The 144,179-nt window shown below is 40.8% G+C and overlaps 4 protein-coding genes across 5 annotated transcripts in view; 1 reads left to right on the top strand and 3 right to left on the bottom strand.

The window, feature by feature from the left end:
• LOC120518440 (MAGUK p55 subfamily member 5-like) overlaps positions 1-22,875 on the bottom strand; it is a 165,155-nt gene extending 142,280 nt beyond the window's left edge. Inside the window, exon 1 of the mRNA XM_039741225.1 lies at positions 22,653-22,875. The gene's annotated coding sequence lies outside the window, so the exon portion shown is untranslated. The remainder of the gene's footprint in view (positions 1-22,652) is intronic.
• A 33,780-nt stretch (positions 22,876-56,655) lies between these two features.
• Positions 56,656-97,433, top strand: si:ch211-10a23.2 (uncharacterized protein LOC567812 homolog). Its single transcript, XM_039741682.1, has 4 exons — positions 56,656-56,824; positions 66,040-66,128; positions 90,665-90,839; positions 96,652-97,433. The coding sequence occupies exons 1-4, from the start codon at positions 56,798-56,800 to the stop codon at positions 96,793-96,795; spliced, it is 435 nt and encodes a 144-aa protein (XP_039597616.1). The 5' UTR covers positions 56,656-56,797; the 3' UTR covers positions 96,796-97,433.
• Positions 97,434-101,835: 4,402 nt separating this feature from the next.
• Positions 101,836-102,926, bottom strand: LOC120518745 (zinc finger BED domain-containing protein 4-like). The gene is made up of 2 exons (XM_039741689.1): positions 102,741-102,926; positions 101,836-102,221 (listed from the first exon to the last, which is right to left on the bottom strand). The coding sequence occupies exons 1-2, from the start codon at positions 102,914-102,916 to the stop codon at positions 102,068-102,070; spliced, it is 330 nt and encodes a 109-aa protein (XP_039597623.1). The 5' UTR covers positions 102,917-102,926; the 3' UTR covers positions 101,836-102,067.
• A 2,659-nt stretch (positions 102,927-105,585) lies between these two features.
• Positions 105,586-122,134, bottom strand: plek2 (pleckstrin 2). Of its 2 annotated transcripts, XM_039741674.1 has the most exons (9): positions 122,035-122,134; positions 121,374-121,538; positions 119,620-119,798; positions 116,976-117,067; positions 111,127-111,314; positions 109,643-109,744; positions 108,552-108,635; positions 106,750-106,828; positions 105,586-106,067 (listed from the first exon to the last, which is right to left on the bottom strand). In XM_039741674.1, the coding sequence occupies exons 1-9, from the start codon at positions 122,092-122,094 to the stop codon at positions 105,940-105,942; spliced, it is 1,077 nt and encodes a 358-aa protein (XP_039597608.1). In that variant the 5' UTR covers positions 122,095-122,134; the 3' UTR covers positions 105,586-105,939. The 2 variants fall into 2 exon arrangements, with proteins under 2 accessions (XP_039597608.1, XP_039597609.1); XM_039741675.1 differs by lacking the exon at positions 106,750-106,828 and having other exon boundaries at positions 105,932-106,067.
• Positions 122,135-144,179: the final 22,045 nt, after the last annotated feature.

Raw genomic sequence — 144,179 nt, 5'->3', positions numbered from 1 at the left:
ATTTAAAATAAGTTTGATATTAAATCTGTCTATTGGTACAGAGACTACAATTTCTATACAACTACAATTCGAAAACACAGCTCAAGGGAGGCAACTTGGATGGAATTTCACAATTTTTTCTATCACTCCTCAGTGACATAATGCAGCTGATTGGTGCCATCATCCAGGGCCTAAAGTGATAAGCAAAGAATGAAAAGTGAATGATAATAAGTGTCACTGAAACTACAGGAAATGGGCAAACTTCATTTAAATTTGGGGGATGACATACTTCACTGCTTTGAAAAACAGATGAATGTAACAGAGATAAAAAATACGTTTTAAAAAAACCCTGCAATGGAACAGCTGCAAGTTATCACACCTAAAAGCCTACAGAAAAACAGAAGGTGGAAGATAATGGAATCTCCTGCTTCTGCGTTAAGAGCTTTGTTTACCTAGACTGTCTCGTCTCACCTTTTGACATAAGCAAGATGTCAAGTCCAGCTTGTTTGTAGTTCTTCAACACATGTGTACACAGGGCTCAGATTCAGGGTGCATACTAATTTAAAAACAGACAGAAATTGTGTTTAAAGTTCCATAGTGTAACTCCATCCTTTGTTGACTTTAATAGCACAAAAAAACTGGGTAGGTATTTTTGACATAGCAGTAATGAAGGTGGTGACAAAGCATCTAATTCACTAACAAATGAAAAGATAATTTGATTAAAAACTACTTTGAATAGTAACGTGCAGTGACTGAAGCACAGAAGCAGGGTCTCCATCTCCTGGTCCAGATCATTCTCCTGTTTTGAACAAATACATCCTAAACTTTAATTTGCTGGAGAAAAATTTAATTTCCACTAACTGCTTCATTTTCTCCAAAAAAATAAAATGACAGGAGAATATTCCATTGAATAGAAAACTTTGGCTTGTAACAACAGGGAACATGGAAGCGCATTGATAACATTCTTTCATAATGGCTCATGTGAGAAGGTAAATGACAAACTTGAGTGATGAAATGTGTCGTCAAATTTTGATAATTTGATGAAGGCACCAATTTATTTGGGTAGAAAATAACTAGCAATGGCATAAATTGACAAAAACCCTTTTGTAAGCTCCAAGTTTACAGGCAGGTGCAGTTAGTCTCTCCGATACAACTGAAGACAAGCAACCACCACTTAGACTTCAGCTTTCTTTCCAAGATGCTTACTTTTGATTGTACGCTGCACTGCAGTGATCGAGGAGTCCTACAAAATCCACACTTCTGGGAAAAAGAGAACACCCACCAAACAGCAAATGGGCCTGTTCTGATTTGTTATAAGAAATGGGAAAAGCTGATAGTTAAACTTGCAGTGTCCATTTTCATTGACCGGAGCTGCAGAATATTAGCTTTTGTTGTGGAAACTTTATATTTTGGGCACTAAAGGAGATAACTAAATTCTCTCAAGAGACTCATGGGACCTGGCTTCAACGCACAACACATAATTTTAGTACTCCAGGGGGAGCAAGGAATAAGACCTAGAACTACAAGTATCTGAGTCTTTAAAAATGTTGATATATAAAACGGAGTATCTGTTTGTAAAGTACAACACAGGCATGTTAAACTACGTGTGTCAGCACATCAGCCAATGAGAACACAAACAGCAGGAGATGTTCCTGTCACACTGGAATCCATAACTACCTAAGGCCTTGTTCACACGGGCGTTAAGTTTTTGGATAAACGAACTTGCTCTGAACGTCCTAGACGTTAATGTTGCATTTTGTGGTGGCGATCGATTGACTTCTACACCGGCGTTCGTTTGTCTCTGTCTAACGCCAGCCTGCAGCCCAAATTGTAGTGTGTGTGTTAACCTGTGGAGGCAGTGTCGGGAACTGGATATGAAAGCCCTTGTCGTTTTATTTGAGGTGCCTCCTTTCAATATGGACCATTTTGCTATGTTAGATATTAATCTTCTTGTTTTAAAAATACTGTAATACGGCTGACGTAGGGAGAGGAAAAATCCGCCGCTACTGGGTTCATCCTCTGACTGCACAACGCCGGGTTAAAGGAAGTTTTTGTGCTTTATGAAGAAATGCGAAAATTTCCGCGCAAGTTTTTAATTACTGTCGGATGTCGGTTACCACTTTTGATTGTCTGCTGCAGCTGGTGCAATGCCACATTGCACGCCGATCAACCAATATGCGACTTGGTGTTAGCCCCGAAGAGAGACTACTTGTCACTTTGAGGTAAGGAAACAGTAGTCGAGTGTGCGCTTACACCGGTGTTATGCACTGAAATGCCCCACCCGCCATGGATTGCCCCCCCCTACATAATCGTTATCAAATATTATATTAGAACATAAATTAATAGGTTCATGGTTTACAAATTACATGAGACAATAAAATAAAATAAGCAATATGAAAATATATATGTTGTATATGAAAACATAAAAATATTAATATCATGGGATATATCCGGTCCTCCGAAGCGTAAAATAAACGCAAAAACGAACTAGAAGCGGTTTCCTTGCGCTCGCTGGGTTTTGAACGCCAAGAAAAAGCTGCATGCAACGCTTTTTGATGCCGTGATAAACGCGTGCCGGACAAACGCACGTCACCAAAGCCCGTGTGAACACTCTCATTGACTCCTACGTGTAGAAAACACTCAGCGCTTGATCTGCGCTCACCGGACGCTACGAACGCAAAAAAAACGCTCGATTTTAACGCCCGTGTGAACAAGGCCATAGTGTGGGCAGAAGCAGCTTAAAGAACACTGTCAACATGAAGTCTCTTGAAAATGGTGATTGCAGTCATTAAAATAACAAAAGTAAAATTAGGCTTACAGCAACTCTCTTCCCTATTTTTTATAAAAAAGTAAACATGCTTCCCTTCACATGCTCTGATATGTTTAAAAGTCAGGCACCTGAGGGCTTAGGTATCACATGGCAAATGCTGTTAAACAACAAAGTAAATCACACACAATAAACACAAAAAAAACAACCAACAAATGTCTTAATTTGTTAGGATATTTGACCATATTGCATGGTCTCCCAGGGTGGACATGAATTCCCAGACAACCAAACTAAATTCTTTCACAATTTAGTTATGTGTGTCCTTCTGCACAGAAGATTCCACCAGAATTGTTTTGCAAGCTGTCATATCAAAAGCTAACGTTCCATTCTGCCATCAGGCTTTGACACAGTTGACCGCCTTATTTAAAGATTAAAATATTTGAACATATGAGAGCCAAGAAAGTTCATCACTTCAGGAATTTTCATTTTCCCCAAGAAAGAATCCCAAAAAGTCACCATTTTATATAAATAAAAATAACCATCTTCACAGGTCCTCTAACTGGTGTGTTTTAAAGGATATTTCAGGATATTCAGTGCTCACAGTGCTTAGTTTACCTACACATATACCTGCTTTGTACCTAACTTTGTTATATGGCTTCAGGTGGGAAAACTAGAATGTCACTGAATGTCCTACCCAAGGGTCATGGCCCAAATAAAGACACTGGGGGCTGGGTGGGCCTTTCAAGATTACTTATTCAAAGGAGAACAGTGTGAGACATATGCCTCAGGCCAGAAGAGGTGGTCACCGATAGTTGACCTGTGTGGCCACAGGGTCATGTTTAGGGGACAACTAATGGTCCAGGGATTCTGAACAGTCTCTGAACTGTAAATTGCAAACATTTTTGCAAAAAGTATGATTAGGATTCTTAAAAAAATTAAATATTTAGCCAAATAGCACTGACATTTGTGAATGAACTTACAAATGTTACATCTGAATATGTCTAAATCTCATTTGCCGCATAATATCTGTGGTGTAAGGAAAGTGCAATAACCCTCCAGGGCCAAGATGGAATAACTCTCGCTACTTTCAATGAGTTATATATTATACAAGAAGTAAACACAACAGAAACATTTAACAACTGCGGTTGTCAGAGAAAGCTACTGGAAAAAACAAAACAAGCATTTGTTCCAGTTCAATTTTAGTTATTCCTGAATGGTTTTCAAGAAGATAAAGACAAAGTGAGCATCCGCAGTGTGAAAGGCAGGGAAAAACAACTTCATGGAGTAAACTGAGAGTTTTAACAGAGGAACAACCTGTCAGCGACCCTAAACAGATAAGCAAAAATTAACACATCCCAACAGATAAAGCCAAACAAACAGGAGACTGGCAGAAGATGGCAATAAAGCATTTCATCACCATAGGATCACCTTATTAATTTATTTCAGTCCCTTTAAAAAAAAAAAAAACAGAAGAATAGCAGCAGTCCAATTTGTGTGAATATATTTAAAAGAAGTTTCCGCCAACTTACTTGTCTGATTGTCTGACCTGATGACCTTGCTTGAAAACACGTCATTCTTATTTTTTCTCTTCAGTTTTATAGAGATGTAAATATTTCAGCTATTGTTTGCTTGAACTTTACATAAACCAGGCTGTGTTACCTAAGAGCTGAAGGACTTGGTGTGGAAACCACAAGCTTAGTTTCCTGAATTCCTCACTGTGTGACTGATGTTGTGTGTTCCCAAATGCATGCTTTACTTCTTTAAGTTTACTTCAGTTGTATGGAATGTGGTTTGGTGAATCTCATACATTTAAACCTTTGATATAAACAAACATTATAAAATTAGGACAACAGTAATAACCTGCCCGGCAGCCTCCATACACCCTGTTTAACACATCCATCAAATTAGTGTAAAAGGTCAACATAATGCAGAATTGCCAACTATGAATTTATACTGATCACATAAAACACATGTAGATGGCAAATACCTTGAAACAAAAAATATAAAAAACAGTCTAAAATATTTAACCTATAAAAAATGCATTAAACTTTAGAATATCAAATATACATAGACAGCAAAGAAAGTGAAAAAGCAGTCAAACGCTTGGAACAACTATGCCAACACCTGCTGACAGAAAGACAGACAGACAGATGGCGGCAGGCTTGTCGCCGATGAATGTATTTAAAGAGCAGAAGTGTCATTCCAAAGAACCTTCCAACCTGCCCTATATGATTAATAAGCAAAGGAGATAAGATAATGACGAAACCATTCACTTTAAGTTTCTCACTCTCAAATGGTACACATCTACTTGGGATTTTGTTTTGCTTTAAAAATTGACCATCTATTTAAACTAACAAAAAGAACATATTAATTTATAATAAGAAAAAAGTCTTTGTTGAAGTAACTCTGAAATTATATTTTCTGGAACAAGAACTTGTGTTTTGCATGTTCCTTTTTATGGGGTAATTACAGCTTCTCAAACCTTAGGAAAACCAAAAAAAAAAAACAGAGGAACTACTCCTAGCACCATAGAAAGTAATAAAGAGGTGCTGCAACCACTACCTGTACAAAAGAATAAGGAAGAGGAAGTACTGAAAGCTTAATGGGAGAACATGCTATTCCTCCTGAACTACAAAAGAAAAAAGTGAACATTTTCACCACCTTTACTAATATAGTTCACCACAGTACACAGAGGCAATCTTTAGGAAACTAATAACAATAGCAAAGTCCTCCTCAAAAAAAAAATGAGAGGGTTACAAAGACAAGCCTAAAGTAAAAACTGTGCCATCACATGAACATTAAATCAAATAGTAGCTGACTGATCAAGTTTCAGTTCAAACAGGTCACATAGGCAAGGGTGAGCCATCCACTCATTTATTTTGGACCCTGCTTAATTAATTCAGTTCAGGGTGGTCTATCTCATCACAGCAGTTCTGGAGGTAAGCACTGGAAGAGGAAACCCAACAGAGAGGACAGAAACCATTTTTACATACCACAAAGAAATTGAAAAAATACATTTTGTAAAAATCAATGACCTTGCCTAGTTTGGCTGGCAATTACTACTTATTCAATGTGTAGATTCTACTAACACTTATTGCAGGTAAATTTGCCTAGAAAACCATGAAGTTTATTGTTCTTGTAAAAACCAAAAAATAGTAAATAACAACACTAAATAAATAAATACCAAACTGGTCCTATGCAAGCATCAATCTTAGAGGTATCTGAAACTGCAAAGAAAGCTACTGTAGGAAGTTGGTAATAATTACAATTGCAATCGTTCTCTGAACTTCCTCAGACATGATGGTTGTGTGTAAAGTTTGCAGACGGGGCTTCCTATAGCTGCAGATGGCTCAAGCAGAAACAAAAGCTTTTCAAGAACAGAGCTGCACAGACAAAGATGCCACCAAGGTAGGTCCGTATCAGTACACCGAACATTCCATAGTCTAAGCACTCACTTTTGCGCCACAAAAACCCTCAAGATTTAAGTCATAAAGTACTGTGGTTAGGTCATAAGGTCAGAAACTTCTCAAACATGTGTTTGCACCACTTGGTTTTTGCATGTAAAGCAATACGTAGTCAGTCTTCAGTAATGTTCTTTGTCCACTATTTCAAAAGCATGGTTTCCCATAATTGCTTACAACAAAGGCAGACTGGCGATTCTGAATTCTCTCAGCCACTACATGATAAAGTTTGGCTGCTCCCACATCAGTGCTTTCCCAGGATTTCAAAATACAATGATGTTTTAAGAACTGATTAGTCACCAGTGAATAATCACTCAATGGTTTCATTTTCCACAAAATCAACTCATTTTTATCATGCATATCACCTCTGAAATAATTTCAATCCTTAAAAACAGGAATCATTAATAATTATGAATAAAGGTTCTTGAAATAGCATCATATGATTGTCCAGTCTTTAAAGCTAGCTATTAGAAATTTGTTTAGATCTTTGTGGTCATAGTCAGCTTCCTGTCACTGCATACAATTACACTGCTTTAAGCAACAGGTTTTCTCTTTTTCTTAATCCACACAATATGGTTTTAAATGCAAGCAGCAATTATTTTTATCTGTGTATATCCTTGCATTGCTTTTTTGAAAACGTGGACCTGCAAAACAAAAATATGCTGCAGAGTTTAACAAAACTTATATCCAACAAATGAATCAAACAGAACTCACATGACCTGAGTTGGTTTCATTTGAATGAAATATGCCACTCATTCAATTTCAAGCACAATCATTCTTGCCATTCATCGACATGGACCAGCAGATTACAAACAAAAACTGTAGAGAAAAGCCAAGCAAAATGACACCTTTTATTGGCTAACTAAAAGATTACAATATGTAACTTCGAGGTACTGAGGCCCCTTCTTCAGGCAAGATCGACTGAAGAAGGGGCCTGAGTTGCCTCGAAAGCTTTTTGGCTTTTCTCTACATTCATAAACGGTACAACACCCTAGTACTACAAACAACAACTGAAAACAGTAATTGACACAAACAGACAAGTACCAATTAAATGTTCTCACAACCTGTAATAAGAACACAGGTGAATAACATATAAAGTTTAATAATGATACTAATAATAAAAATAATCATAATACTGTATATACTGTCAAAATGTATTTTTTGTGTGGTATATCTTGAAGCATGGGCGGCACGGTGGCGCAGTGGGTAGCGCTGCTGCCTCACAGTTAGGAGACCCAGGTTCGCTCCCTGCGTGGAGTTTGCTTGTTCTCATCACGTTTGCGTGGGTTTCCTCCGGGTGCTCCGGTTTCTACCCACAGTCCAAAGACATGCAGGTTAGGTGCATTGGCGATTCTAAATTGTCCCTAGTGTGTGCTTGGGGTGTGGGTGTGTATACCCTGCGGTGGGCTGGCACCCTGCCCGGGGTTTGTTTCCTGCCTTTCACCCTGTGTTGGCTGGGATTGACTCCAGCAGATCCCTGTGACTCTGTAGTTAGGATATAGAGAGTTGGATAATGGATGGATGGATGGATGGATCTTGAAGCATATTGAAATACACAATCCAGCATCACAGGTGGGACAATAGTAGTGTGATTCCCTGGGATTTTCTTTCCAGACTGTTCAGCTTTTGAACAGCACACTGCACATGTGTGATTGACATGAGTGTCTCTTTTGGCCGCTGAAGAACGTTTCTTACAAGATGCCATTATGAGGCTAGGAGAAGATGTGTCTGCACCGTTGGCTGGGTAACACTCGGCCCTGTTGCTTACACAAGACACACATATCATTTCCCGAGCAACACTCGTCACTAAAGCTGTTGGCACTTTTACATTCCGAGTAATCCTCGGGTCTAACACTTACGTGAGATGCATCTACAGTATACAGTTGCCCGACTGATGCGCAGGACTAACACTTTTAGCACTGTTTACTTAGTTTATTCCATTAAAAATACCTTTATTATTATTATTATTATACCAGCAACACTGGGTGTAGTATAAGAAGCACACATAACGGTATGCTGGTACTTTGGGAGGCTCAATCACACAACCAAGCAGAACAGAGTGTACTGCGAGCAATCCGGTACCAGAAGCATATTAATAAAGTGTCACTTTAGTTTTAATTCAGCTATTTGCTAAAGATATGTTGAAACAGTGTGATTAGGTGATGCAGCAGCCATACGTCAAATCTTCAGGGCCTCAGGTTAAAAATGTAAAAACTAAACACGTTTATAAAACACAAGAAAATGATCACAGGCTCCATGCATGTTTTAGATGCACAGTGGCCGATGATGATGTTTATTTTTTTTTTCTTTGCAGACAGCAAAGGCTGTGCTCTTTAAATATAGAGGCAGAGTGAAAACAGTCCACAGAATGAGGCAAGCATCTTCGGCTACAGCATCACACTATAAACAAATTCATATTTAGTCCAACTTACTGATTACAACTTTCAGTACAATAGTGTGTCTCCATTGCAAGTCCCACTGATAAGAGACACATGACAACTTTTCAGCACATGTTGTAATGAAGCAAGCATGGATTACAATGAAAAACAGCAACAAACACTAGTACACACACAAACAAATGGAAATAAATAAATAAATAATTATTTGACATAGACATGAAATAAGTACCAAACTTAACATAGCCCTTCTCAGATGGATTTATTCCAATTTAGGATTTCTGGGCCCAGATTAACAACATTAAGCGCATGGCTGGAAGCAACCTCACATGGTACACACCGGTCCAACTTAGAGTCACCAGTTAACCCAACATGCATGTCTTTGATTATATAAGAGGAAAAAAAGCCAGAAACACAAAAAAAACAAACAAACAAGCAAGCATTCTGGACTGTGAGGCAGCAGCTTTTACCACCAATGCACCAAACAGAACAAGTAATACCAAGACGCTCTACTGTAAGTCAGCTAGCTGCAAAATTACCATTATTGGTCACGTGGTGCTGGAAACTGAGGAGTACTATAGATGACATGATTACAAAGAGCGGTCTCGATCACGGATTTCCTGTGAGACAAAAGTAAAAAATTCATGGGGTAAAATTACTCATTTTTAATCCTCTGGCTTGGGGATGTTACAGGGTTGGCAAACTTTCATGCAGTGTTTGGTGTAACTGCTGCCAGGCCTGCTTTGATGCAAGTGGCCGAAATACTAAAAAGTGCTAGTAGTAACATATCAAGTGCCATCAGAGGTGTAATATATATATATATATGTACACATTTTTGTAATTTATAAAACTCATTTTCCTCAAAATATGGTTACCTTAAAACAAGGACCAGTCACTGATCAATCTCAGCCAACTGCAAAAGTTAATATTATATTTTAGCTCTGTTTGATTGTCAATTCCAATTTGAAAGAAAAAAATGTGCCATATGATGCATTTTCTGATAATCACAAACAATACTAGTGTTCTCTAAAAAATATTTAAAAATACAAGTATTAGTGATAGGAAATACAACTTTTCCTAAAAATAAAATAACAACTGTCATCCTGAAACACAATAAGGCAGAATATAAACATGAACAGACACTAAATAACAAAAATTCAATCTTGTAGAGTAATGAAAACATGAATCTAAATTCTGCCCACGTTAACAAAACCACCAGGGGTGTGGAAATCCAACGGCCAACTCGTCCGACATGGGTAAATTGACCGTCAGACAAGCGTGTTTTTTGGTTTCAGTTGTACGCGGACAAGTGCAATTTTCTGGAGAAAAAAGAATTATATGTGCTGTGCAGGGCACATTTTTATCACTACTTTCAAATTTTAAACATTTGGGTATGTACTTCGTGTGGAAACAGTCTACTTAGGCATGTTCTTCATGTCTCAAATTGGTCTTCAATATTGTTTACAAAATGACGGCTGATTTTTCAAAAGGGAAACACTCTTACGGCCTTACATAAGTATTTTACCCTACTATTTACACGCTTGGAGATGCAGTCATTTTTTTCATGCCAACATTACGATATAATCTGATGATTGTTCATTATAAACGATAACTTTTATATATTATTGATAAAATACAGTACATTGTTTCTACATACAAATACGGTCATTTTACTTACGATGCAAACGTTTTCACCAAATAACAAAGCTTGTTAGGCAGTTAATCTTTCTTGAAATTTGCGATTTCACGTAGGTTGTGATATATTGAGGAGTTAAGAAATTTATTGCGTGACAACATTAATTTTGATGAGCTGCCTATAGATCGTTTTTGATTAGAGAATTTTTCATATAAGACATGTTGGTTTCGCTCTGTCAGTTTATTAAAAATAAATAAGAAAATATTCTAAATGTTATGAGTTATCTATAAAAATCTTCACTTAGATGCAATTATTGTTTCCCGCCAACATCGGTAATATTTACTTCTTTGGAAATGAACCATCTTGCGGAATTTCAAATACGTCATTAGGAATTACTGTGCGTAACCCATAATGCACTGCGGTAAGCACGTTTTCCTCGCTATATGCGTGTTGCTGAAACTGAAGCAAGTAGCATCGCGGATGAGAAATGGATTGTTTCTTGATTAAGACTGGCACAACAGGCCAAGAAAAACCTGACAATGAGGGCAAGAAAAGAAAAACAAAAGCTGAAAGGGACCAAAAGATAAAAAAAGAAAACATTTTTTTCAATTGCAATGGCTCAAAGAGTTTCTGTGGGTAAATGCAGACGACACTGACTCCATTTTCTGCCAAATTTGCCGTCAGTATCCACTTATTGCCGACAAAACATCCAAATTGTTTACCGGCAAGAAAGTCAACAGAAAAAAACACACTACTGCGAAACACATTGCCTGCATGTCAAAGCATGAGTCTAAAAGTATGAAAAAGCGTTTTCTAAAGTTGAACGCTCAGAGGTTGAGTGTTATGCTAGGCTGTTCAATACTGCTTACGCAGTTGCTAAGCACAACAGGCCATTTACTGACTTTCAATTTCTGTGTTCTGTGCAGGAAAAGAAGGGTGTAAATTTAGGGATTGGCCATCGACGCAAGAACGCCTGTGTTGAGTTTGTGAAGTCAATATCATCTGTTTTGTTGAATGATGTCTCAAGCCACATGAAACATGTCAGATTCTTTTCAGTCATGAGTGACTCAAGCACCGACTCATATCAGTAATAGACCAAGAAACGTTCATCCAGAAACGTTTGATCCCTACACAGCCATGGCTAGCACTGAGAATTTAGAAAATGCCAAGGCAGATGGTGTTGTTGCTGCCATAAAAAATGGTTTGTCAAAATGTGGCACTGATATTGAAAACATTGGAGACAATGACCCAAAGCTTGTGTGCATTAATCTTGATGGTGCAGCAGTTAATCTTGGAGCTAAAAATGGTGTTGCAAGAAAGCTCAGTGATTGTGTAAGTAACAAAGTTCTTGTTACACACTGTGTGGCACATAAACTGAAGTTAGGTGTACTTGATGTTGTAAAAGACGTAGACTATCTAAAAAAGTCTGAAGATACCATTAAGCACATCTGCAAGTTTTATTCTTTTTCACCAAATAGACGAAGTGAGCTGCAAAATCTTGTGTCAATTTTGAATGAAACCTTGCTTAAGCATTCAGAAATAAAAGCCATCAGATGGGTATCATCAAAGCCCAGAGCACTGAAAGCTGTTAGCCAGGATTTACATGTAACTGTTACCCACATGGAATAGATATTTTCCACATCAAACAATGCAGATGAACTGGGGCGGGCTAAAGCCATCCTACATGACCTCAAGCAAGTAAAATTTATTAAGTATCTATATCTGATGATGGATGTATTTTCTGCTATTACAGCCACCTCAACTCTTTTCCAGAGAAAAGACTTGTTGATATTTGAAGTTAAGGAGGCCATTGACACATTGTACACCAGACTGCATGCCATGACAAAGGAGCCAGGAGAAAGCCTTGCTAAGCTTTATAACTTGTTTGACAAGGTGTCTAGTACATTTGATGGATACTTAAAGCTGTCTGGTGATTTCAGAGATTTTTTTGAAGACAGAGATGTTCATGATCTGCTGGAAAGCATGGTTCAGTATATACTTACCAGATACTCTGACCTTGATAAGCCTCCTGTGTCAGATATGAGGGTGCTTGATTTCAGAATCTGGCCAAACACTGTGTCTGAACTGAGCACTTATGGAAACTATGAAATCAAGAACTTGTGTCAGCAGTATAGTGATTTGTTGACTGATGAGGAAGTTAAACATGCACCATCTGAATGGCAAGCACTTAAAGTGCAGATATCAATGCAATGGCAGTACCATCCACTTGCTGTCTATACCTCAGTTCTGCAGAGGAAGGAAGAGTCTCTGAAGAATGTTAGTGTGCTGATCTCACTGTTTCTTACAGTTTCTCCTTCCACAGCTTTTTGTAAGAGGTTATTCTCCAAAATGAATTTAGTAAAGAGTTCTCTAAGAACTCGCCTGACTCAGGAAAACCTTCAAAACCAGATGCACATTGTTGTTGATGGTAAACCTTTAGAAGAGTTTGACCCACTACCAGCTGTGGAATTCTGGCTGTCATCTGGCAATAGGCACATCCCTCATAAAAAACCTGAAAAGTCAACAGCATCCATTTCTGCAGGACCATCAGTTCAGGAACCATGCAGTTCAGCTCAAGCAGAAATGAACAGCATTCAGCTCATGCTATCTGAGATGGTAAAGATTCTTGGGGGAGAAGATGTTGAAAGACAAAAGCTGAAGATCATGGCAGAAAATGAATCAGGACAGTGTTCTGTTATGTAACTAATATGTGAAATAGAACTAGTTTAGCTATAATGAAGGCATTGTTTATTAGTGAGTTAAAATGATAAGGGGATCTTTTATATAATGTTCTAGAACAAGGTGGCAAAATACTACTCCCTGATAGAACTTTTTCAGTTTTAAAATGGAAAGCAGTTTTGTTATCAATAAAAGAGATTAGAAAAAATAAACTATTTTTCACTTTTGTTATTTGTTTATGGTCAAGTGAATTTAACTGCCGAACAATTGGATTTTCTAAGTTTACTTGTCCGTGGACAAGTAGAAAAAAATTTGATTTCCACACCCTGACCACCTTTGTATATGTGAGAAACTAAAATGTTTAAGTTGTATAATAGTACCTGTGTATTTAGTCTTTGCCTCTTGTTTTTATTGTATCAGAAGAAAGGTCTCGGAAAGAAACATTTGCCTTTCCACTTTCCTGCCAGCACATCAGCTACTAGCTTCACATAAGCCATGAGGGGCTTCTCTAAATTCACTATCTGTGCTGCTAAAAGGGACATAAAGGCTTGCCGAAATAAGGCTCAAAGCAAATCAACTGCAACTAAACCCAATTTGTGGGACAGAGACAGGAAGACACACAAGGGAAAGTCCTAAAAACAGATCTTGGAGATAGACAGGAAAAAAAAGGGAGACAACAGTGCCGGCAAGGAGAGAGTAACTAGGCATGCCATTGACGGTCCCTGTCTTAGGAAGACACAGTCATGCTGCACATTCAAGATGGCCTGTAATCTGAAGTCTAAGGAAAAGCAGACACTTCCTGATTACAAATGTCGGCTGAACCAATAATTGGCATTCAAATAACAATTAATGACCTTTGTGGCTAACAACAGGTTATGGTACTTGAATGTGTCCTGTGACCTGCAGGGATACTGGGGCAGAAGGGACTGTTCTAGCCAGCCATGCTTGCAGGCGAAGTGGCCAACCTGCCTTTGAGCCAGGAAACAGACAGGGAGCAACAGAATGGTTTAAAAGTCACATCAGACTAATAGCCTACCAGCTCAAGAGTCAGGCCATCAAGTACAATGACAGATCACTGATCAGGAGAAGGAGAAAATGACACATTTTGTAGTAGCTTTGAGATGGGCAAGTGAAAAATACTGTATCTCCTCAAGTAGCAGATAAAAGCAAAAGAATCCTATAGCGTCAGCGCACCTCAGTCAGACCTGAAGAGCACGACTTTTCTCACTGCTTTCTTTGGTTGGCATTTTGTGTTTTCTCGCTTTTATTCTGCACTACCTTTGATACATCACTGATTCTGGAGGGATGGTTTACCCCCTCATATACAGTATTTATATAGAGTAAACAGTCATCTTACTGTACGTTTAAAGGACGACCTTCTTTAATGTTATGTGTTGTGTGTACCCAATACAAACACATACATATGGTAAAGAGCATCACTCTGTGGTTTTTATGCCAGCATCTGCAACATGCAACAAGACAATTCCACCAAAACATAATTGGCTGGCAGTACACTGCACAACAATACTTCAGACTGAATGACTGCAGTTGCTGGATCTCATTGCCTTGAGGAGCTCAGATTACACAACTCAACATAGAAAGAGATGACAACTTACTCGACTGCATTATGACACTTCAGCACAGTTTCATCTTTCCAGAATATTGTGTCCTTGCTTCATTCTGACAGCCAATTGATAGCATTGGTGCCTGTATGAATGCCTTCCAATTTTGGTTAGACTGGCTACAATCTCTACCTCTCCTTTTTCCTTTTTCCATTCTGTCATGGTACAATAAACACTGCAATTTAAACGAACATCAAATAAAAAGTAGTGATTTTTAGTCTTTAAAGGCCATCATGTTACACAGCCTATCCAGATACTTTCAGTTGCAGAGACACTTGGAGGGAGTCACAGCATGATCACCAGTTGAGTATTTTGGCATATTAGTTCAACCAGTATGTAACTCGCCACAACAAAATGTCATAAGTCACTGGGTCAGGCTCATGTGGGTGCGAGAGGATAAAAAAGCAGGAAGGACAATACATACAGCAAGCAGGAGTAAGAAACACAGGTGTTTTAGACGTCACAAACAGAAGAGAAGCCTGTCTGCTCAATGTCTCCTATTTTATGAACCAAGACGGAATAGAAAAAGAAAAACTCAATATATGTGGGAAGCATTCATTCAGCACAGGCCCTGTCAGGCAGCACAAATTATTGGGTGTTATAAAAAAAAAGGCAAACTCGGGAATACTTTGTAAATGTGAAACTGTGCTGAAACATCATCACACAGTCCGGTAAACTGTCATGCCCTGTGATTTCTAATGGTGTAATCTGACACACTCAGACAGCAAGATCAGCCAAGCAGTTGTTTCATATCCCCTTCAACTAGGAGTCGTGTAAAGTGCCACTGGCTCAACAGGACTCTTCTAAATCAACATGCCATCAGTATCTGCGGCACTTCAATGGGGTTACAATATTGTTTAAATGCATTTTGATTTCTGACTAAATATTTCTTCAAAAAACTGCACATGATAGCATCTGAGGTAGAGGTGATGATACGGTTTCAGAATGTGGCATATAGCATGATAAAACTAACATGTTAGATTAAACTTCATTTCTTCTTTGAACATTTATTTCTTTTACAAATGTTAAAAATAGCAAACCTAAATTCTTGAAACACTTCATCACACTGTGGTGTCTGCAGTCAAGCATAATTAGATGTTGGGATAGAACAACTGTGCACACCTTTCAACATTTACATAGCAGAAAGAGAGAAATGGAGCAGCCTGGTGCTTGGCTTCAAAAAGGAGGAACGTTCTTTTCCTTAATAACAACAATACTGCTAGATAACCAATATTTATAAACAGAAAGAGCACAATAACTAGAAAGAGTGCATTCATTCATTCATTCATTCAAGCAAGCTAATGAGTCCTGTGGCATGTAAGCTAAAAAAAGCAGCTTCTTACTAAACATCTTAAAAATAAAACATTCTGGTATTCTGTAGCTGGTACTTATGAAACAAATACAATCACAGCACCTGAATGTAACCACAGCACTGTTAGCTTCCAGGCAGATGTGCAAAATCAAGTATGTAAAAAGTGTGTAACTTTTAGGACCAGGATTCAAACTACAGGTGTAATATTGTGAAGGACAAGAATAAGAAAAGCCCAAAAGCAGAGGGCAAACACTGACAATGAAGAACCGACAGCTGCCAATACTGTTTCTTTTGATAAGGCCAATGACTCTGAACGAATGGCATGCTCTAAAGCCAGCAAAAGTAGCTTATATATATATATATATATATATATATATATATATATATATATATATATATATATATATATATATATATATATATATATATATATATATATACACTGCTCAAAAGAATTAAAGGAACACTTTTTAATCAGAGTATAGCATAAAGTCAATGAAACTTATGGGATATTAATCTGGTCAGTTAAGTAGCAGAGGGGTTGTTAATCAGTTTCAGCTGCTGTGGTGTTAATGAAATTAACAACAGATGCACTAGAGGGCAACAATGAGATGACCCCAAAACAGGAATGGTTTAACAGGTGGAGGCCACTGACATTTTTCCCTCCTCATCTTTTCTGACTGTTTCTTCACTAGTTTTGCATTTGGCTACAGTCAGTGTCACTACTGGTAGCATGAGGCGATACCTGGACCCTACAGAGGTTGCACAGGTAGTCCAACTTCTCCAGGATGGCACATCAATACGTGTCATTGCCAGAAGGTTTGCTGTGTCTCCCTGCACAGTCTCAAGGGCATGGAGGAGATTCTAGGAGACAAGCAGTTACTCTAGGAGAGCTGGAGAGGGCCATAGAAGGTCCATAACCCATCAGCAGGACCAGTATCTGCTCCTTTGGGCAAGGAGGAACAGGATGAGCACTGCCAGAGCCCTACAAAATGACCTCCAGCAGGCCACTGGTGTGAATGTCTCTGACCAAACAACCAGAAAGACTTCATGAGGGTGACCCAAGGGCCCCATGTCCTCTAATGGGCCCTGAGCTCACTGCCCAGCAGCATGCAGCTCGATTGGCATTCGCCATAGAATACCAGAATTGGCAGATGCACCACTTGTGCCCTGTGCTTTTTACAGATGAGAGCAGGTTCACCCTGAGCACGTGACAGAAGTGAAAGGGTCTGGAGAAGCCATGGAGAACATTATGCTGCCTGTAACATCATTCAGCATGAGCAGTTTGGTGGTGGGTTAATGATTGTCTGGGGAGGCATATCCATGGAGGGTCACACAGACCGCTACAGGCTTGACAAAGGCACCTTGGCTGCCATTAGGTATCAGGATGAAATCCTTGGACCCATTGTCAGACCCTATGCTGGTACAGTGGCTCCTGGTGCACGACAATTCCTGGCCTCATGTGGTGAGAGTATGCAGGCAGTTCCTGGAGGATGAAGGAATTGATACCATTGACTGGCCACCACACTTTCCTGACCTAAATCCAATAGAACACCTCTGGGACATTATGTTTTGGTCCATCCAATGCCACCAGGTTGCACCTCAGACTGTCCAGGAGCTCAGTGATGCCCTGGTCCAGATCTGGGAGGAGATCCTCCACAACACCATCTGTCATCTCATTAGAAGCATGCACCGATGTTGTCAGGCATGTATACAAGAACACAGGGGCCATACAAAGTGCTGCGTACAATTTTGAGTTGCTGCAATTCAATTTTGGCAAAATGGACTAGCCTGCCACATAATGTTTTCACTCTGATTTTTGGGGCGTCTTTGAATTCAGGGCTCTGTAGGTTGATCATTTCCATTTCCATCAAACGATGTGGCATCCTTTCGTTCCTAACACATTACCCAGTCTATATCAGTATAGATATCCAGGAGGATTTCTTTTTCCCATTGAGATCTGATGTGTTTTCAAAGTGTTCCTTTAATTTTTTTGAGCAGTTTATATATATCACATATACATGGAATAGTTACATTTTTTACTTTTACATCTAACCAACATGCAACACATGGCCACTCTCCAGCACTTTGAATAACAAAACCTTATTAAAAGTTACAACTTCATTGTACTGAGGTTGCTGCCCTAAGACCACAAGGCTAGGAAAGTCCTGGAAGTGCTGAACTCATACTGCTGAGGAACCTTTAGGAAATGCTGTATTACTGAGACAACAAACTGAAATTCTAACTTAATAAAGGAAAGCTAAATAGAAAACAATGTAGCAAATAAAAAGGAATGACAGTGAGAGTGCTAATATTATTTGAGTCTATTATACATCCTGGTGACCTGCCCTCATTTATACGGTGAAAATAAACAGAACAATTCGATTAACAGCTATAAACAGTCAGGGTGCACTTGCCTCCCAGGACCTGAGTTTCAGACCATCAGCTACTTCCCTCCGTGTGACAGTTAATGACCTCTAATGGAACGTGATCAGCCTTTTTTTTTTTTTTTATTTTCTATAATTTTCTCCTGTTTAAAATCTCTTTTATTAGGTTACAGAGTCTTGGAATTGTATTGGAATGAACAATGAAATGCAAATTATTAATATAAGCAACAAACATCTTGGAATGGGCATATGGACAACAATGTCCTTTTTTGTGCATGTTTAAGGGAAAAGAAAAAAGAGCTTGAAGCAGCCTGCCTGTTAACGCAGGACAACTGAGAGATCACACATAATGTTTAACTTTGTGCTTTGTTCTGTGATAAAACTTAACTTATAAGAAGTCTTATTTCTTATACTTTGGACTTTTAAAGTGTTTACCTAGTATGGGACTTACTCAGAGGTGTGTTTCTGGAGTTTATCTACAGTAAATACTAGATGATTATTTATCTAAAGCTGAGCGCTGATAGGTGAAAATTAAAATATATTCAAATGTGTTATGTAAATGAACCAAGCTGATAATAGGAAGCGATCTGTATGGTTTCTTCAAACTGCAATAAGGCTGCATTAACAAAAGCATAGGGGACTCCAGCAATGTATGCCAAAAGAAACGGATGGCCATGTTTGAAGTGCACAATGCAGCAACAGCTCAAGACTGCTTTATTAAGTTTCTGCAACAGTGTGTTATAAGTAATGTCATAATTCTTATGGACTGCATTCCACTATTGAATTCATATAAATTATATGAGGCTTTTACACTTAGACCAATAGCCCATTAAATTTAAATGACAGATCAAAACATATGCCATTTCAAAAGAGCCTTTTGAAAAGTGCTGCCTTTGGCATTAGGTATAATTTGGAAGCCACTGGCTAAGCAGTTTTTATAATTGCTCATTCACCATGAGGCAGACAGGCTCTTTTCATGATAAACAAACAATCCCACAAATTTCACTCAAAGACATTTAATGTATTGATTTTTGCGAACAGAGTCAGTTAAATATGCTGCTAAATACTAGTGCTAAACTAATCCTATACAAGACCATTAGTTGGTACAATTGACTAAATTTGTGAAAGGACTAGAAAATCAAGTAACCATATACCCATTTCATTTAAAAAAAAAAAAACTTAAATAATTATGGCCTAGTTACTAAAACAACATTTTTTCAAGTGAATAGCAGTGTAGATGTAAAACTGCAATTTTTTCTGCAAATGTAGAACTGCCCTAAAGATCTCAATCAACTCTAATTTGCCATATGGCCCAGATTCGTTCCCTTGGCCATATCAGTCAGAAGGGTGTTTACATGTCCCTCTCTGGCAGAAACGACACTGCAGCAGTGTGAGCAAATCTAACATTTTGGGGTTTGTCTGTTGATTAATTGTCCCACCTTGAAAAACAAACTTCAGCACTAGCATCAGGAACTTGTCGATACTGTGCAGCAGCAGGGCACCACAAAATCTCACCTTAAACTAATTAGTCCACAAAATAACATGCAGGGAGCAGAGAGCACAAAACGATTCAGACTTCCCTCCAAAGGCACCTCTGCTGTACATCTGCTCTGTGGCAAAGTCACTCTTTAAAGTCTCCTCATCAATGTTCGTGAAGATCTTGTAGGTCAAGCGTCACTCTTGCTACAGCTGCTATGTTACACTGCACAACATTTTGACTAAACAGATTTGATTTTGCACATGGTTCCAAACAAATGCCATGCTTTCATATTGTACATGTAGCCTCGAAAATATGGCTGAAGCGCAGAACAACGTTTAAGCTTCATGAAGTTAAGACCATATAAACACGACAAAGGCATAAGAATCATTTCTAAACTTCTCCCAAATACATAAGCTGAACACACAAAAGGAAATAAAGAAAGTTAAACAACCTGCACAACTTTAAGCTGAGCACCAAGTTACAATTTCAGAACTGTCACATAAAAATAACTGCAATCTAAGCAACAAAATCAAACTGCATTTTAAACATATATAATATTTGTTAAAAACTGGCCAAAAACAGTTGTTATGCATGTTGTACACTACCTGAGTAACATAAGCAACAACTTTCGCTTTCTCTCACGATGATGTGGCATCCATAAGACCAGGGCGATGTAGCCTGCGCTGGCAAAAATGAACCGACTCCAACTAAATGCAAACTGTAATATAATTTGATAAAATGTCAAATTTCACCTGCACTAACTCAATTAAACTATTTTTTTCTAACCTTTTTTTAAAAATATAGCCTCTTTTTCATTTGTTTTTCTCACGTATATATAATGCCAATCAACGCTTGAGGCATTGTTAGCCACAACAGCATTGCAGCCACCTTGAAACCCAAACTAAAGAGTAGGCTGATGATTCACGCTGGCAGTGATGAAGTGCTTTGCACCTTGTATGTTGTGTGCTTTCAATCATCATAGTAAAGTCTAATCGCAAACAGAGGAGTCAAAATCAAATGTTTTGAACACCAACTCCACAGCCCTGCATGTGACAAATATAAAGTGTACCCTCCAGCTGTGCAACAGCTCATAAACGGTGCACAATTTACAGAATTTCAGGTTATAATTGTTGGAGACACGATGCAAAGAAAAAGGACAAATATTTTACTACACAAGTGACATTACAGTCATACAACTAGTGCCCGAGATGTTACCTGCAGCCACATTAAAGAACACTATCAGGCAAACCAGCAGCAAATAGAATTCTTTGCAAGAATTTTGTGTTATGACTGATACAAAAAAAAAATGAAGAGAAGCCCAGGGGTTAGAGAGCTGGACTATAAAACAGAAATGCTGCAGGTTCAATTCCCAAAGCACCTGCTCCTGCTTATAATGCACACAGACACATAGCTCCTCCTGTGGTTTGTACTTTACTTCTAAAAGCTAATGCAAAAGCAGCAGCATACAGTAAATTAGGTTGGACATAAAAAACATCTGTTAAACATATTTAACATTTTTTAATGTTACTTTTAAATTGAATCAGATGCATAATGCATACTTAACAGCTGTCTTCACATCGCAAAACAAATTGACCATGTGTCTCATTAAGACTAATATTTTATTGCATACTGTACATCAGTTTTAACTTTGGTCCTTTTGATGGACATACAGTGAAAGCACAATCCATCCCTCAAATCTGCTGGTCAGAAAAAGTGGTCTTTACACAAGTTAAAAAATTACTACTGACACTTTCTACTTCAGTCAAATGGAAAGTCAGATTGCCCCTAGACGAGTTTGTGGGGGTGTGAGGAGGAGCATCCCATCCTGGTCTGGTTCCTACCTTACAAGACTCAAGATCTTTAATACCTTAAACAGCAACAATGGCTCAACAATGAACGGTTGGTTGGGGGATACAGGACAAACCACCTCAGGATCCCAAATTTGGACCAGAGCAGTCCAGCAACGGGTGACATAGGTTGGACTGATGCAAATTGGCATAACAAAGCTTTTTTTTTTCTTTTTAACTTTGCTAAAAATTTCTTTAGAAACTTGCACTGGCTTTCGCAAGCATTTGGTAGGTGTGTCTGTCATTAAAGCTGTCTGGAACTGGTTAACCTTTGTGTTTAATAAAAAAAACGATGTTATCGCTTAATATTTACTACAGTTAATTAGGACAATTTAAAAGGCTAGTAGATATTTTTCGTGACTCTTATCATACAGTGACAGAATAATTATTAATATCTGTAAATTAAAATATTGATGGACGTAGAAAGTTAGATTTCCTGTATATGGTGCCTTTCTCAACTTTTAAGAAGACAAACACGAAAACAACTAAAGCAGATCGCGAAAGGATGAGTCACCTGCCCAAGCTATAAAACTAAACTGAGGTGCAGAAGGAATGACGCGCGGTGTTCTTTGTATAGCAGACAATACCACATAAATCGGCCACTGACCTAATCCCACCGCATTACGAATACAGTAGCACTTACGGTACATCTGCGCCGGGACACGTACTCAAATATGTTAGTCAGCGACAAATCGGAGTATTTTTAGGAAAACAGCGATCATTTGGGGTGTCAAATTATCATCGGACAATTGTCTCACTCTGATCAAGACATCTGGAGGTCCCTAACATGAAGTCAACAACATCCCCTAGCCTAGATGACCCCCCACGCATTCCACCCAGAGTCCAGTAAGCGGTGAAGTTTCCTGCTCTGTTTTCTGGGATCGGCTTTACCCCCGCAGCCCCACTTTCTGAGATCTTAACAAGTTACTAGATGGATCCTGTCCCCTTTTTACTCGCACTACATTGAACAAGGCGACCTCGGCGATATCGTCTCTTTGGGCCTGAGAACGAAGCCTTCGTCCAAACTTCCACACGCTTTCTTTCGCTCTAAAACCTGTTGACACCGACCGCCGCGAAACTGCCTACCTTCACACGCTCTCTCGTCCCGGACCACTTGTCCTCTCTGTTTTCTTACAAGAGAAGTCGGCTGAAGCAGCCCAACTCGATAAATCCCGTGGGAATTAAGGAAAGATAATGGTCAGCGCACGTAGCGTCTAATCCCAAACCGAATGCTAGCTCGTTGTGACTCCTGCAGTAGACGCGCGGCTACAACAGCGACAGGCAAGCCGCCTTCTCCCAGCAACTCCACTCGAGCTGCGGTACTGAAACGCCTCTTCCAATTGGCCGAGCCCTCCGCCAGGGGCGTTGAGAGAGGGCATGCGATTGGCCAATCGCAAATGGGTTCTCATGGTACCTCGGCATATTTGCATTCCCTGGGACAAAGGTGAACAAGCACGATCGCTGAGGTTAGGCTTTTGAGCGCGTCCCATCTGCATGTTCTTTCACCAACTGCACGAAGAATTTCCTTTCGAATTAGTTCGAAGTCTGCCTGCTGGTGGCTTTCATACACCTTCGCTTTCGTTTTAGATTGTCGGTTCATTCTTTAGATCTGTGCGCACTGGTTTGCGGGGTGTTAAGATGAAAAGTCGTCTTGATTATCTCAAACTTAACGAGATTCTGAACCAGCGACTATTCGGGAGGTCAGATGAGAACAATAGCAACACGGTTTGCTTTTGTCATTTAGATATAGATGAGTTTATACCCAGACATGTAACAAGTGCAGCGAATCCAACAAGTACATAAACCCCACAGACAAAGACCCGTGATTGGGTGCCCGATTCAAGCAGTCTGTGCTTTGTAGTTGTCAGGCAGCGCCGTGGGCTGGCCTACAAAAACGGGCAGTCCAATATGGAGCCCGGGATTAACAACATGAAGAGTGCATCACATTCAGTATTAAAAGATCCACCTGCTAAACCATAGTAAATACTAATAAAGCGTACAGTATATTTGGGAAAATACCAGACCTGCTTAATCTTGAATAGGGTCACGGGGGACTGGAGTCTATCTCAGTAGGCATGAGTCGTAAGTTAAGAACAATCCTTGGACAGACCACCGGGCAAGAGCAATCTTGGGAGAAGCAGACAGCTCATCGCAGGGTGAACACAAAGACACGTACCTTAGGGCAAATTTAACATCGCCTGTGTACCCACACTACATGTCTTTGGACAGTGGAAGGAAACTCCTACAGACACAGGGAGCACCTAGGACACAAACCCTGGTCACCTTACTGCGAGGCAGTGGCACTTGCCATTCATAATTATCAGATATAGTAACTTTTCTATTGGCTTCTTCTTGTTTCGGCTGCTCCCGTTATAATACATTTACATGTATTTGTTTAGCAGATGCTTTTATCTAACGCAAAGGAGGAAAGAAGGTCAACATAATCGAGTAATCATCAGTCTGGGGGACTGTTTGAGACCAAGGATTACAGGACAAGGTGACATCACAAGTGAAGAGCTAAGAGCAGAAATGCATGTGAGTTACAATTCCTAGACAGATAGAAGTTTATTCCCTGGGGGAATTTGACTTTTTATATAATAAAAACTTATAAGCTAATATCAGTTAGACGAAAACTTACCAAACAAGAGGGTCTTCAAATGCTTCTTAAATGCATTGAGGGAGTCAGCATTTTGAATGAAGGTGGGCAGCTTATTCCACCAGCCAGGAGCTGCACAGGAAAAGAGTCTGGAATGAGATTTGATGACACGCAGAGGTGGTGTCACTAAACGGCATTTGTCAGACAAACCTGAGTGGCTGAGAAGGAGCATTGGATCTCACAAGTATCTCCATATGCAGCATGTAAAGGTGCAGTCTCCTTGACAACTCTGTAGAAAAATATTAAGGATTTAAACTTATTATGTGCTGCTACAGGAAGCTAATTTAGTGACCTCAAAAGAAGAGTGACATATGCCTGCCTCGGCTGGTTGAACATCAGATGTGCTGCTGCATTTTGTATCATCTGTACCGGCTTAGTGACAACAGAGAGTTGCTGTAGTCCAAATGTGACAAGACCAAAGCTGGACCAGAAGTTGTGTTGCATACTCTTTTAGATTTGGTCTGATCTTACTCTCAGACTATAGCAACATGGTTACTGAAGGGCAGCTGTCATCAGTTACCATCATGGGGTTGCATACTGACTTGGAGGAGGATGTTAGTGATAATGAACCAGGCTGAACAGAGATGTGGTGCTGAAGAGACGAGTCAATTCAGATGACTGTGTTTGCAAGTTGAGCTGGAGATAGTGCTCCTTAGTCCAGGTTGCAATATCAGTGTGGCATGCAGCGGTTCTAGTTGATGCTGTGTGGTCCTCTAGAGAAGACAGCAAATATAGCTGCATATCATCGGCATAGCACTGATACCAGAAACTATGGAACTGGATGACTGGGTCAAATGAGACGGAGTAAAAGACAATCTTTAGGGGGAACCCTCCATGCTTGCCTGGTGCACCCTTGACATCTCTTCATGCCAGGACCCACGGTAGGATCTGCACAAGAGGTAGGACCCAGAGCAACTGAGGGCAGTCCTGATGATGCCAAGGTTGGAGAGGGTTGCAAGGAGAACCTGGTGATTGACCATGTCAATGGGAGAGGAGAGATCTAGCAGTTTGAGAACAGAAGTAATGTTGGTAGCTCTAGCCTGATGTAATGCTAAGTAGAGCCTTGTTGGTAGAATGGCTAATCTTGAGTCAAACTGATTAGGATCGAGCAGTCTGTTCTGCAGAGAAAAGGAAGAGACCTGGTAAGAGACATTACAATGTTTTAGATAGAAATGGGAGAAGACAGACTGGTCTGTAAATACTTACTTGAGGTGGGACAAGAGCGGACTTCTGTAGCAGAGAAAGGACATCAGGCACATCTTTTGTTTCCAAAAGGGTAATTTGTTTCTTCTTTGTGTTACTTTTTTTTTCACTGTCCTTTGTTAAAACAGACTAAGGTGCTTTGGACACTTTGGGTGAAAGCCAGGATGACTGTGTGAAAAGTGTACCAATATGGAGGTGGTCAAGATGAGCCCAAAGAAGACGTTTGTGGAGATGGTGACAGATGACAAGAGAATATTGGATCTCACCAAAAAAAAAACACTCAGGACTGTGAGGAGTGGAGAATAAAGATTTGGAGGGCAATCAGCTAATATGAGCAACATGCACACTACTAATTTTCATTTAAAAAATACAGCTTTTTTAACCCAAAACAACTTCTGTACACACTGGTGTTTTCGCTAATGAAAGTATCTCCATCCACACGAACACAACCCAAAGAGCATATGGCGTAGACGTTCACCTACACTGCCCATGTGTGCATCAGTGGAAAATATCCTTGAAGGGAGGGTGAAGCCCCCACAAAACTATAGCGACTGGTAAATGATTTGCCTTCTGTGCGTATATGCAGCATTCAAACTACAAAACGCATACAGGTAAGCAATTCTGTTTCCACTAGAGTTGGATTGGTACTGAAATTTTGATTTCTGTTTCAATACCACTTTTGGACCGCAGTTCCGGTACCAAACGGATATCTGCAAACCCGTCTTTTGTTTAAATTTTTAGTTGTTGCATTTTGTGTAAATTTTTGTGTTTTTGAATATTTATATTTTGAATTTAATAATAAATTAATGAAATACCGCGTTGACCCCGTTCAAATCCTAAAGCAGCCCTGACATAGCATCCCTTGCTGCCTGCTGCACCACCACCATTTCCTCCATTTTTGCTTTGTGTTGATGCCTTGTTTCATTTCCTGTCGCACTGTGATGGCAGTTGCACTTTAGCACAGGTTGACAATGTCTCCGTGTGCCATTATAGAGTGACAATGACCGACATTCTCTACTGTGAAACTGGAACTGATAAGTACGGTATGTGCAATTCTAATCACATTTAGTAAATATCTACATTTTCACTAACTTACTTATTAAAATTCTTGTTATATGTTTGTTTGTGCTTCTTTATGTCTGCTGATGTAAACCTGCATAATCTCTTTAGGGATTCAAAAGTATCAATTATATAGTGCCTTTTACACTATCATATTGTGTGTTTCTTATGTTATCTATTTACAGTGCTTTCCACTCTGCGTCTATGTTTTCGGACTTCATGTCCACTGCCGTACCCAAAAGATGTGCTGGACTGTGTGATCGGCAGCTCTGAATCGGCACTGTGTGTGTCAGAATGTGCCATGATGGACTGGTGCTTTTCTGCAGGGCTGGTACCCTTCCACCTCATGTTCAGTGTGACCAGTTTCAATGTCCCTTTGACATTACAGAGTAATGAGCAGCTTTATAAAGTGAACGGATAGGTAGTTTGTGCACTCCTTTTTTCAGCAGGCTGCACTACGGTATTTTTAATACTTTGCAAGATTGATAACAGGGGCATGATGGTGTTGCCACCTCACAAAACCCTGCACCTGGATGTTTTCAGGCTGGAGTTTGCATGTTCTCCATGTCCACATCCCTGCAGGTGAAGCAGTGATTCCAAACTGGCACCTATGTAAGTCGTCTGTTGCCCCGTCCACAGCGTTGACACCACTGCGGCTGGGTGGGCTTGGCTGTGCCCTGGATGAGATGGATTTAAAAAGGTGATGGTAGGAGATCTATGGTGCCACCTTGTGGCTAGACATGTAATCAGTGTTACTGTGTTAAAACCCTGTTTTTCTAGTAAAAACTTCAAGGACATCCTTTATGAGTTTCTAAGTTATATTTGAAAACTTCTAACAGCTTTTAGTCCCACCAAAAAAAAAAAATCAAAGTATCCTTAAGCAGCTGTCAGTAGTCTCCCTGGTTTAGCCGCAAGCTGCAGAAGAGAGACTTTGAGAATAAATCTCTAAGCTCCCCAGCTTTGGGCAACTCCAATGTAAAGTAAAATAAATAAAAATAAAAAGATGATGATGAAGATGACAAAGCAGGACCAGGGCTATGCGGTTAAGGCAAAGCGTCATGTCTGCAAAATCCCTTATTAAAGTACAGCATGTGAGACAAAAGTGGAGCCGCTCAGGAGCACAATAAACAGCAATTAAAGAGGCTAACTGGAGAAACAGCGCTGTTCTGCCATAATGCACACCTTGGAGGCGCTAACCCCATGACAACCTGCATATTTTCAGAGTTTTAGATCTTCCCCATTTCACACCCAGCATGTTAATTTGTGGTTTTGTAATAAGGGATGTTCAGTGTCACAGGTAATTCTATACCGTAAGGCAGCATGGAGAGACTTCTGACCCACCACGCCAGGACACGATATACAGTGGGAGACAAAAGGAGAGCAGAATGTAGGGAGTACAGTCACCCAAGGGGTCGTGAAAGGCTGGCAATTAGTCACAAGGTGACACAGGACATAAAGAATTGGGAACAAGCAAGTGTATGGCCTAGAAAAATGGCTTTGGACCTCACAAACAAAAGAGGAGCTTGCCAGTCTGATGTCTCATGTTTAATATACCACCAGAGAATGAGTAAAAGACAACACAAAAAATCCCGGGATGAGATCGTGGCTGAACTCACTGCAGCTGTTAACCCTTCGTACAGTGTTGGCTTGGTCAGGCAGCACGCTATTGGCTATCAGAAAAAATGGACAAGCAGGGCTGCGCTGGAAGGTCAGACTTAGTCGATAAATGTGAACTGGGCTGCAATTTTCAGTCGTTTAAACTGACATGGTCTGGCGACAAGATCAACAATCTTCTGTGAAGCAGGACACATACACACCTGAGTCAAAACCAAAGAGACCAAGGATCTTTTACCTGAAACACAAGACAAGAATCAGAACTATAAACCAGTAAGTAAGTCAGAAAACTAAAAATAAAATGTCAAGCTTGTTGGACATCCCAAGCACCAAATGCCAAGTGTCGTCCATGCTGGCCACCACTGGACTCTGGAGTGATGAACCACACTTCACCATCTGGCAGTCTGATGGGGCATTCTGTGTTTGGCAGATGCCAGGAGAATGCCACCTTCTGCACTCCATAATGCCTACTGTTAACATTTTTTGATGAGAGATAGTAACAGGGGTTGGGCTCGGCCCCCTGGTTCCAGTGAAGGGGACTCTTAATGCTACAGCATACAAAGAAATTTTAGAGCCAATAATTTGGAGAACACAGAATGTTTGTGCCCCCTGTGCACAGACAGGTCCGTAAAGACAGGGAGTGACTCAAGTGACCTGCACAAACCTACTGAGCACATTTGGGATGAAATTGTAATTTACGTCTTCTCATCCGCCATCAGTACCTGACCTCACAAATGGGCACAAATTCTCACAATCCAAAAAATCATAGAAAGAACAGTGGATGTTGTTAAAGGGGGCAACTCCATATGAATGCCCTTGGTCTGGAATGGGATGGTCAGGTGTCCACAGACCTTTAGCCATACAGTGTTTATACTGTTATACATGAACAGGACTGTGCAAATGTCTTAGGCACTTGTGAAAAATGCTGTAAAGTGAGAATGCTTTTAAAAATAATGCCATGAATAGTTTTTAATAAACAATAAACTTCCTACAAAGTGCAGTAAACAGAAAAAAATAAACATGAATGAACTCAAGTCCACCCTTTGCCTTCTTTTAGGCCTACTGTCATGCAGTTTCTGAAGGTCCTTGTGTGGTCAGTTCCATTGCAGATGTTGGTTGTCTCACTTGTAATCCCAGTCTGGCTCCATGATGTGAAGATCAGGGAACTGCAGGGTTGTGTTGCAGGATTCTCTGTTCCCCCTTTTATAGTTTTGATTGTGTTTTTGGGATCATCATCACGCTGCTGCAGAATGAAGTTGGGATCAATCATTCAGACACCTCCCTGATGGTATCAGATGATGCATAAGAATCTGCCCATACTTCTCAAAAGTGAGGGGGCCGTCAATTTTGATCAGATCACCAACTGCGTTTGCAGAAATGTTTCCTCAGTCCTGCATAGAACCTCCACCGTTTATCCATTGTCACACACATGCGACTAGGAGCGAGCTGAAGGGACCAAGTGAAGGACAGGGGGTGGAGGGGTGCTCTAAACCTTTGTCTGTTATTTCTGCAGATCAAATACGGGAAAACCTGCCTGACCTGATGTCACTTCCTGTTCCGGCACCCAGACTGACGTCACTTCCGGGTTACAAGATATAAAATCCTCCATCTTGGCTAACTCAATCAGTTCAGTGTGGAACTTAACCAAGCAACATTACTGTACCAAATATAATCCTTTTGCAGCTAGGAACAATATACGGGTGGCCGCCCCATACCTTTGTAAGAGTGTTGAGACTTGTTCTTTTACACCATGTACCACTCTCCAGCCCTCTAGAGGGCCAACTGCCTTCTGTTAGAGCCAAAATTTTCAGATATTAACTCCTGAGTCCAGAGTACCTGCTACTACTTTTCTGCCCCTCAGTCCTTGTGTTTTCATGAGTAGTTGAGTCGTTTAGCTTTATTTCTAACTCAGAGGAATAGCTTTTTAGGCACAACTCTTCCAAAAAGGCCACTTCTGATAAGACTGTAGTTGTGTGTAAGAGAGTCACAGTTCCTAGCTGAAAGGTTTGCTAGACATCTTCTCATTTTGAAGGCAACTAAGCTCAATGCATTTCATGTTTGCAGCGCTCAGTTTCCAGGGCTGACCACTGTGTTTCTGGTACTCGGCCTTACCTGTTTGTTTGTGTTTTTGCAGAAGAGCTTGGACAGCTCATCTGGAAACACTTATTTGCTTGGGAGGGGCCTTGATGGTGTCATCGTGTGTCTTGTCACCATGCTCACTATTGCCATGGTGTAAGATTTGCAGGTTAAACCTCCATATCTACTGCGGCCCCCCATTTTTAGTATGCCTGTCCCTGGCCAGTTTTGCTCCCTCTACACGGCTATTTCTGTTTCAGCTCATCCCTTTGAATCAATCTGCACACATTGTCATTAATCAGCAGCATCTTAATCAAGCACTGGGGGGTATACCTGCAAAGATCTTGTGTTTTTTAACTGGAAAGTGTTCTATTAGTATGTTGGTAGATATCTTATTGCATGGATTCACATTTTGCAAAAGGAATGTCTGGAACTCTAAAACAGCACACTCTTTTATATTGACGTATGGAGCTGAGACATGGCCAGTAAACGGAGCACAGCAGGAGAACTTAGATGTGTCAGAAATGAGAATGTGGAGATGGATGTGCCGAGTTACAAAAAAAGGACAGAAAAAGAAATTAGATCAGCAGAGGTACATCAAAAGTAGGAGAGATGTGTAAAGTACAGGAAAGTAGGTTGAAGTGGTATGAAGTTGTCATGAGGAGAGACAACAAATATGTGGGCAAAGGAGTACAGGAGAAGAGAAAGCAAAGGAGGTCAAAGCAGAAGTGGATGGATAAAGTAAAAGAAGATCTGAAGGAAAAGGGCTTGACTGGCAAGGAGTGTGATGTACAGAGAAGGCTGGTCAAAAACGCGTTGACATCCTTTGACCCCAACAACCCTAGCACCTTCAGCAGACCAACCAGAGCCACTGCAGGGACTGCTGGGAGTTACAGTTTCAAATTATATTGGCTACTTTCACCATCCCAAGCCGCGTTTTCCACTACATTTGCTTCTTGTTCTCTCTACAGTGCAGTATTGCCACGATAAAAGCCATAAAAATTGTAGAGGATATTTGCGGTTTCTGCTAACAATTATTAGATAGGTTCTAAGGAAAAATCTGCGAATGACTGATGCGGCAAACTCTGAACCGCGACTGGGGGTCTACTGTAACCAACCCTGACAGCACTTAGCTTGCATACCAGTAAGGTACTCAGCTGTGCTGGGGACAGAGGAGGAGACGGAGAAAAAGTCTAATAGCTGAGGTGAAAAACATAAAGACACTCAAATTGTGACATCCACAAAAAAGTTATTTAAAATGTTTCTTCCTAATTCGTGTAAAAGCAAAATCTCACTGCAATTTAAAAAGAGGAACTGACTCTGCATTGACTGTTATATTCAAGAGGGTATCCTGAAGTTAAACTAAGCACACATGCCATTGGTTCACAAAAAACATCTGTAAAATCAGGCCACAGATTGTGCACCACAATCTGAAATGACAGATGAAGGGAAGCAATGCAGACAGTCTGCCATGAACTAGGAGTCCCAAGCACGGCAGAATTCTAAAGCACTTCCAATAATGCCCACAAGAGGTGGCTATCACTGGCAAACTCCAGCTAGCAATAAGGACAAGCACTGAATCTTTAAAAAATGTAAAAATGTATTGTTTACGAAGAAGTATTCTAATCATAATGAAACTCTGTGGACCACTTGCCTGACTCACAAAGGCAATCCAAGTCAAACAAGTCCCAAAAGTAAGATCAAAAACAGAGCAGAAAGTCAAAAAAATCACAGAAACCAAAATAAACCGAAGTTCATTCACCGACTCTGTAGCGTAGTCACAATGAGCCACCAAGAACTGTGGAAGACCCTCTGGATTTATCAGGTGGAGGGCAGTTCCTGGCAGTGATTGGCAGGTGGCCACGCATCTTGGGGGCCACCCACAAAACACATGGAATATAACACAGGCACCTTATACACATAGAGAGAAACACAAATAAGCACTGATGCACAAAAACAACACAAAAGAATCAAAAATGAGCAAAAGAGACACAAGGCATGAATTTGACGCATAGCCGCTGACCTCAAGCAATACTTGAAATGCAGGTACTTTTTTAAACAGAATAAAGTGTGTTGACATTGCAGCCTTTAAACCTGTGACAACAATGACGTCAGACATTGCGACCTCTGTGACCATGCCCCCAGCAACCAGGTGCCACATCTTAGCAAAGGAATTCACAAAATGGTGGTGCTCATAATAAAACCAAAATGGTGGCACAAATGGCAGTGAAGTGAAAAAAAAACACATACTTGGAATCTTCACTGTCTGAAAACTCTAATAGGCCTATAAAGATCAGGAAAAGTTTAAAGTGAAAGCTAAAAAATTTTGAAAACAAAATGGAATCATTCCACTAAACGTCTCTAGAATATCTCCTGCTAAGTAGTCTTTGCAGAAGTGTTTAGAATTCAGAATGATTAGGCCTTCTATTAACATGCCCTACTAACACAATTCCTCCCCTACTTGCTGTTACAACTGCTGGGCTCCACAAAACTCCAAAGAGATGGTTCACCTCCACAGATGGTCCCAAATATAAAAGGAGGCCTAGAAACAAAGTAAGCCAGGCTCAAGCTCCAGAAGCAGGCTTTGTGGCCTACACAGGACAAAAAAAGCCAAGCTTGGATTTCTTACTAAAAGGGAGACACAAACTGTTAAAAAAAACCTGAACAGAATGGTCCCTTGTAATTAAATATTTTATTAACAAAATACAGTAGTTTAAAGAAATATGAGTAAAAGTTTGCTTATAAGACCCACTGTCACACACACATGTTTAGGAGACAACTAAAGGGCTTGAATACATGTATTTCCACACCAGACCAGGAGGTGGCGAAGTGCACTAATTCTCTCTCTCTCTCTCAATCTCTTACAGACCATTTCAGGGAAATCCCGCCCGGCTCTGGGGCAGCCAACAACGTCACTTCTGGTTCCGGTCCTGATGACATCACTCCCCTTACTGGCCTTTAAAGCCGCCATCTTGTCTTTACTTGATCAGTTCTATTTTGGACTTTGTTGTGTGAACATGTCTGTGCTATTGCATCAGTTTTGCAGCCGGGAAAAATTATACAGGTGGCTGCCCCAAACCTTCGCAATGTCTATTGGTCATTCTTCAAAAAAAAGCTAACTAACTTAGTCCATGATCCGAGAATCTAAAGCCAGAAATCAGTTCAAAAACTTTAAAAAAAAAAGAGAGATCAAAACCAAGAGCACTTACAAAGACTGAAGCCCAAAGATGAGCAAATGCCAATGCCTCAGCGAGGGCCTGAAACCTCGTGGACACTGAAATAGGGCTGTGTCTGAAGGGTTAGGTGGCCCTGAACCCCTTGGTTCAACACTTTGCAGACTTTGAAAATAACAGACAGAATAAGGTGAACTGAAATGCTCACTCAAATACAGTACATACACTTAATGCTCAATAAAGAACAATAAAATGGAAAAAATGGAAACAAATTCCCAAAGGATACACAAAAAATAATATAATGAATACATAAAAAGAAGAGAGGTGAGATGAAAGCCCTGCCTACTGTGTCCTTTTTAGCCTGATGTGGTCATGTGACAGAAAGGCGTACTTACTTTGTAGTGGTACTACATAATTAATGTCGTCGAAAATATATTTTGTGCCAGGTCCCATCTTTCGTAACGCTGTCCTGTTTACATGGTCTGTGTGTCTATGTAAATATACTCCCCTGGAAACAATGGGAACAACAACAACAACATTTAATTATATAGCACATTTTCATACAAATAATGTAGCTCAAAGTGCTTTACATGATGAAGAAAAGAGAAATAAAAAACAAAGTAAAAATTAGAATAAGACAACACTGATTAACATAGAATAAGAGTAAGGTCCGATGGCCAGGGAGGACAGAAACAACAAATTAAAAAACTCCAGACGGCTGGAGAGAAAAAATAAAATCTGCAGGAGTTCCAGGCCACGAGACCGCCCAGCGCCTTCTGGAAAGGATAACACTGGAACTGTGGCCCCTCACGATGATTGGTCCTTTCAATTCCATCACCTGTATCTGATCACTTGTTATTTAAACTGAAGGACAGAAAGAAGAAGAAAAAACAAAACCTCTCATTCTACTAGACTGCCATTCCGCTACAGAGACAGGAGAAAGCACCGCTTTAAATCATTCACCCCTTTGTCTACCTGCCACTTTCACCGCTCAACAATAACAGCTTTGCACCGCAAAACCCCGGGGTTCTGGATCACGCCACGTACCGAGGATGAGCACGGTGAGACTGTTTCTTGTTGTTTGGGGAGAGGAGCGAGCCATCATTTTCATCCTTGTACTCGCCGTAGGACACTTTTAGAGCTGACCCAGGTTCACAAACATTATCCATTTTCTGTTAAATCTTCTGAACTTTTATGTGTGTTTCGTACTTTCTGTGTGTCGTATTGAGTTCATGTTCAGTCTGGGGTTGAGGGAGGGTTTGTGTTGTAAATTAAGTTTGTGCTGCACTTTTTCTTTCTATTATTACTTTCCGCCGGACACTTTTGGGGTTGAATGTTATGTAGGGGTTGGTTTGGGTAAGATATATACAATATATATACAACCCCAAATCAGAAAAAGTTGGGACAGTGTGGAAAATGTGAATAAAAAAATGAAGCAGTAATTAAAAAATTTCCCTTAACTTTTATTTCATTGCAGACAGTATGAACACAAGATAATTCATGTTTTTTTTGGTCAACATCATTTGATTTGTAAATAAACATCCATTCTTGCCATTCAGGCTTGCAACACATTCCAAAAAAAGTTGGGATGGGGGCAATTCAGGGGTAGTAATGAGGTATAATAACTAAATAATGATGGGATTTGAAACTGGTGATGTTAACAGGTGATTGCAATCATGATTCGGTACAAAAGCAGCATCTAAGAAAGGCCTACTCCTTTAGGAGCAAAGATGGGCAGAGGATCGCCAGTTTGCCACCAAGTGCGGGCAAAAATCTTTGAAATGATGAAGAAAAATGTTTCTCAAAGACAGATAGGAAGAGATTTGGGCATGTCTCCCTCTACAGTGCATAACATAGTGAAAAGAATCAGGGAATCTGGAGAAATTACCATGCGCAAAGGCCAAGGGCGCAAGCCTAAACTGAATGGCTGTGATCTTCGAGCCCTCAGATGGCACTGCATTAAAAATTGTCATTCATCAATAAATGATATAACTGCGTGGGCTCAGGACTACTTCAGGAAGTCACTCTCAAGCACTACAGTACGTAGTTACATTAGGAAATGCCAGCTAAAACTGTACTGTGCCAAAAGAAAGCCCTTCATAAATAGTGTCCAGAAGCGCCGTCGACTTCTCTGGGCTCAGAGGCATCTGGGATGGTCCATTGTGCAGTAGAAATGTGTATTGTGGTCAGTTTTTCACATCTTTTTTGGAAGAAATGGACGCCGTGTGCTGCGGACCAAAGAGGAAAAGGACCATCCAGACTGTTACCAGATACAAGTCCAAAAGCCAGGATCTGTCATGGTATGGGGTTGTGTCAGTGCCTTTGGCAAAGGTAACTTGCACTTCTGCGATGGCACCATCAATGCTGAGAAGTATATCTCAGTTTTGGAGGAACAAATGCTGCCTTCAAGACGATGTCTTTTCCAGGGGCGCCCATGCTTATTTCAGCAAGACAATGCCAAACCACATACTGTGCGCATAACGAAGGCATGGCTGCGTAAGAAGAGGGTGCGGATGCTTGACTGGCCTGCCTGCAGCCCTGATTTGTCTCCTATAGAGAATGTTTGGCGCATTTTGAAACAAAAAATGCGTCGACGAAGACACCGTACTGTTGTGCACCTAAAACGTTGTTTGCAGGAAGAATGGGACAAACTAACACCTGCAACACTTAGTCACTTGATTTCTTCAATGCCTAAACGTCTTTTAAGTGTTGTTAAAAGACAGGGGAACTGTACAAAGTGGTAAGTGCTGTACTGTCCCAACTTTTTTTGAAATGTGATGCAAGCCTGAATAGCAAGAATGGATATTTATTTACAAATCAAATGATGTTGACAAAAAAAAACATGAATTATTTTGTGTTCATACTGTCTGCAATGAAATAAAATTTGAGGAGAATTTATAACTTGCTTTTTTCTTTTTTTATTCACATTTTCCACACTGTCCCAACTTTTTCTGATTTGGGGTTGTATATATACATATATTGTTTGGAGTTTGTTCATTTCTTTCTTGATCAATATACAGTATACTCACTTTATTATGTTACATACTGTTTGTTTTTTGGTTTATCTTTGATCATCAATTGGGCAAGTTTATTTGGAAGAAGTACGGCTTGTCGGGTCTAACGGCCTCAGCTTGCCAGGCCACAGGCCTTGGTGGTGTAGCTGCCGGTTTCAGAGAGCGAGCCGGCCGCTACAACTTGAGGTTTGTCCTTCTTGAGGTGCTTGCAGTCCTCCCCTGAAAACAGAGAGCAACTCTCTTTATTTTTCTTGTACTTTTTCCTGATGGGGAGATAAAGACAAGCAGCACTTACAGTGGTGTGAAAAACTATTTGCCCCCTTCCTGATTTCCTATTCTTTTGCATGTTTGTCACACAAAATGTTTCTGATCATCAAACACATTTAACCATTAGTCAAATATAACACAAGTAAACACAAAATGCAGTTTTTAAATAATGGTTTTTATTATTTAGGGAGAAAAAAAACCCAAACCTACATGGCCCTGTGTGAAAAAGTAATTGCCCCTTGTTAAAAATAACCTAACTGTGGTGTATCACACCTGAGTTCAATTTCCGTAGCCACCCCCAGGCCTGATTACTGCCACACCTGTTTCAATCAAGAAATCACTTAAATAGGAGCTGCCTGACACAGAGAAGTAGACCAAAAGCACCTCAAAAGCTAGACATCATGCCAAGATCCAAAGAAATTCAGGAACAAATGAGAACAGAAGTAATTGAGATCTATCAGTCTGGTAAAGGTTATAAAGCCATTTCTAAAGCTTTGGGACTCCAGCGAACCACAGTGAGAGCCATTATCTACAAATGGCAAAAACATGGAACAGTGGTGAACCTTTTCAGGAGTGGCCGGCCGACCAAAATTACCCCAAAAGACCCCAGGACAACGTCTAAAGAACTGCAGGCCTCACTTGCCTCAATTAAGGTCAGTGTTCACGACTCCACCATAAGAAAGAGACTGGGCAAAAACGGCCTGCATGGCAGATTTCCAAGACGCAAACCACTGTTAAGCAAAAGAACTTTAGGACTCGTCTCAATTTTGCTAAGAAACATCTCAATGATTGCCAAGACTTTTGGGAAAATACCTTGTGGACTGATGAGACAAAAGTTGAACTTTTGGAAGGCAAATGTCCGTTACATCTGGCGTAAAAGAAACACAGCATTTCAGAAAAGAACATCATACCAACAGTAAAATATGGTGGCGGTAGTGTGATGGTCTGGGGTTGTTTTGCTGCTTCAGGACCTGGAAGGCTTGCTGTGATAGATGGAACCATGAATTCTACTGTCTACCAAAAAATCCTGAAGGAGAATGTCCGGCCATCTGTTCGTCAACTCAAACTGAAGTGATCTTAGGTGCTGCAACAAGACAATGACACATAACACACCAGCAAATCCACCTCTGAATGGCTGAAGAAAAACAAAATGAAGACTTTGGAGTGGCCTAGTCAAAGTCCTGACCTGAATCCAATTGAGATGCTATGGCATGACCTTAAAAAGGCGGTTCATGCTAGAAAACCCTCAAATAAAGCTTAATTACAACAATTCTGCAAAGATGAGTGGGCCAAAATTCCTCCAGAGCTGTAAAAGACTCATTGCAAGTTATCGCAAATGCTTGATTGCAGTTATTGCTGCTAAGGGTGGCCCGACCAGTTATTAGGTTCAGGGGGCAATTACTTTGTCACACAGGGCCATGTAGGTTTGGATTTTTTTTCTCCCTAAATAATAAAAACCATCATTTAAAACTGCATTTTGTGTTTAATTGTGTTATATTTGACTAATGGTTAAATGTGTTTGATGATCAGAAACATTTTGTGTGACAAACATGCAAAAGAATAAGAAATCAGGAAGGGGGCAAATAGTTTTTCACACCACTGTATGTGACCCAAGGTGACTTATAATGTTTGAGGTACAATTGGCTCCATTTCTTTTGGTTTTCCAATTGGAGCAGAGGCCATGAAGTGACTTGTTCAGAGTCAGGCAGTGTAAGTAGCAGGTTTGAACCCATGACCTCAGGGTTTGAAGTCCAAAGCCGTAACCAGTACACCACACCGTCTCCCGTAGGGTATTTTTAGATTAATGCCAATACAAGAGTGGATCTTTTATTCAGTCACTCATTTTCTGAACCTGCTTATTTCAAGAGACAGTTGTGGGGAGTTTTGGTTTTGGAATGAACTTCAGACTCTTATGGAGAGGGAGTTTTACAACTTTCTGTGCTTCAGTCCTCCACCCCTGTTGCTTCAGGGCAACCTTTTGTAAGCCACACACTCTCCTGTCCTGTGCGGTGTCTTCAGTTTCCTTAAAAGATGACTAACTGGGGAGTGAGTGGACCCTGGGGTGAGGCCCAGTCTGTCCACTGGGGACTGTAAGGAAGGCCGTCCACCAGTGCGTCTGGAAGCAGTAGGTCTGCCCGGCAGTAGGGGGCACTCTTGATTCTGAAGAATGGCTTCTGCTTCCTCCTTTCAAGGAAAACAAGTTTTAATTAATACTTTATTATCTTGTCACATAATGCTGGCACTCCATGACCCTCAAACAGATTAAGAGTGTTTGAGAATGTTATGTTATGTTAAACAGAGTAAAGATATATCTAATCAAGCTACTTCTGTGCAAACACCATTTGAAACATGACCCACTTCAAGGTGCCTAAATTTAAACGTCTCAGTGCTGGCATTGCATAATGGATTGTGACGTGAAAGTGAAGACACAGAGATAATACAGAGCGCCAGGAATAAGCACATTAAAGAAGAAAGCGGTGCTTTAAAACTCTTAGCCAAGACTGTGTGTGCAGTGCAGAGTGAAACAGATTTCTGTGGTCCTTTCAATCATACCAGTGCTACAGCAGCCCCAGTGGGTGAAGAATTATTGACAAACCTCAGCATTTAAATCACTCTCTTTAAGTACTCTTCTGCTTATAATCCCAGAGCATCATACAATAATAAAAATACAAAATAATGACTGCCACAGATGACTGCTACTACCCCAGCACACGCCCTCCCCCTACTCCGTACATAAATTCAGACAAATGGCCGATACGTGTTAGACATTTCACCATGAGTATCCCAGTACACGCCGCCTTTGTTTCTCACACTCCACACTCTCATGTCCTTCTCGTCTTATTCATTTGGGTCTTCCACTTCTTTTTTTCTCTTAGTCAGATCCAGTTTAATGGCAATGTGTCACTTGGGATAACCATCATTCTGAAAAAATAAATAAATAAATTAATTAATTAATAATTAAAAAATAAATAAAACAAAATGCTGACATGTTTCTGTTTCATTTTAGCCATTCTTGAACTCAGAACTGGACTTTAGGAATCCCAGTGCCTTGCAACACAAGTGAATGGAATAACAGGTTTCACGAGTGCCAATGCAATTGTAAAGGTTTCTCTAATAACCAATTAGCTTGTAAACATGACTGATTAAGGATTTGCTAAAAAAGTTTACCATTAGGACACGGAAAGAACTGCTGCTGAAAATGGGGCTTGGCAGTCCTATGTGAATAATAAATTTTTAAAAATTGGTAATTTCAAGTAGTGATAGCTACTTGAGCATGGGAAAGGTGCTATATAAATAAAATGTATTATTATTATTATTATTACTACTAGCAATACCAGTAATGCCTTGGCTGTACCAATTATCTTAATAAAAAATATTTATATGAATTTCTATTAAAAACATGAACATTTCTGTTTGTGTCCAGTTTTTTGACGGATAACGTATATGCACACACATTTACTTTATACTGTATGTTATATATACACCCATACACAATAATACACAGTGCAGACCATACAAGTATGTTGTTAGCTGTTGAAACACATCAATACACCAATAGTGAAGTAGGACTATATCAATACTAAACTAGTATTTTAGGGTTAATTATAAAAAAAAATAATAATTCTGGCCCCATAAAAGAATCAGATTGTTACACATTTCTAGCGAGTAAACGCCATTTTTTAACTCTTAGCTCATGCTTGCTTCCTCTTTTTGTGCCGAAATCTTCCTGCATTTGTTTAGCGCCCGGTATCAGAAATGCGACGCTTCCTAAATCGGCCAGCAGATGGCGCCCTCAGCCTGATAGTATGACCTGTGTGATGGCGCCTTTCTGCAAAGCGCCACAAATCTTTAATTTCTGAGTTCTTTAGTTTTATGAACCAATTTATTAAATTAATGTAAATATACAGTATATGTTTATATTTTGCCATTTAGAAAATTCATCTATTTTGGCTCTTTATTTTTCTTTATTGCTTTGCATTCTAAAAAAAGAGATGTTTTAATGCTTTTCACCTCCACTGTGTGTTTACCACAAGTACGCGCTGGCGTTCCACGTCATTAGCAGTGCCCTGCAGCAAAAAGCACAGCTTTATTTTGGGAATGTTGTGTCTTGATGGACACGTAATCATTTTTGGAATGTCAGGCAATAGTTTTTCATGGATTGTCTGATCATCTTTTGATTGTTTTGAAAAAAAAAATATTATTTCAATCGTAGTAATTATGTTTAAAGCTTTTATACCTATTTGTTTTTGGTCATCTCAACTAATTATTGCTTTGCATTTATAAAGATGTCAGGCCAGACTCCGTCTTCATTTAGATATTAGACAGGATAAGTAACCACAAACCATTTTACTTAATTATGTTGACATTATAATATAATATAATACCTCTCTATTACAAAAAAAATCTTGGAAGGAGATGAGACGTGATTTTCTCAGAGAGACACTTTCACGTCCCGCGAGACGAGATTTTGTGCCAAGAGATTTAACCACACCCGGGGCCGAAAATAAAAGACAAACAGTAGATGACAAAGTAGAACGTTGTAAAGAATTCAAAAATGTTGGTGCGGTACACATACAGAGCAGGTTAGAGATAATGGAAGTATGAAAATTTGAAAGTCTCAAAAAAAGGACAGTAAAGATTGCATTAGCGCAAACAAATGGAAATTATTACTTGGTGAAATAACGGAACAGCGAAAAGAGATGGAATATATTGTTTGGATTTAAACTTTAAGTCAGAGACTTGTAGATCATCTAATTTGTGTTGCCATCAGGGAAGAGTAGTGTTTCTTCCCAATGAAGCAGTGTATTTATGAGAATTAAAAGATTTGTTATTTGGTGAAAGTGAAATCCCTCAAGAGAAAATTTCAAACAACCGTGAGACAGGACTTTATGCAAAGAGATTTGGAAAAGTCCTGCCCACATCTAAAACATTCACAACCACACACACGGTTCAATCATTTCTCATTTGTGTGAATGCTATTGTCAGACACAGTTCGTGTAGACAGAAAGAAACGATATTCACTCATGGACAGTTATACATTGCATTGTCATGATGTAATTCCAAACATGGAATCAAAATTCAATGCGATATTGAGGAAAAGGTAAAAGCAAAAAGAGATGAATATATGGACATAGGTGATATGACAGAAGTGCGCTGTGCGAGATTCAGATCACACAGCACGGCAGCAGCAGCAAGCCAGCAGCTGATCGAGCAAAGAGGGGGTAAAAAAAAACTGTTATTTGTTTCCCATTGTATCACCATTTAAGAAGGGCTTTTGGAGGAGCAACGCCTTCTCCTTGGGGTGCGTTCAGGCCCCCTCTTCACAATGAGACGTGAAATGGCTGGTGCATAGCACAGGCCGGGGGCTGGGTTGGCGAGCAAAGCCCCCTAGAAATATAATATAATATAATATAATATAATATAATATAATATAATATAATATAATATAATATAATATAATATAATATAGGTTCGCTTCCCTGGTCCTCCCTGTGTGGAGTTTGCATGTTTTCCCCGTGACTGCGTGGTTTTCCTCCCGGTACTCCAGTTTCCTCCCACAGTCCAAAAACATGCAGGTTAGGTGCTTTGGCGATTCTAAATTGTCCCTAGTGTGTGCTTGGGGTGTGTGTGTGTGCCCTGTGGTGGGCTGGCGCCCTGCCCAGGTTTTCTTTCCTGCCTTGCGCCCTGTGTTGGCCGGGATTGACTCCAGCATACCCCCCGTGACCCTGTAGTTAGGATATAACGGGTTGGATAATGGATGGATAATATAATATAAGTGTCTGCCTGGTTGCTATAACTCAATCACAATCATTTATCGTATTGCATTTTGTTAATAAAAATGTTTGTGATGTTTGGGATAATAAGTACAATTTTATTACTACATGTATTACAAAATACATTCCAGTAGATGCTGCACTGCAAACATTAACCCTGAGGTCTGCATTGATTACTGAGACAGGTAGTGCAGTTAGTGTAAAATAATGCAAGAGCATGCAATGGACTGATGCCCTATGTGGGCTTCTCTTTTTCTTGTGCTCCATGTGCCAGGACTATTGGATTAAATGAATTTGGGAAGGTTACAATATAATATCACATAAAATAATTTTCTACTATATAATAAAATACTAAAGTCTATGTTTCCAGTCCCAACAATTTGATGGATTAATTTGTCTTTGGTGACAGAACAAAAGAGGAAGTGCAAGTGTGAGACGTACAAGGAGGAGTAAAGGCACCCACTGAGAGAGTCCCCTTCAAAGACAGAAGCTATAAAACTGGACAGGAGGTGAGAAAGGAGCCATGAAAATAGGCAGAGTGTCTGAGGAGCAGGCTTTACAGAAACACACATGAAGACAAATGAACAAGAGATAGCAAATATTTATTAATTATTTGATTATTTGTCTTGGACGGGTACTGTGGTTAGTCTAATATAATAATGAATTTTATTTGTAACACATTTACTTAAACTCATAGAACAACAAAGCATAAGAATAAAGAGAAAATGTATATATATATATATATATATATGAAACAACATAACAAACAGTATTAAATATGCGGCAAAGTAAAATAATATGAAAGAATTAAACATACAACATAAAATGATGCAGAATAAAGTCCAAATAAAAAATGCAAATCTCAAAAGACATTGGATTGGGACTTTTAAAAGCTGCTTTGAATAGGAGTTGGGATGGTTCTAATGGCTGCCAGCCAGCAACACTTCATTCCAAACCTTTCTCCCTCATGGATGCAAGTTGCAGGGAGATGGAGGCATCAGAATGGAGAGAAGGTGGTGGAACTTCACAAACTGACAAACAAAATGAGTGGCAGTTGAGCCATGGACCACTCTGTATGTAATGCAGAGGGGGCCTGATAGTGGCCTGATGAGGGCATGATGGCAGCACAGTTTCCAAATACTAGGACCGCTAAGGGGTTTTGCCAGAGAGAAGCACACTGCAGTAGTCTAATGGGGAAGTGATGAAGACGACAATAAGCCTCTCAGAAGTAGACCATAAGAGAAATGGCAAGAGTCTTATAATATCACAAGGGTGAAAAAATGACATTTTAGTAAATTGTTTTTAATGTGTGCCTCGCATGTCAGCTGACTGTCAATAAAAACTCTAAGGCTCTGGGTGCCACCTGAGCACCACCATCTGACAGAATACAAGAGTTAGCATTAAGCATAAAAGGAGTGCCAGTTACAATAACCCGAGTGTTGGGGCAGTTTAGTTTAAGGAGTTTGTGCTGCATCTCTGACTTTATCATATAATATTCATTGTAATTATTGTTGTAAATTGCGTGAGTGACAGTATTTCATTAGAAGGATGGCACAATGGTGCACACTGCTGCCTCGCAGCTCCTGGAGCTGAGGATGACTTCATGGCTTAGCCGCTGCCTGTGTGGAGTTTGCATTTTCTGGAGGCTTTTCAGTTTCCTCCCATGACGTAAAGACACAGGGTCCATATTGTCACACATACAGAACACTATGAACTATCTGCCTGAGTAAATCAACATGAAACACATCCCCACACTCCAGCATCGTATTCAGTGAGTGGAACTTCCTGACCCCAAACCTTCAGCTGTCCTCACCTGACAAATCCACAGACGATATGTGGCTGCATACTTGGACCCACTGGTTAGGTTGTGTTAGATGAACAGCTAGTGTCAGTTTGGTTCTCCACAAAGCCTGACTGGCACAATTGGAGTGCATGCAGTTGGCGTTTGCTAGACACTAGACCAAGTCACCTGCCAGTCATGGAGAACGTACGTCGCCCAAGGGACGTCAGACTAAACTTCTGGAGGTTTCCTCTTCTCTTCTTATCGCCTTAATTCTGCAGCTCTCCCCACTGATCCCATCTTTGTTAAGTAAATAGAAATGATGATTTACGGCTTACACCGGAGACAAGGGAGTCTTTGTTTCCTCTTCCTTAACACTGCACACCCGTGGTAAGACTTCTGTGACATGAATACATCTGAGGCCTTATTGTCAGATTAGTACTGGCGGGCAATGCCCGCTTCTGTGGGTTTACATCTGATGCCACCTACAATTACTATGATAAACCATAAGATACCCGGGCATGTTCGGGGAATGATATCAAAACCACTCAAAATGAAATTAGAGGAAAATAGACCTGTAAAGTCCAGAGGGTCTTCTGCTGCTCAGATTATTCTCATGAGTGCTTTTCGTTCACAGCCACCTCTCACACTTTGACGAAGCTGTAAATGGCGCAACTCTAAATGGATTATGAACTGATTTATGTATTCATATTCATGTATGTATTTAATGTGGACTGAAGCTACTGTATATATTTGTTAAAATGAATTTCAACATCCTTGATAAAAAATACTAAAGAACACTAACAATTTACTACAGATATGAGGTAAGTGAACGCTGACTTAGTACTTAGTACAGAGTGTATTTTATTTACAAAATGGGTAAACACAAACCTCTATAAATAAAACAGAAAGTCTGCCTGCCTGCCTGTCTGTCTGTCTGTCTGTCTGTTCCATATACTATCCCCCATTCTTTGACTGATTTGGGCCACGTTTTGTGTAGCTGCTCTCTAGGACCATATGAAAGGGACAGACTACTTTGGGACTCAAATTTTGGGGGTTCCAGTGGTTTCGATTTTTCCCCTTTGTGCTATGGCTTGCACACCAGTGCCACCTGCTGACTCAGAGCAAGTGAGACATTCAAACAGGTTGAAGCCAAACAAACAGACAAAATGGCCAGAGCTTAACATGACTCGCCCGGGCAGTGCTGCATGCTGCTTCAATCCACTGTAATATTAAAAGGAGTAAGGTGCGCTTTTGCAGGGGTGGTGTGTGAGGCTTGATCGAGAGTGGACGTGGAGTGGAACATGAAGGACAATCAGAGTGTTGTTGTTTAACTGCTGCTTTTCAGTGCTACAAACTGTCCACCTCAAACTATAAGGACGACTTACACATGGCAGTATGCACAGTTACAACCCAGCAAGGAGTTACCACAATTCTGGAATCCAAACAGACGCCAAAAAGAACAAGTTCTCCACTCAAGAGAGCAGATTCCTTGAAGATGTGGCAGTGTGGATGATGGATGGGACAGCTAGCAATAACAGGGTCACCATTTAAAGAAATTCACAAACTTTTGGTTTCTTTCCTTAGCCCATTCTACAAATGCAGGCAACGCCAGGCACTTTAACTACTATAATATATAAATATAACAATATGAAGGGGGTGGCACAGTGGGAGTGCTGCTGCCTAGCAGTTAGGAGATCCGGGTTTGCTTGCCGGTTCCTCCCTGCGTGGAGTTTGCATGTTCTCCCCGTGTCTGCGTGGGTTTCCTCCCACAGTCCAAAGACATGCAGGTTAGGTGCGTTGGCGATCCTAAATTGTCTCTAGTGTAGGTGTGTGCGCCCTGCGGTGGGCTGGTGCCCTGTCCGGGGTTTGTTTCCTGCCTTGCACCCTGTGTTGGCTGGAATTGGCTCCAGAAGACCCCATGACCCTGTAGTTAGGATATAGCAGGTTGGAAGATGAGTGACAATATGAAGGAATAATAAACAAGCTAATTCTTTGATGGTAGCTTTACTTTACAAAGAGAATACCTGTTTTTAAAAGTCAGTAATAACATTTATAATATCATTCAAAGTCCATGTTTTTCAGATAATTCACTCTCTGATAATGTTGCAGAAAACTACGTGCACCATATGGACACAGACATTAGTAGTACCAGGCACTTCAAATTTTCTAAAAGTACACTTTTTAGGAAGTAGTGGCTTCACATAAGGAAGCTCACTTAAGAGGGTGCCAGAGAGTGACGACATGTTCCACGTTGATTAGTAAATGTGAGTAAGAAGTTGTGTGTTCTCTCTGTGTCTCTGTGAGCTTCCTTCAGGTGCACTGGGTTTCATCCTACACTCCAAAGACATGCAGGTAAGGTGGACTGCTTTTGCTAAATTGGCCCTAGTGAGTGTGTGTGTCTGCCATATAGTACTTGTCAAATAATACAGAGTAGAAGTAAAGTTGCGTACACCTGATGAGCGCCAATTTGGGCGAAATGTGTCATGTACTCTTTGTATTATTTGACAGACACTGTATGGCATGTCTAGGATCTGTTTCACACAGCTGAGAGGGCGTGGAGGATGTTTGCCACCCAACTACAGGTGTTACCTGGTAGGGGACCACCCAAATAATCAGACTGCAACCCGACTTATTATATATCCGAAGGGGGACCCAAAAATATTTTTAAAACATGTTTAATTTAATTTTCTGTACAAACTACAATTAGTCTTCCTTAAAATACTCTCCATTGGCGGAAATACACTTATCTAACTGTTTGTTCTATTGTTCGAAACATTTTTTAAATTCGTCTGAAGTAATGCCCATTAATGCTCTGGTCGTTTCTTGTTTGACCTCTTCGACGTCAGCAAAACGCCTTCCTTTCAAGTCTTTTTTCATCCGAGGGAACAAAAAGAAATCCCACGGAGCTAAATCCGGTGAGTAGGGTGGGTGGTTCAGGGTTGTCATACCGTTTCAATAACAATAGTTTCTGCAACACTTTTTTCAAGAAGAAAACAAAATTTCACTGCCGCGCGTTGCTCACGATAATCAGCCATCGTAAAAAAAAACGACGCTTGCACAAAACTGCTTTTACAAAATTCACTGAACACAAGCACAACCTTCCAGACTGATGACCCTTGGCAGACTGACTTGTGAGGAGTGTAACTAGATCACCCTAGCGGCCCAACCAAACTACAAGTATGCTCAACTACTCTGTATGTTCATTTCATCACAATAACTATTCATGGTGGCTCCAAAATCCATACTGACCCCAACTCTCTCTTCTGTTTCTTTTTCCGGTTTCTTTGTGGTGGCGGCCTGCGCCACACCACCTACTCAAAGCATCATGAGGCACCAACATTGATGGACTGAAAGCCAGAAGTCTACGTGACCATCATCATCAGGTCCTTCCATGAAAACCCTAAATACAAAGAGGACTGTTTGACTTATGTTAGGTAGATTGCCCAGAGGGTACTGGGCGGTCTCGTGGTCTGGAACCCCTACAGATTTTATTTTTTTTCTCCAGCTTTGGAGTTTTTTTTTTGTTTTTTCTGTCCACCCTGGCCATCGGACCTTACTTATTCTATGTTAATTAATGTTGACTTATGTTTATTTTTTATTGTGTCTTCTATTTTTCTATTCATTTTGTAAAGCACTTTGAGCTGCATTTTTTTTGTATGAATATGTGCTATATAAATAAATGTTGATTGATTGATTGAAGTGGCTACAAGTACCAAGCTAACAACAACAAAATTGCGGTTAATTTTGGGTCCCCCCTCGTATGTATATATACTGTATATATATATATATATATATATATATATATATATATATATATATATATATATATATATATATACACACAGTATATATCTTACTCTATACAGTATAAAATGCTAAGGGCTGTGTTCATCTGTCACACAGTTACTCACATACCATGGGGGCTAGGACCAAGAGCTTATGACATGATATTGTGAAAGAAAAATGTACTGCTTGCAAGCTACTTAGGGTTAATAGCTGACAAACCATTTAGGTATAACGGCAGGTTATTCATACAGGCGTCTGTCAGAAGACAAGGTGCAGTAAGCTGACTGAGGAAAATCTCCAGTTTCTTAGGAACGCATCTATTTGACACAAGAAAGCTGGCCTTTCCTTCTTTAGGGTCTATCTGATAAGTGAAAAAAATAAGAACAGATGGCCCATTAGCGTACTAAAATGAAATGCTTAAGTAAACGATATTATGTTTATTTTTGAATAATAAGGGGAAGGGGAAGGAAGAAGAAATGATAAAAAAGCCAATAGAAAAAATGTAACTTTGCTCTTCTGCCTTGTAAAGTAGAATCCACATACTCCTCAGTGACTGAATAAAAATCTAATTGATTGAACTTGTCCTGTCTTCCTTCCTGTCCTGTGGTTTTGTTCTTCCACAATATTCACTGCATAAGCAAAAATGTGGCTGATGCCAACAACCATAAGGCTATTGTGGTCTTCATCTTTCCTACAGCAAACCGCAAAGGGAAACTGATTGAGAAGGTAACATGGCACAAAGAAAAAGAAGAGCAGCAACATCTGTTGAGTGTGAAACCAACTGCAGTATCCAATTACATGATAGGAAGAAGAATGGCAGCTCTGGAATCTGTTAAACGTCAAGCACATGCAGTGTGGTACTTGCAAACTAGTAGGGCTGGACTGTTGACAGTGTGTGTGTGTGTGTGTGTATTTATATATGTACATTGTCACACAAGTACGCCTTCCTGGCTCAGAAAGGTAAGCAGTTCCACCCACGGACAAGAGGGGGCGCTGATGCTAACAGTATCTTCTAACAGTATCACCCAAGGACCATGTTTAGCTCCGCCCACAAGGCTCAGAGAAGACTTCACTCCTCCCAGTGCCACCCAGAGAAGGTGGCATACGAAAAGGGCAGAGCTCGGACTGCCAGCACTACATTTTTGTGAGGCTGGAAGTATTTTTATTTGATTTTGCTGCCACCTGGCTGTACTTTTGTTATAATTAAAAGGGGTGACACAACTGGTGGTCCAATCTTTTTTCTGTCTACCCTATTCTACTCTCCTGGCCACCTTATAACACACATACACAATAAAACCACAAAAATGACCAGTTTGTTGTATGCTAAGAGTTTTTTTTTCCATACTTCTCTTAAATTCTTGACATTAGTACAAATATAGGAGGACTATACAAACTTCCCCTCTATTAGCGGCCATGGAGAACACCACCAAAACATTAAATATGCTTCCAAACACTGGGACAAGTCAATCCTCAGCTTGTGTTGTGCCCACTGTCTACACACTCAGGAAGATCACCAGACGTGGCACTCCAGACTTGTGGCAGCGCAGCCACTTTGTGATCCCTTCTCCTGTTCCTGGATCATCACCTTACCATCACCTCCCGTCACCAAAACCACTGGACCCCCTTGAGCCCCACAGCACTCTCCTTTAAATAACCTGGGCTATGAAGGCTGTGGCAGAGGCAGGATGCTTTGAAGGAGTTTGCTGTCGGCCAGGTGCTTCTCCATGAACTGACACTCTGCTTATAAAATAAAGGATGCAACTGGAAGAAAACTCTACATGAACCAAATGTGGATATACTGTAAGCAAGGCAAGTAAAATAAAGAAACAGAATCAATACCAAAAGAAAAGTAGGACTGCAAACTTGATGAACATGAAGAAAGTAAAGAAGCAAGGATGGTGAGTGAGCACCTCTACAAAACTAAGTGCGGTGCATCCTGGGATTTGGAAGACCACCCCTAAATGCCTCATGCGGGTCATAAGACAACATAAAGGGTTTAACGGGAGTGCGAGAGTTCATAAGGGTCCACTTGCACGTTTCCAGCATTTCTTTAGTTTTTTTCCAGCATCCTTCAGCCTTTTTTTTGACCATTTGTCAGCTGCTCTTCAGGTGTTTTCAAAGAAGCGTTTTACAGGGATGGTTATGTAGGTTGTGAGGTGTTGTTGTGTCTCCATATTGCTTTCTGTGACGTTAGTGCCTTTAATCCTGGCGATCGCAGTACTGAAGAGCAGGCGTCACCAGCGCCATGAGTGCACACATTGTGTTCCCCCTGTTCTGCAGCAAATGGAGTCGGGAAAACAATTTTTAGCATCTTAAAAATTTCCAAGGTTACACATGGGTGTTGATAAGCACATAAGTAGCCATACATGATAAAAAAAAAAAATCTTTGAATTATTTTGTAAAGAACAAAGAAATTGCCAGCTGCTGTTGGTGCAAAATGATGCAAGAGCGTGAACTGGCTGTCATCATGGGGTCCTCATGCACGGCAGGAATCGACTCAAAAGAACTGAACAGACGTGCAGTCACGGACATTTAATCCTGCATGTGCTGCCCAGCTTCGGGTTCCTGGGAGCCAGCGGTTATCAGAGCAGCATTGAAGAAAGGCAAAGAGCCAAATGTGATGGACGGTGCGGCGATCATTTTCAGGGCTTAGATGCACAGCCAAGAAGAAAAGAGTGGGCTGCATACAATCCAGAAGCAGAAAACTTTAAATAAAATATGTGATTAGTTTTATTTCAGCTATTTGCTAAAGATAATTTGAAACAGTGGGATCTGGAGAAGTCACCCAGGGACTCAGATTGGGGATGGATGTACTTTACTACACAAAGGACTAAAAGTATTGTCGTAATTGCTGACACATTTCTAGTATTCAGTGTTAAAACTGGGAATGAGACTCAGTTAACACACCCACTAACATCAATCAATCCAGAAATGCCCGGGCAGGACATGCAAATTCCACATAGCTGGCTCAGTGAGGCAGGAACGCCAGCTCTGCACTGCCACTCTGCCTGTGCTGAACGTTAGGCAGATTACAACTCAATGTACGTACATTGAACTTCTGTTGAATTTCGGTCACTTGACCTCAAGGTGTGTGTGCACATGAAGTGTCCCTCAGTAGCTGTCACTACTCAACCGGAGCACGCGGGTGCACAGCCACACTGACATTTATTTTCTGCTGCTGCTGGATCTGCTGGATTCAGGAAGGGGAGCTGATGTCCTGTAAAACACTTTCAGTACAATGAGCTTTACTGTTGATTTCAATGGTACATGTCTTTGGCTGAAGATGTTCACAAACTGCTGCAGACACGTATTTTACAAAATCCCTTGCTAAAACACTCATTGAAAGTAATGGCAAATAACTTTTCAAACACTTTAGGGGTGTTCTGGTCTAGCGCTAAAACATGTGAATGGGCTGTAAGTCCGGGGGTGTATTGTTTAAAAAGTGCCCCCCGCCCCGGGGCGACCTAGTTTGCCTAAATGGTAATGTATTGCTGCTTCAGGGATTCACTGATGACTATAAAAAATAACGTCAATTAACTGGAGAGCATGATGGGGCAGGGGTTTGCTTGCAGTTTCCTCACAGTTTCAAGGACCAAAGTTCAAATCCAAGCACCCCCTTTGTGAAGTTTGCACATTGTTCCTGTGTCTGTGTGATTGTTGGTTTCATCCCAAAGGCAAGTGGAACCAAATTAATGGTAGTAGCCTGTTTATGTCGATTCACAAGAATTCAATGACAGAACAGGGAAGAGGGGGTCCCCCTTGAGCACCATGATACACTGCTATTCTAAGAAAAGGTGACATTACTCCAGGTGGGTCCCCTGTGAAACAGTGCAGTGCAACACATTAACATTCACTCGAAAAGCGAGGGTCCTGCATGAAATGCCAACAACCACAATACAGCAAACGAAGGGCAGGGGGCAGTTTTGAGCACCGCTACACATTGGTGGTACTCTGTTGATGGTGATATTTACTGTATATATTTAATCTCATTGTATGTCACCCTCCCTACAGTATCTACAGAACTGGTTTTTATGTTGCACTGTGGTCCTGAGGAGTGCTATTTCCTATAGCGTTACTGCCCGTGTACAGATGATATGACAATAAACTCTTAATTTTAAACTTGAACTTGAGTGGCTTGGATTAGATATTAAGTGAGACGCCCAAAGAACCCTCAGGACTGTACTCTACTGCCATCTTGTGGATGAAATAACATTACACTGTAAGAGAATCATTACCCGTTTTTTGTTTTTTTTTATACTGTAGCAATCTGAAAAAGACCAAGCTAAGGTTCACACCGCCTGTTGAGGATGATTTATTTATTTATTTGGAGGGGACCCCAGGAACGCACCCAGCCTTGGCCCGAATCACGCACACTCTCTCACAGAGTCAAAGAAGCAAAAGACGATAAAACAGAAATTGACAAATGTATTAAACGATAATAAATGAAATCTAACTACGCAATCTTAAACGATCCCACCCCAGTTCCCTTTCTGGTGAATACAAAATAAACATGAACTCAGAAACATCAAACAACTAACAAAAACTACAGGCAATGAAGTCCATAACAAAATCTATAGGAGACGGCAACAAGTGCAGTGAAATGATGGAGACTAAATAATCCAGAGATCAGCTCGCTGTAAGTAAGTGTATATCCTGATGATGAAGAGTGATGGGATCGGGAGCGTTCCTTCTTCGATGGTCGATGAACAATCCAATTCAGTTCTCATGCAGCAGGCAGACACCAGACAGTCCATACACACGAACAAGAGATAATCCAGCACAAGAACAATAATCCAAAGGCAAGGAACAAGAAGACAAAACAGACGGGTAACTCCAGGCAGAACACAGCTTCCTCTCTCTATATAACCAGCTTCCTTTTAAAACTCGCACTGGCCTTCTTGTCCCCAGCAGCCCCTTAACCCTTGGCAGGCGTCCAATCAGAGCCATTGCAGGGACTGCTGGGAGATGATGTTTTTGCTCCCTGGTAGCACTGCTACAATACGTTCTGCCTCTCATCAATATTCATAAGTGGGGTGGAGCCTTCAGCCAAAACCCAATGACGAGAAGCTGTAAAGCCAGTTTTAGAAGCCACAGTGAGGACAATGTGAGTTATGTGAGACATGAGACGATGTGAGAATAGTGCAAAGACAACATTTACCTGAAAAGATATTTGCAGAATTTTTACTGCACCTTCAGTGTTCTGTCAGTTACAAATAAAGTCACAATACTCTGAAAACAGAAATTAACTTGTGAGCGTGACAGGCCTTTGTTGTAGCGCTGTGAACATTTCTCTCTAGTGTGTTGTATTCATCACCAGCGTTTGTCCATTTGACTTCTTGTGCATGTCAATATGACAGCAATGTTCAGGGCCAACTCCAGATTTTTTGTTGACCTTGGCGAAGCTGTAAATGGTGCCCACCACCATCCTCTGCTTTTTGTGGAATCATCGCTGCCAGGCCTTTACATAGAATCCTGCAGACATGAGAGAGGAGCCAGAACTGGAGAGAGCGACATATGGACAGTGAGGATACATAACAGTGAATTTACAAACTAAGAATGCTGGGGTATTCCATTACTTATAGCAGTGTCTGTTTACAAGACTGCCTTAGAAAAATACGAGCTTGAGGGGTGACACGTACAGTAGGAACTGAGCTACATTAGTAGGCTTCATTGGTTAGTGATTTTTGCATTTAACATTTCTCAAAAGAACAATCACATAGTCACTTAAACCAGTTAAAATCCCTATAGGTTTCTATTTAAACTACCAGCCAAATGTGGACCTTACAATGTCTGTGACAGTCTGGTTAGAATCTTACTGTTGTGGAATAGGAGTCCCAGTAAGCACAAGGTCCATAACACTTCAAATAATGCCCACTAGAGGGAGAAATACCATCAAACCCCAGCTAGAAATGAGGGCAAGCATTGAATCTTTACAAAACAAATGCTCTGAAACAAAAGTAAGCTCCCCAGAGCACAAAAGACAAAATGGGTTTGCCTAAAACAAAAGCAGTCCAGCCTAGCAAGGCCACCAATACAGAACAAAACAGAGAAAAAATCTGGTAATTCATAAAAGCATTGAACAGAGTAGGAGCAGAACACACCACTGATGAACCCCAAAATCAATTGGGAAAAACACAGAGGTTCTGCCGTCACTCTGCAGAGCACTCACAGTACCAGCGTACAGGTCGGCCATGTTATCCAGTGACCTTGTGGGGATCCCGTGAAGTCTCAGGATGTCCCACAGGGCAACTCGATCAACTGAGTCGAACACTTTACAAAAATCAACAAAGGTTGCAAAGAAACTCTGCTGATATTCGCATTTGCGCTCCATGAGAACCCTCAGTGTCAGGATGCGGTCGATGGTAGACTTTTTAGGTGTAAAACCAGACTGTCCAGGTCACTGGTAGGTGAGCAAGTGATCATGGATCCTATTGAGGATGACCCTAGTAAGGACCTTACCCAGCACCAATTCCAGATAGGGATGACAAGTCCCATTTTCCAGTCAGTTGGGATGACTCCCATCTCCTATATGGAAGCAAAGATAGCTTGCAATGCAAGGAGGACAGTTATACAACCAGCCTGGAGAAATTCACCCCAAATATGACAGATCCCTGCAGCCTTCTCTGCCCTCAGCTGGTTTACACCTGTGCAATTTCAGTGAGATTGGGTGGTTTACACCAAATTGGAGGATCGGCCTCAAGAACTGTGGACCCAGAGATGTCTAATGTCTTAGCTGGAGGATCAGCTTTAAGTATCTGCTCAAAGTAGCCAGCCCAGTGGGTCACAACTGCAGTGTCATCAGTAAGGACCATTCCATCACCTGCCCTGACTGTGACTTTTCAAAGAACAGATTTGGATGTGCCTAATGCTTTGATTCTCTGTCAGCAGGACGTGGGTCATTAGATCACAGATGGTGTGCCACTTGCTCACAGATTCCTCTAACAAATGCCTCTTTATCTGCCCTCCGTGCCCTCGCATCCATCTTCTCAGTTCCCAGTACAGACTTGAATTGCCATCAAGCCATGTGCTGTGACACCTCTTGATGATATCCAGGGTGCCCTGCAAGATAAAACGCCGGCAACACCAACACAACCCTTAGTAACTTTCAGGGTCTTGTCACGGAAGGTCTCCCACATCATATTAGTATCAGCAGGCATACACAAGTCTGCAAGTTCCTTACATAAATTGTGTGCAAACTCATTAGAAACTGCCTGATGTTGGAGTCTGGCCTGGTCCAGCCTCATTCTGCTAGTAGGTGGTAAGCCTACTAGACCTTAGCAAAAACAATTCTGTGGTCAGAATTCACAGACTGGGCACTTCTAAAGACCCAGCAGTTCTGTAGGAGCCTCCAGTGTCCACCCACGAAAATGTAATCAGTCTCCTCCACTGCATCACTAGTATTGGAGTACCAAGTCCAACCATGCAACTCACAGCGCTGGAACCAGGATCCAGCGATCCGCAGCTCCTGACATTTTGAAAAGTCAAGGAACATGAAGTCTTTTTCACCACAGATGCCAGACTCATGGGGACTGACACAATTCTTATAGCCAGCTCTGTCCGTTCGAGTGGTTGCATTGAAGTCACCCTTACAAAATATTATCTAATCAATGAGTGACTTTGGGGAGCTTTTTTTTTTCTTCTTCCAGTCAGAGATGTACTATAGATGAATGTCATCATAGATGACGGTGAACAATGGAGGACGATATTTGCCAACTTTAAATGTATATTTTAATGTAAGCTCGTTTGGGAGATTATTATAGTTTGAATTAAATCAGCCTTCAGTCAAGAGCTGCAGTCCTGTTGCAATTTAAATCAAGCACCTCTGTGTCTTCTATGCTACAGCTGAGGATTCGTATTAATTATTATTATCATTGTTGTTCTGTTTTTTATTGTGTACAGTACATCAAAAACGTTAATACCAAAAACTGAAAATAACATAAAACAATAAAATCAGACAGTCATACTGAGTCTGAGTGCTCCTACGTCTGAGTCTGTATTGTTTAAAAACACGTTGCCTCCCTAAGTGACCACCTAGTTGGCCTAAATGGTGGAGCCTTCCCTGACAGAGTTTGCCTTTGATGGAAAAGTGAATGTTTCCAGTGGTTTTATTTAATGTTGACATGGACATTTACGATTTGCACAGACGACTCGTGTGTGGTTTATGAAGTTGTGCCGAGAATTTTAGTCAAAGGGGGTTTCTTTCATGTAGCTCTTCAAAAACCTGTTAGACATGAAGACTATCGCCGTATTGTCAGTCCACTCAGCGACTTGAAACGACGAGCTCCTCTGTCACCCCTCTGAACCACTAAAATGGGCCGCTTAGTCAACGAAGCCGCAGAAAGGACGGACACAGTGGCTGCACGGCTCGCGTAACAAGTTGATTCCATCGCGCTTTTATAGCATTAAAAGCTCAATTCATAACTGTTTGATCGCTTTGTTTAGTAAGAGGCTCTCATTGAAAAAAGATATCAGTAAAACGCAGAGACTTTTAGCGACCTTTGTAAAATTGCACATTGCTAGTGCACGAAACAAAGGGATGAAAAGAAATCGGTTCAGTCAAGAACACAAAGCGGCTTCCGCGTGCAAACTGCCAGGGTGCCGTTTTCTCGGTGGGAGTGGCAGTGGGCGTGGCTCCCCGTCTCCTGTGTGTGTTTGACGTTTCCCTGGTTACACCCTGTCAGGCGGCGTCTACGCTCAGCTGCTATCTGCCACTGCAGCGACTGCCCGATGGAGATAAAGGAACAAGAGGATCGGCTCTTGTCACTGTCTCGCAGCTTCTCCGGTAAAGCGTCTCCTTTGTGGTGTGTCAACGACGACTAGCAGAGGATGGCGGAGATCGAGCAGCCCACTGAAGTAAGTGGTGCAGCGTAACCCCGTGGTTTTTAAGGGCGCCTTTTTTGGAGCCACTTTGGGGAGATTGGCAGACGTTGAGACTCGCGTTCCCGCGGCTACACGCGCCTCTCTAAGAGAGAACGACTAGCGGGTTGCAACTTTGGTGTCATTATTATAAAGTGAGCAGTACATGGATCTGGGATGTCAAAAATGTCTCTCGGCCAGTATTGTTGGCAGCATATCTGAAGTAGCAGGTTTTTCGTATTTTTAAAGAGTTTAGTGCAAAATGCAATGCGATTAACTGTCACCGCTTTTACACTTAAGCGAGGGTGGGCGCAATTCGGGCCAACTGGTCACCCTACCTGCTCATTCTCGAGGCAGCCTTTACGCACCGATTTGTGTTTCCCTCGCAAGAGCGATTCGGGTGACTTGGGTTCAAGACGTTTAGTGCTCAGTTTGGATGTGCACAGGAAGAGACGCGCCCACTCCGTAAAATCGACCGAAAGGACCCTCAAGTTTCTTTGTGGGCTGAAGCCCGTTAATCATCGGACGCGTGTGGAGAACAGTCGGCCATCGACTGTATTTTGAGGGCTACCCTGTAACTTTTTATAATAGTCTGTACTTTAAATTTACTTGATGGTAGGGTGCGTTGTTTATCTGTGTAACTGACTTTTGTTTGCGTTTTCAACGCATCGTCACTATGAAAAGTGTGGAGGACGCTAAATGGAACAACAGTTAATAACCCATACATTGTATGGTGTACACTTTATTTAGCAATTAATTTCAAGTTTTATAATAATAATTCATGCCAAGAAATTGTCCATGTGGAGTTTGCATGTTCTCCCCACGTGTTGGAGCTTTCCTCCTTCAGTCTCAAATATATGCAGTTTAGTTTAAGCTGCCTTTGTGCCTGTGCTTGTGTGAATAAATGGGTCCTGTGATGGCCACTTCTTCTTCTTCTTACCAAATTATTATTGTTCTTTTGTAAATTTTGTCAGGCTGTGTTCTGTATGTAGTGGTTGAGGACGTCAAACTCTGTGGTTGTAAGTTTAAATCCTGTTAATTACACTGTGTGACACTGAGCAAGTCACTTCACCTGTGGCCTACTCCAACTGGAAAAAACAAAAAACCCTAGCCCTAATTATTATTATTATTATTATTGAGGTTCATTGAGCATGGAACAATTGTTTGATTGCTCTGAATGACAATGGTGAAGTGCCCCCTGCAATTGACCAGCCTTCTTCACTTCTCTGGTGCCCACTAGGGGTGTGGCTTAGTCCCTGATGACTATGCCCCTAATAAACCCTGGATTTCCCCTTGGAAATTTTTAACTATTGATATCTGGGGTAAGAAGAGCCCCCCAATATTCGCATTGTCAGCGGCCATTAACAAGAACAACCAGGGCTGGCCTCTAGAAGATCTGGGGGTATATGTCAGATATCAGAAACTAAAGCCCAGAAGCCCACCCTAACAACATCACTGTTGCCAGCAGTGCTGTCATTACAGATGTTGTCCTGAATTATGAGACTATTCCACATACAAATCATGCAATAGTTCAATGGTGAGGTCATCCCCCAATAATAAAAGCTTCCCCTCTATTAAAATAACCCCCCACTGTCAGTCATTAACAGGTTAGCTGTACCCCTCCAAATCCCCTTCAAGGCGCTTTGCAAATTTATTTTGTTTTTTTAAGGTGAGATAAACCATTCTTGATTTTCTCTGTTCACGTGACAAATGTTTGGCTAGTGGGACAAGCAAAAATATTTTTGAGTAGGACCAGTAGATAAGACATACATTCAAAGTGAAAAAAGGGTCAAAACTGTGACCCAAAAGACTGAGAAATCAACACTCAAAATGGAAACGAGAGGCAAAAGTCAAAGTGAAAAAAATAGCATACAAAAATGATAATCGAGTAAACAGTTTAAAGAATAAATACATTCAACAAAAAGGGTTTTCTGTCTGCATGAGGAAGTGCTCATGAAGACAACGTTTTAATCTGTCATGTCACAATCTTTGAGGAAACACCCCTAACATTGAAGGTACCGACCTCACGGCAAAAGAAACAAGTGGGGGAGAAAAACAAAATGGCAGTGATGACAGTACAAAGCAATCACACCACACAAAGTACATGGTGATTCAATAAACTCACCTCTCAAGCTGATTCCTTGCCTTGAAAAACCCCTAAAAAGAGTGAAAGAACATACCATTTAATGCACTCGCAAAATGTTTCCAATGAGTCATGATAATAATAATGACCCTATAGCTGGGACTGTTCTGATCCTGGGCCTAATTGCTAACAAACCAAGGGGTCTGTCCATCACTCAAACTCACTCACTTGCTTGTCAGCAAACTCGCCATTCCCATCCTGTCCAAAACACGGGAAATCAAACCTGACAGCGCATTTCCTGCACCACTAATTTCCTCCTGTCTCAGTGAATTAGCTTATTGATGTAAATTCTCAAAGGTCCTCTTTACACCCAGAGCTTTTGGTGGTCCCACCACACACATTAAACACCCAGGTGTAAATGCATTTTGTGATCCGATCACTCAGACCTCATTCAGCCAGAAGGGACACTGGCGGTGTCAACAGTCCGCATCCCACAAGCACATGAGCTGAAGCCTGTCTGTGCTGACATGGTGTGGATACTGGAAAGTGTGTGTGGACAACTTTTTCCTCAGTTTACAAGTATGAGCCATGACATCTTCTCAGTGCTGAATGTCACATAAACTATGACGATGACTTGATTTCAAAGACAACATTAAAAAATACATCAGGCAGCAGCCATTAAGTGGGCATAAAAAGCAAACAAGTGATTGTTATGGTCTGGTACCTTATTTCAATTTCATTGGACTCTACACAAAAAGACATAGGGGTTTTAAACCTAAGAAAATCATTTTTAAGTTTATTTGTCATTAAGAGATACTTTTAACATTGTCAAAAATTAATCACCTTCTCCTGCAACGCCATTTCATTAGTTTCTAATATACAAAGTATAGGGAAAATATTATAATCATCCAAAGATTCTACTTCACGATTTTGATGAATCTCGATATTTTAGACCTCCCTGACTACAAAAATGCCATTTTGGAATAATTATGTCTGTGTGTGTGTGTGTGTGTATGTAAACACGATAACTTGAGTACGCTTTCACTTAGGTCAACCAAATTTTGCATACAAGTAGGCCTATTAAGTACAAAGCATAGATTTCTATCAACTTTTGGGCTATTTCCGTTATCTGGAAGTGGTACTTTACCTTTTATTCATGCAGCCGCAGAGTTCGATTTATTCAACTTTACTTTTATAATAATTGTTCAATAGATTATTAATTTGATTTGATTTGTAGTTGATTGTTCCTAATGTACATAATATAAAATATAATAATTGTCTTGTGGTTTACTCCTCAAATATCCATCCCCATACCTGAGTATACAAGAAAGCTGAGGGGAGAGCACTCCTGATTTTAATTTTTTGTGGGGACTGCCAGCTTGGGGTGTTTGCCAAGGCGATGCTATGAAGGGTCAATTAGGAGTGCATGTCTAATCACGACACTGAAATGCTCAGCACTTTGCACTCTATGGTTGTCCAAGATTGTGGATTCTCTTAATTTTTATGTTGACCCTTTCTTTATTATTACTGCACTGTTTTCCAACCAGAATTTAAGCTTCACATTTTGCCTGTGGTTACTTGTTTGCTTATTTCTCAGTTACGATTCTCAATCTGAGTTTGGCCTCAGTTCATCTCCCGATTCTTTATGACACTTTTACCAGCTCTGTTGTCTTGATTTATGATTGTCCTAATATAATGCTCCTTACCTGGAGTCTTTAAAGACACTATTTATACCCCTTCCATGGCTGTCTGCCCTGTAGAAGTCATTTCAGGTGTTGTTTTATTGTTTATATCTCTCTTTTATTTTTTGATTTTATTTCATAATTCTGTTTTATTTGTCTTGGACACTTCCAGTTTCTGAGTTTGATACTTCGAGTTGCTATGTTGATTCCCCAATGATCCCCAGGGTTAGTGCGATATTGTGCTTCGTAATATGTGATTGGATAAACTAAATCCTTATAATTCTGCTACTTTTGTGTCTGCACCTACGAGCCTTTTGTTCCTCTGCTTTGTTTTCTTTTTTTGAACTTTGACTTTTTTTTAGTGATTGGGTTATTTTTGACCACGTCTCAATCTCTCATGACTTTTCACAAGATCGTGGAGACAGAACATCTGTGCAATCATCGCTCACAAGAACATCGTCCCTTCTGTATAAAGGTCATAACCCGACAGATCTGATTCTTGGTCACCTCAAGGTGTTTGTAACACTCCCAAAGTGTTTTCCAGTCGTACAGAAGATTAAATGAGTTTCTGCTATGGACACAGTGCCCAAAGTCTGAGAGACATTTCGACCAGGGAATGAGATTAAAAATGAGCGTAGTCAGAAACCATTAAGGGCAAAATTTTTTGATAACACCAAACCAAAGCTGGAGTCACAAAGTCAAAAACGAAAATTTTGCTAATGCTGGCTTTGGTTTATTTCCTCGAATTATGCTAACAACTTCTTCAGTCCAAAGACGGTATAATTTGAATTGTGTCTGATCCCCTGACTTCATTCACAATGTAACACCAGGAAGGCCGCCGTCAAACAACTGGCAAACAATTGGTAACCCAAAATGACTGTTTGACGCCCAAGTTATTACGATCATGACAGATCCATGAGAGCTGAATCCTGGCTTGTTGTGAGTCACTCACCTAAGGCATTGCAGCACTTGTTGGCTATGTGGGATGACACAAGGATGATGGATGCTCTCCTTCTAGTTGGAGAAGCTCTAGTAGGCCCAGGAGGACAAGTGGATCACATGACAGACCAGTACAGAGCCCATGTCGCTGAGATGAGGTGACACTTTCCATCTTAAGGAAAAGTAAGACCAGAGTTTAAAAAGTCCGAATTAGCACAAGCTGCCCTAGTTAGGGGTGCTCATAAGAAATGTCAAAATTTAATTCAGGAGGTACAAGTACATAATAAACAAGAAGAGTTACGTCAGATATTTGAAATATTAAAATGTGTTCTCCAATTGAAATGTTTAAAGTCTAAATATTCTCGATTGTCGGGTCGAATTTGTTATTGTTCACTCACTGATAGAGGTCCAAAGAGGATCACAAATCCAAAATAACCTCAAATCTGTAACCACTGACCTTGAAATAATCTAAAATGATACACTACATGCTTACGTCATTTTTAACATTCTAGGAGTGGTGGCTCTTATAGGGCAGGACCACCAAAAAAGAATCAGATATCAAAAACATGATCATAATTGTGAGCAGCAACCTGGAAATTCCATAAACCATGCTGATAAAAGTAATTGTTACATTCATCTAGGAGATGAAAGTCTGTGGAATGGGAAACTGAACAGCATCATCACAACACTAGCAGAAGATGCAGAAACCAGGAAGTCAAGCCCAAACTCGAAATCAAAGTCAAAGTCAAGAAGTAACAGGAAGGAGAACAGAAACCTTCCTTCTGGCCTTTTGCTAAGTATGAGGGACGTTCAAAAAGTTTCCACACTTTTATATTTTCATTGTAAACGGTGAAGGCAGCAGGAGTAGTAACTGGGCATTAAAAAGTTTGTACGGCGCTGGGAAAACTGCATCACAAACGAAGGTATAAAAGGGATGTCATTTGTTTTTGAAATTCTTAATAAATAGAGATTAAAAAAAGTGCAGAAACTTTTTGAACGTCCCTTGTAAATCACAAGTTGAAATTTTTGTTTTGTAAAAGTTTTGCCCACAAAATTGGATAAAGGATTTTTAAAGGGCTGACAGTGTGATCATACAACCAGCAATTGACCTAATAATGATAAACAACATAGCCACGGTCATCCAGATTGTACTCAAAATGGCGATAAGGGAACGAACAACAAAATAAACAAGATGCCAATGTGATGATATCAAAAATAAAATAAATGAGTTCAATAATTTTTACCAATTGTAGTAAAAGGGACAATGAATTTATGTGTTCAAATAATGTGAATCATGACAGAGCCATTGAACGGGTTGCTGGGTACCACCTTAGACTGTAGGCAGTGGGTCTCCATTCACACGGTCAGTGCAGTGTCTGATGTTGAGGTAAGTATTGTGGGTGTCATGTGCAGTAATGAGATCTGTTTCTCCCATATGGAGACAACACAGATTACAAGGTGTCATCACCTTATGATAATCTGTGGCCTCCTCTGATTATTATGAGGTATCATACGTGGAGAGCCTGTCACTTAAGCGTGATACCAGCTTCCCATAGGAAAATTCCCAATGCCACATGGTTAGCTTCTCCTGGGAATGTCATGTGACAGCAATACTTTGCGTAGGTAGAAACGTCTTTTCCTAGAACACCAGTTACTTTCTAATTCATGCTGTGCCTCCTTGGAGGATCAGTTGCAGAGTGCTTAATATAACATGTCACGGGACACCATTTGGCAAAGGATTTCATGCCATAACACACTGCTGCTTGTATTGTCAGACAATTGTTTCACTTTTTTACATAGACTAATAAAATACAGAAAGGGACCTATATATATGGTGTATACTGCTATATATGGGGTGTCTATAAAGGTTTATAAGGTCATTATTGTCATGTGTACAGAGTACTGATAAATTCTTACTTGTATGCACAACACAATGCCACTCTCCAGCTGGTGGCATGACTAGGGAATAGAACAAGGGTACCTCAAAAGTTCTGTTCTTGCTTGAAATCCTAAATGTCAGATACCAAAGAGCCTAAACACTAAATGGTCAGAAAACCACAAAATTTCACAAATGGAGGAACTGCATAAAAGTACAGCCAAACAACAAAGTAGAAAGGCATGAATGTCATAATGCTGTGGCTGAGGCAGCAAGAGTCCTATAGAGGACCATGGCATGTAAGAGCTCTCTATACTTCACACAACAGGGAAAGGGACATTAGTAACACAAGTGAAAAATACAAACCGAACAGCAACAAGGAACTGAGGGAAATCAAAATAACAAGAAACAAAACAGCAAGATGTAACAAAAATTTGAACTCTTCTTCTAGGATGGATATCTTGGGGCTATGGGTGGGTACTTAACCTTAATAAAAAGTGACTCCTACAGCGTAGTCCCATCCTAGATGAACAAACTGATCCACAGATTTGAATTTGGGATAATTTCTGACACACTTTGCCCATTTCCGTCCTCACGTTTTCATGCTAGTTGGACACTTTATTGTGGGTGCCTATATTTTTTCACAAAGTTGGAACTCCATGTTTCAATCTTTTTAATTTTCAGATTATTAGAAACCAAGCCACCTTACCATTTTTACTTTTGAGTTGTACATGTTGAGATTCCTGGCCTGTGTCCGAGGGCCTCTTGTAACTGCCGAGGTTCCTTACCAGCACTCTGAGCTCCTTCTACTTTTCAAAGATGTGCATCCCATCTGTTGGACTGGTGGGGCCCTTCCTGGATGGGACGCCAGTCTGTGTCACACATCAGCAGTTTACAGTCACAAATCAAACAATCAATCAACAATCTTGGGAGGGAAGACAGAGGACTATGAAGAAATACAAGAACATAGTATTAAAGTGTGAACATTTTTATGGAAAAGGGGTCGTGCCAGAAATTGTAACCAGAATAGGGTGAAAAAATGAGTGAACGTCATTATCATTACAGACATGTTTAAGTTCGCAAGGATTATGGTAAGTACTAGAAAAATGGGAAATGACAGATGGGTTCTGGGATATAAGCCCAATTTAGTCCACGTGGAAAAGATGCTAAATACACTAAAAGAGTTTTTAAATGTTGAAAAAGGTTAAAAATGTGATCGCTGCAATATTTATAGCCTCACTTCCGTCTGCATATTTTTGTCAGGTTATGTTCTGCTAGGAATACAAGGGAGGGTTTTAAGTTTGTGACCAGTAGAAGAGACGTGATCAAAAATACCAATGAAAAAGGTCAAAACAGGGAAATAATAATACTACACTACATGGCACTTTTCTCAGTACTCAAAGCGCTATCCACACTGGGAGGAACCGTGAAGCAAACCCACAATCTTCCGCAGTCTCCTTACTGCAAAGCAGCAGCACTACCACTGCGCCACCTGTGAGGACAAAAGATGTACGATCAACCAAATCAAGGACGTAGTCATAGTCAAAGAACGGGCAAGGATAAAAAACCAAAAGAAAACAGAATCTATCAGCGAAATGCAGAAGGTCTGGGTAGAAAGGTTTTATTTAGTTTATTTAATCTATCATCTTAAATAAGGACCCGATCTTTCCACATGATTTTTAACCCCAATGAGAAATGGGTTAGAGATCAAAACCTCTGAAGACACAGCCAAACAACCAACTGAAACAAACAACCTTTGAAAACACGCCAGTGCAGCGCCAGAAACTGTGGTGCAAAATGGAGCTGGGAACACATATCGAAGATGGCGGCAAATGTAGTAAAATTAAACACCATACAAGATGGTGGCAAAAACAGTACAAATAAATATTTAATATAAATAATAATAATGATAAAAATAAATTGAAATCGTCAAAACTAACAACAAATTTGCAACCTACAGTGTTGCTCCTTTTGTCCACACGTGACCCCAAAAACCCATGTGTCAGGTTAACAGTCAACTCCTAACTGGACTGGGGTGGGACAGTGCGTGAGAGGACCCAATGACAGTGCTGCACTCAGGGCTGTCAAAATTACAAATACACTCCAACCCTAAACTGAGTGAGATTTTAATAAGAGCCCCCACGATAAGTGTAGAATCCCCCTTCTCACCTGTGCAGGTTTAATGTGGGCTTGGCGGCTCCTGCTAGTTCTGGTATGACTGAAGGGTAGCTGCTTATGCAGGTCTCACCCCTGATGCAATGCCATCAAGGGCTTTTGTTCCTACTTGGCGCCAGATGCTGCTAGCTTCTTGTATCCCCAGTAGCCAGTAATGGGAAAACAGCTTGAAAGAGTGAGTGGAAGAAGCCCGGGCATCATTCATAACACCACTGGTAATAAAATTACTAGAGTGAGAAGACAGCCTCAGCACCCGTGGCTTATTTGTGTCAGACACAGGAGCTGAACAGCAGGGCCATCAGCAATATGGGGAAGGGGCACAGAGGAGCAGGCATCATGTCTGCACGCAGGCACATTTGTAGGCTCAGTCGGTCCAGGCTTTTACAGAGAACAAGAAGATCCTGACGCAGTTGCCATACTGCTTACCTGTTAATAACTGCAATTTTACATTTTACAGAATGGTCTCTACGTTGGTGTTATCAAGGGAGGTCTGAAGCCGGCGATGCGACTCATCATCATGGGGATTGTCGATCCACAACCCAGGAGGTACGTCTGTGCTAACACTACTCTTTTTTTTATTGGTGTTAATACCTGAAGGCTACATTTTATCCTGAAAACAAGGGGCTTTTCAGAAGTCTCTGAAGGATTGTCTAACAAAAGAAATCATTAGCGAGAGAAACAGTGTGTGGCGACTTCTCAGATCCCAAACAGGCCCAGTTGCCAGGCTTCATGAAGAAACCACTGGGGAGAACTCATCTGACTTGTAGGCGGAGAAGGTGACTGAAGGGGCACGAATTAGGCAGGCTGCCAGCCAATGAGGGAGGAAGGATGGGGCGGCGGGTGGGCCCTGAACAGCCTCGTTGTCAAGCCAGACTTTGTATAGTGACTTTCCTGATGTTTTCTCCTGCAGAAGCCTCAACCTTACTTTATTTTTTACAACGCCTCTCTGTCTCTTTCAAACTTCTCAGCCATACTTTTAATTGATCTTTAATTTATATAGCTCCTTTCAAAGTACTTTCTCCTGCCAAATTCTCAACATTTGTGTTTTTTGTGTTATGGTGCCTTCCAGGATGATCTCCCTTCCTAAATTCACTTACTCCACCAAAGCTCACCACCTTGTTTGTAGTCAATCTTGACTTTATATAGCGCCCTTTCTCCTGCAAATCCCTAAACCTTACTCTTTTATTGTATAGTGCCTGTCAAGGTCCCTACATCCTCTTTCTTCTGCATACATTTCTATGAACTTTTCATCAATCTTTATTTTCTAGTGTACCTTTTCAGGTACTTTCTCCTGCAGAACCCCCAGCCTTAATTAATTTTTTATAGTGCCTTTCAGACAGATTCTCCTTTCAAAATGTGCTTACTTCATCAAAACTGTCCCTCTTTCTTGTAGTCGATCTCTATTTTATATAGCACCTTACAGTTAAGATTTCTCTTCTAAAATCTTCAAACTTAATATCAATTCATCTTTATTCTATATAGTGCCTTTCACATGGCTTACTTCACCAAATGTTCCACTTATTTGCAGTCAATCTTCATTTTATATGGTGCCTTTCAGTTAACATTTCTTTTCCAAAATCCTCAGCCTTACTTTTACTTTATCTTTATTCTTTATAGTGACTTTCATGCGGATTACCAAAACAGTCTTTTATTTTATTGAATGCCTAGTTAAACGCACGCACTGAGAACTTGGGTAAAAGCAGCCATTTCTCCTTAGTCAAGCTCAGGGTTTTGGAAGAGGCAGCCCACATTGCCAATACCAGGAACAAACCTAGAAGGACCTTGCCAAATCAGTTTGGACTGGTAGTCTGCCATGCCTCGAAAATCCTGGCGGCAGTCATGTGTGGGCACAAGTAACAAACCGACCTCTTCAGAGTGGCAGTTCACGCTCCCTCATTAATAGCACCACTTCATCTAAACTTCATATCTTGCAGAAATTCCAGCCATGGGTTAGCTGTGCCTAGCGCAGCTTCACGGTTGTGAAGAGCCTTTGCTTAGCCAGCGCATAAAGAGCAGCGACAATTCATTTGTCGGGACAGGTCAGTCAGGTTGGAGAAGTGGGCACAGGTACCGCGCATTGCCGCACCCACCACACCACGAAACACCTCAAGGCAGACACGCGGACCAGTCCCACCCTTCGGAAATGGCCATCTATCTGCCGTAGCCAGGTGTTACGTTTGTGCTAAGTCTTTTATTTGAGTTAAACATCACGCATCAGATGCCAGCCCAGCCTTGATTTTAAGGCGCCCTGTCTGTCTTCAAGGTGCCGATCCGTCGTTAGTGCGCCTGATCTTACCAGGTTTGCGATGCTCGGCCTTCCTCGTACTCAGCGATTTACGTGTTCACGGACAGCTGGCGATTACAAATTGACACTGAGGTGGAGTGGCGCCCCCTGCAGCGCTGGTTCCAACTGAACCTGACAAGATGCTAGGACGGACTCCTCTGAGTGCGGCTCCGAAATGGTTTAAATGGCGGCAAAGAGACGCTGTGGTTAGAGATTTGCCATTGTAGGGGCCTGGTAAGGGAGACATAGCTAGCAACACGATTTTTTAAAAAACATTTTAATATACGCATGTACTATTATTTAATAAAAATGATCGGGATAAAAATTGCGATTAAAGTGTCCCCGTGTTCAAGGCATTTCGTCGACTCCTCTGCCAGGTTTTTATTCTAAAAAAAACGTTGATAATTGACAGTGCATGCAATGATAACAGTACTGACTGTTTGTCACTTCTGTGTGTCATTTACAGTCATCGGGGTTGATGCAGGACGCTCTCCAAGTTGATTTTGGTCATTTTTACAGTTATCAGTTTCTGACCATTCCTGTTTTATATTTTCCTTCCATAATTAACTTTTTCTCTCAGTGCCCATTAATGACTCTTGTATACTTATTGTATTGAGTGCCTAGGAAAGGTTGGCCTTTGCTCGTCTTCTGTGGCCCTGTTTACTTTAAAATCATAATGTGATGAACATTAGATTGGATCCTTATTAATTTTGATCACGTTTGCATTCTGCCTTGCTTCCAGGTGTTGTCAGCTATTCATTTTTCATTATTCTGTACACAAGCTGCTGGACTTGGCTCTGAAGAAGGGACGATTTCCTGAAACACATCAGCCAGAGGGTGGCATGGTGGCGCAGTGGTAGCGCTGCTGCCCTGCAGTTAGTAGACCCGTGTTCGCTTCCCGGGGTCCTCCCAGCATGGAGTTTGCATGTTCTCCCCGTGTCTGCGTGGGTTTCCGCCCACAGTCCAAAGACATGCAGGTTAGGTGCATTGGCGATCCTAAATTGTGCTTGGTGTGTGCCCTGCCCGGGGTTCCTGCCTTGCGCCCTGTGTTGGCTAGGATTGGCTCCAGCAGACCCCCGTGACCCTGTGTTAGGATAATAGCGGGTTAGATAATGACTGACATCAGCCAGATTGCTCAATATTCTTAATCAAATAGACTTCTTTCTACGGTCTGGATGGCACTTATCGTTGTTGAGATTCTGATTGAAGTCTGGACACACTTTTGGGCCTTGAGCCCGGAGAATTTGTATCAGTTTACCGGTACATCTTTGTATGTTTGTGTATATATTATTATAGTTCTGAACAAATCAATTTTACCACCATTTTTTGGTTGAAACAGATGTTTTATTAATTATCGTTATTAATTCTCACTGTGGATTATATATTATATGAATGGGCGGTTAGTCTTGTGTTTTTGTACAATTCATGTTTGCCAGGATGCATGTAGGAGTGACCAGCGGCTGCTTCTTGCATCCTGGAGAAACTGCAGAGATAAAAGCAGACATCTTCCAAGGTATTCTAACCATTTTTCCTGCTTTATTGAACTGTGCAGCTGTAGCACACATTGTCTGTGTTGCCCTAGTGAAAAATAGGTTTAATAGCTAAAAGAAATCCCTGAACATGGCTCAGTGGCGTGGTCATGCATCTCACGCTGCCCAGTCAGCTGCTACTCGATCATTTAGCCATGCCCATCCTGCTGCCACTCGAGCGTCTACTCCCTGCCTAGTGTGCTGCCAATCAAGCATGTAGCCCCGCCCAACCGACTGATCATCAAGGGTCCAGTCGTGTCCGCCCCGCTGCTACACAAGAATGTTAAAGCATAAGAAATCTGACAAGCAAGAAGAGAACATTTGTCCATTTGTCACTCGTTGGTTTTAGCCAATAGCTGAGTTCTCCCAAAATCTCATTTAGATTACTTCTTAAAGGTTCTCAGTTTTTTTGCTTCAACTCCATGGCCATTTTTGGTTTACCAGAAAGTGCTGTTCTTATGGATTCATCCAACAAACTCAAATACTTTAAAAAAGCACACATTGATCGACGTATTTCATTTATTGGGAAATGCTGCAAAGTAAATTTTAATATGAGGACAGACTTACAAATGATCCAAATTCAACACTGTTGTGTAGAATGTCTTCTCAGAATGAAAAGTGAAAAAAGTTGCTTTCTCGGACAAATCCACATTCCTATTGCATTATGCTGATGGAAGGATCATAATTTGGCTCATGCAACTCAAGTCCATGAAGACAACTTGTTTTTAGAGCTCCTGGTACCCACTGAAGAACACATGAATGGCAAAGTGTATCTGAACAATCAATCAATCAATCAATCAATCAACATTTATTTATATAGCACATATTCGTACAAAAAAATGTAGCTCAAAGTGCTTTACAAAATGAATAGAGAAATAGAAGACACAATAAAAGATAAACATAAGTCAACATTAATTAACATAGAATAAGAGTAAGGTCCGATGGCCAGGGTGCCACACTTGACTGGCCACAAAGCACTTGTCGTCCAACAGTTTTCATGACTTCATTGACCTGGACAGTGTTTGGATCTCAGCCCTACTGAACATCTTTGGGATGAGCTGGAAAAAGCATCTCTCCAATTTGCAGCATCTATCCATCATTTCTGCCATCATTGTACCTCAAATAAAGCATCCAACATCTTATGTAATCAATGCCCAGGAGAATTCATGTTGTTCAGACGGCCAAAGAAGGTGCAACATGCTACAAATAGGTGGCCCAAATAGACCTCATATTTTCTAGTTCCATTTAGATAAATGGAAATGTATGTCATAATAGTTAAGAGTACCTTAAAAAGTGATTTAGCTACACGTGTCATCTCATATCTAATTTAAGAGGTTCAAATTCATTTGATGAAAACAGTGAATTGTTCCAAGGTTAAATCCGTACAAAAAACAAATGACAAGTATCTCAGTCGATCAATAAGAATTCAAATATTAGGATCAATATGGCTGTCTTAGGTTAAGATAACTCAAACTGTATGGGAGTGTGTGTCCGAATTCTGTTGAATTGACCTCTTTTTTGAGTTTGTGGTAATCGAATTTAGCAGGAAGGATTTAATTTGTTTTCATTGATCCTGCCACGTGCATTTTCATTATTTCCTTCAAATCTTGCCCTATTATTTCTCTTTTGGGAGTCTAGCTGCAGACTTCCAGAGCTCCGCTCCCTCGAGGAGCCTTTCATTGTACACCAGTGATGTTACTGATACACTCGTGGTTAAGGTTAGGGCTCTGGGACTCAAATAAAGACGACTTCCATTTCTTCCTCATCTTCAACAAAAATTTAACCCTATACCCAGAATGCTTTTAAAAGTGACAGTTGCTACATTCTGGCTGGTTCTAAAATGGCATTTTATGGTTCTTTACTGGGTTGTCTGGTTTCTCGTGGTTCCATTGCTTAATCAAGCACGAAGCACAATTTAATTCTGGGAAGAGTTCTTTGCAAATTAATTTGGTTCATTGTGCTTTTAAGAAGTTCCTATGTAAAAAAAAAAATTAAACAAAAAAAACTTTATTGTCTGATAGACAACCTATAGAAGGACCCTAGTAGACCAAGAAAACCTCAACTACGCCTGTGTGATTGTATGCAGCAAGAGTCCTTTTAAAATTATTGTATCTACTCATGTATAAGTTGAGTCTTGAATCCCGAAAAATTGACCATAAAATCAGACCCCCAAATTCTCAGTCAGAGGATCAGTACAGAATTTTTTCAAAACCTGGCAGGATCTAATCAATAATATTTTGGAATAAACTCTTAAAGCACTGAGGAAGCAATTCTTCCCGCATTTCTTTTTCTCCATTTATCTCTATTGCCCTTTTAAACTAATCAATTTAGTTATGTTTACAAGCTTTAAGTTTTACTCCGTTGGCCATGCTCTCTGTCTTAGGGGTGGGGGTTGATTTGTTTTCATCCTACTTTTTTTTGTAAAAATGTATATATTTGTATCGAATGATTACAATAAAATTAATAAAATAAAAAAAAAAATTAGACCCCCTACTTATACGCCCGTTCAAAAATACGACACTTAATTTTTTATTTATTTATTTATTTTACACCTTCTTGCCTCCTCCACAACAACAAAAGCATTTATTTATATAGCACATTTTCATACAATGTAGCTCAAAGTGCTTTACATGATGAAGAAAGAGAAAAAAGACAAAATAAATAAGAATTTAAAATAAGGGAACACTAATTAACATAGAATAAAAGTAAGGTCCGATGCCCAGGGAGGACAGAAAAAAAAAAAACTCCAGACGGCTGGAGAAAAAATAAAATCTACTGGGGCTCCGAGGCCACGAGACCACCCAGCCCCCTCTAGGTATTCTACCTAATATAAATGACCTCAATCAGTCTTCATTGTATTCAGGGTTCTCATGGAAGAATTTGATGATAATGGTCATGTGGACTTCTGGCCTTTAATCCATCGATGTAGGGACATCACAGTGCTTTGATTAGGTGGTGTAGCTCAGATCGCCACCACAGAAAACCGGAAAAAGAACAGAAGAGAAAGTAGGCGTTAGTATGGATTTTGAATATGAATACCATGAATAATAATGATAATTAATTGAATATACAGAGTATCAGGATTAAACTAAAATGAAGTTATGAGAAGGCCATGTTAAAGTAATGTGTTGTCAGCAGTGTTTTAAACTGCTCTACTGTATCAGCCTGGCGAATTCCTATTGGCAGGCTATTCCAGATTTTAGGTGCATAGCAGCAGAAGGCCGCCTCACCACTTCTTTTAAGTTTAGCTCTTGGAATTCTAAGCAGACATTCATTTGAAGATCTAAGGTTACAATTTGGAATATAAGATGTCAGACATTCCGAAATATAAGATGGAGCGAGATTATTTAAGGTTTTGTAAACTATAAGCAGTATTTTAAAGTCAATACTGAATGACACAGGTAATCAGTGTAGTGACATCAAAACTGGAGAAATGTCCTTGGATTTTCTTTTCCTAGTTAGGATTCTAGCAGCTGCATTCTGCACTTGTTGCAATCGATTGATGTCTTTTTTGGGTAGTCCTGAGAGGAGTGCGTTACAGTAATCTAGTCAACTGAAACCAAAAGCGTGGATTAATTTCTCAGCATCTTTCAATGATATAAGAGGTCTAACTTTTGCTATGTTTCTTAAGTGAAAAAATGTTGTCCTAGTGGTCTGATGAATATGCGATTTAAAATTCAGGTCACAGTCAACAGTTAACCCTAAATTCTTTACCTCCATCTTGACTTTTAATCCTAATGCATCAAGTTTATTTCTAATAACCTCATTATATCCATTATTGCCAATCACTAAAATTTCACTTTTCTCTTTATTTAGCTTGAGAAAATTACTACTCATCCATTTAGAAACACAAGTAAGACATTGTGTCAGTGAACCAATATAGTCGGGGTCATCAGGCGCTATTGATAAATACAGCTGTGTGTCATCAGCATAGCTGTGGTAATTCACGTTATGCCCTGAGATAATCTGACCTAACGGAAGCATGTAAATCGAAAAGAGCAGCGGACCCAGGATAGAGCCTTGTGGAACACCATATAGGATATCATGTGTCTTTGAGTTATAATTACCACAACTTAAAAAGAATTTTCTACCTGCCAGGTAGGATTCAAACCAATTTAAGACACTGCTAGAGATGCCCACCCATTGACTAAGGCGATTTCTAAGAATATTATGATCAATGGTGTCAAATGCAGTACTCAGATCTAAGAGGATGAGAACAGATAGACGACCTCTGTCTGCATTTACCCGCAAGTCATTTACTACTTTAATGAGTGCAGTTTCTGTGCTGTGATTTGTTCTGAAACCCGACTGAAACTTATCAAGAATAGCATGTTTATTGAGGTGGTCATTTAGCTGCATAATGACTGCCTTCTCTAGAATTTCACTTAAGAAAGGCAGGTTAGAAATAGGTCTAAAATTTTCAAAAGCAGAGGAGTCAAGATTATTTTTCTTGAGCAGGGGTTTAACTACAGCAGTCTTAAGACAGTCTGGGAAGACCCCTGTATTTAAGAATATTATCAATTAGCACACCTGATACTTGTTGGTATTGGGTCAAGGACGTAAGTAGAGGGTCTCAGTTGAGAAATTATTTTATATAAATCAGGTAAATCTGTCCTACTGGGGCTTAAAAGGATCCGCAGTGTTGGGGAGATATACTACAGTATATTATTTCTAATATTTTTAATTTTTTGATTAAAAAATACAGCAAAAGCCTCACAAGTTTCACTGGAAGTATTTTGGAGGCATTCCTTTGAGTTACCTGGGTTTAGCAGACGATCAATTGTCGAGAATAAGACTCTGGGATTACTAGCATTGTTATTTATAATTTGAGAGAAATAACAGTGCCTCTCAAGACGGACTGTGTTATTGTACAATCTCCAGTCTCACATCAATTTCTCAGGTGCATCAAAGTTTATTGCAGTGGCGCAGTTGCCAATTTCTTTCGCTACTTCAACAATGTTTAATTTAAAACCAGCTTCATATTTTCTTCTGATCGAACGCTCCGTCATAGATAAGGGATGCTCTTATGATAAAGGTGTATGAGGGTGTGAGATACAAAAAACACAAATCAGTGTAAACGTCACTTCAGAATAGTTTGGGTATTAATATATGGTCACGTAGGCACACTAGAGAGAGAGAGAGGTTAGGAGCGCACACTGATACAGCACATTGCCACACCCACATACAAAAAAAAGGCAGTGTGCTCCGTGGTTACTCTGTCAGGTGAGCGTTAGCATATCATAATCCCTTGTACCAATAGCGTGAGTTGTCTGCATTCAACTTATATAACCAACGTTATAAAATACCAGAAATTATTCTGTAAGATCAAGTCCCGACTTACCCACGGGAGAACTTATCCACGAGTATATACAGTAGGAACCCACTGGGATTTCACAGATCTGTTACCATCCATTCACTGTATGGAGCCTGTTACAGATCTTCATAAACTAACACTCTTTCTGGAACCTTCATGGGTCTTTTAGAAACCAAAAATGGTTTTCATATGGCATCGCTCACAAGAACCCCTCTGGCACCTTTGTTTTTAAGACTGTAAATGGCACTTTACTGGGTTGAGCAGTTCCTGGTAGAACCACCGATTGACAAAGAACCAGTTTTATTCTGGGATGGGGTCTTTACATTTGGACTATGAAAAGATTCTTAATATTTGGACAAAACAGAAATCTTTTATGTATAGAGGGCTACCTAATAGATCGAGAAAACCTAAACTTGGCCTGTGTGAGTAAAACTAAGAACCCATTGGGATCTCACAAACCCGTCTGTTATCTCTTTACGGTTCTTCATGGAGCCCGTTACAGATCTTCATAATAAAAAAATTCTTTCTGGAACCTTCATGTGGATGGCATCAGTCAAAAGAACCACCTTGATTTTAAAGAGTGTATTTGTTGCCTTTTTTTTCCACAAATATAAGAATACAATCATTTCTGTGCAGTTCTAGTCTGAATATTACCTATCACCTTTAATCCGTGTTCTGCCGTTACCACTTAGATCCCTGGCCACATCAAACCACCGCTATGGCCTGCGCTCTGACTTTACCTTCCCAGATTAGTTTGTATTGCTAGTGTTGCTGTGGATTCCTAAAATGTAAAAGTTATGGTGACTTGGAGTTATGAAAAATAGCACAGCAGGAGTCCTTGTGGGTCTGATGAACTGGCGCAGCACATCGCCTTTCACTCAGTGCTCCTCCTGGATTGACTCCAATCTGCTGCACTTCTATATTTTACACAGTGATCTTCATTTATTGGTTTACTCAAACTGCTTGATCAAGTTTTAAGGTCTCGATGAATTTCAAATACAGAACCTCACAATCTCCGAGCAGACGTGTGTGTGTGTGTGTGGGTGGGTATGAGTTAGGGGTGGGCACGTCTCAGTTGGTCTTATTCCCCAGTCCCACACTCTGCAGGGCACCCCCACGACTCTGTAAGGACAGAACATAATGAAGTGAAGCCGGACTACAGATGCCTGAAAGCCACAGTGACCACAATGGTTCAAATCCCCAAAGACTGGCCTATTCTAAAGATTTTTTGTTATTCTATTTTCAGCTCTACACCAGTGATTACTGGAGGTTTACTTAGCACTTCAACCACAGCTAATTTATTCAAGGGTTTACAAAGAATTTAAAGTATGGAGTCAGATTTGCCCCACCCCAAACGCTTTGCTTTGGGAAAAATGTGTTGCAGCCAGAAAGCATTTGAGAGAAAGAGAGAAGTCTGCCTTAATGGCTTTCTACCACATCTTCTCCAGACTGCGCGTTTATCTTAATAAGCGATTTTTAAAATGACCCAGAGGGTCTTGTGCTGGACTGTCCTATCCAGGGTGGATTCCTAGTTATGAAGATGCTAAATGGGAAGGCTCTGTGCTGATCAGATTCAGAAATGTAGAGGGCCAAGAAAGAGTAAGAAATGTACGGGATTTGTACAGAATATAAAACAACACAGAGCAGTACAGTCATCCTGTATGTCCAGGCCGGACAAACCAGATCAGAGTGGAAGGAGTTACATTTCAATTTCAGGCTAGTCGTCCCAGACCAGGAGGCCACCTCCATGTAAAATCAATATGAGTTACATATATTTTCAAACTTGTTTAATCCAGTTAAGGCTCACTCTGAAGCTGGTATCTCTGCAGCCCAGAACCTCCACCCTGGAGCTGACTTACTGGACAGCCATCATTATTTGAGTCACATAAGCTTCCCACAATTCTCACCTTAACCACAGTGTAACTGGGCAGAGCTCTGGATGTCTGCAGCCGGACTCTACAGTATTGGTGCCCATGTGACGATGTGGGTTCAGGCTCCACGCTCCCATGGCTGTTTGGGGACCCTTGAACCCAACACCGTCGATAATTAAACCGAGAGAGCTAGTCAGTGGAGGCAAATAATTCCAGCAAGGGGAAGGTAAAAAGTGCAAAACAGTGCTTTTATTAAAAAACAGTCAACAAAATAAACAGTGTTCATGTAAAGTGCAGTGCTCCAAAAGTTCTTCATTAAATAATCCAATATAAGAACGTGGAGGTTAATATAACAATAAATAGAAAAAAAACAATCTTTTAAAACGAGGTTAAATGTTTCTTACAAGAAGCAATCTTTAAAAGAACAAATCCGGTGTAATGTTTCTTAGCGTCTCTGTTAGCGTCTCACCTGCCTATCCCGTTAGGGCTTAGCAGCGGGCAAGACGCTCTCTGCAGCTGCCCTCTTCTACACACACACGAGACTGGAGACCTCCCGAACCCTGGCTCCGGTATGGCACTCATCCCAGTCCCGGAGAACTTGGTTTCCCACAACGGCCAGGTCGCCCACGTTGGGGATTCCAGCACCAAGTCTCCCGACTTCCGCTGCCTTTTCCATGGCCTCTCTGCGGCCAGTCGCCTTCCCTTGGTCACTCCCGCTACCTGATCGCTCAGCGGGAGCAACATCAACACAAACACCTGGGTGTCGGCCTAACACCCAGCTTCCACGCAGCTGTCCATGAGCGCTCATTCACTCGCCCGTCCGCTCGCTCTTCGCGGCTCGCACTCTCTCTTTCACCGACCTGCTTCCTCTCCTGCTCCCAGTAACCTCCGTCCTCTCCTTTCCTTTCTCTCTCCATTTTTTTACCCCTCCCCAAAACCGACTCACGCTTCTTTTTAAAATGACGCGGGGCCATCACAGCTGTAGCATTAGCCATGGGACAATCACGAATGTGGGCAGTTCCTCACCTGTGCACTCGGTGAGAAACGCCCACACCCTACGGATCGTCCCACGGCTCGCTATGGCCCAACGACTCCTCGTTAAGCCGCGGGCGCGTCTATTATTTAAAATGAATGGCCTTTGCTCAACGAGCTGTGGACCCGTAACACCACAGCCCATTGTAGTTAGCTCCACCCACTTGGAGCTCCAGGCTGGAGATTCTGGGCTGCAGAGATATATACTTAGATCACCTGGACACAAAGCAGGAACCATCCATAGTCAGGACACCAGTCCATTCAATTCAGCTTATTTTTGTGTAGCACTGTTTTCACGGAGTGCAGGGGCAGATAGCTGTGACCAGCTTTCAGGTAAATTGCAGATATACATGTTACAAATGGCTGAATACAGAATTAGTACACATAAAGGCTCAAATCTGTTAAAAGGTCAAAAAACAGCAGAAAATGTTGAACATACCTGGAGCCCAACAGTCCATCGCAGGTCCCACTGGCACACACACTTGTACTCAGAATTGCCAATTTGGAACATGGGAGGAAATCCCACATGGACAGGGGAGGACATGCAGACCGCAGAGAGAAAACAACCAGACACAGGATTTGAGCCCAAGAGCCAGGATGAGTGAGGCAGCAGTGCACCCCTACATTATGAATTCAGGTGCAGAAGTGGCTTCCTCTAAGGGTTTGACTTTTGACCTAACATTCTTGATCAAATGTTTTAAGTCACCAAGTAAGATTATACATCTTTCATTGTTTTAAAAGAAAGGTTCAACCCTTCATTCATTGATTTCGAAGTAATAAACCGTTAGTCAGGTGACCTGCTGATGGTGCTGTTCGTGGTGGCTGACATGTTTGTAGGATAACTGGCTGAACCCTCAGTGTTTCATATTACCTGAAGTATTCATTGCAATAGCAGTCATGTCATTTATCTGTACCAGGTGATAGTGGCATCACTAACATAGTCCATGTGTATTTGTTTCATGGTGTCAACCTGGTGGGGTTCAAAGTGCACTCACATACGCACATTTACAAGATGATTGTGGTTTATGAAGGTAATTTGCATAGAAATGTGCAAAGGCCAGGTTCTATAAATCTGATTTTTTTTGGGTGTATGCATTTTCCTGTCTTTTGGCATAGTCATATTTTGTACGTTTGAATCCACACAAAGTTTTATAAATGAGACCCTTGCTCTCCACCACACTACTTGGTCATTTATTCTATGATCCAGAGCAGTGGCTCTGGAGAAAGAGAAATAACCCATGGATTGCTACTCAGACACTGGGTTAGGGTGTCTGATGCTGTATGACCCAAAACACCCTGTGACCCCAGGAACATCACTGGTGATGTGTCAGAGATCATCAATGGTAAGACTTGAATCATATCTCCTCATAATCTCCATTTGCTTAAACCAGAAAGGTTCGACTCCTTCAAGCTCTCCTCAGAGCTCATACCTCTCAGTCCATGAATCACCCTAGTCGCTCTTCTCTGGATTTTCTCTAGTGCTGTGATGTTTTTTTTTGTAATATGGAGACCAAACCTAGAAACAGTACTCCAGGTGAGGTCTCACTAGTGTGTCATAAAGCTTTAGCATAACCTCCCTTGACTTGTACCCTACACATTGTGATACATAACCTAACATCCTATTAGCATTCTTGATCTCTTCTGTCCATTATCCCAATGTAGGTAGTAACCAGTCCACTATGACTCTCAGGTCCTTCTCATAAGGGGTACATTCAGGCCTCAGACCTCCCATTTTGTATTTAAATCTAACATTTACAGTTTCTACATTTAACGCTTTATATCTAATTACATTCAATTTCAACTGCTACAAGCCTACCCAAGCCCGTGCCATATCCAACTCCCTTTAAAATAATTCAATGGACTCGACAGCATCTGCTCTTCTGCTTAGTTTTAGAATCACCTACAACCTTAACCCGCTTATTGATTATATTCTTGTCCAGATTGTTTTACATGCAAAGGTTTGGCACCCTTACTTTAAATGTCATGACAAGCTGGACAGACCAGGCCATACGGACCCCAGTAACAGTCTAAAGCTCATTCTGAAGAATTCCCAGGGCACCTGATACATTCACTTCCTCTCCAGCTTGTCCTGGGTGTTCTCCTGTTGGGTCCTGCTAGGTACCCCCTTCCCTGTGGGAAATGTCCAGGTAGGCCTCCCAGGTAAAATACACTCTGAAATCACCTCAGCTAGCTCCTCTTAATCTGGTGGTTTTACCCTGAGGTCAAGTTCCTCATCCTCTCATTAAGAGTCCACTGCAGATTCCAAATTTTGGATGGGTGACCACCTATTGAAGGAGGAGGAGGAGGAGGAAGATTTTACTCAGAGCTTGAAGAAGTATTAGGAGGAGAGTATTAGGAATTCTATAGCAAGCAGCTGGGTGAGCCACCTGCAAGCCTGAGAAGACTACTTGGTATCTACATGAGGTTATCTCTGGGGAGTCTCATTCCACCTATAGCATCACATAAGACGTGCACATTAGGCTACGTTGTGACTCAGATCTAGTCTGGTGTGATTGACTGTGAGCATGTGAGTCCATGCACTTCTTACCTTGTGCCTGATGCTTCTGGAATAGACTATGGGCCCCACTATACTGAATTGGTTCAGTAAAGGATCTAATTGTTTGCTCAGAAATCTCCTAAGGTTCCCTTTGTCATGTGTAGGTCACCGGCTGCACTCAGGCAATACCAGGTTTTGATTTTGGCATGATGTGCTTTATGGTTATCAGATGATGACATACTGCTTCTTCATTACCTAAATATTGCCTTTTTAATTAGCTCAGTGGATCTCATAAGTGCCTGATTTCTAACAAATGAGTGAAATAATTCTGAATGTGGCCAGTCCTGTACTGACCTCGAATGCTTCACACAGTGGTTAGGAGCTGGGTGAGATTCTTAGCCGAGTCACTAAGTCAGCTCTGCTTTTTGTTTCTGGGTGTTCTCACCTCACAATGGTGCATTTTAGCCTTGGCGCAGTTTTACTTCCCCTACAGTTGAGTCTTTCACTAGCTAACCATTAGGACGATAAAGAGATGGCAGCCTTACTTTAGTAGCCATGTAAGCTGCATGCTATAGTGGGCTGCACTACAGAAGAGTCATTCTGCAGTGTTTAAGTCTACATTTATTTTTAAGTCACGGTACTAGAGAGTGGTGATGTGCGGTGTGTTGGTCAGCACACAGAAGTTAAGAATTTCGCTGTATTTTCTACACATGACAATAAAGACCCACTAAATCTAATAAACCTTTAACTGTGTGGCATTTACGTGAATCTGCATTTACCGCACTTTCATTGTCCACTACAAAGAGACGAGTGTTAGGCCAGCAGGTGATACTACACTGGTCTGATGACTGTGTTATGACAGGGACTGCCATTCCATCTTGAATGTGACCTTGTCTTGCATCTATACGCACTCTCCGCCTTGGAAAACACAATGCATGAATAAATAGTGAGTGACAATGACAGTACAGCCGTGCCTGCTGTCAGGCGGTGTGGCCTTTCCGCTAAGCCACTGTGCAATATGCTGCCAGGAGGCAAATTCAACCTCCAACCTAAGCAAGTTACTTAATTATCATAAAAAACCAAAGTAGCTCTGCAGTAGCAGGGCACCTTGGGACGTCGTTCGCCGTCAAAAAAATTGTTAAATCGTGCAAGTTCATATGTTTCTGATCTCAACTGCAGACAACATTGTGCTTAATACTGATATGATGTTGCAGAAACTGAGCTGGGCTTCCTTAGGGAGGCACTTGCTTTAGCTCGATTATTACAGGCACAAATCCAGCATTGCTGGAGGATTTTCTTAATAAACTGTTGTGATTTGGTGCCGCCGTAGCAACCTCAGAACTTGTTGAGTAAGAACCACGAGGGGATTAAAAATGTAACAAAAGGCTGGATTTTCAGGGAGTGTGTCTGGCAGAACAAAGGCAGCCAAGGGATGAACAAAAGGGATTATGCGCAAGCCCACAAGTCAAATAAACAAGGCAAAGAGCCCACTGGGCTTAATTAAAGAGGGTTACCCCGAGTCACCCTGAGCGTTAGGTTAGGTTTGGGGGACACATCCTACTCATCTCCATAAAACACTTTCTTCATCTTCAGATATGCGACTTGCACCTCTGGCTCACCTTGTTACCATGATGCAGCATTTTTTGTGCATCCCTGAGGAATGAGCTGGTCAGAAGATTAGTCACATGTGGCTTAGAAAAAACACGTCAAAGGCCTCCCTGGCCATTATTATATTATACTGACGTGGAATGACCACATAGACTGTCAGAGCTCAGTATAGCGAACCAAAAGGAGACACTCCTCTCCTTCAGAGGCCTGTGTAGGAGGAAAATAAGATGCCATGAGGGGGCAGTGTTAATTCTGACACTAGAGATCTTTGATCAAAAGACACAAACTAGAAGTATCATGTGCCCGAGTATTGACTTTATCCCTTGGAGGGTCCCAGGATACTTTGTCCTTCCTGTAGATAATGGCTTGGCTTCCTGTCCATCATTTGATCCTGTGGTTTCAGAAAATATTCAGAACCTTCCACTTTCTGTACATTTTACTGTGTTGCAGATTAAATTTGAAATGAATATATTTGCCACTTGTGCCCACCAATATACACTCAACAACTCAGAATGACTAAAGTGAAGACATCTTTACAGAGGGGATTGCGAATTCATTACAAATCACAAACTGAAATCTCTCATTCACAGACGTATATAGACCCTTTGTTGTTGCACTCCAACTTGTGCTCAGATGCATCCTCTTTGCTTTAATTCTCTTGGAGATGTTTCTAGAACGTGATTGGAGTCCACTTGTAGCAGATTGAATTGTTTGGACATCGTTTAGAAAAGCACATGTGGACATGTGTATAGACAGTCTAACAATACACATGACATGCAGGACAAAATCAAGCCGTGAAATATACAAGGGGCTCTCTGTAGATAGCTAGGCGGATAGAGTGAAAGGCACTATATAATAGATAGATAGATAGATAGATAGATAGATAGATAGATAGATAGATAGATAGATAGATAGATAGATAGATAGATAGATAGATAGATAGATAGATAGATAGATAGAAACTTTATTAATCCAGAAGGAAATTGTAGACCCTCATGATCAAATTGTAATGAGGTACAGATGAGGCCAAAGGGATCAAACCATTTCTAAAGCTTTGAATGTTCCCATTAGCACAGTGGCTTCAATAATTTTGAAATGGTGAAAGTTTGTAAACATCAAGACTCTTCAAAGAGCTGGACGTCCGTCCCAATTGAGTATCCAGGCAAGAAAGGCATTGGTCAGGGAGACAACCAAGAACCCAGTGGTCACTCTAACAGTTTTGGAAATCCTCTGCTAGAGTGGTTGAACTTGTTGGAAGGATGGCAATCTCAACAGAGCTCCATCAATCCAACATTTATAGTAAAGTGGCTAACTTCTGCCTGGAGTTTGCTAAACAAAATTCAAAAGACTGTGAGAACCAGCGGAAACAGATTCTCTAGTCTGATGAATCATATATGGAACTCTTTGGGCAGAACTCCAAGCACAATGTCTGGCAGAGACCAGGCACTGCTCATCACCTGCCTAATGCAATCTCTATGATGAAGCATGGTGTTGGCAGCATTACACTATGGTGGTGCAGGGACCGGAAGACTGGTTAGAATTGTGGGAGGGATGAATGCAGCCAAATACAGGGATGTCCTTAAAGAAAACCTACTCCAGAGGGCATACCCCCTCAGACTGGGGTTGCGGTTCACTTTTCATTGTGATAATGACCAGAAGCGCACAGCCAAAAGAATGCTGGAGTGGCTTCAGGACAAGTCTTGGATAGTGCTTGAGTGGTCCTGACTTAAACTACATAGGACATGTGTGGAGAGACCTGAATATGGCAGTTTATAGATGCTACCAATCCAATCAAACAGAGCTTGAGAGGATCTGCCTGGAAGAATGGGATAAACAGCCCAGGAATTGCTGCCAAAAGGGGCATGTACAAAGTACTGCATTAAGGGTCTGAATACTTCTGTGAAACTCTGATCTGATTTTTTTTAACCCAGGTTTTAATGTATATTACCCCACCCCCCTTGCCCCCTTTACCTTATCTGCCGCCTTATGCAAATGCCAAAGTAAGGACTACAATTCCTATCAGCCAATGCACTGCTCCAGATGTTTTTATTAAGACCCACAAAATTTAAATAAGAACATTGACAAATGCGGCCTGTCATCAAAAATAGCAACTACTGTGTTCTTTTTTTCTTTCCCCAGCCACTTTGGGATAACAATGCCATTATCTTGCTGAATTACAATGATTATCAAACTCTGCAGCCTTGGAAACCCAGTTTTACCTTTTTAAATTCCTTGACAACCCACAGACAGCATTTGAAGAGAGGGGGGTTTTACCTCTTTGTGAATCAAGTGGGATTAGAAGAGCAGGGAGAGTGGGGAATAAAATATTGCCCAGCATTGTCGATCGCGTCAGCAGACCAGCGGGTGTGCCACCTGTGACAATAAACCAGATATAAATTGAATACACAATATTTTTTAATCAGTGCACGGCCTTGTGTTTTTGAAAAAGCCACCTGCATATCCTCATGAAGTTCACAATACCAATCAGCGATTAGTGTTTTTTAAAGTTCAAAAAGAGGATATATAAAAAAGAAAAAAACTTCATAAATTAACTGATGGAGCCAAGTCACGACTGAACAGAATGAAGTGTGATTTTTTTCAATATCTGATAGAGATGCTGTTTTTCCGGATGTGGTAAGAGAACAGGATGGTGTTTTGAGTGAGTAAAAGTGATTTGCACCTTTTGTTTTTTTTAATTGGTAGACATTTGTTCAGACTCACTGGATATACTGAGGTGGCACGGTGGCACAGTGGGTATCGCTGCTGCCTCGCAGTTAGGAGACCCGGGTTTGCTTCCCAGGTCCTCCCTGTGTGGAGTTTACATGTTCTTCCCGTGTCTGCTTGGGTTTCCACCAGGTTCTCCAGTTTCCTCCCACAGTCCAAAGACATGCAGGTTAATTGTCCCTTATGTGTGTGTGCGTGTGTATGTGTGCCCTGCCCAGGGTTTGTTTCCTGCCTTGTGCCCTGTGTTGGCTGGGATTGGCTCCGGCAGACCCCCGTGACCCTGTAGTTAGGTTATAGCGGGTTGGATGATGGATGGATATACTGAAGCAGCACTGTGATGCTAATGGAGGCAAGATTTTTAGCATTTCAGCTTTAAATGAATCAATTTTAAATCGCCTTTGTAACGTTACCAAATACAACTTTAATACGAAGGTCTGCTGCAGTCTCTTTCACGCCAACACCACCAAGGACTGGAAGGAGTGTGTGCGCAGGTGATCCAATACAGATATTGTATACAGTGTAGTACTTAGTTATGTACAACTTCTGATACATCCAGTTAACTGATGACACTAATTATGGCCCAATGACTTAGAAAACTTGGACAGCGAAGGTGACTATGACAGCTTGTGTACAAATAACATGAAAATAGCAAATAAAATACATACAGCAGTGAAAAAAATTAAAAGAATCTGGGAAGGCCCTGCCTGTCCAGTGGGACCCTCATCACTCTGCTCAGTATGGGACATTAGTAGTAGGTGTAAAACACTGAGCCCCTGCCCCTGCCATTGCCCCGGCATCATTTTGCTTACCTTGGTTCACTTCTCAGCAGCCAGCCTCAGTGACTTCAGTCTAACGCCACCCATGAGACCCTTACAGACACACACAGACCTTCCCCAACTCCTTCTTTCTCTAAAAATAAACTCGCAGGAAGTACCCGTCTAGAGGGTCTGTCATAGATCTATGGCTGGACTGAAATCTTCACGTTGCAGCGTTTCCTGCTGCTGTTTGGCTTCTCCCATGCTTCTCTTGGCTGACAGGCTGGTTGAAATAACATGCCACCGAAAAGGAGGCAGAAGGCACCGCACCCATATGACACAGCTTAAATTATGAGCCGAAGGCCGCACACGGTGTCAAATCTGGGCAGTTGACAGTATCCCTAACACTGAGGAACACTGAGCAGAGGATTGGGGAACCCTCGCTTACACCTTCCTGTAGGGTCCTAGCAAGAGACAAAGCCAGACTTTTCCGTCACTGGCAAGCAGAAGAGGGACGTTAGGGGAGCTTGTATGCATGTGGCCCCCCAGAGCCTTTAATTGAGAATGCTGTAGATAGTGACACGGACATTGCTGCAGGTGTGACTCCTTTATATGTTGTATAAATGGCCGCCCCACCAATCAAGCAATCCCTGGAGTGATGAAAAGCATAGAGGGAACATGTGAGAGGATGAGAGACGGGGTGTCTGTGTTGTGTTCTTCTGCGCTTTCTCTAATGGAGTGAAAAGTTTTATCACCCACACACAGAATAACTTTGATTTGAACTCAATTCCTCAATATATATTTTTCCCACAGCCACCATGTACAGCCTGGCCTGAACTGGTCTGTCATGTACATAAAGCAGCTTTTCGACTGGCTGATTGTGTTTCATGATGCTTTTGTGCTTGTTTTTTTATGTTGTATTCTTTGGAAAGAGATGCTTCTGTTGTTCTAAAGATCGAACATGGCCACAATGCAGTGATGTTGTTGAAGGTATGGCTATGCAAACGCTCTGCCATGGAGGTGGAAAATGTCAGATCACAAAGGACAGGGAAAAGACCCAGCAAATGACAAAAGTAAATCACATATCAAGAGTCAAGGCAAAGGCAGAAAGTCTAAGGATTCTTTATCCAAAATCCAATACGATAACTTGGAGTTAAAACCCACATGAAAAATGTCCCAACTCCCTAGAAAGACTTGAAACACGTAAACTCCACAGACTTGGACACTGAGAAGACAGTGCGTTGTCTTCTTATTTGAAATGTCGCATGCACGCACATAAAGAGCATTCACCTGGCTCAGGTAAGGTAAGACCTCTGTCACAAATACCACTGGATAGCTGAGGTTCAGGCCATTCCAATGATGTATAGTTTTGTCAATGATTGGTCACTTGTACTACAGGTCACATCCGTGCGTAAAAGACAGGCAGCATATTGCTTATGTGACAGCTCATCTCTACGCATTTTTACACACAAGTGAGATGAGCCTGCATGTGGACTGTTTGGTTGATGTGCAATAAGACGTGAATAAAGAATACATACGGTTGAGAAAGTCCTAAAATGGTTAAGGAATGTTAGTGATATGTGATGTTAAGATCTTGAGTCACAGTTTTGACTCTGTTGATGGTGATGGAAGGCTACTTTTGATTTGTCAGTACTGCTTAGCTGACTCTGAAGCTTTGCAGCGTGCAGTTTGAGTGTCATGGGTTCAATCACCATATCCAGATGCTGTCTGTGGCACTTCTCCCAATGTTCGTTTTCTGAGCAGTGCTCTTCCAGTTTCAGCTTCTTTGTGTACCTGCTCAGAGTTTCACGGGGGACCACTCTTTGATCGAATGCATTTGTAGCGCAACATGCCACACTGCTGCTCGCAGCTTCATGTGGAGACCCCCATCTCTTCCCACCATCGAAAGTCACTGAATCACACTGCGCAAACTTTCACGGGGGACTGCTCTTAGATCGACTGTATTAATATGGCGCCATGCAGTTTCACTTGGGAGCCCAGGTCTTCCCTCCATGTTGAATGTTACTGAATTGCACTGTGCAAACATCCATGGGGGGCTGCTCTTTGATGTAATGTCACTGAAGTATGCCGAGCCACACCATGTGGCTGGTCACAGTTTTACATGGGGAACCCCCTGCACCCCACTTCATGAGCACAAAAATTCCGTTTCAGCTAGTGTCTTGTTCCCAGTATAATTACCCACCAAAGGGACAGAAACAGGTACTTTTGATCCCGTTTATAAAAGCGCTTGCTTCACCCTCCCACCAAAAAAGAAATGAGTGTGAGTAGAATTTCTGGGGTTGGGAGGTGTTTATACGGTGAACAAGTCTGATATGCTGACGAGCTGGCAGTGGCCTCTTGTGACTCAAAAGTGACCAAGACACAGTAGTGTGTGTGTGGTGTGTGTGGTGTGTGTGACTAGCTCTGGGGTTCTGTCCACTGCTCTTTCCTACCCTGTGCTCAGGGCTACCAGCAACCCCTTGTAATCCAGCACTAGAAGAACCTGCTATGAATATACTGTATATGGATGTACCTGAGTGTCCTGTGGTGGGTTGGCACCCTGCCCAGGATTGGTTCCTGCCTTGTGCCCTGTGTTGGCTGGGATTGGCTCCAGCAGACCCCCGTGACCCTGTATTCGGATTCAGCGGGTTGGAAGATGGATGGATGGATGGATGGATGTACCTGAAATGCAAGAAAAAAAGCAACAACAATAAGACAAATAAATAAATAAACTGTTGAGAGGCAACTGCAACAGAAGGCAGAAGATTGGTGAATTGCAGCCCAACAACCCAATTGAGAGGGCAAAAAGTAAAGTCTCACTGTGTCTAGTGGAAAACGCAATTGTCCCAAGGAATGGCATGAAAAATAATTTTGAAAGTTAAGGTTGTAGAGTTACAAATTGTCTACTTGTTGCTTCAGAGTGATATAAAGTGTTTGTGTGGAAAGAAACATAACTGCAACTGCAACCCTTGTTTTGAGAGGCTGCTCAAGTGCAAGAGATGAAATGTTTCCAAACTGGGGGACACCTTGAGCCAAAAGCATAGAACTTTGTAATGCCAAGGGATGTGACAACTAAACGTGGCGCAGTGAGAGATTGGGACACAACACAAACTTGATTCCAGGGTTGGGCATCATAAAATGTCTCGGTTATGTAAATAACATCCAGGTTTTTGGAAAGAAATCTCTAAAGCACCACATTTTATTGTGTTTTATTCAGTTGATATTGGTGTAAACAAAGGTTTATAATCATATAAATAATTTATTTTAAAAAATGTGAATGTTGCATGTGTGACTCTTCAGCCATTAGCAGCTGCTTTACTACATAAACAGAGCAATAGCCATTTATTTTTCAGTATGTCATTTAGTTGCAACAATGCCAAAAACTGCTTTGTGCATAAGGAGTAAAACATCGTGCAAGTTTGTGGACATGATCTTTTAGAATGCTTTCTGCAAGTACTTTTCCCTTTGACATTACGGCTGCCGACTAAAGCCGATGCCACATTTCTAATCATGGGGTATGTCACAGCTGCTGAGCCACGTTAATTTATAAGACTGCCCGATTGTGCTCTGGCAGCCAATAACGTGTGGCCTGCTGGAGCCGGCGCTGTACAAAGGGTTACCAGCTGCAGTGGATTCAGCCGCAGTCTCTGCCCTTTGTTTTCCCTTTTTCCATTCCTTTGTGGTACATTAAACATAAGACATCAGACAGACGAGCTTCTCCAGGTTGGCCTCTCTGTTCAGGTGTTCGGTGCTTTACATTTGAATCACAACTTTTGTAATTTGTTTAGGGCTTCTTGTAGTTGTTGTATTTTATTGTCAGAGGTTCTAAATCAAAGTGTGCATTTCCTGTATCTATCTTTATGTAGTGTTTTACGGTGATTATTTTGTATCTAACGTTGTGTATTTGATCTTTTTGATTCTGCTTTTCCCTGTTGTTCATTCTGAAATTCTGTGAGACGCTTATTTATTATCATTATTACATTAGTTGATTAAAGTTGTCCTTAAGGGAAGAAACATCACAGTGGAGGTACCCATAGTTAACTTATGAAAATGGCCCAACAGAAGCACTTAAACTGCATTCAGTCTGAAAAGTGTATGCACGAATATTATTCAGTCATATTAGAACATTAGCACAATCTAGATGAGTACAGGCCATTCAGCCCAACAAAGTTTGGCAGTCTTAAGCCACTTAATTCTTCCAAAATAACATCAAGTCAAGTTCTAAAGGTCCCTAAACCGTTACTGTCTACCACACTACTTGTTAGCTTATTCCAAGTGTCTATCATTCTTTGTGTAAAGAAAAACTTCCTAATGTTTGTGTGAAATTTACCCTTAACAAGTTTCCAACTGTGTCCTCGTGTTCTTGATGAACTCATTTTAAAATAACAGTCTCGATCCACTGTACTAATTCCCTTCATTATTTTAAACACTTCAATCATGTCACCTCTTAATCTTCTTTTGTTTAAACTGTAAAGGCTCAGCTCTTTTAATTTTTCCTCATAACTCAATCCCTGTAGCCCTGAATCAGCCTAGTCGCTCTTCTCTGGACTTTGTCCAGTGCTCCTTTTTGTAGCCTGGAGACCAAAACTTCTCACAGGACTCCAGATGAGGCCTCACCAGTGTGTTATAAAGCCTGAGCAGAACTTCCTTGAACTTGTACTCCATACATCAGGGCGCTATATAAGCTAACATCATGCTATAGAACTTAACACATACCATAACTGTGATCCTTTTTAATTATATTGTGATATAAATTTTTGGCCAAGTCACCTACCCTTACCCAATACTTCTCCTGTTTTCATGTCATCAAATTTAGAAGCTTGCTGCAGCCTTGGTCTTCCCAACATAGTGGACCTCGTGGGACCCCCTCTTTCCAAAGCAAGCAATCAGGCTTCTGACATCTAACTGCAACATACTACACAGTGGTCTCGGCCTCTGGTTCCCTCTCTGTTCAGCCACTCTCCCCCCATCTACCCCCGGTGTAAGTATATGCAAGCACCCCCCACACATTTTTCCACCTCTGTCCTGGGTGGATGGATGTTCATGGAGTCCTGTCATGTAGGTGAATGTGGACCCCATCGTCTTTACAGTTTGCCCACATGTAACAAATGGCTCCCAGCTTAGTGTTGTTTTTTTGTCTCTGTCACCAAGTGGAGCTTTTCCCAGACGTTACTTGCTAGTACCTACTGTGGTGCACACTAGCCCGCCTGTGTCGGTCTGGCTGTTTACATGAATATCCGTGGGAATTTCCAGTTGAGCCTGAAATCGCTTTTCTCCATGTAAGGTGCTTTTAAATGTTATAGGAATGAGTTATTTTAAGCGTGTCTCCATCTGCCAGTAAAGGTCACGTAGGTCTCATTTCCCAGTGGCCTATGTCCGTAAATTGTCTGTCTGTTGAACATTTTGCCCTGTAGGCTTTCAAAAGTTTACTCTAATAATACAAGGAATTGTTTTCCATTCTTTTGCAGCATTAGTATGAACTTAACTTGTAATTCCAATGAAGAGGAAAAGGATGTTGGGCTGCAGGTCCTGGTGAACTTTCTAGACCGCACAGTCATCCGAAACTCTAAAGTCTCTGGGACATGGGGCAAGGAGGAAAAGAGCATCCCTTACTTTCCTTTCGCCGGAGGAGAGCCTTTCAAAGTAAGCTGTTTCATCTCTCTGTCTTACAAAACGGGAACATGTGAAGAAATTAAGATATTTGTAGAAAACGTCACTGGGCTTTCAAGGTCGATAAGGCAATCTGCCATGAGCTGCATGCTTCATCCCCTACTGTATTTTGTTTGCCATGGTCTAAATATCATTTGCTGAACGTTCTCTTTACAATAGTGTGCATTCAGTTGAAACTTTATGGAATGGAACTGGAGCCATCCCAGCAGCATGATGGAGTAGCTTCCAAAACCCAATAATGTGCAGAGATTCATAAAGTATTACAGCTGCACCTGTAGGCAACGGTTACATTGTCATGAAACCTGCTTGAAGACTGGCTGAGGCAAGTAAAAAAGAATTTATTGGTCCAAAATGGGGCTAAATGTGCCATTGTTAATATCAGGTAAAATCTCTAATGATGGGTGTTACTTGCAGCTGCGCATGCTGCCGTGGGGTCATACAGCTTGTCTAATAATGTCCTGTGGATGTCCAGCCAAGCTTGGTGCAATTACTGATCTAGGAAAACAATGATTCACAAACATCTGGAGGAAACCAGACACCACTCATCACTTGCGCAATACCATTCCAAAGGTGAAGCATGGAGGTGGCAGCATCACGCTCTGGGGTTGTTTATCAAAGGTAGGACCTGGAAGACTAATCAGGTTTAGAGAAAGCTGAATGAATACCAGTAATGAAAACAGTGGGCCTCAGACTGGCCCAGAGGATCACCTCCTAAAAGGACAGTGACCCTAAGCTCAAAGCAAAGATGACATAGGAGAATGTCCTTGAGTGGCCCAGCCAGACACGAACCCAATTCCTTGAAAACAGCTCTCGACTAGCGGTCTCCAGAGCTTGAGAGGGTCTACAGAGAAGAATGGCAGAAAATCCCCTAATTCAGGTGTGTTGCTTGTGGTGTCAGACCCAGGCTGGCATTACTGCCAAAGGGACTTCAACTAAGCACCGACTAAACAGTCTGAATACTTGATTCAATAGGATATTTCAATTTTTTATTTGTAACTAATTTTCAGAAAAGTGTAAAATCCCGTTTTAGCCTTTTCATTCTGGGGTATTGAGTGTTGTTTGGTGAAGGAATGAATTGAAATAATTTTAGCACAAGGCTGCAACAAAACAAAATGTTAAACTGAAGTGGTGTCAGTACTCGCTGTATCACATGTTCACTAACAATTAAAGTAAAAATTCTTTTAGTTGTGCGCAGACTTCTCCATTTCCACAGAAACATTAAAGAGACAGAATGGAAAACTGAAATGCATGTTGGTATAAGGCAGTACATTTTACGACAACAACAAAAACATTTATTTATGTAGCACATTTTCATACAAAAAGTAGCTCAAAGTGCTTTACATAATGAAGAAAAGAAAAATAAAAGACAAAATAAGAAATTAAAATAAGACAACATTAGTTAACATAGAAAAGGAGTAAGGTCCGATGGCCAGGGTGGACAGAAAAAACAAAAAAAAAACTCCAGATGGCTGGTGAAAAAAAATTTAAAAAAATACGACACATGAGGCTTAGAGTGTTTTCATTTGTTTAGATATTGAACATTTTTTTGTTTCTGTGTAATTCTAGTTGCTTATGAGCAATTCAATGAACAAAAATACTAATGTGGCTATCATGCGTTGAATTCTGAAAGTTCCCAGACATGTACACAGTTCAAGATATTCCTCCCAATAATGAAATATTTGTTTATATTTTGTGGCTTTGTTGTGTGATCAGGACACCTGTGACACGACCTAACATGAGAGGTACCAACTATCACCATCCCTGATGGTTCTTTTGTAAATGAGTGATAGGAAGAAATGTGAAAACCCTGCCACATAACCGTTTTCTGTAAACTCCTACCTGCCTCACTGTCTCTATTGTACCCCACATATTTCACCCTGGGACTCCTATGGCAGGGATTGACTTTACTTTTAGATAGATAGATAGATAGATAGATAGATAGATAGATAGATAGATAGATAGATAGATAGATAGATAGATAGATAGATAGATAGATAGATAGATAGATAGATAGATAGATAGATAGATAGATAGATAGATAGATAGATAGATAGATAGATAGATAGATAGATAGATAGATAGATAGATACTTTATTAATCCCAAGGGGAAATTCACATAATCCAGCAGCAGTATACTGATAAAGAACAATATTAAATTAAATAGTAATAAAAATGAAAAAAAATTAAAATAAAATTAATGTTCGCATTTACTCCCCCGGGTGGAATTAAAGAGTCGCATAGTGTGAGGGAGGAACGATCTCCTCAGTCTGTCAGTGGAGCAGGACAGTGACAAAAGTCTGACTCTGAAGCTACTCCTCTGTCCAGAGATGACACTGTTCAGTGTATGCAGTGGATTCTTCATGATTGACAGGAGTTTGCTCAGCGCCCGTCGCTCTGCCACAGATGTTAAACTGTCCAACTTTAATCCTACAATGGAGCCTGCCTTCTTAACAAGTTTGTCCAGGCGTGAGGCGTCTTTCATCTTTATGCTGTCTCCCCAGCACACCACCGCGTAGAAGAGGGCACTCGCCACAACCGTCTGGTAGAACATCTGCAGCATCTTACTGCAGATGTTGAAGGATGCCAACCTTCTCAGAAAGTATAGTCTGCTTTGACCTTTCTTACATAGAGCATCAGTATTGGCAGTCCAGTCTAATTTGTCATCCAGCTGCACTCCCAGATATTTAAAGGTCTGCACCCTCTGCACAGTCACCTCTGATGATCACAGGGTCCATGAGGGGCCTAGGCCTCCTAAAATCCACCACCAGCTCCTTGGTCTTGCTGGTGTTAAGGTGTAAGTGGTTTGAGTCGCACCATTTAACAAAGTCTTTGATTAGCTTCCTGTACTCCTCCTCCTGCCCACTCCTGATGCAGCCCACAATAGCAGTGTCATCAGCAAACTTTTGCACATGGCAGGACTCCGAGTCATATTGGAAGTCTGATGTATATAGATTGAACAGGACCGGAGAAAGTACAGTCCCTGCAGCGCCCCTGTATTGCTGCACACAATGTCAGACCTGCAGTTCCCAAGACACACATATTGAGGTCTGTCTGTAAGATAGTCCACAATCCATGCCACCAGGTGTGAGTCTACTCCCATCTCAGTCAGCTTATCCCTAAGGAGCAGAGGTTGGATGGTGTTGAAGGCGCTAGAGAAGTCCAAAAACATAATTCTTACAGCACCACTGCCTCTGTCCAGGTGGGAGAGGGATCGATGAAGCATATAGATGATGGCATCCTCCACTCCCACCTTCTCCTGGTATGCGAACTGCAGAGGGTCGAGGGCGTGGCGGACCTATGGCCTCAGGTGGTGAAGCAGCAGCCGCTCCATGGTCTTCATCAGATGTGACGTCAGAGCAACAGGCCAGAAGTTAAACTTTTACTTCAACACAGTTTACCACCAATAAAAGACTCCAGAAGAGTGTTCCCTTGTTACATAAGGAATGAACAATTTAACTTCCCAGCTCACGAGTAACAGACAGACAGTGGCTTTAAGCTTTTCACTCATAAACTATTCTTATTAGTCAAAACCATTAGCAGCAAACAAGGCTGTGAAAAGAATGATACACCCTGGGAAGGCTAAAGTTTTCATGCAGTCCTATCAGCAATAGCAAGGGGCTGGTGACTACTGCAGGGGTCTGTTTCCTTAGTTACAGATTATATATTCTCAATTGAAAAAAATGAAAAGTTTTTTTTTTGCAGGAGAAAAGGGGAGCTCTTTACAAATACATCACTTTCTAAAATTCATAAAACCTCAGTGGGACACACACAGGAACCAAGTCCAGACAGGATCAAGCTTTTGAGTGGAAGACAGGGCTCTTTACCAATGAGAGAGGCGGGTTTTCGATTCAAAACTGAGATCCTGTTTGGATGAGTTTCCTATTTGTGCATTGCTCCGATTTCCTGGAAGAATTTGTAGAAAAATGTTTTACCAAAATATGCATGTGTTTTCCAAATTGTAAGGCAATGACAGGATCATTTGACATGTGGATTATGCAACACAACCAATGTGACTTTTTTTATGGACATTGTTATCTTGTTTGCTGTTGTCCAGTGTTGGTCACCATAGATGACTTATACTATTAGAAGCTCTGATATGCATGAAAACACGAGATTAAAAATAGTTGACATCACTACAAATGGGTTAAGAAACATATAAATAAAATAATTTTTGGGTGGAGTAATCCTTTAAACTAGAAATAAATTCTTTCTATTAAGCAATTTCTTTCAATGCATCATAAAACTAAAAAGTTATTACTGTGCAAAGTAAAGCTTGATATCTTTATCTACTATAGTATGTAATAAAACACTAAACTCTGTTTGTCTAGTCTGTCTGAGCAATCGGATTGGTCAGTTTGGCTTTGGTGACGTGACGAAAGAGAAAGTGCAAGTGTGACACGCGCAAGGCGGAGTAAAGACATAGGTGGCATGCTGAATGAGTCACCTTTGACAATGGCAAACATGGAAGCAGAAGGGAGGTGAAAAAGTCACCTCAAAAATAATGACACAGTCTGAGAAGCAGCCTTAACGGGAACGTGTTCAACAGTAGAAACACCAGTCAAGAGAGGGTCAGCTACACAAGGATACCAAAGAAAGGCACAATAGATACACGGAGGTCAAGAGATAGCAAACATTTTCAAATTATTCTCTCACCTCTCTTTGACAGGTGTCATAGCTGGTTACTTAATAAAGAGAAAGTCGACCTCAACGCAAACTTCAAGTAAAACAAACTAGCTAGAAATGTAAAATGACACGTCTCCGGTACAGATATATTGTATATACCAGTGCTGCGAAATTCAATGTGCTCTATAAGTGCATGCAAATCATGCACACCTGGTAGCCACACTTACCTTCTTGAATGTTATATAAAATGAAGTGCCAACCCTTTTAGGCATTTACATATTATTTAGTTAGAAACACAAGTAATGAATTTCTAGTTTACACTACGTCCACACTACATTGCATTTTCAAACGAAAACTATCTTCATCCATGCCAGTGTTTTCACACTGGGCATCTGCGCATCAACATAAAAATCCTTGATGGGATGGTAACACCCGCCATGGGATTTATTCCAAAATGATACAAACTGATAAATGATTTTTCTTTTTCACATGCATCCAGCATTCAAACTGTACAAAACATAATTTAGATGCATACAGATAAGCAACACAATAAGTGCCACGGAAAGCGATTCTTCGTTGTCTACTATGTTGACATATGGTTTTCCTCAGTGAGGGTTGACTAATCTGGGGATGAGATGTTTTAATGAGTAGGATCCAATCAGGAAAAGGCTTTGTAATGGGCACGTGCCAATCAGAGCACAATCTGAATCTGCGTTTTTAGAATACCATCTTGTCACCCATCCACGCTGCAATGCCGAGCAGGTGTTTTCAGACTTTTATGACTCTGGAGTGCATTTTCAAAAGTCTTGTGGGTTAAAAACATCAGGTCAGTGTCCACAAAAGGTAAAAATGGAGGCTAAAGTCTGAGTTATTAAATGAAAATACAGTTGTGTGGATGCAGTTTGCATCAGTAATTGTAATTTGATTTCAAGAATTTATACACTAATGCATTACACAACTTAGTTAGTAATACATGAATGCCAGCTCTGTCCATGACCTTGTAGTGGATAAACTGGACCAGATGGATTTCCATAGCTGTTTTCATTGGCCTGCTGTTTGTAAGCTTTTGTGCCAGAGAGTGCAGAACCTCTTTTTGTATTTTTTAATTTCACATTTAGAATTCCTAAGAGGAGTATAAAATGATATTTCATCTTTTTTTCAGATGGAAATCTTCTGTGAGCATCAGCAGTTTCGGATACTGGTGGACGGACAGCCGTTGTGTGGATTTACTCATCGCATCAGAGAACTCCAATCTATAACCGTTCTCCAGATCTCAGGCGACATGCGTCTCACCAAAGTGGCCTGAGGAAGAGGTTGGCAGCACAGTAACTGTGGAGAGTTGGGTGGTTTAGCAGTTTTCATAATAAGTGAATGTATTTTTGCTTATAAATGTGTACTTTTGTAATATTTGGACTGTTTTGTTGACCCCGGCTTGTTTATTGAGTGGAATAAGAAAGCATCGTATTTGTGTACAGCACCAACTGCAAGTGCAACACACCACACTTCTGGATCCATTTTCTCCCACAATTTCTTTTCCTGCTTTTACCACGTGATGACACATCCATTAGGGATGGTCATTTTAATTTACACGTGACAGGGTTTCTCAATATATTATTAATCTCCTTTTTTAGCATGTCTACTTTTTTTTGGAATAAGATAGCCTGCCCATTACCATAGGTGGACTGATGATCCATGAACTTTCAAGTCCTAAAAGAATATAAAACAACAGAAATGCTAAATCAACACAACAATGGCCACTAGACTCTGATTCAAGTTGGTTGTCAGACCAGAGATGCTAGCATGGATTTACAGTGGTGAATGTTTTTTTTTGTAATTTTTTTATATATTGGATACTGAATGTTCTTTGATATAACATATGGATTTAAAAACAGGTTGTGTGCCTATTGTGTTAGCGTTGAATCAATAAAAAGACAATCACCACTATGTGTTGTGCTGTCATCCTTTCTGTGAGGGTAGAGGGGGATCTCTCTGCGTTTTTGTGATGTCAAATTCCCTTTAAAATTGAACGGTGTAGATCATTCAGACATATGGTATTTGACTGCTACCTAGTAATCACTTGTGTTGATAGCTGAAATTTCCCAAAGCATTTTTTGCAACAAATCTGCTTGACTCACTGGTGATTTTGCTTGCCACACTTTTCATTCCTAAGTCAAACTACATTTCCCAACACCCAATGATTCTCTGAGCTCTGGCAGCCATGTTGAAGGGGAATGTCACTACCTGATCTGTGCTACATGTATGATTTATGCCTCGCTGAGCATAGAACTTTTAAGTATGTGTACTGTAAGCACACTCTTACCTTTCACCGATCTGCTTCATGCATGCGTGAATAATATATGGGATACACAGGCATGCGTGATGTGACTATACAATCGGTACTCCAGTTGGAATCTGCACCCCTCATGCATTAAAAAAAAGGGGGGTATATTAGCTGACCATAATGGGAATATTATGAACATACATTGTTGTTTTGCCCAGATTCATTGTACATTGTGTCTTCTCTGCTGGATTAAGTGAGTTTACTTCCTTCCTGTGTAGTGCAGATAGTATGGTATGGATGGTAATGACGGGGACAGCCGTCCCGATCCCCACTGATCTCTTGTGTCACAAGCTCTGTGGGTGTCAGTTAGTTGTAGTGACTGGAGGTCAGCAGACACAGTCATGAAGGACTCTGTGTTGCAGACTCAGAAAGTAGTTTTATCTCAGTGGTTAGCCACACAGTTCAGGTCACATTTCTGGCCACAATAATCGATCGGACCAGCATGGTTAGCAGACACTTCGAGATGGGTCTAACTGCAGCCCACAATACCTATGATGTAGTTTACATAATGCCCACAACATCAGTCAGTAAATGCCCTTTGAATTGGATAACCCATGCACAACTCTAACCTTAACCATAATGTAACTGGGCATGCAATGGGTGTTTCGTGACTGATGTTGTAGGCATTGCATGACTGACCTAAAAGGTATTGCAGTCTATTATTACCCTCTGTTGAATGCTACCATAGCCCTCAGAGACACATAAAAGACCCCTGCACCTTTAAAATAAACTCAAAACTAGTTTAGTTTCTTCTTTCTCATTGACTTCACTGCATTTCACAGAATTCACCAAAGTTTCCAAACATGTCCACGTTTGTACCAAACTCGAGACAAAGTGAATTCTGTGTTTCTGTGCCATTTTGGAGATGCAGGAGGAGGTCACACGCTCGCAAGCATGAGACTTGTTTGTGGTATAATCCGCCCACCACTTTTCCCCCACAACACCACCGAAAGGATCGATATGGTCTTGCAAGACTTTTCTAAATATACTCGCTTCAGCCTCCCTAACCCAAGGCCTCAGTTTGATTTTATTTCCTTTTAGTGATTCATTCCTCCATTCTGAGGAAGGTGGCATTGGTACAAGAGCCAAGGGTAAAGCAAATACAATTAGAAACGGGATAAGAAATATTTCACGGTGCCCTCTATCCCTTTGGTGGAGGGGCGGGGGAAATATACAGTGAAAAGTCACTAGCTGAAACTGTTTTTTTTTTTCTCATATGCTTGTGACACTGTGACGTGAGCGGTGTGATACAGTGACCTCCAGTCGAGAGGGGTGTGGGGAGGGAATCTTTGTGTGAAAGTTTGAGAGGGACAAGTACAGCAAAACAATTACTTCTCTGTATGCTAAGAAGCATTGCCAATGTACTCAATAAATAAATCAAGCATAGTCTTGAGTTCTTCATCAAACATGTCATTCTCAATAAAGTCAAAACTTTCTTCACAATCCAACTTAAGCCTTGTGCGCATCGGAGTGTATTGGTGCGTAATGGTGCGTAAAGATAAGTGGTTACGCACAGCTGTGGCACGTAGTACAAATGACCAATCACAGGCAACTATACCTCATTAGAATGCTCTGAACTTCAGCTATCCAATGGTAGTGAGCCTTCCACTGTATGTATATAGCTCGTAAACAGAGAGCATATTTTAATGAACAGAGCAGGGAACATGGAAACAGGATTCATTAAAAGAAGATACTAATGGGGGTGGCAAAATGTCATTATTGCTCGATTGACTTTTGGGCTTAATGCATCATACACAAACAACTTTGTGGTTAATTATAGAAAATATCAGCCAACAATCTTGGAGAGAAAAATTTCAAATCTATCATTCTAAAGGTCACTCAGACCAATTACACAAACTCCAGTGTAAACGATGGGTGATATGAAAGTGGGATCTCTGGCAGTTTGGCCTTAAGGGCTATTAGAAGATCCTAGTAGAATGTGCTGATCATTGTATGAAGGTGCCAGTCAATCTTGTGGCACACACAATCACACACTCAACCAAGTAAATCTCTGTGATGTGAATATGAATAAGAGTACCTAGAGTTAACTCTAGTGGGCACTTAGCATCTCTTCAGAAGGTAAAAAGATAAATTTCCAAAAAAAAAACCAAAAGGCAAACACATGTCTTGAACCGGGGTGGCACGGTGGCACAGTGATAGCGCTGTTGCCTCGCAGTAAGGAGACCTGGGTTTGCTTCCCGGGTCCTCCCTGCGTGGAGTTTGCATGTTCTCCCTCGGTCTGTGTTAGTTTCCTCTCACAGTCTAAAGACACGCAGGTTAGGTGCATTGGCGATCCTAAATTGTCCCTAGTGTGTGCTTGGTGTGTGTGTGTGTGCCCTGCGGTGGGCTGGCACCCTGCCCAGGGTTTGTTTCCTGCCTTGCGCCCTGTGTTGGCTGGAATTGGCTCCAGCGGACCCTCGTTACCCTGTAGTTAGGATATAGCAGGTTGGATAATGGATGGAGGTCTTGAACCCTTGTCTATCAGCTGGCTTACTCCTTGTACAACACCACAAACATTACCTTGTTTCTTCTCTCATCTTTCTATTTTTTCTATTTTTCTATTTTCTGCATCCACTGAACAGTGTCATCTCCAGGCAGAGGAGTAGCTCCACTAACAGACTGAGGAGATCGTTCCTTCCCCACATTATGCGACTCTTCAATTCCACCCGGAGGAGTAAACGCTAACATTACTCAAAGTTATTGTCTGCTTTTTTATTTTTATTTTTTTCATTTTTATTACTATTTAATTTAATATTGGTTTTTTGTATCAGTATACTGCTGCTGGATTATGTGAATTTCCCCTTGGGATTAATAAAGTATCTATCTATCTATCTATCTATCCTGCTGGCAGAACATTCCTTAACCAGCTCTGCACTCAACTTTAAAACCTCACCAGTTGGCTACTTCCAGGGTCATGATGCCATCAGTATTCCCAAGGGCTATCTCCCCTTAGCTTCCTCTTGTATTCCCAGGTGTCCTTGCACCTCCGACCTTACCATACTGCCATAATTACAAGCACAGGTTGATGGTTTATTTAAGATGAGAAAGAGCTGCTGGATTCTCTTTACTGTGCTGAATATCTGCATAATGGTCTGGGGTACTCCCTAAAAGCCCCTCAATGGCCCCTTCCCTACATCAGTAGTCTGGTGCACCATTCAGACCTGTAGGGTGTTTTGCTTTCTCTTAACTTTTTTTCAACATTGGCACTTGGATGGGCTTTTCAGTTTCCTGGCTATAAGAGTCTTGTTGTGTGTCACATTTGATTTCCCATGATCCCTCCATTCACCAGATCACCTATTACCACAGGATCACAGCCCAGGCGAACAGAGAGGAAATGTGTAGTCCCCACTTAAACAATGAACTGAACTTAGGATTCTGCAGCTGTAAGGCAGCAGCAGCAGCAGCATCACTGACCAGTGTAGCACCATTCCACTAACTAACACATAACACCCAAAACAAAAATACTGCTTATACAGTACTGTATTAGTATGAGACTAAGAGAAAAGACGGATGGATAGATGAAGTCCATCATGTCTCTAATATTTAAGACTGTTGCCTTCCTCAAATCATCTGTAAGATCTTATCATGTGGTGCTCATCAAGTAGAGTATCATGTGGTACTCTATTATATAGTGCCTTTCCTATCCTAGTGGCTTTTATTATCTATTTATTTAACTGTCTTACAGTGCCTTTCCTATATATCTATCTTTTACAGTGGTTTTCTTTATCTAATATATTAGGGATGCACCGAAATGAAATTCTTGGCCGAAGCCGAAGCCGAATAATAATGAAATGCTTGGCCGAAGGCCGAATACCGAACGCGGTGTTTCGCATTTTTTTTCCATTTATTTTGCCAATTCTTTCACCATTACAATAATTAAATAGTAAAAATTAGCTTTTTACTATTTTGTGTTGCTTTTCAGAGAAATAAATCAAATAACAAAAATACAATTTCAAAATATTTATTTAACACTGAACATTTTTTTGTTTAACATTCCAGCAGATATTATACAAACAAAGCACAATATAACTTAAAATAAATAAATTAGTAAAATAAAATATTTTTATTTGGCCATCTTTGAAGCCCCCCTTCTTGAATAGCCTATGTTAGGCCTATAACTGACTGCTGAAAGAATGTAACTCTATGTCTACAACAACAAATGTGCATTGAATAGTGCAAAAAATGTGGATGAACCCACAACAAATGAATAACTGTTCTAGACATAAGCCTACTTAGCCTACTTCTTCAGGAAAAGTGGCAGGTTCTTCTTTATGAAAAGTAGCTTCTCTGCTTTCTCACATGAAAGTCGGTTCCTCTTCTCATCGATGACATGAGATGCAGCACTAAACAGTCTCTCGCTGTCGGTGCTTGTGCATGGAGCAGACAAGTACCTGCAGAATAGTTGAAATTTTATTGCAGTTTTCTGACAGTTGCTCATTTCAAAACGAACAATGTCTTCAAGATAATGAAATGGTTGAAACCCAGTGTAGGCCTACTATTTTACTACACTGAAAATAGTTACATTTTCACAAAATACATAATATAAAATATAGGTAGTAACACTTTACAATGTTTCCTTTTGTTAACATTATTGCATTAACTAACAATGAGCAATACATTTGTTATGGTATTTATTAATCTTCGTTAATGTAAGATAATAAAAAATATTTAGTTCATGTTAGTATAAGTGCATTAACAATTTTAACAAATAGGCCTACCACTTTTGATACTTTTTAATTCAAAAATTACTGTAAATAATACTGTATTAGTAAATGTTAACATTAAGATTAATAAATGCTTTTAATAAGGGTTTTTCATTGTTAGTTAATGTTAAAAATAGAAACTACTTATAAAGTGTTACCATAATCCAAAATATAAATAAAATCTTAAATTAATTTCCCATAGCCTACCTGCGTGCCATCTGCGCCAGGTCGGGAAAGCGGCCTTGATTGGTCCTCCAAAATTCGAGAGGGTTATTGCTCCTGGGGATGGGGACTTCTGAGAGATAACCATCTAACTGTTGAGCGGTTGAGCTTGTCCTCTGTCTTGCAAATGGGTTATTCTCTTGGAGGATCTCATCGAACATGTCAGACAGCGAGACTGGCTTGGATCATTTCTCGTGTGCGCAGCTTTTTCCCCACATCCAAGTAATGATCTTTATATCGTGGATCAAGCACAGTCGCGATGCAGTACAGGGGTTCTGAGTCCGCCTGACTAAATCGTGTGCTGACAGCTTCCAAGAGCGCACTTTTAGTTGTTTTAACTCCGTGGTCTGTTTCAGCCTCTTTGTTTAAAAGACGTTTTAGTGCTGCAAGTAAAGGTATGACGTCTGCCACAGATGCATCAGATGAGCTTATCTCTTTGTTATCTGCTCAAAGGGGCGAGAAGAGAGAACGTTCTCGATTAACACCCACTGGTATGCGGTGAATGTCGCGGGCAGGTCATGATCTGCTATGTATGTAGCCAAGACTCGCTTTTGCGCAAAAAGGCTTTCCAGCATATAATATGTACTGTTCCACCTTGTGCTCACATCTTGTTGGAAACGATTTTGTGGCGTTCCGAACTGTTCTTGGATAGATTGTAGGCGCGCATAGGCAAGCGGTGAATGTTTAAAATGGCCAACAATTTTCCTGCCTATCGCTATCACATCTGCTATACTGCGCTGACTCAACAATCCCTCGTTGACCGCCAGTTGAATTGTGTGTGCCATACACCGTATGCCTTTCAGATCACTATCTTCCATGGCTTTAGCCATATTTCTTGCGTTGTCACTGACTACCGCATGCACTTTAGATCGGTCGATACGCCAAGTGTCAAACATGTTGGCGAACGCCTCGGATATGGCTACAGCTGTATGGGATCCTCTAAACTCTTGTGAGTGAAGCACAATCTTTTGTAGCTTGAAATCTGTGTCGATCCACTGCGCAGTTAAACTCAGCATACTAGTGGGGCTCACATCCGAGCTCCAAATATCAGTCGTGAAGCTGAGGGCTGCAATATCTGTAGCCAAGAGCTCATGGACGTGAGTTGAAACGACGTTATACATCTCAGGTAAGCACACGTCTGAGAAATGCCGTCTACTAGGCATGGTGTAACGGGGCTCAATATGGTCTATAAGCCTGCGAAATCCAACATCCTCTACAACAGAGAATGGTTGATCATCCAATGCGATGAATTCCATTATCCTTTTAGTAATACCTTTAGCTTTGGCACTGTCATTGGCAAACTTTTTTGCCTTTTCTAAGAAGTCAGCCACAGATGGAGTGGGTGTCTTAGGACTGGGAGTAGCTACTTTCCTTTTCGCTGCTGCTGTTGCCGTAGCCGCCGCCGTGTCTTTCTCGTACTCTGCATGATGTTCGGGGTGTCTTGATTTTAAGTGATAAATTAAACTTGAAGTGCTGTATGTTTTTGCAGATGTACCCCCTCTGGACAATTCAGCAGAACAGTGTCTGCAAACAGCCGTTTTTGCCTCTTTCTCTGACGCTTTAAAGTGCTTCCACACTGCTGACATTTTTGCTGCATAAAGCGCGCGCCTCTCACTCTACGCGGGTTACTATTTGATCGCGTCATTAAAAACGTCATTGTTCGGCAAAATTTATTCGGCCTTTTTACTTATTCGGCCGAACACCGAAAGTGCTTTTTTTGGCTATTTTCGGCCGAATAATTTCGGTTGCCGAACATTCGGTGCATCCCTATAATATATAGTGCCTTTCCTATATATCTTAAACAATGACTCATTAGTTATCTAATGCAGACTGTCTGTCTTTCCTATCTATGTATTATATAGTGCCCTTCACATTATCTATCTATCTAGTGCCACTCACTCTACCTGTCTGTCTATCTGTTATATAGAGCTTTTCACTCTATATGCCTATCTATCTATCTATCTATCTATCTAGAGATAGATAGATAGATACTTTATTAATCCCAAGGGGAAATTCACATAATCCAGCAGCAGTATACTGATACAAAAAACAATATTAAAATAAATAGTAATAAAAATGCATGTAAAAGCAGACAATAACTTTGAGTAATGTTAGCATTTACTCCCCCGGATGGAATTGAAGAGTCGCATAGTGTGGGGGAGAAACAATCTCCTCAGTCTGTCAGTGGAACAGGACAGTGACAAACGTCTGTCACTGAAGCTACTCCTCTGCCTGGAAATGACACTGTTAAGTGGATGCAGTGGAATATTCATGATTGACAGGAGTTTGCTTAATGCCCGTCGCTCTGCCACAGATGTTAAACTGTCCAACTTTACTCCTACAATGGAGCCTGCCTTCTTAACAAGTTTGTCCAGGCGTGAGGCGTCTTTCATCTTTATGCTGCCTCCCCGGCACACCACCACGTAGAAGACGGCACTTGCCACAACCGTCTGGTAGAACATCTGCAGCATCTTACTGCAGATGTTGAAGGATGCCAACCTTCTAAGAAAGTATAGTCTGCTCTGACCTTTCTTACACAGAGCATCAGTATTGGCAGTCCAGTCCAATTTGTCATCTAGCTGCACTCCCAGATATTTATAGGTCTGCACACGGTCACCTCTGATGATCACAGGGTCCATGAGGGGCCTGGGCCTCCTAAAATCCACCACCAGCTCCTTGGTCTTGCTGGTGTTACGGTGTAAGTGGAGAGTCCATCATATAATACCATTCATACCTATCTGTTGCTTTAATATAAAGTTACGCTTCAATCTTCAACAGTTTTTATTTTTCAATTATAAAAAAAGAATGAAAGTACAAAATATAATAAATTGTTAAAAATACAAATTGCTATACAAAAGCATGAAACTTTACAATGTGTTAAAAAAACTTTAGTTTTTTTTTAACCAAAATGAAATATTCTGCTTGTGGCCGCAGTGTCCAGGGTGAAGGGCCCTCGGTCAGACATGACTCGTGACGAGATACACATTCATGGAATGCACAGTGGGGCATGAGGAGCGACACAGGTGTGTAAGAAAGGAACGGGAGAGCGAGCGAGCGAGCGAGCGAGTGATCCACACACTCTGCCAAAGCAGCTGCTGCATCCATGGGCACTGCTAGGATACGAGATGCCGGACAGTTAATTAGCACTTTTAGCTTTTCAGAGCATGGAGGTGCTGACAGGCTGTCATGCTAATTGTTTTATGGCAGCGATCCACTCCTGTCTGTCTTCCTTCGAAGTGGCTTGAATGAAGTAATGAACATCGTTTTGAGTTATTATCTTGAACAGATTGCCTTGAACGTTACCCTTGACGCCTGAAAAATAGAACGAACAAAGAAAGTCAGGAAATGTTGATCTTTTTGTCCTTTCTTCAGTCGATGCTGCCTGTGTTTATTTCTTTCTGTGCGTTCCCATAGGCCAAGTGAACTGTCATTTGTAAATCACTTTACTAGAGAATTTATGAAAGGTGCTGTATAAAACAAACATAACATTTGCAAGTACAGTTCAGGTTTGCTTGGGCCAGACCCTTAACCCAGTAGCACTGGCTTCATAGCAGGCACCCTCCCTGAATGGGATGCCACTTAGTCTGAGGGTCCACACACTTAACACACCTCACCATTTCTCTTAACCTACACCCACATGGGCAGAAAATGCAAACTCCACCGACAACAATCAGATGTAGTATTCAAGAATGAATGTCAGATCCAACATTAGAGAGAGCATCTGAACACATAAAATTGTCAGTAAATAATGAACTGCTTTGAAACAACTGAGTAAAATAAAGATGGCGAAAGACTGAATAGATCTGTGTGTTCTCCTTAACAGCCGTCCACTGTAAAAAAGCTCACGTCACATAGTTGGGGCCAGTGTAACAAACGGATCAGCCTGCCACAGCTGAAGGCTCTGTGCAAGGAGAGTGGTGTGTAGTGCCTTTAAAGTGTATGTCCGCTCCCCATTCACAAGTTATTATCGGCACTGACTAGCATAAAACCTTACCTGTGGGCACTCCATTGTCCTCCAAAGCCGAAACCAGACAGCCTCTGATTGGGAATCCTCCAGCAGGCCGGTTTTCCTCCTAAATAAGGCCATTTTTAATAATCAACCACTCATCCCAGGTCACAAACAAATAGTATTTTAGAGAAAAACAGGGCACATTTCTTCAAGAAATTCTCTCTTTTAAAAATGTGTGGAAACTTGGATACTCCTGTTAATTCAACCCATCTAAGACTCAGTTTATAGTTAAATCTCATTCTGAAAGCTATAAATCCCCAAAATGTATGGCATACCACCTACATAAGCATGACTTGTCTCCTTGGCATGGAAGTAGTTGAAAGTATTTGATTAACCATTTAATATTATGTTGGAATACTAGAACAAGAAATTATTTAAAAATGCCCTTTATCTTTATTATTATAATTACTTAAATTTAAATGTATAATGAAACCAAAAACCTCCCACCAGTAACAGGGACTACTAAGGAAGTACTTTGTGAGTTTGAAATTGTAGAGAGAGAAGTAAAAATATTAGATCTGTAAACAAAATGAGAATTCTTAAACATACGTCTTATGAGGACCAGGGAGTCAGAGTGGACTCATCACTATCTACAGTACATCCAGAGAGTGTGAAGAAGTAATTCATAAGGCTAGTAAGATGTTAGGTTATATATCACGATGTGTGGAGTACAAGTCAAGGGAGGTTATGCTTAAGTTTTATCATGCACCAGTGGGGCATCACTTGAAGTACTATGTTCAGTTTTGGTCTCATATTACAAAAAAAAGACATAGCAAAGCTAGCGAAAGAGCAAAAGGAAAGGCTGATTACAGGACATAATAGATATGAGCTATGAGGATGGACTGAAGGAGCTGAACCTTTTCAGGTCAGCAACTGAAGATTAGTGTTTAAAATTACGAAGGGAAGTAGTACAATAGATCCTAGCTGCTACTTTAAAATAAATTCTATAAGAAGAACACAAAGAGTATGTATGGTTGGAAAGTTGTTAAGGGCAAATATTAGAAAGTTTTTCTTCACACAAAGAACCACAGACACGTGGAATAAATTGCCAAGTGGTGGGATGGACAGCCTGACTTTTGGGAACTTCACATCTCAACTTGATGTTATTTTGGACAACTAATGTGAATAGGATAGATGAGCATGTTGGGCTGAGTGGCCTGTTCTCATTACAATTCTTCTAATGTTCTAACGATAATAAAATAACAAAAGAGAGCAACACATTGCATCCATGGATCAAATACTGTACATCTGTCCCCCTCTTCACTCAGTCCTTTTTTATTACGTAAGAGAAGGCTGATAGTGTTTAATTTGTGTTCTGTGGTTTGTCAGGAATGAAAGACCGGAGTTTCGAGGTAAAGCAGTTCTGATTGCTAATCATAATGCTTAGATGGTGCCAAAGTGTTGCATGTTGATTAGCATACGAAAGTAAGAATTTCACTGTATTCTGTACATTTGACAATGGTGACCCTACAAGATGATATTCAAGAAAAGCCTTCTGATCAAAGAGAAGATATATCTATACAGAATGACCTTAAATAAATCGAATTCACCTAGGCCATCTCTGATTCTGTTCAGCTATGCAATTAATAGTGTTAAAACATTATAAAGTAAGAAATTCATTGTGATCTGTGTGCATGACAGTAAACCTAAATTTGAATTTAAGTTTAAAATTTGGAACATCTTAGCTGTTATGTTATTTACACTGAATAACAGGATGCAATACGAGGATTTATTGCATTGAGCATTTTGCACGATCAAAAGTCCAAGGAAAGCGCCATTGACCTTACCTTGGAAGGATCATAGTAGTGTAGGTAGTCTGGCTCCGCTCTCAGGACAAACAGGCGTACCTTCCAGTTTTTCCTTTTGTGTCCCTAGAACATTTATTTTTTACATTAGCAACTGAAGACATGCTCTGTTTATGAAAAAAAAGCTTCTCCCTCCAGTCCTGTTGTTTATTGCAGCATAAGGAGGACGGACACTTTTCATGACATACGCACAATTAGACACCGTGTGTGCAAGGCTGCTGTGACTCCTCTCTGAAAGCTGACCCCCTTTGAGATGTGTTACCAGCCAGACCAGCTCGCATCGCTCACTGCACAATCCTAAGAACCATTTCAGTAGCACTATAACAGGCTTATTGCAGCAATGGTCTTGGTCATTAACACTTGTGGCAGACGGCCGGGACCCATGCCCAGCCAGGACGTCCCTTTGACACTGGATCCGGGGGAGCAGCCATGGTATGCACACTACATCCCCTGGAACATTTGGTGGCAGCCTCCCCTGGGTTGCATCGGGGCCACAATGGTGGAACACTGGAGCTCATCTCTGTTGGGTTCCATGGCCACCACCATGGGAGATGCATGGCTTAGCGAGTCATTCCCGGAAGTGCAGCCTGAAGTAGGTCAACGAGCACCTGGAGCACTTCCGGGGGTGCTATAAAAGGAGCCCGCAGCCACTACTCTAGGCGCTAGAGTCGGGAGGAGGAAGAGGAGGAGGACAACGACGACGACGACGATGACGCTGCCGCCTGGGAGGTTGAAGAGTGTGGTTTGGGGTGATTTCCTTTGTGTGTTGTTTTGGGACTGTGTTGGGCCTGTGGGACACAGGGAAGACGTGCCCCACGGCTGAAGAAACATTAAAATCTTTTCATTTATTTTACATGTGCCTCCGTTGTCAGTCTGTGTCGGGTCGATGCCTATATAGCTCCTTTGCCACACACTGTATCCTGAAGCCTGATGAGACAAAAATAAGGGGGTCTCTCTTTTTACACTATGTACTCATTCATTACATGGTGCATTCTATACAAAATCTTCCCAGGATGCAAAACAACTGGTGGATGGATGGATGGACACTTTTGGCGATGCATTGATCCACATACCTGTTTCAGCAAATAGCCCTGCTTCACAACCTTCCCACTGAGCTCCACTGCTGAAAGAGCAATTTCATTTTTGACGCTGCCTCTTCTTTTGTACACTTCTGACTGTGGAGACAAACACATGGGAGAGAAATCTTTAGAAGAAGCAGGATTAAAAGTAGTGAAGCCAAAGAAAACATAAAGGAAGAAAAACCAAGAGAGCAATGACTGACTAACAAGAAACAGTAGGTAAATGGGATGAAAATGAAATGAAAGAAATATGATAGGAGTTTAAGAGCCAATCTTATAAAGTTAAAGCTTTAAGTTAAACTCATACTAGTGTTTGCTTAAGTAGAATAGAGTACAATTCTCTTTCATAGCTATAGATTATGGCATAGCCCAGGAGTCCTCAATCACAGTCCTGGAGGGCCGCAGTGGCTGCAGGTTTTTGTTCTATTTGAAAGCAATTCTTGCCAATAATGTAATTTCATGGCTTGTTGGTGCCTTAACTCTGCTATGTCAGCTCATTCTCATATCCTAGATTTTCTTCCCCTTTCTAAGGATATCATCCAAATGATTTGAAGGCTAAGATGGAGGAGTAATTCTCAGTCCTTCACTTTTTTTCTCTTCACTTTCCTTCAAAGTATTTAATTAATCCCAATAGTGCATGATAAATACTCACAGGTGTAAATGGTAACAAGCTAAATGGAGAAATGCTGCTCTCTTTGGTCATTTGCATGTTGCTGCTAATTAGGAGCAATTAAAAAACCGAGACTACAGCTGTTTAAGACTAAAATAAGCAATAAGGGTTCAAAATCATAAAGAGCGAGACAACTAAAGTGAAGCAGAAGTGTTACTTGAGCAATAAGTGCTTCTCATTAAGCAATTGGGTTGCAGCAAAAACCTGCAGCCACTGCGGCCCCCCTGGGCTGTGATTGAGGACCCCTGGTATAGCCTTTCACTCCCTGTAAGTTAACATGATAATCTGTGATGCAGTGTGTTAATTCAGTCAGTGTGTATTCTGGAATAGGCTCATAACTAGCATGGACAGAAAGATCCATATACAATGTGTAAATGGGATAGGCATACAGTTGTCTGAATGTTTAGAAATGGTTCAACTGTAAGAGCAAACTTAAAGAATGAAACGATACATATGCTGTAAACAGAACTCTTCTTAAATTTGAGCTTTTCTTTTCTTAGCTATAGCATTTTTTTCTCTATTTTTGTGTTAACAGTTTTACCTTGATTTTTTACTAAAGCTTTTAAAAACAAAGATATCTTGTCTGCTGAATCATTTCAACACATCAAGCTACTGTCAGAATCCCATGAAGCAAACTAAAGCTGCAGAGCTTTGATAATTTTGGGTAAATGCAGCTACAAGGAGTTTTCATTTTTTTTGCATTAATAAACTGAGGGGCTAAAACGTCTGTTCTTCTCAAAACTCTTAAGATCTTATTTTATGACAGTGGGTGGACATGGTTAACTGTCAAACACAGGTGCCAACTTACAAAGGTATAAAGGGCCGTTGAGTCGTCCAGGAACTGCTCGGCCAAGTCCCCATTCCGAATGGCCTCTGAGCTCTTCACTCCAAGTGGCTTCACCAAGCTCTCGTCCAGCAGTGTGGAGGCCAGTGTCATAGCCTCAAAACGTGTCAGGACTAAGTTCTTGGATACCAGCCAGTCGATCAAAGCTGAACCTGCACAAAAGAGAAACCGAGAGCCTCTTCCATATAAGGTATTCAGAGTGATGCATTTCTTCACTTGGACACAGATCATTAACAAAGATGTTTTTAATTTTAGGTAAGCCTTTGTAAATTTTTGCACAGGTTATCTTATTGATTTCACATCCTTTGATCTAAAATGTCTCTTCAAATGTGAATATGCTCTTACTCAACTTACCTGGCTAAGTAAAACCCAAATAAAATATGAATACATCAGAGCACAACTAGAAAAGAAAAGCATGTTTGAGGTTAGAATAAATGGGTTATCCAAAATGCACAACCCCAAACACAATCAAGTTATTTAAAGAGTTCCAGAAAACAGAATATGATTCTAACAGCGAGTAAGTACACCTGACACGCTAAAGCTCTGTAGGAGATCTGCATAACTGGTTGCATATCATCCTACTGGGTGGTCAAACACCCTCTGACAAGGGACAGAGATTACTGGTTAGTCTTGATGATGGTGTCTTCCACCTTAACGTATGTTGTTCATGAATCTTGTCCATATTGAACTGCTCTCCGTGTCACATCGATGTGTGATTATGGTGGTTATCAGTTCAATGGAGAAGCAATGTCAAGTGTTGAAGGTCAGCCAAAGCTTTGTATGACAGACAACAGTCAACACATGATTCATGACTGCAAGCAGCCAATGACAGACATCGTAAAGAACAGAGAGTGTAGTACCATCTGTAATCATTGGCTCATGATCAGCAATATTTTGTTTTATGTTTGTACATTTTAGTTTTGACAGCATTTTCATCATTTTGTTATCAGTTACTGCTATTTTGTGTTAATTATGGTACTCTCTTGGCCATTCTACATATGTTTCTTACTTCCACTGTTGGTCATTATGTATTTTGTCATTTCATCCCACCATTAGAAGATATCGATGCACAGCTTCTGCCACTTGAGAACTGGATTTGCTATGCAATGCAAACAATGGCATTCTTTGCCAGGTAGAGATACTTCAGACAAGTGATTTTCAGGATCTTTTGCCTGCCTTTTCTGAATGCGATTCCTAATGTGATGTTTTGCACTTGACAATCGATATTTTGACTTCCTCCCCATTTAGAACCTGACTTCTCTGCCTTCTACCATTTGTATTTTTCATTACCTGATTGCTTAAACACACTTTTGCCTTCAGACACACTTTCTAGGATTGTAACATTTACCCGATGAACCATACAGGAAAGGGTAGAAATGGGGGCTTTGACAGTTTGTTACATGATCTGAAGGTGTTCTTTCCAATAAGTATGACAGCCAATGCCACTATTGCACAGTATTTTATTAATATTTGATTCTTATGTTTCACTTTCATGATGATAATGTCATGTTTGTTGCTTTATTTTATTTATCTTTCATGAACATCACCATTTTGGGGAGTCTGGTTGCTAAGATCTGGCATGGCAGTTAGCCTGTGGTGCAGACACTACAGTACACAACTTACAGCAGCCATAAATATAAAAGGGTCTGTTACACATTTAATGACTTCTAAACCATGGTTCAGATTAAAGGGAAGTCTCCATAAATGACTTGAGGAAAGAATAAAGTTCAGGAATCTGGTTTTGACTTTGGTTCACTTTTGACTTTAGTGCTGATCACCAATCTCAGTTTCTTGTATAGAGAACCCTGCTCTGTCCAACAATATCTGGGGAAAGCTGCTAAGAGCAAACCACTCTTCTGAGCAACCACCTCTGATGAATTTTTATGAAACGTTTTTGATGGTCATGACAGCCAACATTCACTGCAACACATCAGGCTAACCACACAGCCCCCTGATGTGAATGGTAAGTGTGCTCTTGTAGTTTTTTGACATGCTACAGAAACAGCTCAAGTGTCCCGAGCCCACCATCTGCTTTTTATGGTGGTGCACTGCCCTCTAGCGGTAGCTATGATTATAACAGGTATACAAAGCACATGCAGACATGCTCTGAAACTGGCTATACAAACTGGACCAGTGCTTTTGGGACAGTTGCTTTCATTTCACATAGGAACAGTAGATATGGCATTGTCATGTTATTCATACATTCGCTTTTCTGGCAAAAAATTGCAGAAGGCCATAGAAGAATGACAGCTTAACATATATTTATCAAAAAGCAACAACAGAATTAATTAAATTAACAAAAATCTTACTATAGTACATCTATTTCCAAGAGACATAAGACAGAAATTAGTCTGAAAAATGTCTGCTTTATATAGCACCTTTCATAAAAAAAACATTTAACAAAACAATTGTAAAAACCATTATGATGCAACGGGTCATGTCATGGTGGCATTCTTGGCCACAGAACTAACTTAGTGTTTAGTTAGCCGTAACACCTTTTAGAGGACGAAACTGAAACATCTTGAGAATAACAGGCCCAGGATTTAAATCCAGATCTCAGTGCTAATGACTGTGATACTGTGCCTTGGGAAATGACAAAACTTTCTTGAAAATGTCCCCTTTGACATTACAGCAGACACAAAACTTTGTAGAAAAATGAGAACTGCGGAGGTCTCTATGAGAAGCAACTCTGCTTGCTTATTTTGTTGTTCAGTTCACTGACATTACATCAGTAAAGATAGGCTCTGACTCCACAGACTCTACACAACCCTGCAGTTAATTTAAGAGGCCTTATTAAATGGAAGATTATTATATTTTCAATATACACCTCAAATCATATACACTGTAATATTCTGAAGGGTCTTGCACTCGTGTATGCTTTTAACACTAGAATTACCAAAGCCTACGAAAAAACTCGTAAATCTGGCCCTCCTTAAATCACTTTGCACCTCTCCTTTGGTGTCTTTTGTCTTGTAAATGTGCCGACAAAGACAAGCAGCAAACAGCCTACTATTCCATCCCCCTACCGCCGCAGGACGTGCACAAACTTCTCCCAGCTCATGCCTTGATTATCTGGGAGTGAAGTGCTGGAGTTTTAGAGTGGAAATAGATCGTTATTTGAAACACATGCATTTCATGTGTGTTCTGTTTCTACAATAATCTGTGTAAACACATTGTTAAAAATAGAAACTTTTTCATATTTTAGTAATAAATGACAAAATTTAGGCATAAATTATATAACGTCTGAAGCCTGAAGTCCAAAGATCAAATAAACACTTTCACAAAAGGTTCAAGGACGATACAACAGCTTCTGTGGTATAGCGGTAAGATTTGCTAACTTGTAATCAAGAGTCCCCAGTTCGATCCTGACTGCCTCCTATATTTACTGTTTTGAGTAGTGAGCGGCTCTTATTGTTAATATTATACAATAAACACATACATTTGATTTACATCTGTAACAGACCGTGTACATTTATAGTACTTGTAAAAGTTAGTATTTTTTTTTTCACTCTTATTCTCTCAATCACGACCACGATACATACTACCACATACACATACTACACATACTACGACACATACTACCATACAAACCACACCTAAACCAGCCCAGCCCCCCCTAGAGATCTGACACTGTTAGTTTTTATTTGAAACTGGGAATAACTGTAGATGTGAGTGGGGTTTTGAGACAATGGAACTGGACATTCTCTAATCTGGAGGGATAAAAGCTGACACACAAATGCTGGTGAATCTGCCTTCTTTGTATCTCACCGTCACTTGAATTTTATTATTATTCATTTTATGACCTGTATAGTACATTTCAGAAAACATTGTGGCACGGATGCAACAGTATTCATATTCATTAGCATACCATCTTGCCGTTGTAACGGGAAGAGTGTGATCGTGACTGTGAGAATAAAACTGAAAAAAGCTAACTTTTATAAGTACCATAAATTTACACCCAATGTCACATATATTCATCTCTTTCCTTTTTTGCCTGCTGCTGCGTTGACATCGTGCACCAGAAGGCGTGAGCTTATTCAGTGCATGCAGGAACACGCAGGTGGCCGGTTGCTGTGTGCTATAACAAGTTTGACCTGGCCGTGATCAACGCACATGTACTGTGCAAGGCATGCACGGGGGCCACTGTGAAAAGAAGAGTGTTCATGGCTCACCTTGCAGAGGAACTTCGTTGTCGCTTCTTACAAGAAAAAAACGATGGAAAAAGAAAAAGTGGATGCAACATCGACAAGCTTCTGTTCCAAGACAGCCGCTTTCCCCAGAAAAGCAAACTGAGTCAGTGTCAGGTGCCCTTTCAATGTAACAGGAACCACAGCATAGAGAGAAGTGTGCGCATTGCAACAGGCACACACGTCATAAATGTAGGAAGGACGGTCCTTGGGTGTGTGGGAACTGTTAACATTTGAATTTGATGATTGCATATAGCGCTGAACTGACCTCTCTGTATTATTCTTTCCTCTGCATGTCCTGGAGTACAAAAGAAACAACACCATATCGCAAAATGTGGAGACTGGGCAAGATCAGGGAAAAAAAAAACACTTGGTCACTAATGACAACTGCAAGTTGGTATGCGAATGAATATGAATAATATGAATAATGTTGCATCAGTGCCACAATGTTTTCCGAAATGTACTATACAGGTCATAAAATGAGTTATTCCAAATATCATATATACCTATGTCTCTGTTTTTTTGTCAGTGTGGCTTTGACATTATGGTGCATAAGACACATACTAATTCAGCGTGAGCAGGAACACTCAATAAAACTGAATAAAAAAAAAATAAAGTCACGGTGAGATATGAAGAAGGCAAATTCACCAGCATTTGTGTGTCAGCTTTTATCCATCCAGATCAGAGAATTTCCAGTTCCATTGCCTCAAAACACCACTCGCCTCTACAGTTATTCCCAGTTTCAAATAAAAACTAACAGTGTCAGATCCCTGAAGAGGCAGGGGTGCTGTACCGTGATTGTGACTGAGAGAATAAAAGTGAAAAAAAAAACACTAACTTTTACAAGTCTTATAAATGTACAGCAGCTGTTACAGGCACAAATCAAATGTATGTTTTTCTTGTATAATATTAACAATAAGAGCAGCTCACTACTGAAAACAGTAAATCTGTGGTCGTTCTGCAGCGGTGGGGGATGTGATAGCAGGCTGCTTGCTGCTTGTCTTGATCGGCACATTTAGAAGAATAAAGACACTGACTGAGAAGTGTGAAGGGATTTAAAGTGGGCCGGATTCACGAGTTTTTTTGTAGGCTTTGGTAATTCTAGTGTTAAGGCTTCTGTTTTTAGTAATATAAACTAATGGCAATATAATCCAGCAATTCATTTTCAAACTAAGAAATCTAAAGTCCAGCCTGGCAGCATCAGGAAAAATGAGGAAACCAATCCTGAATGGAAGGCCAGCAATATAACATAAATATCAATACCTAAGGGAACGGCTGGATTTAAAGAAATCGGAAACAGACAAGGAGATACAGACAGCACGCATTTATGTTTGGGACATCAGTTTTCTCAGTGTAAATATGTTTGTAGCAAAGAGGGCCTTTTAGTTTGGAAAGTACAATGCCACCTAACATGATAACATGGATGCACATTCTTGAGGTAATGTAGGACTGAAAATATCATTACTGCAGGGTTGACTGCAGGTCCTGTGGAACCTTATGCAATTAATTAAGTCTGCCCATGCAACAACTGTAAAAAGCTGTCTTTCTATGCTATAAGAGGCCTGTAAAGTGCCTTGGAAGACTGACCTTCAAGAAAGGTGCCATATTAAAACAAGTTCTGCTTACCTGTGAAGCACTTCTTGAAAGAATTGCCTTGTTCGGAATGATTGGCAAGCCTGATGCCAGTCCGGATATCCCTCATGGAGTCAATGACCTGGCTGTGGAAAATAAAGTGCTTTGTGTCAGTAGATGAAAGCAAGGCATCAAAGACGGGAAAGAAAAGTTGACGCCATTGACCTCACCTTCAACATACTGAATAAGATAGATAGATATTTTACTATATAAAATATGGATACCCACATAGGAAATGCACAATGTAACAGGGAGACAAATGTGTATTATTTCTATTCATGTACTATACAGCGCCTTTCACTGCTATCTATGCATTTTTCTACATATTATAGAGTGCCATTCCTATCGGTGTATCTATAATATTGTGCCTTGTTAATCAAACAGAACGTATCTAGCAGCAAATACCCTGGCACCTTCAGTCCAGTCCATTTATTATCTTTCAACGGTGTTGTACAGCCCTCTAGTGGTAACTGTGAATATAACAGACATGCAAAATAAACTAATTGTAAACGTGGAAAGGTTGCCACCTATGGCTCCTTCCGTTTCACAGAGTAATAGTAGTACTAGTAGTGATAGTATCTATCTGTCTAATATAAATTGTCTTTTACACATATCTATGTAATGTAATTTCTTTCACCACTATGTGTTAATCTACTATATAATGTCTTTTACACAAACACATGAAGAGATGAGAAGGGCAAAGAACATGATGGCTTGATATTTTCATGTGTGATACGGATATGTTCAAGAAACATCTGAAGAAAGCTGTCAGGGACCAGAATACGTGGAGACAACTTGCCCATCAAGTACACAAGAGTCTGCCCATACTGAGCAAGTCAATAAATACATGAAAAACACTATTTTAAAGAGATACATATAAAAAAGATGAAAATGATATAGTGCATTTCATAAATATCTCTTTAACATGGTTTCACAGCTATCAATGATATAGATAGGAAAGGCACTATTAGATAGATAGATAGATTGCTATAAAACAGATTTATATGTAGATAGCTAGATAGGCAGAATGTGTAAGTCTCACAATTATACATACAACAAATGATATCTTTAAAGAAATGCATTTACGTAAACTTCTTCCTCATCTACAAATGGAACCAGAGCCTACCCCAGAGGCCCAGGGTACAAAGAAGGTACGCACCCTAGAAGGAATATCAACTCATTGCAGGACACATTTGTGCACATACTACAACTTGCTCTTACTTGTCCAGTCAACCCAACAAGCAGTTCTGTGGTATACGAGCTGAAACCAAACTGGATGGCCACATGAAAATGTCCACACGAACAGCAACATGGAAACCAATGCCTGTCTTTGTAGCTGTCAGACTGCTACATTATCTTGCGGCCAGCATTTCCACACAGTACCCTCAATGAACATTTAATTCAAAGTAACTATTTTGGTGCATGATCAATTTGGATTTGGGAGGAAAACGTTAACATGAGCTAAGCCTATTCATAAAAAGAAAGAAATGTATTTACTAACGAAACATTTTAGTTGTTTTTGAGATAAGGGTCTGTGGAGGGTTCACTGGACAGATGCAATCTCCTTTCTCAACAAATGTTTTAATATTTCACTGAAAAAATTAAAACAAGGAGAAGACTCTCCTAAGTGTATTCACGTACAGCTGCACCTGTCATTATCATAAATTAATTTCAGTAATTAAAAATCCTATGCACTTATTGCTGTATTAATGTTATATAGCAACTTTCAATGGCCCATTGCACTTCATACAGTACAGCTTGATTAACATTTACAACCTGTAAACATAAAATATTCCCAGGTATCTTTGTAAACTAAACACACTATTTCTCTTATTTTACGGTGCTTTAAGTTCAAACATCTTCATGTTGCTCAGCACATCCAAGATATTCTTACCCTTTATTTATAACTAGCAGACCTGGTGCGCTTCGCTGCACGTTTAAACGGTTAGTTTTGGCAGCAGATCGTGGTTTTTCCAATCTAGACATCCTGTCTTTTTCAGATTCTTTTAACCGCCTGGTTTCGGCAGCCAATCGTCCTTTTCCCAATCTAGAAATCCTGTCTTCTTTAGATTCGTTTAACCGCCTGATTTGGGAAGCGAATCGTTTTTTTCTAACGTAGAAGTCGTTTCTTGTAGAGATTCGTTTAATCGCCTGGTTTTGGCAGCCAAGCGCTTTTTTTTCCAACCTAGAAGACCTCTCTTGAGATCCGTTTAATGGCCTCGTTGATTGCATGTCTTCCAAGGTAGTTTCAATACTTGCACGGAGTCTTCTCACCTTTTATGAGTGACTGTGTGAGTACCGCGTGTACTAAACAGTAAATTAGTAAAGGAGAAAGGACTAAACACTAAAGAAAAAGAACGGCAAGTCCGCGTCAGCTCGGAGCGAAATGAAGTGAATGAAATGACGTGAATGGGAAGGGAGTTGATCACGTGACTCCCCCACCCGCCTTAACTCTCAATCCCTCCACAAACACAGTCTCTCGGATCCCAACTCTCCTTTATATATATAGAAGATTAAAAAACACCAGCTGACCGATTTGCTCAAAGTGACCCGAGTCCTACCAACTGCACCGCCATGACGCTAAGAGACAGACCGTCCTTAAATTGCATTCACAGATTCCGTTAAAACGAATACCTGCCTGAGGTTAACGTTGTTCAGGTCAAGAGGTGCGTTGTCGGATCCCATGTTACAAGACTCTCCAGGGCTAAGTGTGTGGATGGCGTCTATAATGTGGGAAGCCCACATGTCACGATCCTCGCGGGAGCTGGCCTCCAAAAAGTATTCAACCGAGCTGGGGGTCTGGAGTTTGATCACCATCTGCATTTGGGATTTTGAAAAGGAGAAGAGAGAGATTGAGAAATTAGCTTTTACCATGAGCTCCTGCATCATGATTTCAACAACAACCTTTATTTCTATAGCACATTTTTCATATATAAAAGCAACACAAAGTGCTTTACAATAAAAATGGCTAAACAGAGCTACCAAAGAAAGTAAAAACTAAAGAATATTTATCTACAACAGCAGCCAAATCATAATGTCCCACTTAACAACAAAAGCTATGGTCAGATGTCCATTTTCCAGAATGTTGGAGACAGTAAAAATATGGAAGGTGCCAACAAACCACCCAGCCCCCTCCGGGCATTCTACAATCTTAAAAATAATGGTCTTTTAATGGCACTTTGCTTCCTTGCAGACCCATTCCTTGACAAAACGCCATTTCACTGTAGGAAAGGTTCTTTACATATTAAGTTGATTCTTTGGCCTCTGAAAAGGTTCCTGATATGTGGACAAATCTTAAATCTTTAATGTCTGGTAGACTACCCAAACAGAACAGAAAAATCCTAAACTTAGCCAGTGTGATTGTTGGCAGCAAGCCTCCTTTTAAAACTAGGAATCCACTGGTATTTCACAAATTTGTTACCATCTGCTTGTGGTTATTTACTGACTTTGTTACTGATCTAAATAAATAAAAGGTTCTCTCTCAAGCCAAAAATGGTTGCAATATGGCATCACTCTGAAGAACTACTTTGGCACCTTTATTTTTAAGACTGCACTGCCTATGAATGGTTACCATTATCAGAAGACTCTCATCTTCCCAGCATCTCGGGTGGCTTCAGGCCACTTCATTTAAATTATCCAACCTGTCTGCTGTGGTTACGTTAAAATACACACAAACTCTATCATACTGCTCACATAAAGAGATTTGCCACAAAAGGCGCTATTTATAACATAAAACATTGTATTTGATGCATACATCACATATTCGAGCTGTACACAGTTTTAGGTATTAGGGTATTTTGCCTTCCAAGAAACATTTAACTAATGTGTATAAATAGCAAAACTGAAGTCCCTTGATTTTCGCCGTGCTGAACAAAACGGAGTCTTAAACACAAATCAAAGGCCATGTGAACGGTTGCTCATTAAATCGTTTTTTTCTGAAGCTGCTCGTGTTTCCACTTCCTAACCTCCTCTCTCAGTTCAGGGAGTTGAAGAGCCAGACGTAGGGTGGCAGCGCAGGGCGTAGGGCTGTGGTCTGCCCTGGACCCCGACCCAGTGGCGAAAGAAGAACCTACAAAGTGGGTGTCCTCGAAACTAGGCGGGCAAGCAAAAAACCGCTTCGGATGGGTGCCCACCTTGTGTTTTCAGCTACTTGGTTTGGCGACAACTAAACTAAAGTCCCTCGTTCACCAGTTTAGAGTGGGTTATCAACTTGTGAGAACTCAGATTGTAAAACGTGCCCGAACGAGAATCTTTTTTGACCAAACTTGATTAAGGATGAACGATTCCAGTGCCGAAATTCACCAGCCGTGTTCAACATTTCCACCCTGAATGTTTCCACTTTGTAAACAGACCAACGAATGTCGTGTCAAACATCTCCAACCACGTACTTACCGGCCTGTTCTCGTACTCCAGACATGGACAGGTGACTTTGCAGCCGGTCAGCGGGATCTTGCCTCTGGGTCGTGCCTCTTTCTTGCCTGATTCGTACTTGTAATAAAGCAGCTTGTCCGGCTGGAGGACGAACCATCGCGTCTTCCAGTTGGTAACGATGTGTCCCTGGGATGGACAAGATGAGGAGAAATAAATTAAAGCAGGTGCGTTTACTATATTGCAGCCCAACCCGACACACTAAATCCCGGTGGTCTTCTTTTTAACAGCTCCATCGTATAACATTGCGAAGGCGGGACATTTCATACTTATGGGAAAGCTGATGTCTACTTTCGGCCACCTAGAACGACCGTTTTAACTGCCGATGTGTAAAATGGCAAACGGTTTAGTTTTAGGAAATAGTGACAACAAAGAATAAACTTCTTAAACTGTTCAAGGTCCACACCGTCAAAAGGTAAAAAAAAAAAAAAATCCCTCTGCGCACGGGGTACAAGTACTGACGCGTACAGAGCGATGGAATGTAAAGAGCGATCAGAGTTAATCGAAGCACCCCATGCACGGACTCTACTAACTTTTTAAAATACATTTTGAATCTAAACGGAACCTAGTGCAATATGCCATTAAAAGAGCCCTCTGGTCATTGTGGCCGCGCACACCACCCTACCCTTTTAACCAGAAATCCTTCTTTAATGACGCCGCTGCTTTGCTCCCGAGACATATCCATCCTCCTGAAAGTTGCTTCTGCAGAGGCAGTCACACCTCCAGAGCGATTTTAATGTGTTTTGTCATCTGGACACGCCCCCTACCAATAAGATGTTTTTTATTTGCATGACAACCAGTGAGTGGCTCGCATGACGTCTACCTGCCTGCTACTCTGACAATACATCATTTAAAAGAAGAAGACGCGCGGCAAAAGGAATGTCTGTTGCGTAATCTCAGATGTTAAAAAGCGTGATCCGCTAGACAGCGAACTTGCTTAATCCAGTTGAAGTCTCTGGGAGTCTAACAATATTCCCCTGCAGCATCATGCACAAGGCACCAATCTGCCCTGGATAGGGGTTCAACCAACAGGAGGGCCCACGGTGTAAGTTTAATGGGCCGAGTTAACATCAGACACACGCGTGTGAGATGTTTGAGGAAAACCACGAAAGCAGAAAAAGGAGCAAACAACATCAAGACAATGACAGTCCCCAGGCAAGACTGGAGCCTTGGACTCTGGACCTATAAGCACTGTTTTATAGAGTACAGAACCTTTCACAGCTATACCGTATGTCAGTAAACTGTGTAACACCTATCTAATATGGTGTTGTTTTCTTTCTTTCTACTGCATAGCACTTATCCATCTTAGACCATCTATCCATTCTCCAACATGCTATATCCTAACTACAAGGCCACGGGGGTCTGCTGGAGCCAATCCCAGCCAACACAGGGCGCTAGGCAGGAAACAAACCCCGGGCAGGGCACCAGCCCAACGCAGAGCACTTATCTACTGTTTTAATATATGGTATTTCTCTCTATTACAGTATATAATGACTTTCACATCAAACATATATCTGTACTGCCTTCCATATATCTTAAATAGTTTGTTTCTATCTTTCAACTGCATATCACTTATTTAATTGTTTAATATAATGCCTTTCGTTTAAACAGTGCCTTTTCTATATGTGATATCTATCTATCATATAAGACATTTTATATGTATACACTCAGTACCTTTAATCGATTCCTATTATAAAGTGTCTTTCGTAGATATTGAATTTTGTTCATGTCACTCATATTTATACTAAACAGATACACATGGAAGACACTATATAATTGATAGATATCTAGCAGTGAAAATAATTATATTAAAGAGATATATGTAAAATACACTGCAATATCATTTTCACATGTATCTCTTTAATATGTCTTTCGCATTCATTAATTTATTATATTGTGCCTTTTGCACTTGTTTGTGTAAAAGGCAATAAGAAATAGACTGGAGTTATAACTGCTACTGTATCTGTGTACTATATAGTGCTTTTCACTGCTATCTATCTATCTATAGGGTGGCCCAGATCTAATTATGCAATTTTCATTACGCTCTAACTTTTTGAGTTTATTACATAGAAAATCACCCGAAAAATCCCGGACCATCAAGAATTGTGCAAACTGACGACATGAAGAATCATCTTCACGCTGAACTTGAATCGTCCCCACATAAATCAAAGTCATCCAGACGATCTGGATCTGCATAATTAGATCTGGACCACTATCTATCTATCTATCTATCTTTCTTTCTTTCTTTCTTTCTTTCTTTTATAAGTTCCTTTTCTATCTACCATATAAAGCCTTCATATGTATCTGTCTAATACAATATCCTTATCTGATATCATTTAATTAGTATCTTTTATATAGATTTATTTAATCAAGTGCACTTCAATGATATTTACAATAAACATACACGTGAAATGCAGTAAATATTGCTCTTTTTCACATGTATTTAAGTATTACGTACAGGTAAGGCCCGACACAGTTGTTTATGTAAAAGACAATGTATGGATACAACAACAACAATAACAACATTTACTGTATTTATATAGCACATTTTCATACAAAAATGTAGCTCAAAGTGCTTTACATAATGAAGAATAGAAAAATAAGAGACACAATAAGAAAACAAAATAAGTCAACATTAATTAACATAGAATAAGTAAGGTCCAATGGCCAGGGGGGACAGAAAAAACAAAAAAAAAAATCTCCAGACGGCCGGAGAAATAAAATAAAATCTGCAGGGATTCCAGGCCATGAGACCGCCCAGTCCCCTCTACCGCCCAGTCTACCTAACATAAATGAAACAGTCCTCTTTGTATTTATGGTTTTCACGGAAGGATTTGATGATGATGATGATGATCACGTGGACTTCTGGCTTTTAGTCCATCAATGCTGGGGCATCATGATGCTTTGAGTAGGTTGGTGGTGGCGCAGGCCACCACAGAGAAACCAGAAAAAGAAACAGAAGAGAGAGTAGGGGTCAGTACGGATTTTAGAGCCACTGTTGTCATGTATTAATAATACAGTTCACCTTCATTTGATAAGAACGGACGAGCAGACAGCGCGTGCCTTTTTCTTTCTTGTCTTTATTTGAACAACTAACAAATGTGCAAGGCATTACCAATCAAATCACCAGGTGTCAACCCACAATCAGACATCAATAGCTGAACTGAAATGTACACTTATACTGATATATAACAATTCCTCCCATCTAAAAATTAGAAGTAATTAACTTATTCCCTTTTTTTTTTTTTCTCTGAAGAAATCAAAACATTGAATTCTATCTTTACATTTAATTTTCAATTAGTCTCTGTGGAGGCTTGCGTATGCGAATTGGGTAACGTCTCTCTTCACAGGGTAATTTTTCTTGAATTGTTACAGCAGTGTTAGCCTCTGCAGAAGGTGATGGAGATAATGCACATGGGCTCTGTACTTGTGCTGCTTGAGGAGATGGTAAGTGCTCTGGACAGTTTGTAGGAGCAACAGCAGGGGAGTCAACAGGCAGTGTGGGTATCTCTTTAGCTCTAACCAACCCTGATTTTCTCAACTGGTCGACATGACGTCGCCATATGACACCTTGAGTAGCCTCTACCTTGTATGACAAGGGACCAGTTTGCTCTTTCACTAGTGCAGGAACCCATTTCTGATCTCCTCTGTAGCTCCTGGCAAGAACTGATTGTCCAATGGCAAAGCTACGTGTAACCTTGTCCGTTGCTTTATGACCTTGTTTGATTTGTCTGTCTTGCACAGTCTGCTTAATATTTGGTTGCAGCAGGTCTAATCTAGAGCGAAGAGGACGCCAAAGAACAACATAGCTGGAGTCTGGTTAGTTGTAGCATGGATGGAATTCGATATGCAAATAAGAAGTTGGCCAATTTTTGCTGAAGGGTCAGCTTCTCATTTGTCATTGCTCGAAGGGCTCGTTTCAAACTTTGCACAAACCTCTCTGCCTGGCCATTTGTGGCTGGATGCCATGGGGCAGATGTAATGTGCCGTATGCCATTTTTGTGGAGGAAAATCTGAAAATCTGTTGCTGTGAACTGGGGTCCGTTGTCACTCACCAGTTGTTGTGGAACTCCAGTTCTAGCAAATAAATTCCTTAGTACTTCAATAGTGTGAGAAGTAGTGGTGGAGCTCATAATGAAAACCTCTGGCCATTTAGAGCATGCGTCGACTACCACCAGGAAAGTTGTCCCCATGAATGGTCCTGCAAAGTCGATATGAAGCGCTGCCATGGTAATGTAGGCCATTCCCATGGATGAAGTGGTGCACGTTCTGGATCATTCTGAACCATCTGGCAGCCACTACATTGCTGCGCTATTTTCTCGATGTCTTCATCAATGCCTGGCCACCACACAAAACTTCTGGCAAGTGCCTTCATTTTCACCACACCTAGATGTCCCTTGTGAAGCTCTTTTAATACTCTGTGTCTTAGTTTAGTGGGTACAATAGTTCTTAACCCCACATCACACATCCAGCATTTAAGGCAATTTCATCACGTCTCGAGTAATATGCAGCCAGCAGGGATTTGTGCTGGGCTGTCCAGCCATTCAGTGTGGCAGCATACACCTGAGACAGGACCTTGTCATGTTTTGTTTCTGTTTTCACCATGTCTGCCGTGGCGGGCAGACTTTCAATCTGGCTGATGGAGATCATATCTATTGTTTCCTCATCTCCAAACTCATCTTTTTCAGCCTCCAGTGGCAGTCGCGACAACCCATCTGCATTTGCATGGCAGGCTGTACGTTTGTACTCAATCTTGTACCTGTGTCCACCTAAAAACAATGCCCAGCGCTGCATTCGGGCAGCAGCTGTGGCAGGAACTCCTTTCTGCGGGCTGAAAATTGAGGTTAGCGGTTGGTGGTCTGTGACAAGGATGAATTCCCTACCAAAAGATACTGGTTGAACCTTTTTACACCCCACACTAGACTCAATGCCTCCCTATCGATTTGGGCATAATTCTTCTCAGCTGCAGACAATGAGCGTGATGCAAAAGCTATAGGCCTCTCACTGCCATCTTCCATAACATGAGACATCACTGCTCCAATGCCGTATGGAGAAGCATCACAAGCCAGCTTGATTGGAAGGGACGAATTAAAGTGGGTTAGGACTGTGTCAGATGTCACCAGTCTCTTTGCATCTTGGAATGAATTTTCACATTCTTTGGACCATTTCCACTGTTTTCCAGCTTGTAATAGCTCATTGAGTGGATATAGCACAGTTGCCAGGTTTGGAAGAAACTTATTATAATAATTCACAAACCCCAGGAAGGATCTAAGCTGTGAAACATTTTGTGGTTGTGGTGCCATCAATACAGCCTGAATCTTGTCCTGACATTTGTGCAAACCTTGGGCATCTATGGTGTGCCCGCAATACCTGACACTGGGCTTCAGGAACTCACATTTTCCTCGCCTGGCTCTTAGTCCATACTCTTCTAACCTTTTCAGAACCTTTTTGAGGTTTTCTAAATGCTCTTCATCTGTCGCTCCAGTGACAATAATGTCGTCTAAATAGCACTGGACGCCTGGCAGTGACTGAAGGATCTGATCCATTGCTCTTTGCCAAATAGCTGGGGCAGAGGCTACCCCAAACACCAGCCTGTTGTAACGATAAAGACCCTTTATTGTATTAATGGTCAGGAACACTTTAGAGTCTTCCTCTACTTCCATCTGGAGGTATGCATCTGCTAAATCTAACTTTGAAAACGCTGACCACCCGACAAACTGGCAAAATGTCCTCAATTCTCGGCAGAGGATACTGTTCAGCTTGTAGCACAGGATTAATGGAGACCTTAAAGTCCCGCAGAGCCTGACTGTACCATTTCTCTTTATTATTGGGACAACTGGGGTTGCCCAAGGACTCCAGTCTACTTTAGAAAGTATGCCGTTTGACTCCAACCTATCCAATTCCTTTTCAACCAGGGGTCGGATGGCATAGGGTACTGGGCGTGCCTTGTGGAACCGTGAGGTCGCACCACTCTTAAGTACAATTTTAGCTCTAATGTGCTGAAGAGTCCCAATGCCACTCTTAAATACCGGGGCGGCTTTTCTTAATATCAGCTCTAGGTTCTTTTCTGTAGTCTGTTGCACAACAGGCAAAACACGGAGGCTTTTAATCTCTCTCCAGTCAACTCCCAACTTTCTTAACCACTCACGGCCCCATAATGGTGCACCTCCATTTTGTATTATGTGTAAATCAAGTACCTCTTTTCTTCCATTATACTCTACTGTCACATGCAGCACTCCAATAGGCATAACCTTTTCACCTGTGTATGTTCTGAGAAGAACAGAAGAGGGTTCAGCTTCTCCTTCTTGAAATACACCTTGTAATCTTTCAGTGACATAACTGAAACAGCTGAGCCAGTGTCCAATTCCATTTTTACCACCTGGCCATCTATCTTGGGGGTGAGCCAGATTGCCTGCTTGTCTTTTCCACTAAGGCTAAATAATTCCAGACTTGCTAATGCATCTTCACTATCAATGTCAGAGACTTCTGCAACATTATGCACATTTTTCTTGTCGCTGTGATGCATTTTGTGTTCCGCACTAAACTTTGCCTTTCCACTACGACAAACTCTTTGAATATGGCCCGTTTTGTGGCACTGTCTGCACTCTTCATTTTAAATCGGCACTGTGAGGGAAGATGGGAGTCGCGTCCACAGCGATAGCAGGGCCGTTTATGTACTTTGCTTATCTTGGCTGCCGCCATTTTATTTACGCTGCTCGTATTCACTCCTCTTTGTAGTTCAAGTGCATCTTTAGCTGCAGTTTCCATTGAAATAGCAATTTCTACTGCTCGTTTAAATGTCAAATCTGCCTCAGTTAACAGCCTCTTCTGGATTCCCTCTTGAAGGATTCCACAAACCAAACGATCACGCAATGCATCGTTTAGCCCGTCACCAAACTGACAATATTCTGATAACTTTTTCAGTTCTGCCACATAAGCCGCAATTGTCTCTCCCTCGTTCTGATTACGCTTATGGAATCTGAAACGTTCGCGATCAGTAATGGCTTTGGTGACAAATGATCCCGCATTACACGGACTAAGTCGTTAAAACTTTTCTCAGCGGGTTTGTCTGGGGCAGTTAAACTACGGAGGAGGCCGTAAGCTTTCCCTCCCATGGCACTCAGTAGCACAGGAACGTTTTTTCAGCTGGAATATCATTTGCAGCGAAATACTGTTGCAGCCTTTCAACATACATATTCCAATCTTCCGTGGAACTATCAAAAATATCTATCTTTCCGATGTACGACATGTTTGCAATTTATCGTACTCACGTTGCACTATCGCGTCGGGTCCTTGCTTTTCCGCTTACTCGGTGCGGTTCTCGCTGCTGTTATTCAGTGTCACAGTGCTCAAAATTAACTGCTTGATCTCGTCGCCACTGTCATGTATTAATAATACAGTTCACCTTCATTTGATAAGAACGGACGAGCAGACAGCGCGTGCCTTTTTCTTTCTTGTCTTTATTTGAACAACTAACAAATGTGCAAGGCATTACCAATCAAATCACCAGGTGTCAACCCACAATCAGACATCAATAGCTGAACTGAAATGTACACTTATACTGATATATAACAACTGTGAATAGTTATTATGAAGAATTGAACATACAGAGTATCAGGATTAAGTTAAAGTGAAGTTATAAAAAGGCCATGTTAAAGTAAAGTGTTGTCAACAGTGTTTTAAAATGCTCTACTGTATTAGCCTGGCGAATTCCTATTGGCAGGCTATTCCAGATTTTGGGTGCATAACAGCAGAAGGCAGCCTCACCACTTTTAAGTTTAGCTTTTGGAATTCTAAGGAGACACTCATTTGAGGATCTAAGGTTACGATTTGGAATATAACGTGTCAGGCATTCCGATATATAAGATGGAGCGAGATTATTTAAGGCTTTATAAACCATAAGCAGTATTTTAAAGTCAATCCTGAATGACACAGGCAACCAGTGTAGTGACATCAAAACTGGAGAAATGTGTTTGGATTTTCTTTTCCCAGTTTGGATTCTAGCAGCTGCATTCTGCACTCGTTGCAAGTGATTTATGTCTTTTTTGGGTAGTCCTGAGAGGAGTGCGTTACAGTAATCTAGTCTACTGAAAACAAAAGCGTGAATTAATTTCTCAGCATCTTTCAAAGATATAAGAGGTCTAACTTTTGCTATGTTTCTTAAGTGAAAAAATGCTATCCTAGTGGTCTGATGAATATGCGATTTAAAATTCAGATTACAGTCAACGGTTACCCCTAAGTTTTTTACTTCCGTCTTAACTTCTAATCCTAATGCGTCAAGTTTATTTCTGATAACCTCACTGAATCCGTTTTTGCCAATCAATACAATTTCAGTTTTCTCTTTATTTAACTTGAGAAAATTACTATTCATCCATTCAGAAATACCAGTAAGACATTGTGTTAGTGTATCGAAAGAGTCGGAGTCATCAGGTGCTATTGATAAGTACAGCTGTGTGTCATCAGCATAGCTGTGGTAACTCACATTGTAACCTGAGATAATCTGACCTAACGGAAGCATGTAGATTGAGAAGAGCAGCGGACGCAGGATAGAGCCTTGTGGAACACCATATCGGATATCATGTGTCTTTGAGATGTGATTACCACAACTCACAAAGAATTTTCTCCCTGCTAGGTAAGATTCAAACCAATTTAAGACACTGCTAGAGAGGCCCACCCATTGACTAAGGCGATTTCTAAGAATATTATGATCAATGGTATCAAACGCGGCACTCAGATTGAGGAGGATGAGAACAGGTAAATGGCCTCTGTCTGCATTTAATCACAAGTCATTTACTACTTTAACGAGTGCAGTTTCTGTGCTGTGATTAGTTCTAAAACCTGACTGAAATGTATCAAGAATAGCATGTTTACTTAAGTGGTCGTTTAACTGCATAATGACTGCCTTCTCTAGAATTTTACTTAAGAAGGGCAGGTTAGATATGGGTCTAAAATTTTCAAAAGCAGAGAGGTCAAGATTATTTTTCTTGAGTAGGGGTTTAACTGCAGCAGTCTTAAGACAGTCTGGGAAAACCCTCGTATCTAATGACGAGTTTACTATGTCAAGGACATTATCAGTAAGCGCGTCTGATACTTCCTTGAAAAACCTTGTTGGTATTGGGTCAAGGACGCAGGTGGAGGGTTTCATTTGAGAGATTATTCTTTGTAATTCAGGTAAATCTATCCTGGTGAAAGAATTGAATTTGTTTATAATGGAGTACTGGGGCTTAGGAGGTTCCACAGTGTTTGGGGAGATATACTGTATTATTTCTAATATCATTAATTTTTTGATTGAAAAATATAGCAATGTTCTCACAGGTTTCGCTGGAAGTATTATGGGGGCATTCCTTTGTGTTACCTGGGTTTAACAGACGATCAATTGTAGAAAATAAGACTCTGGGATTACTAGCATTGTTATTTATAATCTGAGAGAAAAAGCAGCGCCTCTCAAGACGGAGTGTGTTATTGTATTCTGTTATTTTAACCTTCAATATCTCATAATGGATAGTTAGTTTAGTTTTAGATACAGGGTTTTCACTGCTAGCCGTGTACTACATTGTGCCTTTAACTGCTATTTATCTATTATATAGTGCCTTTCACATCCATCTATCTATGTATCCATCCTGAAGCACCTTTCACATGCCTACTTAACACATTACCTTTAACTGACAAGGATGCCTCTCATACTATAGTATAAAGTTAATTTCTCTTTCAGAAGTGCACACACTTCCCATTACTGCTCAAAATTGGCTGAGTTTGGGTCACAGTAATTTGCTGATTTCGTGTTCAGTCCCATTGAGAATTGGCTGATGTGTCATCTTCATGGCACCCAAACCCAATGCAGCTGACATTGGTGAATCCACTCCCTCTGTTGACCTGAAACAGTTTTAATCTCACATACTGTAGGTCTAGACACAGTTTCCATTACTGTCTGTACTTTCAGCAACCATATGGAAGGTCCCCCCAAGGCTGTGGTCCGGCTCTGAGCACATCTACAACAGTTTAAAACTGCTTTATAACTCCGGGTGATTTCACTGGATGAGATGTTGTTGCTAATTCCTGTTTATTATGATTTTAGTGACATTTCAAACCGTGAACACTGTTAGACACTCTACAACTGAGGGCACTTCAAATATTTTCAAGGTCCAACTGCTAGTTCATTTGACTTGGTCATCCATCCATTTTCAAACCCATTAATCCAGTACACATTTCTGGGGTGTTTCTTGGAGGACAAAATAATTCTTTGGGTCATGGTGCCAGTTCAAAATGTTTGTTAAATAATATTTTTGGTGGTTGGCTGACACAGAAGGAACTGCAAGTTCAGAACATGCAGGCTGTTTTTCTTCTGCTTGGCTCACCTCTGTTTAGCGTTTGGCACAGGCTTATGGGACGGCCTGACAAGTTCAGACAGTTAGGGCAGTGAAGAGTCGAGAATGTTCTGTGTCAGGCTCACACCGTCGTCATCTTCACTGCAATTAGAAGCACAAGTGACGACACGCCGCCCTTCTGCAGGATAGCTGTAGCTGCCACTGGGGGGCTGGGGGTGGCATTTATTGTAAGAGAAGTTATTTGGTAATGCAGAAAAACAGGTTTATAGTGTAAAGGGGGAATACTCAGGGACTAAGGACTATGGTTCCTTACGAACACAAATGGCAGCCGACTGCACTATAATACATTTGTAAACAGCAGGCGATCCACAGACTAATTTTTCTGATGAAATTACATTACTCTGGCACTTGTATTATATTTTGAATGAAGGACTTGAAGAATCCTCCAAAGTTTAACAACAGAGCTTATTTAGACTTAGTCGGGTGAATGTTTACATTTTTATGTAACATCATGTGGCATCAATACCTGTGGCATTCAAAACCACAGAATTATAAGAATTACAAACTCTTAATTTTCCTCTTAGGTTGCATGGTGGAACATTGATTACCACTGCCACCTCACCGCTCAGGGATACAAATTCCAGCCCAGCCACTGTCTGTAAGGGGCTTGGTGGTTCTTCCTATGGCAGTTCCAGTTTCCCTTTGGATTGTCCAGTTCTCTTTCAAAATTGAATGAACGAGTGAGCTGTTAGTGTTCCTCGTGTTACTTGGGCACTCCATCAAGGACTTGTTCCTTAACTTGGCCACAATCACTTCTGACAGACTACTATTGACAGCTACTGAGATCATGACCTGGACCAAAATGGGTCAGATAATTGATGGATATCATGTTTGTGTTTATTAAAGATTTCATGTATTCTAAAACAAGTTGTTATCCATTTAAATTCTACACAATGTATGCACCACAAAGTCGAGCATGGAGTTTTCACCATTGATAAGAGGAGCTCTGAAACATGTGACAGTGACCCAACAGAAAATTACGGAGAAGTAATTTCACTATCATTATCTTTACCCCTGCTGAAAATAACACTGTTACAGTAAGTATCTGAAAACTATAATCTGATCAACAAATCTATGATTATGTGCCTACAAGCTCATTGGGTTACCTATCATTGCTACCACAAGAGGAGAGAGTGATTTTATCTTTTGAAGGACACCATCTGAAAGATAGAAGATAGGATAAAAGGGCAGAAGGAGCAAGACGACATTCTCATCACGACAAAGACAGCAACACTGAGACTGCGACTCAAAAGAACTTCAGAATTGTCATCTTTGCAAGTTCTCTATTTTGAGCTGAATTGTGACCAGATAATCAGGCCCGTCTCCAAAGCAGTAATTGATCTTCTTCATCCCATGGCCAATTTCACCTTACAATTGTTTGAATGAACAGCATTAGCTGCTATGCACCTGGTCTTCTTTGAGAACAACTGCCTGTTCAGGTGTCCTACTGTTTGTGGTTCGGACTTTATACTCCTTGCCTGTCTAAGAATTTATGGAAGACATTTTTGTTTTGAATATGTGTCAATTATGATTCTTCAGTAAAGCGTCATTTTGAAATTACAACAGCGTTACCCAAATCAAGAAGCTGCTCTACTTTGTAAATGGATCTTTGTGAGTTAAGCCTCTGCTGATCTTGGTCTTATTTAGACTTAGATCCTACCCATGTTGTTGAGGAAATAGAGAAACAAAGTCCTTCCACCGCTGTTGGTCCCCTGAAAGAGCTTCAGCTTCTTTCCGAGACGTGTCAACCAGTTTGAAGTAGTTGGTGAAAGTTTGTTAGCAGGTATTTCGAGGTCAACCCCTTGTCTATTTAGCCCCTTGGGGAACCCAGTGCATGGCTACTTGGGGTATGCAGTGTCAAGGCATACGAAGAATATGGCCAATTATTCAGTGTGAATGCCATGCAACTGTGACATGGAGACAAGTTGATCATTTTTGCTGCACAAATTCCTCAATGTTTGTCTGATCGGTATAACAAATTTTGAGATTCTGTCGCAGGCAGCAATGGTGGAATACATTGATCTTCTTGACGATGCTGGCTGTCATCTTCCAAGTCTTATCCACATGGGTTGCTGGGATAAAGATGAAGGGGTACAACTGTAACTTGTTCTTGACGGAGATTAAAGCCCAAGCCCAGATGGATTGGAGGCAGCAGAACATGGTTGAAGCTTTCCAGTTTCAGCCTTAGATGCCGGTCTCGGTAAAGCCAACACGGTTAGCCAAAGGATAACACAAGGAAATTCAGTGAATTCGAGGAAATGAAATTCACATCCTCCTGATTTCTGCATTCATCACTTTACTTATTTGCAAATCCCCAAAAATACTATCAGTGCCCAAAGTTCTACAGTGTAGCAAATCTGATTTCTTTAGTAATACATACATTTGGATTAAGTCTGTTTAATGAATGAAGTGGACAGATGGATGTACAAGAGTTCAATGAAGAAGGCTGCTGGATTTGTTCAGCCTTGACTTCTGAAATTCTGGAACCATTTATACAAAGTGACGGGCGGCCATGGCCATTACCTGGACGGGATGCCAGCTGGATGGAAGGACCAGGGGAGAGAGTATCTTTAGGGTACTACCTTCCCCAGGATGCTAGGGGGCAGCCCTCCTGGGTGGCTGTGGAATGACGGGTTTCTGCAGGTCAGAGTTGGAGTTTGGTACGGCCCTGTTGAGGGCTGTCAGGGAGAGCTGCAGAGCCCTACATTGAACTTCCATTGCACCTGGGAGTGATTCCAGGTAATGCTGATGAGCACTCCCATGAACAACATAAGAGGAGCTGCCTCACTTTACTCGGGGAGCCAGAGTCGGGAGGAGGAAGATGAAGCTAGCTAGAGAGTGAGAGTGAGAAGGCAGAAGGACTAAGGACTGAAACTGACCCAAGGGAAAAGGAAGGGACTGTGTCTTATATACTTTGGTGCTGTACTGTGCTGTGCTCTGGGGAGTGAGGAAAAGGCGCTTCCCCAGCTCTGAATAAAAGGGTGTTGTGTGCTGCACTTGCGTCTCTGCCTGGCTTTGTTGCGTTAGGCCAGCTGTACGCGTCCTGGGCTATCACAATGATTATATAGCTACATGGGAAACACACAGACCTCTGGTCCTCAAATACAGGTGCTTCACATAGAGCAAGTTGAACTTTTCTATTTTTGGCAAGACAGAGTTTTATTTTAATCACGAAAAAAAATGTAGCCACACAAATGTCGCTGCTTTTCTTTTTCCTTCTTCCCACTATGGAGTTCTTCATCACGGTTGATTATTAATTCTCAAGACATATGTAGCATGTCTTGGGAGATTATCAGTAGATGGGCCTGTGAGTGCTTAAGATAATAATCAGGATGCATAGCAGATGGTGCTACTTCTTTTTCTGCCAAGTTACTTTTTCAGTTCGCTTTTTTTCTGAGGTTGTTGTGAGCTACCCAAATGTTTTGTTTCATCAGTGTGTATCAGAGCGAGGATCTAGCTCCAGGAGGTTGCAAGTAATCGTGTGACAGACACATAAAAGCCTTAGCATTTTATTTATTCTACAGAGATTTAATCTGGACGTTTGCCTCGGATTATCTTCTTTTTACATTATATAGATGGGATCAACTAAACTAACCCAAGAAGCTGCCCAAAAGTCATGGAACATTAATATTCCTCGACTAAGTTAACATTTTTCCCATAACTTTGCATTTTCCATTAGCGCCAGGGAGCATGTAGAAGGTTATTCCAGAATGTACTGTAGTTCATATTTTCTGCATAATCTTTTATTTTAACGAGTGACATGCTGAGTTTTAGGAACAGGACTTTTGGGAGAAAAATAATGTTGTAGTGAGAAGTACAGATTTTTAAGGCCTTTCTTTTAGAAATAGTAAGAGAATTCCTGGCGATTTAAACAGAGTCAGCATGCAGAAATCATTGAATAATTGTTAGTACACATTACCAGTACAATAAAAGAACAAATCACAAGTCAAACCAGCAATTCTTTCCAGAAATGATTTCTTTTCTTTTTAGTTTTTTGTTCAAGGGTTAAGTCTCTAGTGAAAGCCTTTCATTTGACCGAGTCCCATTTCTGACACATTGTTATGTGTGTGTCCATCTTTTATGGTGCAGATATACAGATGTCACCAGCTCTACAAGCTATAGAACTAAACAAAAAGATCAGTAATTTAATACGACTGTACTCCATGCAGTATGTAAGATCAGAAAATAATGACATATTTCCACGGGCACCGGGAACCAGATGCAAAAAGTTGTGACCTGGCTTTCATTTCTGTGAACGGGTCTGGAACCTCCATTAAAAGCTACAGCAGTTCGGAACATTTTTTCTCTATTTAATATTTACTCTTTATGACAATTTTGTAATTATAAGTATTGATTACTATTTTATTTAAACCTTAGCAATGCCATTTTGGTTTTCCTTATTTTCAAGGGCACTAACATAGTTTGACACCATCATATTTTAGATGGTGCATATGTAACACATAACATCATTAAGCACATGTTAAACTGTACAAGATGGCAACATACAGTGTTCAAGCTTTTGGATAATAATCACAAAAATAAAACAATGGCGAATCATATGATTGCATTAGATAGGGAGAAGCAGTATAGAGAGCAGTTTTGTTTTCAACTCTAAATTGTTGTTCTGTTTTGGTTTAGTCATTGGTTTGTCCTGATCTTCCAGTCAATGAATTGCAGCTCAGTTAAGCGACTATCAACTCTGAACAGTCCCTAAGAAACTTCTGTGAGGTGGGCTTCAGGAGTATGGCGTACCCGGGCCAGCTAGTGTTGGATATTTGGGGAGGTGGCTGGGAATCCCTGCTGAGACTGCTGCCCCTCTGACTTGGATCTGGATAGAATATGGATGAATGGGTGAGTTTAGCTGCACAGTACTCAGTGCTGAATTTGTTGTAAATTAAACTGTGACTTGCTGTATCGAGCGCACCACACACTGATTAAAAAGAAGCTCTGTTTATAGTCAAATGTTGTGTCGAGCAATTCCAAATGAAAAGTAATGGCTAATGTAGCTTTGAATTTTTAAAGCCTGCCTGAGGCCAAAAGGGCCAGCGTTCTAAAAACACTAAATAGCATTTAATGCTGAAATTTGCCCTAAAGGCCTTAATGTAGGGCAGCAGTCAACCCTTTAATGAATCTTCTTTCAAATTCCAAGTCGTAAAAAAATAAAGTCGGCTTCAGTATGCTCCCCCACCCTAGCTACAGGGGGCTGGTTTTGGTCTAAAGCAGACATAGGAACTTAGAAAAAGACAGAAGTACAAAGAAGCGTCACAATTTACGGAACAAGGTGAAACCAGAAGACTGCTTCAACTGACTGCTCGAATTTAATAAAAGCATTTCAGATTTGGAAGATGCACAATATGGTGGGAAACTTTCCTACACTTTTGTTTTTTAATTAGAGCAAAATATTTATTTCTTTAGAACATGTTTTTTCATCTTATACTATTGCTCCCACTGACTTGTAGTAAACAGAAAAATAATTTCATTTCCAGTTTGCCTTACTTGTGCTGTAAATTAAATATGTCTAAGACACAATGCCACCAGCCTGCCGATGTAAGTGCAAATCATAGTGTGATCTATACTTAGTCATGATTTTCATCCTTAAATATCTATCTGCATTATCAGACCGCACCTATTACTGCCCAGCAACATTTCCTGTTGCTAAATAAAAGCAATTACAGCACACACACCTGGAACCCCTTTGTACAATTCAAGGTAGAGTTATCAGGAATGACGATTGTACCACACTCAGGAAGTGATTACATATCTCTGTTTCGATTCTGAATTGCAGTTTTCTTTGAGTTTATTTATATTTTATATGATCGTACTGGGGGTCTTACAGCAATTGTGTCATTCACAGGAATCTTGTCATGATATCAATATTGGTACTCTGAAATGTAAATGCAGATGCTACATCTTTGATCAGTATTGACCACCATCTTTGTGACAGAATTCAGAAAACCGAACGTCTGAGTGTGAATTTAACAGAATCTGTTACAAACGCTGTGTCAAACTATTTTGTCATATAGTGTTCCTAGTGTGTGCTTGGTGTGTGCCCTGTGGTGGGCTGGCACCCTGCCCGGGGTTTGTTTCCTGCCTTGCGACCCTATGTTGGGTGGGATTGGATCCAGCAAACCCCCCGTGATCCTGTAGTTAGGATATAGCGGGTTGGGAAATGGATGGATGGATGGATGGATGGAGTCCTAGGTGACCCTATTTTCCATTTTATACTCCATTATTTAGACTTTACCAAATTGTATTAAAATCCCATTCTTTTAGCCTTCATGTGTTACACTATACCTTTTATATCATGTCTGCTGACAAGAAGACAGAGCAATAGAACAAAGATGAGAAACAGCTACACTTCTATGAATCACAAATAATACAATTTATTAACTAGTGCCATACAAACCCATAGAAGGTGGCTTTGTAGACCAAAACAATAAAACCTGACAATGCAACATGTGTACTTTCAGATGGCACAATAACTTGTAGTTGCATTTGATTCTTCCTGCTCAGCTCATCATCCACACAGGCCCAGACATACTGTCTGTCTCAGTATGGCGGCTGAGACAGAGTTGTCTTCTCTTTATGGTGGAATGACAGGAGAGAAAAAAATCAGGGGAAGGGTGACCCTTGTGTTAAACTGGTCCAACTTCTTTTGGTATACCTCCAGACCAGTGGGTGCAGGCAACTCCCTTGCTTCATCTAATCCTATTTTAGTCACATTCCAATTCCAAAGATCAATAGAATACATCTACTTGTCCCTTCCTGAGGCCATTGACTAACGAAACAGCTTTGCTCAACCCCTTTGCCAGGTCAGCTACTTCACAGTTTGAGGGTGTAATAAACAAGAAAGAAACAAAAATAATGAAACCATAAAACTGGTCCTGATTGTGTTTTCCTCATCGATGAAACTCTGGGGGCAGAAAACCGGTTGGTCCAGCTTGTTGACTCTATAACATTACAAAAAATGCATATAAAATATGGAACAACTTACATGCTAGATAGCACTCATTTCACACTCCACCATATGGACCAATCCTCAGTGAATTCATGCTTCCTGTCCCCGTTTCCACTGTCTGCAAGAAATATTCTGATATTTTATTCTGCTGTCATATATCGGGCCCAGAGTTGTACAAATAAATTTTACACCGTACTACACAAATAGTTTAAAAAATGGTAAGAAAACTGCAGAAATAATGGACCAAAACAAACTGCAATTAAAGGTACATTTGGCGATATGGATACTGGTGTGAAAATCATGTTGCCAAACCACAACAGCAGTTGTGTCCATGTAGCATGGTTGTCTGACTGGCATGCAGAGACCAGTGAAATGCCCCCATTCTTTCAGCTCTTCCACTTTCCTTACTGTTTCATTTGTTCATCTAATCTAGCACACTGCCCTGATTATCTAAGGTCCAGATTTCTGAGATGAAGAGCCAGGATGTCCATCCAAACTTGCTTTGATTGATCGTTATTCTCAGGTACAATAACATGTTCCTTTGATGTCAGTATTGCAGCTTTGAAGCTTTTTGGTTGTAATCTTTGTGTTAATCTTTTGATGTGTGCCCTACAAGTAGCATTTCATTAACTGCAGTGACAGACCCAATAAGATAAAAGTGGATGGACCAGGAGATGAAAATCTCAAAGTTGAAATATGCATGGGTAAAAACCACAGAGACAGAACTCACTAAACAACAAAGCAGAAATGCTAACCAAATCTGTAGTCAAAAAGAAAATGCTCAGAGTTTCATCACAAGGGAAAAAATCACTAAAGAAGAGATGCACTTTGAAGAATTTCTATTTTTTTATCTAGAATTTTACACGATACAGGCAAAACTGCAACATTAAAAAAATTGTAACTAATCATATACAGTGGTGTGAAAAACTATTTGCCCCCTTCCTGATTTCTTATTCTTTTGCATGTTTGTCACACAAAATGTTTCTGATCATCAAACACATTTAACCATTAGTCAAATATAACACAAGTAAACACACATAAACCTACATGGCCCTGTGTGAAAAAGTAATTGCCCCCTGAACCTAATAACTGGTTGGGCCACCCTTAGCAGCAATAACTGCAATCAAGCGTTTGCGATAACTTGCAATGAGTCTTTTACAGCGCTCTGGAGGAATTTTGGCCCACTCATCTTTGCAGAATTGTTGTAATTCAGCTTTATTTGAGGGTTTTCTAGCATGAACCACCTTTTTAAGGTCATGCCATAGCATCTCAATTGGATTCAGGTCAGGACTTTGACTAGGCCACTCCAAAGTCTTCATTTTGCTTTTCTTCAGCCATTCAGAGGTGGATTTGCTGGTGTGTTTTGGTCATTGTCCTGTTGCAACACCCAAGATCACTGCAGCTTGAGTTGACGAACAGATGGCCGGACATTCTCCTTCAGGATTTTTTGGTAGACAGTAGAATTCATGGTTCCATCTATCACAGCAAGCCTTCCAGGTCCTGAAGCAGCAAAACAACCCCAGACCATCACACTACCACCACCATATTTTACTGTTGGTATGATGTTCTTTTTCTGAAATGCTGTGTTCCTTTTTCGCCAGATGTAACGGGACATTTGCCTTCCAAAAAGTTCAACTTTTGTCTCATCAGTCCACAAGGTATTTTCCCAAAAGTCTTGGCAATCATTGAGATGTTTCTTAGCAAAATTGAGACGAGCCCTAATGTTCTTTTTGCTTAACAGTGGTTTGCGTCTTGGAAATCTGCCATGCAGGCCGTTTTTGCCCAGTCACTTTCTTATGGTGGAGTCGTGAACACTGACCTTAATTGAGGCAAGTGAGGCCTGCAGTTCTTTAGACGTTGTCCTGGGGTCTTTTGTGACCTCTCGGATGAGTCGTCTCTGCGCTCTTGGAGTAATTTTGGTCAGCCGGCCACTCCTTGGAAGGTTCACCACTGTTCCATGTTTTTCCCATTTGTGGATAATGGCTCTCGCTGTGGTTCGCTGGAGTCCCAAAGCTTTAGAAATGGCTTTATAACCTTTACCAGACTAATAGATCTCAATTCTGTTCTCATTTGTTCCTGAATTTCTTTGGATCTTGGCATGATGTCTAGGTTTTGAGGTGCTTTTGGTCTACTTCTCTGTGTCAGGCAGCTCCCATTTAAGTGATTTCTTAATTGAAACAGGTGTGGCAGTAATCAGGCCTGGGGGTGGCTACGGAAATTGAACTCAGGTGTGATACACCACAGTTAGGTTATTTTTTAACACGGGGGCAATTACTTTTTCACACAGGGCCATGTAGGTTTGGATTTTTTCTCCTAAATAATAAAACCATCATTTAAAACTGCATTTTGTGTTTACTTGTGTTATATTTGACTAATGGTTAAATGTGTTTGATGATCAGAAACATTTTGTGTGACAAACATGCAAAAGAATAAGAAATCAGGAAGGGGGCAAATAGTTTTTCACACCACTGTAAATACTCCAATTTCAAGAAACTTCTCTGTGAAAAACATGAGTAATGGACAAGATATATATAAAGACGTAAAAAATGCAAAATTATATACAGTGGTATGTTAAGGTTTGGGCACCCCTGGACAAAATATCTAATACCATGGACAGCTAACCAAGAAAAAGATGAAGTGAATTTCAAAAGGCATAACGTTAAAGATAAAACATTTCTTTAATATTTCAAGCAAGATCACTTTTTTATTTCCATCATTTATAGTTTTAAAATAATAACAGGAAAAAAGTCTAAAGCAAAAGTCTGGGCACCCTGCAAGGTCAGTACTTAGTAAGACCTCCTCTGGTAAGGATCACAGCTTGTAAATGCTTTTTGTAGTCAGCTAAGAGTCTTTCAGTTCTGATTTGGGGGATTTTCATACATTCATCCCTAAAAAAATTTCTAGTTCTGTGAGATTCTTGGACCGTCTTGCATGCCCTGCTCTTCTGAGATCTATCCACAGATTTTTAAAGATGTTTAGGTTTTTCGAGATTGTGAGGCCCATGCTAAACCCTTCAGTTTGTGCCTCTTGAGGTAGTCCCTTGTGAATTTTGATGCAAGTTTCAGATCACTATCCTATTTTGGAAGCCATCTTCTTTTCAACTTCAGCTTTTTTACAGACTGTGATGTTTGCTTCCAGAACTTGCTGGTATTTAATTGAATCCATTCTTCCTCTACCAGTGAAATGCAGCAGCACAAGCCCAAAATGTGATTGATCCTCCACCATGCTTAGTGGATGAATGGAATTCTGCGCCACTTTTTCCCCCCAAGGATATCTTTGCATATTCTGGCCAAAAAGTTCTGATTTGATTTCATCACTCTAAAGGACTTCTTTCCAAAATGCTTCGAGCTTGCTTAGATATTCGTTTGGGAATTTCTGATATCAGATTTTGTGGTGAGGATGTAGAAAAGGTTTTCTTTTGATGACTCTTCCATGAAGATGTTGCTGCACAATAAAACAGTGCACCACCATGCCAGGGTCAGCTAAATACAGTACAGGTGCCGGTCATAAAATTAGAATATCATGACAAAGTTGATTTATTTCAGTAATTCCATTCAAAAAGTGAAACTTGTATATTAGATTCATTCATTACACACAGACTGATGTATTTCAAAAGTTTATTTCTTTTAATTTTGATGATTATAAATGACAATTAATGAAAGTCCCAAATTCAGTATCTCAGAAAATTTGAATATTGTGAAAAGGTTCAATATTGAAGACACCTGGTGCCACACTCTAATCAGCTAATTAACTCAAAACACCTGCAAAAGCCTTTAAATGGTCTCTCAGTCTAGTTCTGTAGGCTACACAATCATGGGGAAGACTGCTTGTCCAAAAGACGGCCATTGACACCTTGCACAAGGAGGGCAAGACACAAAAGGTCATTGCTAAAGAGGCTGGCTGTTCACAGAGCTCTGTGTCCAAGCACATTAATAGAGAGGCGAAGGGAAGGACAAGATGTGGTAGAAAAAAGTGTACAAGCAATAGGGATAACAGCACCCTGGAGAGGATTGTGAAACAAAACCCATTCAAAACTGTGGGGGAGATTCACAAAGAGTGGACTGCAGCTGGAGTCAGTGCTTCAAGAACCACCACGCACAGACGTATGCAAGACATGGGTTTCAGATGTCGCATTCCTTGTGTCAAGCCACTCTTGAACAAGAGACAGCATCAGAAGCGTCTCGCCTGGGCTAAAGACAAAGGACTGGACTGTTGCTGAATTATGTTCTCTGATGAAAGTAAATTTTGCATTTCCTTTGGAAATCAAGGTCCCAGAGTCTGGAGAAAGAGAGGAGAGGCACAGAATCCACGTTGCTTGAGGTCCAGTGTAAAGTTTCCACAGTCAGTGATGGTTTGGGGTGCCATGTCATCTGCTGGTGTTGGTCCATTGTGTTTTCTGCGGTCCAAAGTCAATGCAGCCGTCTACCAGGAAGTTTTAGAGCACTTCATGCTTCCTGCTGCTGACGAACTTTATGGAGATGCAGATTTCATTTTCCAACAGGACCTGGCACCAGCACACAGTGCCTAAGCTACCAGTACCTGGTTTAAGGACCATGGTATCCCTGTTCTTGATTGGCCAGCAAACTTGTCTGACCTTAACCCCATGGAAAATCTATGGGCTATTGTGAAGAGGAAGATGCAATACGCCAGACCCAACAATTCAGAAGAGCTGAAGGCCACTATCAGAGCAACATGGGCTCTCATAACACCTGAGCAGTGCTACAGACTGATCAACTCCATGCCACGCCGCATTGCTGCAGTAATCCAGGCCAAAGGAGCCCCAACTAAATCTTGAGTGCTGTACATGCTCATACTTTTCATGTTCATACCTTTCAGTTGGCCAACGTTTCTAAAAATCCTTTTGCTGCATTGGTCTTAATTGATATTCTAATTTTCCGAGATACTGAATTTGGGACTTTGATTAGTTGTCAGTTATAATCATCAAAATTAAAAGAAATAAACATTTGAAATACATCAGTCTTTGTGTAATGAATGAATCTAATATACAAGTTTCACTTTTTGGATGGAATTACTGAAATAAATCAACTTTGTCATGATATTCTAATTTTATGACCAGCACCTGTATTCTTAAAGGTCTTTTACAGTCAAAAGGGGTTTTTGATTTGCCTTTGTAGTAATCCTATCAGCAGTTCTCAGAAGGTTTTGAAGGTCTTCCTCAACTTGACCTCCTCCTTAATTATGTTATGAACTGAGGAAACAGCTACCTGAAAACACTTTCCTATTTTCTTATAGCTACCTGCTTTGTGGGCATCAATTGTTTTATTTTTCAGAGTGCTAGGCAGCTGCTTGGGGGAGCCCATGGCTGCTCATTGCTGGAAGAAAGTTTGAGTTTATACAGGTCTGAAATTTGTATCATCTGGCCTTTTCCTAACATCGATTGCAAACAGGACATAGTTATGCTGACCT

Source organism: Polypterus senegalus, chromosome 18, assembly GCF_016835505.1.
Source record: "Polypterus senegalus isolate Bchr_013 chromosome 18, ASM1683550v1, whole genome shotgun sequence".
Classification (NCBI taxonomy): Eukaryota; Metazoa; Chordata; class Cladistia; order Polypteriformes; family Polypteridae; genus Polypterus; species Polypterus senegalus.
The sequence above is the reverse complement of the archived record's forward strand: the minus strand, read 5'-3'. Positions and strand labels throughout refer to the sequence as shown.

Excerpts from the sequence above, each read along its gene's own strand:
- si:ch211-10a23.2 (XM_039741682.1), top strand. The coding sequence starts at position 56,798 with ATGGCGGAGATCGAGCAGCCCACTGAA. Across the intron at positions 66,129-90,664 it reads GTCGATCCACAACCCAGGAG|CATTAGTATGAACTTAACTT; the intron begins GTACGTCTGTGC and ends ATTCTTTTGCAG. Across the intron at positions 90,840-96,651 it reads CCGGAGGAGAGCCTTTCAAA|ATGGAAATCTTCTGTGAGCA; the intron begins GTAAGCTGTTTC and ends TCTTTTTTTCAG.
- LOC120518745 (XM_039741689.1), bottom strand. The coding sequence starts at position 102,916 with ATGTTCGATGAGATCCTCCAAGAGAATAACCCATTTGCAAGACAGAGG. Across the intron at positions 102,222-102,740 it reads CTGGCGCAGATGGCACGCAG|GTACTTGTCTGCTCCATGCA; the intron begins GTAGGCTATGGG and ends ACTATTCTGCAG.
- plek2 (XM_039741674.1), bottom strand. The coding sequence starts at position 122,094 with ATGGATATGTCTCGGGAGCAAAGCAGCGGCGTCATTAAAGAAGGATTT. Across the intron at positions 108,636-109,642 it reads AGGGCTATTTGCTGAAACAG|GGACACAAAAGGAAAAACTG; the intron begins GTATGTGGATCA and ends TAAATGTTCTAG. Across the intron at positions 106,068-106,749 it reads GGACAATGGAGTGCCCACAG|GCGTCAAGGGTAACGTTCAA; the intron begins GTAAGGTTTTAT and ends TCTATTTTTCAG.